This window comes from Mya arenaria, chromosome 2, assembly GCF_026914265.1.
Source record: "Mya arenaria isolate MELC-2E11 chromosome 2, ASM2691426v1".
NCBI lineage: Eukaryota > Metazoa > Mollusca > Bivalvia > Myida > Myidae > Mya > Mya arenaria.
Window position 1 is genome coordinate 45,460,663 of NC_069123.1, and position 142,707 is coordinate 45,603,369.

Below are 142,707 nucleotides of genomic sequence, written 5' to 3' on the forward strand. Positions count from 1 at the left end.
GCATGTCATCCGGGAATCACACAAAGACATAGTCATGTATAGAAAAGGTATACCAGTAAAACAATGGTACAAAGTTTCGTTGCAGCAGGTGCGCGTGACGTACTACAAACGTACGTCACGCGCACCTGCTGCAACGAGACTTGTTAAACGATATCGTGCTTCCAAAAATACATAAAAAATATCGTTTTTGTTGACTTTAACTAAAGAAATATAACTCCGTCCGCAGGGAACCTTATTTAAATACTTATTTCATGTTAAAGCTTATACGAAGAGTAACTTTCAGAAATTAACCATTACCGTGCATACAATGAATAAAGAGCTGTTCGTCGCGCTGCATCTTACTCCCAGGCTGCATGTATTGCTTTTAATTGAAATATGTCGCAAAATAATGTAAAAAATGTTAGATACCTGGTATGTTGGCATTTTCCTAGACCGCCGCGTGGAATCGTTTAAGCAGGTGCGCGTATCGTAATTGAGTTCCTACCATTATATAATTTAATATATACACATAAATACGATAATTCGCTGTTTTTCTAGGAAACTGACTATAGTAAACTTTTTCATTATTTGACTGAAATAATAATAATAATAATAATAATAATAATAATAATAATAATAATAATAATATTTCCAGGACAGGTAGGTGATTGGAAAAACTACTTCACCGTCAAGGAGAGCGAAATTTATGATGCCGTCATCGCTCGAGAACTTGAAAACACGGACATTCGCTTCCTGTACGAGTAAAGGACAGGCCCAATCGTTCTAGGCTTAGAAGTTTTTTTATATTGGACTGTTCATTAGAATTAAGTTGTGTTTCCTTTTTACAATGCTCATAAATACGATTGCCATGCAGATCTAGAGTGTAAGGTTAACCTAATAACACTTCTGAAGCTTGATGACGAAGGACAATGACGGACTAACAAATAGCCAACATACTCGAAACTTGTTGTTTTTTATTGAACGAACTCAGTGGTTATGCATAATTCAACGCAATTAACATAGTAGTGTCGCTACAATTAGTACCCTCACATAGAAGTGTCGTACCCTAACACAGTAGTGTCGCGGCGTTGTGTGCTACAACTAGTACCCTCACATAGAAGTGTCGTACCCTAACACAGTAGTGTCGCGGCGTTGTGTGCTACAATTAGTACCCTCACATAGAAGTGTCGAACCCTAACACAGTAGTGTCGCGGCGTTGTGTGCTACAACTAGTACCCTCACATAGAAGTGTCGTACCCTAACACAGTAGTGTCGCGGCGTTGTGTGCTACAACTAGTACCCTCACATAGAAGTGTCGTACCCTAACACAGTAGTGTCGCGGCGTTGTGTGCTACAACTAGTACCCTCACATAGAAGTGTCGAACCCTAACACAGTAGAGTCGCGGCGTTGTGTGCTACAGTTAGTACCCTCACATAGAAGTGTCGTACCCTAACACAGTAGTGTCGCGGCGTTGTGTGCTACAATTAGTACCCTCACATAGAAGTGTCGTACCCTAACACAGTAGTGTCGCGGCGTTGTGTGCTACAACTAGTACCCTCACAAAAAAGTGTCGTACCCTAACACAGTAGTGTCGCGGCGTTGTGTGCTACAACTAGTACCCTCACATAGAAGTGTCGTACCCTAACACAGTAGTGTCGCGGCGTTGTGTGCTACAATTAGTACCCTCACATAGAAGTGTCGAACCCTAACACAGTAGTGTCGCGGCGTTGTGTGCTACAACTAGTACCCTCACAAAGAAGTGTCGAACCCTAACACAGTAGTGTCGCGGCGTTGTGTGCTACAACTAGTACCCTCACATAGAAGTGTCGTACCCTTACACAGTAGTGTCGCGGCGTTGTGTGCTACAACTAGTACCCTCACATAGAAGTGTCGAACCCTAACACAGTAGTGTCGCGGCGTTGTGTGCTACAACTAGTACCCTCACATAGAAGTGTCGTACCCTAACACAGTAGTGTCGCGGCGTTGTGTGCTACAACTAGTACCCTCACATAGAAGTGTCGAACCCTAACACAGTAGAGTCGCGGCGTTGTGTGCTACAACTAGTACCCTCACATAGAAGTGTCGTACCCTAACACAGTAGTGTCGCGGCGTTGTGTGCTACAACTAGTACCCTCACAAAGAAGTGTCAAACCCTAACACAGTAGAGTCGCGGCGTTGTGTGCTACAATTAGTACCCTCACATAGAAGTGTCGAACCCTAACACAGTAGTGTCGCGGCGTTGTGTGCTACAATTAGTACCCTCACATAGAAGTGTCGTACCCTAACACAGTAGTGTCGCGGCGTTGTGTGCTACAATTAGTACCCTCACATAGAAGTGTCGAACCCTAACACAGTAGAGTCGCGGCGTTGTGTGCTACAACTAGTACCCTCACATAGAAGTGTCGAACCCTAACACAGTAGAGTCGCGGCGTTGTGTGCTACAACTAGTACCCTCACATAGAAGTGTCGTACCCTAACACAGTAGTGTCGCGGCGTTGTGTGCTACAATTAGTACCCTCACATAGAAGTGTCGAACCCTAACACAGTAGTGTCGCGGCGTTGTGTGCTACAATTAGTACCCTCACATAGAAGTGTCGAACCCTAACACAGTAGAGTCGCGGCGTTGTGTGCTACAACTAGTACCCTCACATAGAAGTGTCGTACCCTAACACAGTAGTGTCGCGGCGTTGTGTGCTACAACTAGTACCCTCACATAGAAGTGTCGAACCCTAACACAGTAGAGTCGCGGCGTTGTGTGCTACAACTAGTACCCTCACATAGAAGTGTCGAACCCTAACACAGTAGTGTCGCGGCGTTGTGTGCTACAATTAGTACCCTCACATAGAAGTGTCGAACCCTAACACAGTAGAGTCGCGGCGTTGTGTGCTACAACTAGTACCCTCACAAAGAAGTGTCGTACCCTAACACAGTAGTGTCGCGGCGTTGTGTGCTACAACTAGTACCCTCACATAGAAGTGTCGAACCCTAACACAGTAGAGTCGCGGCGTTGTGTGCTACAACTAGTACCCTCACATAGAAGTGTCGTACCCTAACACAGTAGTGTCGCGGCGTTGTGTGCTACAGTTAGTACCCTCACATAGAAGTGTCGTACCCTAACACAGTAGAGTCGCGGCGTTGTGTGCTACAATTAGTACCCTCACATAGAAGTGTCGAACCCTAACACAGTAGTGTCGCGGCGTTGTGTGCTACAACTAGTACCCTCACATAGAAGTGTCGTACCCTAACACAGTAGTGTCGCGGCGTTGTGTGCTACAACTAGTACCCTCACATAGAAGTGTCGAACCCTAACACAGTAGAGTCGCGGCGTTGTGTGCTACAATTAGTACCCTCACATAGAAGTGTCGTACCCTAACACAGTAGTGTCGCGGCGTTGTGTGCTACAATTAGTACCCTCACATAGAAGTGTCGAACCCTAACACAGTAGTGTCGCGGCGTTGTGTGCTACAACTAGTACCCTCACATAGAAGTGTCGTACCCTAACACAGTAGTGTCGCGGCGTTGTGTGCTACAGTTAGTACCCTCACATAGAAGTGTCGTACCCTAACACAGTAGAGTCGCGGCGTTGTGTGCTACAATTAGTACCCTCACATAGAAGTGTCGAACCCTAACACAGTAGTGTCGCGGCGTTGTGTGCTACAATTAGTACCCTCACATAGAAGTGTCAAACCCTAACACAGTAGAGTCGCGTATCATAACACAGTAGTGTGTCGTATCCTAACACAGTTGTCTCGTATCATAACACAGTAGTGTGTCGTATCCTAACACAGTAATGTCGTACCCTAACACAGTTGTCTCGTATCCTAACACAGTAATGTCGTACCCTAACACAGTTGTCTCGTATCATAACACAGTAGTGTGTCGTATCCTAACACAGTAATGTCGTACCCTAACACAGTTGTCTCGTATCATAACACAGTAGTGTGTCGTATCCTAACACAGTAATGTCGTACCCTAACACAGTAGTGTTATTTTAGATTAACACTTACATCCTTTGCAACATGTGTGGTGTAATGAGGTGTTGAGCAGATTTTGAGTTGTTTTGGGATTCTGTTTATTAAAAGTTTTTAGACAATATGTATATGTGTTTGTATCAAGATGTTCCAGATTCGCGATCCATTCAAGAATATGTTATGGTTTCTTGGTGATTTATGTTCAAGATAAGAAAATGGTTTTGCATACTTCAGAGGAAAATATTGCAAAATAATCATTTTCTGGTGGCAAAATTGTCTTTCTAAAGACAGAAGCAATTACCACAAAGCTACAACATACTGTTGATAAAGAAGTGTTAAGCATTTTGGCATATTAAACAATTCCTAATCTGGGAAATCATTTGAGAAAAAAATGCAAATGATTTTCGGACAAAATTTGATACATATTCTATCTTAAAATTCGCTAAACTCTCCAAACACCTGTATATGTGTGAACGGAGCCATGCAGTATGCCTGCTCTATATTAACCTCATCGTTTGAAGAGTGTGTGTTTTGATCCTTCAAACTCACTATTGCATTGTCGAAATTCGTTAAGAATGTCACTATATCAAAACGTTTCCCGACTCTTGGGACCATTATAATTATATAGTAATTACCTGATGATTCTCGCGTGGTATATAAGCAGATTTGAACCTGCTGACAATGATAACATATCAATAGTAAAAATGTTACCGTAAGGTTATTTTTTATCATTTTTTGTGGCACAATCTCTTTATTGAACCGGAAATGATGCGGTGACTGACTAATGGGGATGCCTTGTGGCCGAGAAGACTTGTGTTGAAGCAGAGTGCCTGCGGGCGGCAGCCTCCCTTGGGTGGAGCACGCGGGCCCGCAGCGCGCTGAATTTTACCTCGTCTACCAGTGGTCCGTTCAGCTTTATCACGTTGATAGTTTTGCATAATGTAATGGCGGTTTACATTTTCTTAGCGGTAACGACTAACACGAACTCTTCTTCAAGTGTTTGAATGGAGATAAAAACTGAACCGTACATGAGCGCATTTTTAACAAAGATGAATTCTCAGATATCGACTATTTGAATGGAAATACACTTTGACTTGCCAAACATGTATGTTTTGTATGGTTAAAAATACTGGATGAGTATAAAAAAGTGAAATCGACGTTGAAATGCTATCAAAACGTTTCGCAAAAACAGACGGGGACGGTCGGATGTATGCATATGATATGAAACGCGAGAAAATATTAAGCGTTATCTTCTGTAACATTTATTCCTACGTTACGGCTGTAATTCTATTGTAACCAAGTTAGCAAAACATACGAAACCCGACATTCGACATTCATTGCACATTCAAAAATGAGTGTAGTGCTGGCTTATATTGCTGTCCACATAGCAGACGACATGTTGTCAGTTGTATGTATTATCATAGTGCCAATCGTGAAAATATGCATCAACGACCGAACAAAATTAGAGCTTGGAATCCCGACGCCGATCCTGCCGGCCTTCAGTCCTAGGACAGCTACTCGTGTACTCGCTGCAGATCGCCCTCGTCACATTCTTCCTCAACATATCAGTTATAAAGATTATCGCCCGAAGGAATGGCTATGAGATAAATCAGAATAACAAATTCAACTCGTACGGCATGTCTATCATTTTACGAACAGCACAAGCCCGCAAAGCGTTCCCCACTTTCCAGTATGATAGCACAGACAACGTTTATGCCACGTTTACCTTTTCCATTATGTTGGTGCTCATCTTCTATTCGGCCAATTTTTCGTGTCGAGTCCGGAGGCGGTGCTGGCTTCCATGATCTTTGTCACCATGGAATATTTAGTTAAGCAGGGTACCATCCAGCTCAAACTTTAGAAAGTGAATAGATCGACTTTACGACCTGGCTAATCGCCACAATGGCAACTGTATTCATTGACAATAAATACGACCATGCGCTTGATCTGCTCGTGGCGCTCCTGTCTTTCATTAACCAGAACCAGCTTGCTCGTGGCGCTCCTGTCTGTCATTAACCAGAACCAGCTCGACTTGTTGGCAACCATCATCAAGTCAACTTTTTTTCCCAACAGAGCTAAGTTACAACACTAACACGTTTCAATCAAGTAATACGAAACTGGAATTTGTCAGAATGAAAATCAGGAATAACTATAAAACTATAACTAATAAAAATTGCAAATAAATATTTGTAAGACCACAACAATTTAAATGTCTAATTTAACGGGTTTCTTTCCGGAGATTAAATTTAAACATCATCAAATCTTCGAAATTATAACCCAGCTAACACAATAACGTTGTGACAACGTTGTATACAACGTTATAATGTATGGTTTTTTAAACGTTGTGACAACGTTATGACACAACATTCCCACAACGTTGTTACAACATTCCCACAACGTTGCGTACAACGTTAATATAACATTGCCACAACGTTGTGTACAACGTTAAAATGTATGTTTTTTCAACGTTGTGACAACGTTATGAGACAACATTAAATGAAAGGTTTGATTCCTGGCCTGGGTTTCTCCGGTTATCTTACAGTTTACACGCATTTTTAGTCAATTAATAACTAATGTACAATCGTTATAAAAGAAATAAAATAGAAATATATAAGTACACTTTTGTCTTTATTTATTTCCTGAGAATGAGAAAAATGACAAACAATATATGCGAACTAGAACCATCACAGAATGTAACATTATGGGACTAGAATGATAGCATATTTGAAAAGGGGGAGGCGCAGTGTGAAGGAATATTATCAAGTCTACTGGTATTCGGTCACCAGCAATCAAATTAACATTAAGATCTATGGAGAAAGCTAGCTCAATTGTGGGTCAGATACCTGAAATTCATTAACATAACATGTGGACAAACAAATAACAGAGTGATTACAATCCACATTGTTTTTACATGTCCCATCATATTATCATGAAAATACCCAACAGAAACTCCAAATTATTCTTCTAAATAATCAAGTTAAGTAAAATATTGATTATTATTCTTTTGGTATGTTAATTACAAGTTTCAAAAACATTTCTCACTTCAAATGTTCACATTTTAAAATATGTCAATAATATTTTGGAATTACAGCAATATTCCTTTTCAGTGTCAAAGCACAAAACTGAAATAAAATCTTTCAGCACTCTCATACACATCTGCAAATTTTCACTCTGGTACTGGATTCTCTTCCATAGCATCCATGTTGAGTTTCTGAAACATATAAATTAATCCCAAATGAAAAAATAAACAATTTTTAGCAATTAGTTTTGTTCAAAGGGATTCATGCATGTTCCAAATTGAGCAACATTAATATTGATTTAAACAAAGGAAAACCATCAAGAACGTTTTTTTACAGTTTAATTCCTGGATTTATATCAAGTAAGCATAAACAATTCAAACAAAAATGGTGCTAAACGATACTAACTAAATATAATTTTAACTTTTAATTCCTGGCATGAAATAATTATTTTCATCTAAGCCTTGGTCGTTTTGTTACTCAAACTGTCATTCATAGCAATGTTTAGTGATCATGCCATAATAATAGGAAAGAAATACAATAAACCCTGACTTACAAAGTTACATAAACCTGTTCAACATATTAAAGCTTGTTAAATGGGTGGGTGGGGAAATATCAACAACTCATTCAACTGTTACAAATTATTAAACAATCAAATATTCATTCACATTATTTATTTCTGAAAACATACCTGCGTGATGCTTGTCTGTGTGCTGTACTTGAATAATGATTAAGCCGATAAATGCAGCTTATGCTTTCTATTTTGCGAGTCTATTAAGTCTTCCTTTGTTTTCGCTTTCCGATTTAACGCGCACGCCAATAACAGATAGAGCTAGGTAGAGTATCAGATTCGAATTAATCAATATCGCATGTACTGCAACCAAATCACATTTTTAAGGGATTAATATGCATAAACAAAAATAAATGATTTTATTCAAGAGTAATTAATACATTATTTGAAAGTATCAAAACTCCAGATTCGAAACTATGTCTATATATAAACACAACGATCGTGCAACGTTGTCACAACGTTGTTAGGACTTGTAAAAAATGTTTTCTTTACAACGTTAATTCAACGTTGTAATAACGTTATTTTGTAACCAAACTTTGAAATTATTTTTTTTTAATTGCAAATCATTTCTTATGCTATCATTTACATTATATAAGCATTTTATGGACTATATGAACGAATTTAAACTATAAAAAATAATTGTAAAATCGTTTCTTAACGTTGTCCCAACGTTGCCACAACGTTGTACAACAACATAACATTTGTACAACATTGGCACAACGTTGTACTAACGTTATGTGTTAGCTGGGAAAAGCATAAAGAAACTATAGTTGACTATTTCACAAAAGGCTATAGACAGTATTATGTTTAACATCTGGAAGAAAATAGTAGAAAACGTTATTGTTCTTTATTTGTACCAGTTAGAATTTAAGACCAACAATTACTATTAAGGTCATTTAAAATTGGACAATCAAGGAGCTATGAAATGTTATTATGAAGGTTGTCTTCTACTCTCGACTTATCGTAGCCTTATTTTTTCCATAATATGCCTGTTTCTGTTCACAGTTCAAAACCTGGATGCACACTTACTTTCAGGACAAAGACACGGAGCAGTCATAGAATACCATTTCTGACAATTAAACACTTTATTAACATAAATCGTAACATGAAACGCTATGTACAAAGTGTGGTTGCAATACCGGCCGATCAATTTATTCGTGATAGAAACTTAAGTTACATTTTTGGAGGGAAATAAATGGTTTACAGGGAGGCTTGAAAAAGTAATAAACGTGACAGGTTATTGAAGGAGTTATATACTATAAAGCCACGCCCCATGCGATTGATCGTATTGCAACTGTATTCACCCGACAGATCTGAGTATTTATTTTAACAATTACACGTTTCAATCAAAGAACACGAAACTGGAATAAGTCAGAAAAGGAATAACAAATCAGGAAAAAACTTAAATATTGCAAAACACTCTTAATTAGATCACAATAAAAATACATGTCCAAGGCAACCCAGTTTCCTTCTGGAGAAAATACAGGAATGTCATCGTCAGTACATATGAGTAAGTCGCGAAATATAAGTCTGCCTTATCACTGACTTGAATATCAAAAATGCAATTGAAAAAGAGATAAGTTCTATCATATATTGCAACTATGTCGAAAGCTGAATGTACCTTTTGACTAATGGATGTTGCCAATGAAATCTTACTTTAACAGTATCATAGCTTGACTTCTCTGTTTTATTGAAACAAGGCAGACAACCGTTCCAATTTTTAAATATTTTCGTGCATTTTTCATTATGATCCTTACAAAACAACGCATTTGAGACAAAATGCCAGTAATAAAATCAAAATAACAAATTTCAGTTATTTTTTTCAGTCAGCAAAAGGCAAAACTTATAAACGCCTGGGTTATGGGCCTGGCTTTGCAAGTGTGCAATTTTTGTGATGTGACTTCTTTCTCCGATAATTTGACGAACTGATTGTTGATCAAAAATGTATCATTCATTTGTGTCACAACCTTCGAATGGCATCTTTTTACTAAAAAGTAAGTCATAAATATCTCTGTCCTTATAACAGTTTGTAAACAGTACTAAACACACCCATAACCTTGTATCACTAATCTGGGAAAACGAGCAGTTCCTTTCCAGAGATATGTATAAGCACAACCAAAAACGAAATTTACGAAAGAAAGGTTGTGACCATCTAAATTCAATATTTCATGATTTCTCCTTCATAAATTGATGATTTTAACTTCACAAGTTAATGATTTCAACTATACCAAAGATTTCTCGATTTTAACTTAACAATGTCACGTCTTCACAATTTCGTGAATTCTTAAATATGAGAAATCGTGAAAAAGTGAAGTTTAACTCGTGAAATCGTGAAGTTACAATCGTGAAATCATACATTCGTGATGTTGAAATCGTGAATTTGTGAAAATAAAATAATGAAATATTGAATTTGAAATGTCACCACCGGTATTTCGTAGAAGTTTGATTACAATTTCATTATAGCCGCATTCTTCCAGTTGTACCAACGGAGAGAAGAATAAACAACTAGCTTTAGAGTAAAATAACAGATGTGATATCATCAAGTGGAAGTATGGTGTCAGCAGGCAATGTGTCATCGTGTACTGTGACGACAGCAGGTGGTGGCTTTCTGGAGCACCGTAATGTCAGCACCCAGTTTAATTCTGGTAAACTGTCACGTCAGCAGATAGTGTTTCATCGTGCGCTTTGACGTCGGCAGGTGGTGGATTCCTTCTGAACTGCGACATCAGCAGGCAATGGATTCCGAGAGCACAGTGATGTCAGCAGGCAGTTATTTCAAGTGCACTGGACCGTCAACAGGTGATGAGTTCCTTATGCAATGTGACGTCAGCATGTGGTGGTTTCCTGCTGAAATGTGACATCGGGAAGGAGTGTCACACCTTCACATGGATACACTGTCTGTTTACTGCGGCTTGTTCTGCCTGGTAAAATACAGGAATCTGACTTCCGGCGGAAGCCTGTGTCAGCTTCCGGTTCGGGAACACTATAACTGTTTTGGCGAGTTTTTGTCCGGAAAGATTCGGGGCTGCCGGCGATGTCTAGCAGGGGCGTCATCTGGTTGGACGTTTCTCTGTCCCCGTCGCCCTTGTCCTCCCTCCGCCTCACGCGCCGCGACAACGGCAAAAGATATGCATCCGGCGAGTACAAGTCATTGCATACAGTCGGCGCGTGCTTATCTTCAATAATTCCTTTTTGACAAGCATCCGCCGCTCGGATTGCTCCTTTCTGAAGAGCGTGTTTAAAACTTGAATGCTGGTCTGCTTCTGAAAAAAAGAAATTGCAGAATAATGTAATCTTAGGAGTATAGTAACACAACTTTACATATAATATTCTAAAAGTACATAAATCATAAAATACATTGTCATAATAAATCTTATTCGACGTCTGCATGTTTACGTTGTACGGTCATGACGATTTACGTGCACACTTATTGCAACTTTTTTGTGTTTATGTCATATTATTAAATTCAGGCAAGTTAAGACAATATCGTCCACGAAAGTAAGCTGTGCAAGTGCTTGTTGTTGAAACAAAATTGCCATCTACGTTGTTAAAACTGCATTCCGTCCAATACTAAAAGATAATGGTATTGTCATAATATGATAGCGCAGTTCACTTATATTCGCCCAAATGGCGTGAACACGGCCATTAGCGTGGCTGCTGGGACGGGCGACCTGTGCCCCAGCTAACAGCCGGGACAATCAATTTCCGGGAACCGCGCCGCTCGACCCGCCATCGACCACAATGACTGTCTAACTAACCATATGTTGGACTCATGCAACATGACGTATTATGCGCCATTGTCATGAAATAAAGTAATTCGCAGGTTTTAAAACTTTTTCATAATATATTTTGTGAAATTACTTGTGCCTAGGCATAAAATACGCCAAAATACCTGCCCAAATATCTACAATTGAAGTGAATGAAAGAGGTTTATAACTAAAGCAAAAATATACCTTGCAGTTTCAATTTTGTAGATTTTGTTTGTAGACCAGGGGCGGCCGTCGCCATTTGAGACAAGTCGAGGTAACCCTGCAAATACACCATTCCACGTTTACATTCATGACTATGTCGGGGAATGGGCGTTCATCATCATTTATCATCATAAATAACAGTTGACATTTTGAATTAGATTATCGTGTTTTTATTCAGTCATTTTCAATTTATTGACATGTTTATGTATAATGTCTGTAATTATGATCGCCGGTCCTTTGAGCGGCAAAAGTGCATTTGTCACCACTCACGTTGTCAAAACGCAATTTTTTGGTCAAAGCAATGCTACAAAACACGGGTACTTGATAAGTATCCATTTAAGAGGTGTAAAAGGCAACGTAAAAATTCCAAAACTTCAACGTTTACAAATTGCGCGACAAGATATGTTACATGTGGCACATATATACAGCGAGTTACGTCCCTTGCAACACAGTAAAACCCACCGTCTGTTCCTGAAGAATGCGGTCGAAGATGATCGCGAGTGAGGCGAACGACGGACGATCGGTCGCGTCTATCTTCCAACATTTCTGCATCACAGCGTACCTGCCAAAAAACAAGCCAATAACCAGACAATCGAAACAGGTCGACGCAGTGACTGATGAAAACTTTGGGTCTTTAAAACACATGAACAGACTGCCTGACAGGTGGACGCAGTGACTAATGAAAACTTTGGGTCTTTAAAACACATGAACAGTCAGCCTGACAGGTGGCAGTGACTTATGTAAACTTTAAATCATTAAACACATTGACAATGTCATTAAGCTTATGAGCAGATTTTACTACGAAGTAGACAAATAAATATACGGGCAGAAAACACAGACGGACAGAGAATCTCAGTGACGACTATAACCTTCGACTCACGTGTATGGTTATTGCCAGTTCATACGATAGCAATATACGTCTCGTGGTATATATCATCATAAGTATTGTAATAAAGCATTGTTAACCTCAAGATATAATATCGTTAGTCTCGAGAACGTATATCATACGTGATATAGCATTGTAAGTATCGTGATATAGCATTGCAAATATCGTGATATAGCATTGTTAGTATCGTGATATAGAATTGCAAGTATCGTGATATAGCATTGCAAGTATCGTGATATAGCATTGTAAGTATCGTGATATAGAATTGCAAGTATCGTGATATAGCACTGCAAGTATCGTGATATAGCATTGTAAGTATCGTGATATAGCATTGTTAGTATCGTGATATAGAATTGTAAGTATCGTGATATAGCATTGTAATTATCGTGATATAGCATTGTAAGGTTCGTGATATATATTATTGTAAGTATTGTGATAAAGCACTGTAAGTATCGTGATATGGCATTGTAAGTATCGCGATATAACATTGTACGTATCGTGATGATATAGCATTGTCAGGTAAGTATCGTGATATGACATCGATATAGCGTCGCATTCTTCGTATTAACTCATTGTTAGTCTTGATATAGCTTCATCAGTGTCGAGATAAAGCGTCGAAAATATCTCGTGATATAGCCTCGTTCGTCCCGTGATGTAGCACCATAATACAGCATTGTAAGTCTAGAGATGTAGCGTCATAATACAGCATTTTAAGTCTAGAGATGTAGCGTCATAATACAGCATTTTAAGTCTAGAGATGTAGCGTCATAATACAGCATTTTAAGTCTAGAGATGTAGCGTCATAATACAGCATTGTAAGTCTAGAGATGTAGCACCATAATACAGCATTGTAAGTCTAGAGATGTAGCGTCATAATACAGCATTGTAAGTCTAGAGATGTAGCACCATAATACAGCATTGTAAGTCTAGAGATGTAGCGTCATAATACAGCATTTTAAGTCTAGAGATGTAGCGTCATAATACAGCATTTTAAGTCTAGAGATGTAGCGTCATAATACAGCATTGTAGCGTCATAATACAGCATTGTAAGTCTAGAGATGTAGCGTCATAATACAGCATTTTAAGTCTAGAGATGTAGCGTCATAATACAGCATTGTAAGTCTAGAGATGTAGCACCATAATACAACATTGTAAGTCTAGAGATGTAGCGTCATAATACAGCATTGTAAGTCTAGAGATGTAGCGTCATAAGGTTCTCGATATAGCAACGCTAATGTCGTTATAAAGTCTCGTAATATAGCATAGTTTAATATTCTCGTTATATTAGAATCTCACATTTCGTCTGCGCAGTTTTCCGGGCGGTCCATCCGGTAGCCGCCCATAAGGAGGTTGTAGAGTCGCTCCGGGGGGATGCCAGGATATGGAGGCGCACCTGAAACACGTTCAATGTACAAATCACTCGATATAAAAAAAATCCTTTACATTTTCGGATGGATCTACCGCTCTCATACTGATACATTAAAAAGACTTAAAACATATATCTTGTTATATAAAATATCATGGAATGTATGTAGCCTTTCCTATGATAAATGCAATAATTTAAACATTCTCCACGATTACAGTCTCTTAAAATATCATGACGTAAAGTGGGGGAAGTAATCATTATAAGCCGTGATGAAGTGTATAACTGGAAGAGTACAGATATGTTACCTAGCGTCACAATCTCCCATAGGACGATCCCATAGGACCAGCTGAAACACAGAACAGATTACTATACGAGAAGTCATCGTGAAATAGAGCGTTTGACATAAAACGTTACATCAACGTACGTACATATCACTCCCAGTCACCCTAGTTACATCAGTGTACGTACATATCACTCCCAGTCACCTTAGTTACATCAACGTACGTACATATCACTCCCAGTCATCCTAGTTACATCAGTGTACGTACATATCACTCCCAGTCACCCTAGTTACATCAACGTACGTACATATCACTCCGAGTCACCCAAGTTACATCAACGTACGTACATATCACTCCCAGTCACCCTAGTTACATCAACGTACGTACATATCACTCCCAGTCACCCTAGAGTTACATGAATGTAAGAACATATCACTCCGAGTCACCCAAGTTACATCAACGTAAGAACATATCACTCTGAGTCACCCAAGTTACATCAACGTAAGAACATATCACTCCGAGTCACCCAAGTTACATCAACGTAAGTACATATCACTCCGAGTCACCCAAGTTACATGAACGTAACAACATATCACTCCGAGTCACCCAAGTTACATCAACGTAAGTACATATCACTCCGAGTCACCCAAGTTACATGAACGTAAGAACATATCACTCCCAGTCACCCAAGTTACATCAGCGTACGTACATATCACTCCGAGTCACCCAAGTTACATGAACGTAAGAACATATCACTCCGAGTCACCCAAGTTACATCAGCGTACGTACATATCACTCCAAGTCACCCAAGTTACATCAACGTAAGTACATATCACTCCGAGTCACCCAAGTTACATGAACGTAAGAACATATCACTCCGAGTCACCCAAGTTACATCAGCGTACGTACATATCACTCCGAGTCACCCAAGTTACATGAACGTAAGAACATATCACTCCAAGGCTCCAAAATACATCAATGTACGTACATATCACTGCAAGTCACCTAAGTTACAACAACGTACTTCACCCAATTTACATGAATGTACGTACATATCACTCCGTGTCACCCAAGTTATATGAATGTACGTTCATATCACTCCGAGTCACCCAATTTACATAAATGTACGTACATATCACTCCGTGTCACCCAAGTTATATGAATGTACGTTCATATCACTCCGTGTCACCCAAGTTATACGAATGTACGTGCATATCACTCCGAGTCACTCAAGTTATATGAATGTACGTACATATCACTCCGTGTCACCCAAGTTATCAATGTACGTTCATATCACTCCGTGTCACCCAAGTTATACGAATGTACGTGCATATCACCCCGAGTCACCCAAGTTACATGAATGTACGTACATATCACTCGTGTCATTCAAGTTACATGAATGTACGTACATCGCACTCCGGGTCAACCAAGTTACATGAACGTACGCACATATCACTCCGTGTCACTCAAGTTACATGAATGTACGTGCATATCACTCCGTGTCACCCAAATTACAAGAATGTACGTACATATCACTCCCAGTCACCCAAGTTTGATTAATGTACGAACATGTCACCCGGGTCACCCCCAGTTACATCATGTACTAACATGTCATTCCCAGTCACCCAAGTTACATTAATGTTCGAACATGTCACCCGGGTCACCCCCAGTTACATCATGTACTAACATGTCATTCCCAGTCACCCAAGTTACATTAATGTTCGAACATGTCACCCGGGTCACCCCCAGTTACATCATGTACTAACATGTCACTCCCAGTCACCCAAGTTACATTAATGTTCGAACATGTCACCCGGGTCACCCCCAGTTACATCATGTACTAACATGTCACTCCCAGTCACCCAAGTTACATTAATGTTCGAACATGTCACCCGGGTCACCCCCAGTAACATCAGTGTACGTACATATCACTCCTAGTTGTGTAGATCTGGGCGTACAGGGACTCCGGAGCCAGCCACTTCACTGGGATACGACCCTACAACGAAACAACACAATAACTTAATTAGCTTAAGTCAAAAGGAATTTCGCGGACAAGTCTTGTATCCAAAAATAATATCCTGTCTAGAGCTGGTGCTATGGCTTGGAAATTTTGCATAAGTATGCACACAGGCTTTTATGCCATACACATGTCATCACTCATGTAGCGTTACACGCTTTTTTTTCGACATTAAAGCGTGTCGGTTTATGGTCACTATAAGTATAATCATATAACATATGAATTAACATAATAGTGTTAACAGTTTAATATAAACAAATACGTGTGGTTAACAAACAAATTATTTACAGACAAATTTTTATCATTATAAATTGTTTAACGTCCCTAAAAAACATGTGGTGTATTATTACTGTATGAACCTGAAACTGTCTGAAGTAATGGCGATGCAAAACAGCTACAACATATCGAGTGAACATTAACAAATCATTATAAGGCCATTACTTTAGGATGTCTAAGGTAATTCGAACTCATCCGGTATTTTTTTGATTCTTGTTTAATTTCGAGAAAGGACAGTGTTAATTTGATTAGCTTTTTACGACTTTAGGGCCAAGGCAAAATTGCAAGGGAGTAACTAAAGAGATTATTCAGGACTCGACTGAGAAAAATGCCAATCGAGCTGGCATTGCAGTTGCTTATATACAGAGAATTTATGACTCTTTGGTCGAAGTACCATCAGCGCTCGTCTAATATTGATATATTACTGTAGTGTTTTACGGCGTGTTTATTTCGTTACGGGTTTGGAACTTTTTGAAACCGGAATTGCGAGCGCGTACCTTGCTCTTCTTCATGTAGGTGTCCGCCTCATACACGTCTCGCGTGAGCCCGAAGTCCGAGATCTTGAGGTGGCGGTTGCCAGCCACCAGGATGTTCCGCGCCGCCAGGTCCCGGTGAACAAGCTGCGCAAACAGGAATGCAATATATTGTCTTTTTACAGCACCATCCATGCGCACGCTTCTCTGATTTATGAGCAAGTCAATCACCTTAATTACATACAACTTGTTACTAAGAAAAATGGTATGTAATATCATGCAATCGTATACTATGGCATGGACATTATTCTGTTGAGTTTCATTTAAACTGCAAAGATTATACTCAACTCACTGGCACCGGATCTTCAAACTAAATCATTTTTAAAAAAAATGATTGAGTTAGAAAATCCGGTGCCAGTGACTCAACTTTAATAACTTGGTGACGGCAACGACGGCCACAAAACAGGGCTTATGATGAGACAATAACGCTTCTCATGGAAAGCAGACAAGCTGGAATGCTGTTATTCGTTAAGTGTCCGCATATCATATGGTTAAGGACCACTGACTCGAGTTGTGTGGATTTTTTTCTATCTTTCAGTGATCATTTTTAAACAATGAAGACCAAAAACATATATGCGACGTGTTTCTGTTATGTATGCGTATGTTACGCATTTGTCTGCACTTTTTTATTTTCTACATCGTGAACAACCTTTACTTTCAATATATGTATACACACTGTTTCATATTACTTACCTCTGTCAAGGGAGACAGAAAAACCTTATTAATCATTAAACTTTTCATAACTGTACATTATGGATTAAAACACAAATCTACATTAATTGAAACGTTAAATTAATCATTTTTTTCAAATAGTAAGGAAATAAATTGCGATCAGAAAACATTAGTGTGTTCAAAGCATGTACCTACAAATGAGATTATTGCCGTTCATTTTCCATAATTATGGTAGTAAAAGTTATATAGTGTATTTAGGTAGAGACGCAATTTGGTAGTGACCAACAGCATAAATACCGAAAAAATAAAATATATAACACATCATCATCACCATCATCATCATCATCGCCGTAGTTCTTGTTGTCTGAATCATAATCATTTTAAAACAACACTATATACACACGTTATTATCGTGAGTAAAGCAATTATTCACTAAGCAAAATTATTTCAGACACCAGCATAAAATAACAAGACTACACTTGGAATAAGGCCAGACAACCTCGAATGAACAAGTGCACGAGAAACAATATTTCCACCAAAACCAAACCGATTCATTTAATATATAACAATTATAAAAAGAAACAATTTGGAAACCAAATTGATTGTATATATTGTTCTATATATCTAGCATCAGTAATTATGATAGTATACATTTATAGTTTAGGCTACTTGTGAACCTAATTAGCTACCGAAATACGGCGTAACATAACATATCCTCCTGCGTATATATATGGAAGCTACGACTATGTGCTACCTTGATTTCGCTGAGATAGGTCATGCCCTTCGCGATCTGCCACGCAAATGAGAGGAGGTCACGTGTAAACAGGAGATCGCCCGTCAACTGTGCGTCCGTCTGTTCGTGGCTCGCCGGAGACTTGAACCTATACACAGAGATACACAGCGATAAACAAGAATGACCGATAACTAGGAGATCACTTAAGGCTGGCATATAACTTCCAATTCGACCTTTAATAAAATTTGATTGAATTCATATTGTTAAAACGTCTGAGAGTGTCTGTTTTAAGTTCAACATTTTAATATGTACTCTTGAGCATTTTGGCGAAAGTACGAGTACGCATTTGTGTGACTCGTTTGTTACAAACTGTAATGCAAACTGTGTTTTCTGTTCATGAATATAGGGTATATAAACTGTAGCTTAAACGCGCGAATAATTACTTTTCTAAGTGTCATGTCAGACATGTAATAGCTAACATGAAGTAAAATATCAATGACTAAGAAAGGACGGGGTGCGCGTAGTGAACGGGCCGCCCTTTTTTACCATTCAGATTTTGATTCAGGTGGTTATTTAGCTGCATGACTTAGAATAAAACCTCATTGGCTGACGCATCGTCAACACAAAATCGGACGCAGGAAATGTGTATCCGATGAGTGGCAGTACGTTGACCTTTAAACACCCGCGAAATTTGAAAGTACTAAATTATTACCTTTCTGCATTTTCATTGGCTGAAAATGTATGTTGTGTTTTAATAAATGTTTAAATAATAAGCCATATTTTAGCCTATCGGACTTGAATCACAGGCGTCTGAATCATTATTTGTCTCTAAAATGTTGATTAAAATCATTTTGGGTACGTTTCTTTCTGATATAATAAAGGCACTAAATATCTTCAGATGTGTTGTCTATCCCATTTTATGTACCCAAATTGATTTTAATCAACATTTTAGTGACAAACAATAATTCAGACACCTGTGACTTGAATGAGCAATCGTAACAACTCGGCCATCTCCGGCAAGCTTCGAGATAGGCCATATCTTGATACTAGCCGAGGAGTTCCGATTGTTGAATGAGGACATATAGCACGCTTAACTGTTAAGAATTGAACAACTGCACAGACATGACGGCATAATTTGGTTCCCCGCCTGATAAAAATATGTTATTCACTAATTTAATAATAATATATCTAAGTCAGGGGGTACACGTAGAAGGGCTCGCTCGTTCTACCTTGATGCTATGAAATTTAAAGATTATTAATGTTATGTTATGTTATCATTTACGACATTGTTGTCATATAATTTGTTATTCAATGTGAGTTTGTTAATTAGGATTGTTATCAAAGTAAACCTGCATTCCCTGCGAATTTGGCATGGTACACTATATCCCATTTACCAATGTGAATTACAAACTCGTCAGATCGGGGTTTGTAAGCCCAACGTCAAGTGAATTTGGACAGTAACCACCCAAACAGCCTGGTTTATCCTTCGTCACTTATGACAATTACACAATCTTTAAGTAGTGGTGATGTCACGACGAAGTCAAGCCATAAAACAGTCAATGAGCGCGTGCAGACCTTCATAAATTCTAACAAACATCAAAACGTTATTTGGCAGTTGGTGAATGTCCGCCGTCGAAGGAACACTGGATATCATTTTGTAGAGGCTTACAATTAGATTATTGACCTTCTGGCTGCCATTTATTGGACACATCCTATTGCGATCGTTGGGATAGAAAAAAACACCGAAAACTAGACAACTTCAAGTTCTCTTATGTCCCAGTACAAATAACTTGCTACACAGGCAGGGCTATCTATAATTATTGACGGAGCTGGTGGCTATACGATATCCTGCATCTGTTGGCCTCAGAGCATTGCGATATGCGTGCGGACAAGGGTCCATGCAGGGTGTGTTTTTATACGACTGTCATCCTGCATCTGTTGGCCTCAGAGCATTGCGATATGCGTGCTGACAAGGATTCAGATGTTTTGTTACACGATTGGAAGCCAGCAGAAGTAACCTATGTGTACTGACTATAGTCCACGAGTGCGGCGCGTGATAGTTTCCCAGTGTCAGTTTAAGCATTTCATATAAGAAACATTACAACATTAAGCCTAATGACAATGGGGGTTTTCAATATTGAGACAAAATGGAACGTGTCACTGAGTGTGTATTTGTACGACTTTTCTTGAACATCTAACCATGGTTCCAGTCATAACGCAAGGGAGTAAGCATTAGGCTATGATTATGTATAACAGCGTTCCATAAAAGCTCCGCGACACAGATAAAATAGGGGGTGGGTACGTTATACTACAAAACGGGTATTCAAGTGTTAAACCCGAAGTAGGCGGTACGCACATGTGTTGTTGGTTGATGTAGCCATTCTCCTGGAGCCGGGATCGCCGGAGGTAGCTGAGAAGGCAGCCATGCTCACAAAACTCCACAACCAGGTAGAACGGACCTGCAAACAGGAATTATGAACTTTTGAGTAGTTGAGAAATAGACCGTGAATTCCATCAGCAGGTAGAACGGCCCTGCATAAAAATTAGCTTTAAGTAGATAAAGTGACAGACGTGTTCACATTACTCCATTGTCAAGTAGAACGTTCCTGCACTCAACAAAAATAACACAAAAGTAGCTAAGAAGGCAGTCGCGTTCACGTAACTCAATAACCTGGTAGAAATGCCCTGCACACGGACATTATGAGCAAGTAAGTAGCCTAGAAGGCAGTCGCGTTCATGTCACTCAATAACCAGGTAGAACGGCCCTGCACACGGACATTATGAGCATGTAAGTAGCCTAGAAGGCAGTCGCGTTCACGTAACTCAATAACCAGGTAGAACGGCCCTGCACACGGACATTATGAGCAAGTAAGTAGCCTAGAAGGAAGTCGCGTTCACGTAACTCAATAACCAGGTAGAACGGACCTGCACACGGACATTATGAGCAAGTAAGTAGCCTAGAAGGCAGTCGCGTTCATGTAACTCAATAACCAGGTAGAACGGACCTGCACACGGACATTATGAGCAAGTAAGTAGCCTAGAAGGCAGTCGCGTTCACGTAACTCAATAACCAGGTAGAACGGCCCTGCACACGGACATTATGAGCAAGTAAGTAGCCTAGAAGGAAGTCGCGTTCATGTAACTCAATAACCAGGTAGAACGGACCTGCACACGGACATTATGAGCATGTAAGTAGCCTAGAAGGAAGTCACGTTCACGCAACTCAATAACCAGGTAGAACGGACCTGCACACGGACATCATGAGCAAGTAAGTAGCCTAGAAGGAAGTCGCGTTCACGCAACTCAATAACCAGGTAGAACGGACCTGCACACGGACATCATGAGCAAGTAAACAGCCTAGAAGGCAGTCGCGTTCATGTAACTCAATAACCAGGTAGAACGGACCTGCACACGGACATCATGAGCAAGTAAGTAGCCTAGAAGGAAGTCGCGTTCACGCAACTCAATAACCAGGTAGAACGGCCCTGCACACGGACATTATGAGCATGTAAACAGCCTAGAAGGCAGTCGCGTTCATGTAACTCAATAACCAGGTAGAACGGCCCTGCACACGGACATTATGAGCATGTAAACAGCCTAGAAGGCAGTCGCGTTCACACAACTCAATAACCAGGTAGAACGACCCTGCACACGGACATTATGAGCATGTAAGTAGCCTAGAAGGAAGTCGCGTTCACGCAACTCAATAACCAGGTAGAACGACCCTGCACACGGACATTATGAGCATGTAAGTAGCCTAGAAGGAAGTCGCGTTCACGCAACTCAATAACCAGGTAGAACGGCCCTGCACACAGGATTTATGAGCATGTAAGTAGCCTAGAAGGCAGTCGCGTTCACGTAACTCAATAACCAGGTAGAACGGCCCTGCACACGGACATTATGAGCATGTAAGTAGCCTAGAAGGCAGTCGCGTTCATGTAGCTCATTAACCAGGTAGAAAGGATGTGCGTGAAGTTAGCACCGCAGCACCGCAACACCGCGGTGATATCACCGCAACCACGGTGCTAGCACCGAATTACCGGAATTGTACCAAAGCATATTGAGAAAGCGGGGCACTCTCACCTATACCACAGTGTGCCCTAGACCTAAACCTAGGTCATGGCATGTCACTGCTCTGCGATTTTAGGCAGGCTCTGAGTGTTTGATACGTATACGCTAACACCACTATCAGGTAGAAGAGGCCTGCAAACGGGCAAATCATATATGAAGAGTCAATATGGTAGTTTCCATGCATTTATACACCTTAATTGTGTGTGACTTGTGAACGGAGATATGTTGAAACATTGTACCTTAGCTGGTTGGCAAGTAAGATAGCTGCATACATTTCTAAAGTCCTGTGAGCCTGATGACGTTCGATTATCTGATTTCACTTGTATATAAGTAAATCTACCATGTCCTTTGGTTATGGATAAGAACACTTAATTTCATTCCTGGCATGGCTAGGCTTTGACGAGACACAATGTTTATGATTTGGATGAACTTTAATGAAAATTTGGCGTCATAAAAACATCGCATTGTTTTTTTATCAAGAAGTTAGGTGAAGCTAATATTTGATTTTTTTTTTACTTTCCTTCCAGTTAATATTAAAATAAATTGTAGGTGAAGTAAATATTGAGTAAAAGTTCGAAACAATATTTTGAATTTAAAGAAAACACTTTTAACACAAGAAGTATGGAAATGAACGAGAACAATGTCGACCTATGAATACTATTATGAAATATTAAAGGAATTAAAGAAATTCGTTGTTTAAGATTTTTTTCACGTAGTGGAAACTTTCACTATTTACTTATTGAATACGTACACACACAACACTAAACGTACCCGGGGACGTACAGGCTCCTATGAGCCTGATGACGTTTGGATGACTGACGTCTTTAAGAAGGTTGAACTCTGACCTCAGATCCGCCTCCTCCAGCTGGCTAGAGCAGTCTGGAAACAAAATATTAAACACTTCATTAAGTCTTAACAATTGTGTGCCTAAGCCAACGTCATTTCCCGTTTTTTAAGTATTTTATGGAATGATTTTCTAACATTAAAGGAACAAATCCTACCTTACCTTAACATGCACATCGCTCTGTGTATCTCGTTTTGATTTATTTTATTGTTACATGAACTGTTATGGTCTACTGCTTTCAAACAATGTAATGCAATACGTACGTTTCCGAACGTTACCTATTTTGATCGTACGACTGCAAAATTGTCTTTGATAGGGAAAAGATTGTCAGCAATAAGAAGCAAAATGGTCTACAGTTCTTTGGGAAAACAGAAGATATTAATCATTGAAAACCAACTAGTGCACCCTAGTGCAATGCATTTTGATCCAGACGCGTTTTTTTACGTTATTTTTATTGTTAATTCAATTATTCAGCCCAAGATGTCGTTACTAGTGACATGTTGTTTAAATTTATTTCAACAAAGAGATGTGCATTCACAGACTTGTTAATAAGAAAGGAATAGTTTATGGTGTAATAAGATTAAACCAATACCGCCGAATGCATTATTTAGAACGTATGGTTGCTGGCACGCATGTGCATAGTCCTTACTTTCCATACCAGTACACTTGCGGCTGAGTAGCTGGCCATTGCAATGTAATGGATGACGGTTGGAAGGTAGTTGGTAGTTGGAAGTTTGGGATTTCAATATTGAACTACCTACTACTTGCCAGTTGGAGATTCGAATATTCAATTACCTGCTAGTTGCCAGTTGGGGATTCGAAAAATCAGAGATAGATGTTGATGTTGATATTAAACTACTCGACTATTTCCAGACGGTTATTCGCGAATATCCAAATACCAACCAGTTGGTAGTTGATGATAGAGATTGTTTTCTTCTTTTTTTATAGTTAAAAGGTAAACATGTACAAAAAACAAGCCAAATGTATGTTTATGCATCTACATAGTCATATGTATCATCTTCACAAACACTGGCTTAATTCACAAACGTACGTTTCAGCATCTTAACTGCGACCTTGTCGCCGTTTTCGTCCCCTGAGTTAGGGTTCAGTGTTGCCATGACGACGAGGCCGAACTCTCCTTCCCCGAGGTTCCGTTCCAGGGTGAGGTTGTCACGTGATATCTCCCACCGCACGTCCTCGCTGAACTGCTGCTGGGCACCGAAAAAGAACAAAACAAAACACATTCACTTAAATACGCACAAATGTTATTTATATAGTTATCCGTATAAAAAATATGTAAGTATATAATCAAAAAGTCTCAATGGGCTATTGACAACATTTATATCACGTCTGAATAGCATGTGGATCTAAATGAATCCCAGGTCCGGGGAATAGCGGGGACTTTGACTTGCAGTTCAGCCAACCCCGGGTAAAATCCCCGCCCTGCGGCTACGAACTGATGGTAAAATCCCTGCCAAATGCCCCCGCTCCCCAGGGACCTTATGTAAAGCTATATTTTTCGCGAAGACAAAACCACCGCATTCACCCGGCACTGCGGGGCCACCTGGAAGGTAAAAAACACGGCCCATTTCCCCAGCTATGCCCGCTATAGCCCGAACCTGGGGGGTGGGGGGGGGCGTGGTTACAAGTGACTGGTGCTTTACGGAGCCTTATCAAACTCCGGTAATAAAATGAAGGCGGGGATCTTTATGCGACATATACAGTCCTTTGTTTCATTTAAAATGGTTTAGTATGAGAAAAGTTATTTTTTGTTTTTAGTCTTCATTTTAAGCAAAATGTCGCCTTCCGACGTAGCATATATATGACGTATTTAATAATATTTAATTTACTATTTATCACTTGGTATACCCACACTGTGTATGCATATGGACGTTTCTGGTGAAACAGATATCATTTCTTTCTTGTTTTATTTGAAAGCTTATCATTTACTTAGACTTTCCAGTACGGTTAAAATATATGTAGTTTCTTGACACAATAAATGAGTACAGTGAACAGTTAATTGGCGTTCTTCACTTGAACCACAGCGTTCAAGCCGTTCGTTCACTCAGCAATATGGCTCACTGCCGAATACACAGCGGTACCTGATACAGCCAATACAACCGATGACATTTCCAAATAGGAAATTTTCGTTTCAAGTGAAGAGAAATACGGCAAACAAAGCCAATTTTCAATTATACTGGTGTATAAGACCAATTTCAGTGTACTTCTACAGTAATTGGGGAGTTTGTGGAGAGAGGAATCGTTCTTCTGTATAATAACCTCTGAAGAGCTCGGCCTTCACTGTGATACGTCTCCCTGACAGACTTGGTCACCGACCTAGCTCCAGCCAACTCAATTGCAACATCGACAGTTTTATGGTGCATGTATGTGCCGAACATTTGCCCATTTTGGCAAATATACCCACGTTGGCAAATTTGCCCCATTTGGTATATTTGGACGCGTTTAGATGTCAATTGAGAAAAGTAATTAAATGCTCATAGTTTGTGTAGAAAAGTATACTATAAATACATGAAACAACTTTTATTACCAATGTATGGTTTCAATGTCTGTATTCAACAGTAATTTTAATAATATTTTTTTTTTCTTTCAGAATGAAAACAACAACAACAACAACAACATTATATCAGAAGCATTTGCATTGTTTGTACTCATGTTGGTTTCATTATTGATGAAAACAATACGAAATAGAAGCGAGAATGTATCTATGGTTGATTTCTTTCAAGGTAACAGCTGGAAAACGAGGATTGTATGCATTTGAAAGTTAAGCAATCCATTTTAATAGTATAATTTTTTTTATGAGTCTCAGAGAAAGACCATACAGCCAAACTTGAAAACAGAATAATTAAATCAGATATGAACATGGTATTTAAAACATGTTAGTCCATTGTAAAAGCAGTCGGCCGAAAAATCCAATAACAGATTGAAACCAAAGCTATCACTGTATGTGATTAATACCCATAAAGCATCATTTTCGTTTGATAGAAAAAATCACTCGACAAAAGATCAGTAAAAATACCAAAAGTCGAAAACTCCAAAAAAAATACAATACTTGATAATGTTTCATTTCAAGTGTGCTTCACTTCTCCTCAACACAATCTGATGCACACAATGCCGTTTGAGAACAAAATATAAATATGGGGTAATGGAGAAAAGTAATAAAAAATATCTCTATATATAACATATCAAAGGACAAATATTTCTATTCTTGAAATATAGCTTTTGGTGCTCACTGGATAAAATAGATTACGATCTTACATTGAAACAATGAAATATCCTCTGTGTATTTATATCAATATCCTTCCTTTATTGTTTCATTCGTCAATAAATTACTATAAACCCTGCAAAAATCGAAATTCCGCCGGAGCCAAATTGTTGCGATAATATGACATGGAAGTTAACCCCACCACCAGACTTAAGGCAAATTATCCCCCGACGGTAAATTTATTATTTTTTATGAATGAACGTTTATAGCATGTACGTGAAGTTAGCGGCCTAGCGGCCTAACGGCCTAGCGGCGTGAAGTTAGCGGCCTAGCGGCCTAGCGGCCTAGCGGCGTGAAGTTAGCGGCCTGGCGGCCTGGCGGCCTAGCGGCCTAGCGGCGTGAAGTTGGCGGCCTAGCGGCCTAGCGGCCTGGCGGCCTAATTATTTTTTCTATGTCCAAGCAATTGTTAATGCGTTTTTTTTTAAAACAATGATAAATCAAGGTTTTTTATTCATATAGTTACATAGCGGCCTTAAATTGTTATCTATTCAGAATATTTTTCTTTACCTTTTATTCTAAAACAATTTAAAATTAACTGTTTTATGCACAAATTATCACTCTGAAGCGTTTTTCAACTTTTTTTCAAAAAAGTCGATATAGCACTTCAGCGGCCTAGCGGCCTAGCGGCGTGAAGTTGGCGGCCTGGCGGCCAAGCGGCCTAGCGGCCTAAAATGGTATCCTATTTCAAACCATGTATACATGCATTTTCTTCTAAAACAATGACATATTAACTGTTTTATGCACAAATTAACACTTTGAAGCTATTAGCGATTATCAACAGTTTTTTTTCAAAAGTGTCGATTGAGCAGTCAGCTATTTCAAAGCATTAAACATGCCTGTTCTTCTAAAACAATGATATATTTACTGTTTTTATGCACAAATTATCACTCTGAAGCGTTTTTCAATTCTTTTCCAAAAAAGTCGATCGAGCAATTCAGCGGCCTAGCGGCCTAGCGGCCTAGCGGCGTGAAGTTAGCGGCCTGGCGGCCTAGCGGCCTAGCGGCCTAGCGGCCTAAAATGGTTTCCTATTTCAAACCATGTATACATGCATTTTCTTCTTAAACAATGACATATTAACTGTTTGGATGCACAAATTAACACTTTGAAGCTATTAGCGATAATCAACATATTTTTTTTTCAAAAAGTCGATTGAGCAGTCAGCTATTTCAAAGCATTAAACATGGCTGATCTTCTCAAACAATGATGTATTTGCTGTTTTTATGCACAAATTATCACTCTAAAGCGTTTTTTTTTTTTTCAAAAAAGTTGATCGAGCACTTCAGCGGCCTAGCGGCCTAGCGGCCTAGCGGCGTGAAGTTAGCGGCCTGGCGGCCTAGCGGCCTAGCGGCCTAGCGGCCTAAAATTGTTTCCTTTTTCAAACCATGTATACATGCATTTTCTTTTAAACAATGATATATTAACTGTTTTTATGCACAAATTAACACTTTGAAGCTATTAGCGATTATCAACAGTTTTTTTTTCAAAAGTGTCGATAAAGCAGTCAGGTATTTCAAAGCATTAAACATGCCTGTTCTTCTAAAACAATGATGTATTTACTGTTTTTATGCACATAATATCACTCTGAAGCGTTTTTCAACTTTTTTTCAAAAAAGTCGATCGAGCACTTCAGCGGCCTAGCGGCCTAGCGGCGTGAAGTTAGCGGCCTGGCGGCCTAGCGGCCTAGCGGCCTAAAATGGTATCCTATTTCAAAGCATGAATACATGCATTTTCTTCTAAAACAATGACATATTAACTGTTTGAATGCACAAATTAACACTTTGAAGCTATTAGCGATAATCAACATATTTTTTTTTTTCAAAAAGTCGATTGAGCAGTCAGCTATTTCAAAGCATTAAACATGGCTGATCTTCTAAAACAATAATGTATTTACTGTTTTTATGCACAAATTATCACTCTAAAGCGTTTTTTTATTTTTATTTTCAAAAAAGTTGATCGAGCACTTCAGCGGCCTAGCGGCCTAGCGGCGTGAAGTTAGCGGCCTGGCGGCCTAGCGGCCTAGCGGCCTAAAATTGTTTCCTATTTCAAACCATGTATACATGCATTTTCTTTTAAAACAATGATATATTAACTGTTTTTATGTACAAATTAACACTTTGAAGCTATTAGCAATTATCAACAGGTTTTTTTTCAAAAGTGTCGATAAAGCAGTCAGCTATTTCAAAGCATCAAACATGCCTGTTCTTCTAAAACAATGATGTATTTACTGTTTTTATGCACATAATATCACTCTGAAGCGTTTTTCAATTTTTTTTCAAAAAATCGATCGAGCACTTCAGCGGCCTAGCGGCCTAGCGGCGTGAAGTTAGCGGCCTAGCGGCCTAGCGGCCTAGCGGCCTAAAATGGTATCCTATTTCAAAGCATGTATACATGCATTGTTTTCTAAAACAATGATATATTATCTGTTTTAAGCAAACACTATCACTCTGAGGCGATTATCAACCTTTTTTTCAAAAAGTCGAACAAGCAGTCAGCTTTTCAAAGCATGTGAACATGCCTATCCTTTTCAAAAATATGTTGATAATCGCCTCAGAGTGATAGTCTGTGCATAAAAACAGTTAACATATCATTTGTTTAGAAGAAAATGCATGTATACATGCTTTGAAATAGGAGAGCATTTTAGGCCGCCAGGCCGCTAGGCCGCTAGGCCGCTAACTTCACGCCGCTAGGCCGCTAGGCCGCTAGGCCGCTGAAGTGCTCGATCAAATTTTTTTGAAAAAAAAACAAAACAAAAAACAAAACGCTTTAGAGTGATAATTTGTGCATAAAAACAGCAAATACATCATTGTTTTAGAAGATCAGCCATGTTTAATGCTTTGAAATAGATGACTGCTCAATCGACTTTTTTGAAAGAAAAAAAATATGTTGATTATCGCTAATAGCTTCAAAGTGTTAATTTGTGCATTCAAACAGTTAATATGTCATTGTTTAAGAAGAAAATGCATGTAAACATGCTTTGAAATAGGAAACCATTTTAGGCCGCTAGGCCGCTAGGCCGCCAGGCCGCTAACTTCACGCCGCTAGGCCGCTGAAGTGCTCGATCGACTTTTTTGGAAAAGAATTGAAAAACGCTTCAGAGTGATAATTTGTGCATAAAAACAGTAAATACATCATTGTTTTAGAAGAACAGGCATGTTTAATGCTTTGAAATAGCTGACTGCTTTATCGACACTTTTGAAAAAAAAAAACTGTTGATAATCGCTAATAGCTTCAAAGTGTTAATTTGTGCATAAAAACAGTTAATATGTCATTGTTTTAGAAGAAAATGCATGTATACATGGTTTGAAATAGGAAAAGTTTTTAGGCCGCTAGGCCGCTAGGCCGCCAGGCCGCCAGGCCGCTAACTTCACGCCACTAGGCCGCTAGGCCGCTGAAGTGCTCGATCAACTTTTAAAAAAATAAAATAAAAAACGCTTTAGAGTGATAATTTGTGCATAAAAACAGTAAATATATCATTGTTTTAGAAGATCAGGCATGTTTAATGATTTGAAATAGCTGACTGCTTAATTGACGCTTTTAAAAAAAAAATGTTGATAATCGCTAATAGCTTCAAAGTGTTAATTTGTGCATAAAAATAGCTAAGATGTCATTGTTTTAGAAGAAAATGCATGTATTCATGCTTTGAAATAGGATACCATTTTAGGCCGCTAGGCCGCTAGGCCGCCAGGCCGCTAACTTCACGCCGCTAGGCCGCTAGGCCGCTGAAGTGCTCGATCGACTTTTTTGAAAAAAAGTTGAAAAACGCTTCAGAGTGATATTATGTGCATAAAACAGTTAATTTAAAATTGTTTTAGAATAAAAGATAAAGAAAGATATTCTGAATAGATAACAATTTAAGGCCGCTATGTAACTATATGAATAAAAAACCTTGATTTATCATTGTTTTTTAAAAAAAAACGCATTAACAATTGCTTGGACATAGAAAAAATAATTAGGCCGCTAGGCCGCTAGGCCGCCAACTTCACGCCGCTAGGCCGCTAGGCCGCTAACTTCACGCCGCTAGGCCGCTAGGCCGCTAGGCCGCTGAAGTGCTCGATCAAATTTTTTTGAAAAAAAAACAAAACAAAAAACAAAACGCTTTAGAGTGATAATTTGTGCATAAAAACAGCAAATACATCATTGTTTTAGAAGATCAGCCATGTTTAATGCTTTGAAATAGATGACTGCTCAATCGACTTTTTTGAAAGAAAAAAAATATGTTGATTATCGCTAATAGCTTCAAAGTGTTAATTTGTGCATTCAAACAGTTAATATGTCATTGTTTAAGAAGAAAATGCATGTAAACATGCTTTGAAATAGGAAACCATTTTAGGCCGCTAGGCCGCTAGGCCGCCAGGCCGCCAGGCCGCTAACTTCACGCCACTAGGCCGCTAGGCCGCTGAAGTGCTCGATCAACTTTTAAAAAAATAAAATAAAAAACGCTTTAGAGTGATAATTTGTGCATAAAACAGTAAATATATCATTGTTTTAGAAGATCAGGCATGTTTAATGATTTGAAATAGCTGACTGCTTAATTGACGCTTTTAAAAAAAAAATGTTGATAATCGCTAATAGCTTCAAAGTGTTAATTTGTGCATAAAAATAGCTAAGATGTCATTGTTTTAGAAGAAAATGCATGTATTCATGCTTTGAAATAGGATACCATTTTAGGCCGCTAGGCCGCTAGGCCGCCAGGCCGCTAACTTCACGCCGCTAGGCCGCTAGGCCGCTGAAGTGCTCGATCGACTTTTTTGAAAAAAAGTTGAAAAACGCTTCAGGGTGATATTATGTGCATAAAACAGTTAATTTAAAATTGTTTTAGAATAAAAGATAAAGAAAGATATTCTGAATAGATAACAATTTAAGGCCGCTATGTAACTATATGAATAAAAAACCTTGATTTATCATTGTTTTTTAAAAAAAAACGCATTAACAATTGCTTGGACATAGAAAAAATAATTAGGCCGCTAGGCCGCTAGGCCGCTAGGCCGCCAACTTCACGCCGCTAGGCCGCTAGGCCGCCAGGCCGCTAACTTCACGCCGCTAGGCCGCTAGGCCGCTTGGCCGCTAACTTCACGCCGTTAGGCCGCTAGGCCGCTAGGCCGCTAACTTCACGTACATGTTTATAGCACACATTTTCCTCCGAGGTTAAATTTCGTCTTATAAACTCGGCATACGATTGTTTGGAACACTTTTAAGTGAATTATTCAAAAAAAAGAAAAGTTTCGAGAAAGACTCAAAGGGAGGACTAGAACATTCGCCCTTTATCAACTTTTCATAATTGTCAGCAAAAAACAACGTGTTAATCACACATTATATACATTACTTACCGATGGCGGGGATTGCGCCGTGTATATCTGGCGCTTGGGAGACCACTGCTCTACTGTGTACGTGATGACCCCTTCCTCTTCTGTGTACTCGGTGACCGGTGGTCCCGGAAGTGACGTCACGCTGCCCACGTGCTTCATGCTAGCCTGGCGCTTGTCGTTGAGGCGTTTGGTGAACCATATCATGAAAAGGGAGAATGAAATGAGAAGGAACGCGCCGGCGCCCAGTCCAATCCCGGTGGCACACACACCGCCACAGCCCACCGTCCCCTGCTGCGAGGCCTGCGCTGAATAGGCATGAAAAATATGTGTTGATGATTTGATACATAAATGTAAACCAAATTTCCGAAAACATCAAGTTCAATTTCTAAAGCTCTGGGCGTTTGTTTTAGGAACAATTAACGTAACACACTTTAATTGTTTTTTTTAAGCATTGCTTAGAATCGTACCAACGAAATAATCTGTTGAGCGGTTTGAAATCTGTGTGACGTCATGTAATTGTGTGACATCATCGACGTTTGTGGAATGATCAGCGGGTGGGGTGTCAACAGGGGATAGTGATGTCACAAATGGCTTCAACTGTGTAGAAAGAAAATTTATTCTCGGTATAATCAAAACAAAATCTCACGTTAAGGTCATGAAACTGTAATATTTTCATAAACGCAAATATAAGAGTTATGAAAACATTTAAAACTGATTGTTAGGCAAATATTGTTATACTACATGTATGTCGGAAAACAAGAACTATACATCTTTATATGTTAAAGAAAACTCACGCGAGGTAGACATGTGCATGTGGTGCTCGTGTCTATCTCTTCCCAATCACACCAGCACGTGCCCTTGGCCTTCACGATCCCGGGTTGTAAGGGCCGTAAGGGTAGATACTCCCCTAACACATAACCTGCAGCTAAACACCGCGGAAATACGACATTGTACAACGTATAAAAGTTATACATATAAACGTACCTTATAAGTCACTTACTGCAAGTTATAAAAATATCTGGCGACTCGATAAGTTAATGTGTTTTTTCTAGCCATTTCTGTTGCATTGTGAGGTTTTGGAGGCTTATATTTGTATTTTCAAGAAGTTGCCAACATTCAATCTCATGCTAGCATCACATGTATGGTTCAATGACACATTAAAAGGTCACTGTCTGTGTATTTTGACCATCTGAATCAAATCAGTGATTAAACACAAACAGAACCTGTAAGAGGAAACGTTGTCATGGCTTTACTGATTATGGACGAGGAACAGTAATCATTACTATTATGTGTACGTATGAATAATCGTAATCATGGCTATACTGTATACGTTTAAGGAGTCGTAATCATGGTTATACTGTATACGTATGAAGAATCGTAACCATGGCTATACTGTTTACGTTTAAGGAGTCGTAATCATGGTTATACTGTATACGTATGAAGAATCGTAACCATGGCTATACTGTTTACGTTTAAGGAGTCGTAATCATGGTTATACTGTATACGTATGAAGAATCGTAACCATGGCTATACTGTTTACGTTTAAGGAGTCGTAATCATGGTTATACTGTATACGTATGAAGAATCGTAACCATGGCTATACTGTATACGTTTGAGGGGTCGTAATCATGGCTATACTGTTTACGTTTGAGGAATCGTTATCATGGCTATACTGTATACGTATGATGAATCGTTATCATGACTATACTGTTTACGTTTGAGGAATCGTTATCATGGCTATACTGTATACGTTTGAGGAATCGCAATCATGGCTATACTATACTGTATACGTATGAGGAATCGTTATCATGGCTATACTGTATACGTTTGAGGAATCGTAATCATGGCTATACTGTTTATGGACGAGGAATCGTAATCATGGCCATACTGTATACGTATGAGGAATCGTTATCATGGCTATACTGTATTCGTTTGAGGAATCGTAATCATGGCTATACTGTATACGTATGAAAAATCGTAATCAAGACTATACTGTATACGTATGAGGAATCGTAATCAAGGCTATACTGTATACGTATAAGGAATTGTAGTCATGGCTGTACTGTTTATGGACGAGGAATCGTAATCATGGCTGTACTGCATACGTATGAGGAATTGTAATCATGGCTATACTGCATACGTTTGAGGAATCGTAATCATGGCTATACTGTATACGTATGAGGAATCGTAATCATGGCTATACTGTATACGTATGAGGAATCGTAATCATGGCTATACTGTATACGTATGAAGAATTGTAATCATAGCTATACTGTATACGTTTGAGGAATCGTTATCATGGCTATACTGTTTATGGACGAGGACTCGTAATCATGGCTATACTGTATAAGTTTGAGGTATCGTAATGATGACTATACTGTTTATGGACGAGGAATCGTAACCATGGCTGTACTGTATACGTATGAGGAATCATAAACATGGCTATACTGTATACGTATAAGGAATCGTAACCATGGCTATACTGTATACGTTTGAGGAGTCGTAATCATGGCTATACTGTATACGTATAAGTAAGCGTAACCATGGCTATACTGTATACGTTTGAGGAATCGCAATCATGGCTATACTGTTTACGTATAAGGAATCGTAATCATGGCTATACTGTATACGTTTGAGGAATCGTAATCATGGCTATACTGTATACGTTTGAGGAATCGTAATAATTGCTATACTGTATACGTTTGAGGAATCGTAATAATTGCTATACTGTATACGTTTGAGGAATCGTAATAATTGCTATACTGTATACGTTTGAGAAATCGTAATAATTGCTATACTGTATACGTCTGAGGAATCGTAATAATTGCTATACTGTATACGTATAAGGAATCGTAATCATGGCTATACTGTATACGTTTGAGGAATCGTAATCATGGCTGTACTGATTATGGACGTGGAATCCTAATCATGGCTATACTGTATACGTATGAGGAATCGTTATCATGGCTATACTGTATACGTATAAGGAATCGTAATCATGGCTATACTGTGTATGGACGAGGAATCGTAATCATGGCTATACTGTATACGTAAGAGGAATCGTAATCATGGCTATACTGTTTATGGACGAGGAATCGAAATCATGGCTATAATGTACACCAGGACGAGGAATCGAAATCATGGCTGTACTGTATAAGTACGAAGAATCGTAATCATGGCTATACTGTATACGTATGAAAAAATCGAAATCATGGCTATAATGTACATGGACGAGTGATCGTAATCATGGCTATACTGTATAAGTATGAAGAATCGTAACCATGGCTATACTGTATACGTATGAAAAAATCGAAATCATGGCTATACTGTATAAGTATGAGGAATCGTAATCATGGCTATACTGTATATGGACGAGGAATCGTAATCATGGCTATACTGTATACGTATGAGGAATCGTAATCATGGCTATACTGTTTATGGACGAGGAATCGAAATCATGGCTATATTGTACATGGACGAGGAATCGAAATCATGGCTATACATTACATGGACGAGGAATCGAAATCGTGGCTATAATGTACATGGACGAGTGATCGTAATCATGGCTATACTGTATATGGACGAGGAATCGTAATCATGGCTATATTGTACATGGACGAGTGATCGTAATCATGGCTATATTGTACATGGACGAGGAATCGTAAGTGTATGTCCCTTACATATGAAGCGTATTTAGCATATTGTCATCACATTAGCATCTTTGGCAAAATGGGCCAATCGTTGTAAAAACAAGACAAACGAGCTTTATACACAACAGAGTTGTAGGCAAACACATTTTTTATTCTATTAAATAATATCCCTTGTGGGGATCGCCCCAACAACCTCTTGGGTTAGAGACGGACAATTTAACCACTGGACTAGCCCCTGGTTGGTGTCAAACCAACAGCATATTTGATGTTAGGCGGACTCCTTTACCACTAGACCACTCTCAACCTGGTTTGGGTCGAACACAAAACGACTTGGATCACTGGCTGACACCTATGCTACAAGACGACTATCACCCTAGTGGGGATCGAACTCAATCCCTCTTAGATGAGAGGCGGATACCTATAACAGTGTACCACCCTAATCTTGGTGGGGATCGAACACACAACCTTATGGATGAGAGGCGGACACCTATACCACAAGAGCTCTTTCACCCTGGTGGGGATCGAACACACAACCACTTGGGCGGAAGGCGGACACCTGTACCACAAGAACTCTCTCACCCTGGTGGGGATCGAACAAAAAACCTTGGATGAAAGACGAACACCTATACTACAAGTGCTCTCTCTACCTGGTGGGTCAGAACAAACATTCCATCGGATGAGAGGCGGACACCTATGCAACAATAGTTCTCTCACCCTGGTAGGGATCAAACACACAACCCCTTGGATGGAAGGCGGACACCTACATCACAAGAGCTCTCTCATCCTGGCGGGGATCAAACGCACAAACCCTTAAATGAGAGGCGGGCACCTTTACAACAATATATCTCTCTACCTGGTGTGATCGAACACACAACCCCTTTGATGATACCGACACCGATATCTTTTTTATAAAGTAAATAACCCTTTGATAAAATATATGTACATTTAATTATGAAGTCACACTATGCTCGTGCTAATTAACAGTGTTCCTCAAACTTTGTCTAAGGAACAGAATACATGGAACATAAATTAATCAACTACGAAACATGGAAATTAAACAAATTAACTACAAAAGCAAAGTACCGTTATTTTAAATTCTGGAGACGATGTGGCAAACAATTTTATACTAATTTTAGTTACTGCAAAATATGACTTCAAAATGCTTGTTTGACGTTTGACGAGAAAACTAATTGAGTATCATTCTAGAAACATCCTAGTGACGCCTTGGGGAGAAGCGAGGGACTTAATTTTGTGTTATGCGGTAACAAAGACCGCGGTTCTGGTACACGTATACTACACAGTATAGCTTTTTACACATGTATATCCAACTGTATTCCTTATTCTAAGGGGAAATTAATTTGGCCGTAGACAAAACGAGTAACAACACTTATTTTCATTCATTTAAAAGATAAACTACCCATGACATTGGCTCTGATATACAAAACAAAAACGCTCACCTATACAGTCCTGTGGACACAGAGCCGGAAACATCTCCTCCAGCTCGTCACACTTCCGGTCTGGGCACGTACTTGAATTGTAGGTACACGTGCCGTACTTCTCCGTCATGACATTACTGTCGGCACCGCGCATCTCACACGTTCCGCCGCGCAGCCCGACCCCACAGCCGAGCGCACAGGAAGAAGCGTCCTTGTGGAATGAGCATCCATCCTCTGAAGCACGAATATTTCATGTACAGTACATAGAGAAAATAGGATGCACGTATGTCATATATTTATATAATTAAACGGTCAAGTCAAAACTATACATCACTTTCGTAGCTCACATGAGAGCAGTTAACAAAAACATGAAGCTAAACAATACAAGCAATTTTAATAAAGGATATCTAATTAATGAAAACTATGACGAACATCAACGTTTAAACTGTAAATAACGACCGCTAGTCCGGTGTACATGTCTGCAAATTTTCACTCACCACAGTGATTGTCTGTACGGGCCTTTCCCACTAGGTGGATGGCAAGTGTCAATTCCTCACCGGAAGTTCGCGTCAACTGCAATCTGACCATTTCGTCTGAAGTAGCCAGAACGGAAGAGTCTCTAACGTAGACGATCCCATACTTGGGCGTCACACGGAACACGTCGTGCTGGAGACGCCATGTGGCGCTACCGCCACTTACGTCCGCCCCAACCTCAAGTACCTAAAAGAAACACGAACAAATAGGATAAAGATGTAAATGTTATTTTAAACAAAAGCAAATTTAGTGTTATGTGGAAACCGCGGCACGGTCTTTACAAAAAACTTGAGTTGTACGAAAACCACTTACATGTACATTGTAGTATTAAATATTCTAGTTAAACAAAGGTTATCAGGGCAGCTGCCAATGAAAACGGCAATGACTCGTTATTGCTTTTACTTTTATCGTGATGGACTTTGTGGTATATACTCACCCTGGCCAGCCTGGTTGAGTTCCGGGGGAACTGCAGCATGACCGCGCTCCTAAGCTGCATCACTTTTGGGCGGGCGGACCCCTGGTGGATGTTAATGAACATGACTGCCTGCAATGGACGCCATGTGTCGATTTGTCAACAATTAAAATTGAAAGCGTCTGTGTTCTAAAGGACTGGTTTAGTATTGCACGACTGTACACTTTATAGACTCAGTAAGCTAACCCTATCAAAAGTGTCAAAGACAGTGAATTTAAGAATTAAACAAAAACAAAAAGGGATTTCTTAAGCAAAATAGGAAAAAACATTTATTGTGACACATGAGCCGCAATAAAATTTCTGTTTATAAAATATATATAAATTTGATCTGATACAACGTGAATGCAGTTTCCCTTTAACATGCGGAAGGCATGACATACAGTAACTGTCTTTGACATGCACGTTTTGGTGTTTACGTATGTTGCTTGGATGTAATCCCACCGTGTCATTGAAGGGAAATCCTGTCAGCGGCCTGAATCCCGGGTCCTCCACCCCCACCACACACTGGTACTGGCTCTCCCCGGCCGAGATAGCGCCACTCACGTTTACCCCTGAAACAATCGTTCACAATATTGAGACTGCGACTAAGAAATCGCTGCACTTCCTACACGTAAAGTACAGTAAATGCATTATCTATGGAAACGTATAGCGTATATTGCTATGGAAGCGTACAACGTTTAATGTTATAGAAGCTTATATGATATTCAAGCCAGCCTGGGCACGTGCTTGAACTATAGATGCATAAGCAGCCTTTGGAACAGATAGTGAACCCCCTACCCAATGAGGAATTTTTCTACACCTTTACTTCTTCTCGTTTTGCCATTTTCTGTCACTAAAACATCTGTTTGATGAAATAGACCATACCTTAAAATTTTGAGCAAGACAGGAGAGCAAAGCTTGCCTTAACTGAGACTGTGTACGGGCCTGTACTGTACGCCACTGTACGTTACCTTTAAATTAAATGCCATAACATTAAAGGTAGAACTTGTGTTTTAAAAGTTTTACTTTCATCGTTATTTGTGAGACCCTTAACACTGGAGAGTGACGATATAGGATGAACCTTGTGTTCAATCTTGACTGCATGTGCTTACATTTGTTTCAATGTTAAATTATGTAATGTACAATACCTCCATATTTCAATATTATTGGTATTTGTGAATTGCAATGCTTAAGCACGTTCTATCTTTAATATAAATGATAACATCATGAACATGGTGGTTAATTTTGATACAACAGTTTTCGATTGCAGGAAATATATTTTAAGGACGCTGTTTACGTAGCTTTAAGTTGTCGAAACCCAAATAATACAAGAAATTAAAACAGTAAGCCATCATTAGTGCACACATTTTGAAATATATGAATAATAATTTATAAAAATAATATACCAAACATTATACTTGATTACCAGAGTAGCACATACATTTCCTTCTGAAAACACATATATTTCATCCTTTGTATATAGCAGATTAACACATACATGTCCTCATTGGGTATACTAGCAGATTAACACATACTTTATCTCCTAGTGAATATAAGCATTTTAGCACATACATTTCATTCTGGGTATAACACCTACATTTCCTCCTGGGGTATATTAGCAGATTAACACATACATTTTGTCCTGGGGTATATCAACAGAATAACTCCTACATTTCCTTCAGGGGTTTACCTACTTTTCATCTTGGGGTATAACAGCAGATTAACACCTACATTTCCTTCCGATTAACACATACCATTCCTCCTTGGTTATATTCGCATATTAACTACTTCTTTTTTCTGATTAACACATACAGGTCCTCCGTAAGGTATATTAGCAATAAGCACATACATTTCCTATTGGGGTAAATCAACAGATTAACGCATACAAATTCCCCCCGACTATCACATGCATTTTCTCCTGGGGTTTATCAGCAGAATAGTCCCTATATTTTCTTCAGGGGTATACCCTAATTTTATCCTTTGGTAAATCATCAGATTAACATATACATTTCCTTCTGATAACACATACCATTCCACCTAGGATATATTCGCATTTCAATACCATCTTTTCTTTCTGGTTAACACATAAATCTTTGGGTATATTAGCGAGTAAGCACGTACATTTCATCTACGGGTATATTAGCTGATTTACATATACATTTCCCCTTGGTGCATATGAGCAGGTCAACACTTACATTTCCTCCTATTTTGTAGTAGTAGATTAACACATAAATCTCCTCCTGATTAATCCATACATTTCCTACTGATTCACTCATACATTTTCCGGGGATTTTTAGCACATTAACACATACATTTTTTCCTGGGGTATATCAGCAGATTAACACATACACTTCCTACTGATTAGCCCATACATTTATTCCCGATTAAAACATACATTTTCTCCTTGAATATAGCAGCAGATGAACACATACATTTTCTCATGGGATATATCGGCAGATGAACACATACATTTTCTCATGGGATATATTAGAAGATGAACACATACATTTTCTCATGGGGTATATTAGAAGATGAACACATACATTTTCTCATGGGGTATATTAGATGATGAACACATACATTTTCTCATGGGATATATTAGAAGATGAACACATACATTTTCTCATGGGGTATATTAGAAGATGAACACATACATTTTCTCATGGGGTATATTAGAAGATGAACACATACATTTTCTCATGGGGTATATTAGAAGACGAACACATACATTTTCTCATGGGGTATATTAGATGATGAACACATACATTTTCTCATGGGGTATATTAGAAGATGAACACATACATTTTCTCCTGGGGTATATCAGCAGATGAACACATACATTTTCTCCTGGGGTATATCAGCACATGAACACATACATTTTCTCATGGGGTATATTAGAAGATGATCACATACATTTTCTCCTGGGGTATATTAGAAGATTAACCCAGACATGTTGTGCCCTAAAACTTTAACCTAAGTTCCTCACTCAATCCGGGGCCAAAATTTGTATTTAGGATAATATGGAGTTATGTAACCTCAGTGTGTGATGGTCCCGAACAATTGTGTGAAGTATTAAGTGAATTAAATGAAAGGTATTGAAGTTATAAGTGAAAAATTTCAACCTGCCCTAAAGCCTTAACTGGACGCTGACGCTGGGTCGAGTAGCCCACACCCACTCTTATCCAACCAATTGACATTTACTATTTCATCGCTTCATTCCTCGTTTACACGTCTATTATCATCATGAGTATCTCAAACACGATCTTGAAATTGTGGAGTATTTTATGAAGCTTCTCAGACAAATCTTTAAAAAATGGAGAGGGAATTACCTTATTTATTTCAAGATCTTGTAATGACATTTTAAGCGAGTTTTGGATGAACCATCTGTATAAAAACTGTAAATACGATTAAACATTGCAACAAAATCTGAAATTGGATGTGTAACGTCTGATTCAGCAGCGACTGAATAAAGAAACATCTTTCTTAAATGATGCATGCAATTCTTTGAAATAGGAAACAATCTTAGGCCGCTAGGCCGCTTGTCCGGCAGACCGCTAACTTCACGCCGTTAGGCCGCTCGGCCGCTGGACTGCTTGATCGACTTTTACGAGGGAAAATGTTGATAAACGCTTCAGAGTGATAATTTTTGCATAAAACAATTAATTGATCATTGTTTTAGAAAAACAATTTAAGGCTGCTATGTTAATTAATGTATGAATAAAAATCATTGATTCATCATTGATTTCCAAGAAAACGCATGAACAATCGCTTTGAAATAAAGAACACATTTAGGCCGCCAACTTCACGCCGAAAAATTAATCGAGAAAACTATCAAGTTCAATGTTTTGACCGTTCAGCATTTGTAGTGATCGTTTTTGTCTAAACTAAACCATGTTTTCATGAGTCAAAAAACCTATGAACAAACAAACGTTTTTTCATGCTTTTCGATGAAATATGGAGTTTTAACAGTGAAATAACAACAGTGAACATATTAATTTGATATTTCCACTGCAAACCAAGGAGAGAAAATATCAACTTAAAGACCTACTTTTAAAATCCATTGTAGTTACTACACCTTGATCATAACTTAACACGGCACTTATGATCATGTTGCCAAAAATTTGAAATTTAAAAAAGGTTGTGCACGTAAGTTTAAATAAAGATATATTTAGGAAATAAACAACTTAACGTTTATTAGAAAAAAATTGTAATCCCGTTTTTCAAAAGCTTTCTTGAACTTTGAAGCTGAATGTTCGAACTTTTGCTTTCATACAAAACAAATGAAAGACTAAAACAACATATCGAACATAAAAACGATGTAGTATCATCGTTCAAATATCTTTTTAAACTGTTTGTCGTTGGTATTCGTGATACGAACTTCCCGGAAAATACACAAAACAATTCACAGATTAACTGATTTTTCCCCACCACCCACGCCTCAAAATGTGTCAACAACCTTGCGTGATCTTCGCTATTTACCTGGAAAATGTCCTGTTTTCAAATTAATCAGTCTGGTGTTTGACAGGAAAGGATGAAAACAAACTCTAAAACTAAAAATAAACGTGTGTTTTTTCGAATGATTATCCGCAATTGTGTTGCTAACAAGTTCGACATTTCTGATTTGCATTCAATAAATTGCTGTGTGGCAATTTGTTCATGCATTCAAGCCCTGTCTAATTTAAAAGTGCTTATAATAATAATAATAATAATAATAATAATAATAATAATAATAATAATAATAATAATAATAATGATAATAATGATAATAATAATAATAATAATAATAATAATGATAATAATAATAATAATAATAATAATAATAATAATAATAATGATAATAATAATAATAATAATAATAATAATGATAATAATAATAATAATAATAATAATAATAATAATAATAATAATAATAATAATGATAATAATAATAATAATAATGATAATAATAATAATAATAATAATAATAATAATAATAATAATGATAATAATAATAATAATAATAATAATAATAATAATAATAATGATAATAATAATAATAATAATAATAATAATAATAATAATAATAATAATATTTTCTCCACGAATCGAAAATAGAAAATTGATAGCAACGTCATCAGCTATAATTTTGCGTGAGGGATGTCCAACGGCAACGGACAGCGTAAAAACACTTCTTTCATAAATGGGGTATTTAGATGTACGTGAAGTTCGCAGCCTAGCGGCCTAGCGGCGTGAAGTTAGCGGCCTGGCGGCCTAGCGGCCTCGCGGCTTATTTTTTTCTCTATTTCTAAGTAATTGTTAATGAGTTTTTTTTAAACAATGATAAATCAAAGTTTTTTATTCATCCAGTTACATAGCGGCCTTAAATTGTTTACTATTCAGAACATTTTTCTAATGTACGTGAAGTTAGCGGCCTAGCGGCCTAGCGGCGTGAAGTTAGCGGCCTAGCGGCCTAGCGGCGTGAAGTTAGCGGCCTAGCATGTTTGCATGCTTTGAAATAGATAAATGTTTGATCGACTTTTAAAAAAAATAATGTTGAAAATCGCTTCGAATTGATATTTTGTGCATAAAAACAGTTAATATATCATTGTTTAAGAAGAAAATTCATGTATCCATACTTTAAAATAAGATACCACATTAGGCCGCTAGGCCGCTAGGTCGCTAACTTTAGGCCGCTAGGTCGCTGAATCGCTTAATCGACTTTTTTGAAAATGTTGAAAATCGCCTCAAAATGATATTTTGTGCATAAAAACAGCAAATATATCATTGTTTTAGAAGAGCAAGTATGTTTGCATGCTTAAATATAGATAAATGTTCGATCAGAGAGTAATCACATACATTTATAATCTTGTCAATAAATGACAAAAATAAAATGTTTCATATTTTCTTTTCTTTTTAGTTTTGTGACACAATATTTCGAAAGATCAACACATACATACTTTGCCGCAAGCAGTTTAGCAAATGTATCGAAGGAATATTTCAAATCTAAATTGTGTTGGAATTCCGTTTACATTATTTTCGGAAAATTATTTCGACAATATGTAAGGCCTAGAAAAAAATATGTCCGTTTCGAGTAACCCGACCCTACCTATAAAAATGCGCCGACCCTAACTATTTTTTCCGTTTCTGAGCAAAAAAAATATTCGTTAGCGAATAGACAGTTACAAGGGCGGATAAATGCAGATTTTAATCAGAATAATTGTTTATATGATAAAACAACGTCAGGCAATGACAGTAATGTAGGAAAGACTGCCATGTGCAAGAAAACACTCTGAACTTACGACAGAAAAAAAAACCCCTATCTACCATACCTAGAAATTTTTGCAAGGTTACCCTACACAAACAATTTTTTTTTGGCCTAATTAAAAAAAAATGTCATATCAAGGTTTGGGGGGCACAATCTCATTAGTGCATGAGAGCGCAATGGAGCCGGCAAAATGTACAGTTACATACCCAGGAGGCAGGCTGTGTGGCCGAGATGGCTCGTGTTGTAGCAGAGTGCCTTCGGGCGACAGCGTCCCTGGGGATCGTGGAGCACGCGTGCCCGCAGCGCGCGAAATGTGTCCTCGTCTACTATTGTGCCGTTCACCAGCACCGCCCCCGCCGTCTGCCACCACCGGAAAAGTTAAAAGCTTTATACCATCAAAGACATTGTAATTCTAGGAAAGAATATTAATCTTTTCAGATAGGGATGCGAAAAAGAATTCTTATCTCGCAATTTATTCGTAGACTGCTATTCTATTAAACGTTAGGGCGAAGAAGTCAAGAAGAAGAATAAAACTGACTCGTTACCATTGAAACGTGCAATGAAAAAAAGCAACCCAAAACGCTTATACTCCTCTTACAAGCCGCATTTCCGGACTGACCTCGATGTTGACGGTGCGCGTCTGAGAGCCGTCCTGGTAGGTGGGTGGGTTGTCATTCACGTCCAGCACCGATACCCGCAGCCGTCGTGTCACCTGAAGTGAGGTGTTGCCCATGGTGACTGTACACATGATCTGGAGCGGCTGTTGACCCGTGATGTTGCCCGGGGCTCCGGCCGTGATTCGCACTCGCAGAGATTCGCGGTCGAGTGCACGGAGGACGCGAAGTTCCGTGGTCACCGGGTCTATGGTGAACCGCTTTTTGGCTGAAATGTAAGATTAACTATAAAAAACTCGTAAATTCATATTGCCTCAATCATGGACATGATATGATATTTTGTTATATATACAATATAATCATTTAGGTTTATATATTATAGTGTGAGTAAACGAATTACAATTACCGGCAAACCCTTATCTGTACATACGGCAGTTACAGAAATGTCTGTACGGCGTATTCGTGCTAATCAATAAGTGTACTTATATTTATAAATGCACACAACAGTATCTTCACTAAACCCGGCAGAAAGTATGGCGACATGTATATAACTAAATGTAGATTCACAAGTCCGATTTGATCTTGTTCTATATCACATGAAAGCGTATTCTCTGTCAGTCACTCTGCTACCAAATTCAAAATGATTTTTGTTTTGGAAATATTAGGGGTAAGACGTGTGAAGTCGTAAGGTACAAATTAATTGAATGAATGCTACGACTAAGGACAGTATAAACACACATGTCTTTTGGTAAATAGCCATGTTCATACAAAACGCGTGCACATAAAAATAGCTCGACGAAACATCTCGTCTGACTATGGTTGATATAATTTATATTTAGTGCTGGATTGCATGTTCTTAGCGGCACTGACTAACATGAAGATGTCTGATACTGAGCCATACATTAGCCCTGGCTTTCTGCGCATGCCCACAGGTAGCCTTAAGGCCGCAAACTCCGAAGAACTGCTTCTTTTCATGTCCATTTTAACCCATGTTTGTCTCATTATGCTCTATGTTTTGTAGAATGACGTCAAACTTTATGTGAAAATCTACAGAAACAAGCTCAGAAGCCAAACGTTTAAACATAAACCCCGCTTAATGGCACTGGGTAAACGCAAAGACATAGAACCCAAAAACAAAACAAAAAACACAAACAAGAAACATGGAACAACAGCACAAAATCCCTCAGACAACACAGTGCATATATACTATATAAAAACGACTAGGTATGTTTATCAAGGATTATTAGGTAACCGCCTTTGGACGGTCAGTAAAATGTACCATACAATAGATTTGTTGATTGATTATGGGTTTATACTCAGGCTATTTTGACGCTTTATTTTTGTATCCTGGTCCAAAATCGATATCGCTATTTATATAATGTAACTTCCGGTAATTTCGCATTTTTGTCATACGTTTACCCACTTGTTCTTGATGCAGTATGCATCAGTTTGCAACTGACCAGCGATTATATTTTTTGCGTTTCGTTGCTACGTTCTTCGTTAATTAATGACAGTGAAGGTTTATGGAAATGTTTTAACTGTTTTCAAAGCGCACGACTATAGGATCCCAAGTACTGATTCCAATTTGAACCGTTTATATGACCACGATGATACTATTATGAAGACTTAGTAATATGAATGTATTCCCAAAGAATGTTTTGAACTTTCGAGTCTTGTCCGATAGTTGACCGTAATGCTTCGTCCAATTCGAATCGATTATCGATAGCAAATGGGGTCCACTTTTCAAACTCAATTCACTGGATATCATGATCACAGTATTCATTATACTTTTAAAAGAAATGAAACGGCGGTCGGCTCATCAATAGCGGCGGTCGTTTTCGTTATTTGTGTCCTCAAAAAGCAAGTGATAAAAAGAATCGGACACCCATCTTCATATTATACACTTTTGTATTCATGTCGTTTAGGAAATAGGTTAGTTAGCTCGCCAAAGACTCGCTCATGAACATATTTCCTGAACTTGAATGAAATTGAGCATAATATGACAAACCGTGACAGATCAAATAAGTAAGTAAGTATTTAAGTAAGTAAGTAAGTTGTTTATTATAGTGACAGGTGCATCACACAAATGATATATTCGCAATACATATGTAAATGATGATAACACCCGGCCCATCGGGCCTATATGTCACCTTAATGTTAACATTTCTCAAGCAATGGTATATATATTAACACATGCAAATGTGTAAGTCGACGTGCTGTTTCTCTTTAGCAAGGGGCTCTTAGTTCAGGTTGTTTTACCACGTGTGTAATATGAATAATAAAAGTTATCATAATAATTTCCAGAATACCGAACACTTAACGAGTTTATCTAACTTCCTTCATTTAAATGAGGATACTTGGTCGTATATACAGTAAGTGTGTGATTATTTCATCATAATGGATAAGGCGCGAACTATCTTAAAAGTTAAAACATTTAATAGAATGTTATGACATAGCTTTGCCGCATCTTAATGTACTTCGCGGTATAAATGTGAACACTCTTTAGTGAACATTGACGTCTTTACTCAGAACCTAACCAGATGAGATCATGACAAGACTGTATTGAGTCTGGCAGGGGGTCCATAATTTTATGGAAAAAAAGCTCTTAGCCTTTTGGAACGTGTGTCTAATGGAAAAAATAGCCAATAGTTGAAACTAAGGAAAGGCTATTAGTGCCCTGCATTTCCTTCCTTCCTGGTGAATCTTTGAAACCTTAAAATACTGAATGTTCTTAAGTACATTCCTAAGCTTCGTTTGTAGTCAGACCGACTTAGCTTTATACATGCATATTCTGGTTAAAGGCAATTGATATCAGAAAATATTTTCGTTTTCAAAACAACACAGCTAGCATATTTGACACTGTTAGTATTTTTTTCGATTTCAAAAATTGTAGGCATAGCCTTTGCTGACGGCTGTCAATTTTCAGGGTGTGTGAACTTTCTTGATCTATGACAGTCGTACGTTGCAGGATATTGGGAAATATCTTGTCCTTATGACGAACTTTTTATACATTGGAAAGGAAACACTGGGCTAGTCATTCAAGCACTGTCGATTTTCTTATTTTGCGATGCTGAATGACACGAGAACCAACCCGCCCTGCAATACCCACGTACTGTCTCTCGGATCCCGCATCCCACGACTGCCTTTCCCGACTAAGTGTTTTCCAATTTCCTTTGATTCCAGATTCCCGTCTGAGAAACATTTCAGGAAGAAAAGACGCTTTTGTGGTGGAACATTACGGTCACGGAAATAGCACCGCTTATCACAAAGAAAACATAGCTCTCCGATAGCGCAACACGGCAATAATGATGAAGAATAATCTTTAAATCGAACCTATTGAAATCACAAAGGCTATTTAACTGACGTTTGCTGAAAAGATATCGAACCGTTTATTCCAGAGGACCAATAAAGCCATCTTAAGACATTTGCAGATTTGCAAAAATCTATAACACTTCATTCTGAAAAGACGCGTCAACAACAAAATAATAATCACAGATACCGTCCACTGATATGCGACATATCTTTGGTATACTCTGTTACACTTTAATGAAAGTGACTTTAATTAGGGGTTTTTAAGGTGATCACAGAGTGTGTTTGATCGTTAATATTTAACTAGTGTCTCATTATTTCCTGCGGCTCTATTTCATGTTTGAATGTGCTCATAATGCCTGCTATAACTCTACCGAGGGTGACTTAGCATAAACCACCATATGGCGCTGTTGACACAAGCCAAGTTGGAATCTTAAATATATCAATTGACCGTACTGTTATTAGTGCTATTGAATTGTTTTATTATGGCACCTATTTTCGAAAGTATTTCCACAAGTTAAAACAAAGGACGGTACGACGAATGTGCTTTGAGTCTTGTGTGGCCATTGGCTATCAATTGTTTTCACTCGGAAACGGTCGGTTATGGCCGACCGGCTTGACCTCAATTAAGACTAATCACGTTTGATGTCGGCGAAGCACAAAGCAAACAACCATTATAACTAGCAGTGTTCATTCTATACATATACATTTCTTACATAATTAGGTTGGCCATCACGGTGTTCTAATTAAAATTACTGTTATGAAAAGACAGCAGGCCGATAGTTCAGAAAGTCGCTAAATACTTAACGATGAAAATCGTTGTTATATTTAGCGATTTACTTATAGCGATCGTTAACATATTCGCAATATTTTTTTTTGTTTAGAAGTTTTTTCAGCATTTTCGTAAAACTAACGATAAATAAAGATCACCTCTTGCACCAATATCAAAATTAGCGACGATTAACAACGACAAACAAAATGCTCGCAATTATTTGTGCTTTGAACATAAACATCGGAAAAAAGAATTTCGCAAATAAAACCCTCACAGACAAAGAACATTAATTAGATTACAGCGCGAAAGGAAGCCAAACAAAAACGAACATCGGATATCAGAAAACTTAGTCGCATATGTGAAAGGCGGCACTCACGTGAGTCGATCTCGTACACGCGGGCGATGTGCGGGTCCTGCCAACAGGGACTGAGGCGGCCTAGTGCCACATCTTCTACGTTCTCCTCCACCCTGAACGTGCCGTCGTTCACGTGTGAAAAGCAAACGTCCTCTGCCCACTGCTTCCCGCGAACTTCCGGTGGTGACGTCAGGAGGCGCATCACAGTCAGTGTGTCGATTGCGGCCCGGACCTCTCCCGAGGCTGACGAGCATTTAGCCCGAAACTCAAGTTTACCTGAATGAGATAACGATAAAATGGTCATATCGATAGAACTCACAGATATTTCGAAAGGATACGTATTCACTTCAAGGTGCTCACCATTTCTCGACTCCGCGGAGCTGTCTTTGACGAATAGCAAGCCGGAAGTGGTGTTAATATCGATATTCTGGTCGTCCCCCAGCAGCTCGTACCTGATGGAGTCCAGCAGGCAGTCGTCGTCGGCATGAGGGTAGGCGTACAGGCGGCCCAAAGTTGTCCCAGGTGTGGCGCTTGCAGGCACACACAGCTCGCCCCCGTGCTGCGCCACGTAAACGCTCCCTGCGCCTGTAAATAGCAAGACAAACATCAGCATCCCATATAGAACTGTTGTTACATGGGTCAATTGCCATGTAAACAATCGACCGCTATATGGACGGTAGTAAATTGACGAATATACAATGATTTGCTTGCATCAGCGATGTACTGAAAATATTCTACCAAATGCATGTGTTTGTTCCTGCAACATCCAAATGTCGCGGGTACTACATTTACGATTGAAAACATTTTCATCGACTGATGAATAATAACAATAATACTATAGTACAGAGTGTATAACATAGTATACTGTAATATTGTGATGATATTCACATTGCTGCAACTGTTATATCCCTTTTCAGAAACTGTGGTCTTGAACTTAAACTATGGACCAGAAAATTGAACAACCATCCAAGGTGCTATAGATCAGAACACATGCCCCTGGCAAAGAGACGGAACAATGGAAACAAACATGTACTTCAACATCTACTAGAACATTGTTTAAAAAACATAGATAGTTTTAAATTACTCCCTTATTTAATTTCATGTAATATAAACAAGTATCGTTTTAGTTTATTTAGGGTACGTGTATATCCACAGAATCTTTAACGTATGCCAAGTCTTAGAAGACGAATACCATCTAGTTTTCGATGTAATATGAATTCTGATTACGAGGTTAATATATTCCATTATATTTTAGAAGGAGACCAAACATTCATACAAAATATAAAATGAGTTACTTAGGCATCTTTATAAAGAAAACTTATCATCTTTGTATATAATGCCATTTTAATGAGAATACTTAAAATGAATGCTGCTTAAAGCTGCAATCTCACAGATTGAACGTTTTGACAACTTTTTTTATTTTTTGTCTTGGAACGAGCATATTTTTGCGTAAATATCTGCAAACCAGTGATAAAAGACTGCTGACATAATATCAGATTGGAGCTTTTCATATTTCCGTCCCGAAATTGATGTTTTATGCTTTTTTCTTAAACCGTTAGTAACGCCATAAAACATTAAATTTGGAATGGCAATATGAAATTCTGCGATCAGATCTTTTATCAGCAGTCTTTCATCACTGGTTAACATATATTTACGCAAACAATTGCTAATTCCAAGACAAAAAAATAAAAAAAGTTGGAAAAACGGTCAATCTGTTAGAGTGCAGCTTTAATATGATCTTGTATGTAGAGCCAACTATTTTTATGAGTAAGGTTTGCAGCGAATGTTAAGTTAGTTATATGACATGTGTGTTATAATATCAATAATACAATTTATTCCATTTTTTTTAGAAAACTCAATCATTAATACTAGTTCTTTTAGGCAACGGCCACTTAACGCAAGCTCTAACACTTAACGGTGGTGCAAATAAAATGAGCTGTCGACACCTCCGTGGTGCAGCTGTGCCTTGTGATAAAATTATCACATTCAATATAAATCATACTCAAGTGTGTAGAAGTAAACTTTGCACTTCCGATAGGTAGTTGCTGGCGTTAGGTAGCCGTGAAGGCTCTCTATAATTTCGTTTTCGTAGGGATTAATCGATATTTGTAACCTATGTACCATAAATGAATCTATTAAACGATAATTTTAAAAATTACAACTTTTTACCAGGTAATAAGATGGTTACTTTAATTAGTTTATAACTTAAAGTATTTTGCTGTATTGCTTGATGTCTTTGCTATTTAAGTGCTGACATTTAAAATTGGTTACATATATTTTTTAATATACGTTCACCTATAAATACTGAGTATAATATCTGTTCATATCGGTCATGGCCTTCTGGATGTTAGCAAAGAAAACCTTGAAACTTCAACTAAGCAGACGAAATAATGTTCTTGAAATCAAAAGAGACGGAATTCTGAGAGTTAAAAAAATATTGTTATTCAAATAAAGATACGCATTTTTTAAAGTTCGATAACATGTTATTTCGCTAAAGAGTCGCAATGCTGAGAGTTTTAAACATGTTCGTTAAGTAAAGAGGCGCAATACTGAGGGTTTAAAACGTGTTCGCTAAATGAAGAGGCCTAATACTGAGAGTTTAAAACATGTTCGTTAAGCATAGAAGCGCAATACTTCAAAGTGTTTAAAACAGGTTCGTTAAGTAAAGAGGTGCAACACTAAGAGTTTAAAACATGTTCATTAAATGAAGAGGCGCAACACCCAGAGTTTAAAAAATGTTAATTAAATAAAGAGGGGCATTATTCAGAGTGTAATGTTCGTTCAGTTAAAAAGCGCAATACTGAGGGTTTAAAACGTGTTCGTTAAGCATAGAGGCGTAATACTGAGATTTTAAAACAGTTTCATTAAAGAAAGAGGCGCAATACGGAGAGTTTAAAACTTGTTCGTTGAAGCTTCACTCTCACAGATATACCATCTTTACAACTTTTTTTATTTTTTGTCTTGGAAAGTGCAATTTTTGCGTAAATATTTGAAAACCAATGATCTATTATTGCTGACAAAAATTCACATCGTAGACTTTGATATTTCCATTCGAAAATTAATGTTTTATGGCTTAAACCGTTACTTACGGTTTAAGAAAAATGAATAAATTTTTTTGAACTTGAATATAAAAATCTGCGATCTAATTCTTTGTCAGCAGTCTTATATAACTGCTTTCCTTGGATTTCGCAAAAATTGGCTCGTTCCAAGAATATTTTTTTTTTAAAAGTTGCCAAAACGTTCAATCTGTGAGAGTGCAGCTTTAAGTTTAGAGGCGAAATACTGAGGGTTTAAATCATGTTCATTATATAAAGAGGCGCAATACGGAGAGAATAATGTTCGTTAAGTAAAGAGGCGCATTACCGAGAGTTTAAAACATGTTCATTAAAAAGAGGCGCAAAACGGAGTATTGACAGTTCGTTAAGCAAAGAAGAGCTATACTGAGAATTTAAAACATGTGCATTAAATTAAGACGTACAATACGGAAATTTTAATGTTCGTTATGTAAACAGGCGCAATACGGAAAGTTTAATGTTCGTTATGTAAAGAAGGGCAATACGGAGAGTTAAATGTTCGTTATGTAAAGAGGGGCAATACGGAGAATGAAATGTTCGTTATGTAAAGAGGGGCAATACGGTGAGTTTAATGTTCGTTATGTAAAGAGGTGCAATACGGAGAGTTTAAAACATGTTCGTTATGTAAAGAAGGGCAATACAGAGAGTTTAAAACATGTTCATTAAATAAAGAGGGGCAATACGGAGAGTTTAAAACATCTTCATTAAATAAAGAGGGGCAATACTGAGAGTTTAAAGCATGTTTGTTAAGTAAAGGGGCGCAATACTAAGGGTTTAAAGCATGTTCATTAAGTCAAGAGGCGCAATACTGTAAGTTTAAAACATGTTCGTTTAGTCAAGAGACGCAATACTGAGAGTTTAAAACATGTTTGTTAAGTAAAGAGGCGCAATACTGAGGGTTTAAAGCATGTTGATTAAATAAAGAGGGGCAATACGGAGAGTTTAATGTTCGTTATGTAAAGAGGGGCAATACGCAGAGTTTAATGTTCGTTATGTAAAGAGGGGCAATACGCAGAGTTTAATGTTCGTTATGCAAACAGAGGCAATACGGAGAATTAAATGTTCGTTATGTAAAGAGGGGCAATACGGAGAGTTTAATGTTCGTTATGTAAAGAGGGGCAATACGATGAGTTTAATATTCGTTAGGTTAAGAGGCGCATTCGGAGAGTTTAAAACATGTTCATTAAATAAAGAGGCGCAATACTGAGAGTTTAATGTTCGTTTTGTAAAGAGGGGCAATACGGAGAGTTTAATGTTCGTTATGTAAAGAGGGGCAATACGTTGAGTTTAATGTTCGTTAGGTTAAGAGGCGCATTCGGAGAGTTTAAAACATGTTCATTAAATAAAGAGGCGCAATACTGAGAGTTTAATGTTCGTTTTGTAAAGAGGGGCAATACGGAGAGTTTAATGTTCGTTATGTAAAGAGGTGCAATACTTAGAGTTTAAGACATGTTCATTAAATAAACAGGCGCAATGCGGGGAGTTTACTGTTTGTTATGTAAAGAGGGGCAATACGGAGAGTTTACTGTTTGTTATGTAAAGAGGGACAATACGGAGAGTTTAATGTCCGTTATGTAAAGAGGGGAAATACGGAGAGTCTAAAACATGTTCATCAAATAAAGAGGCGCAATACGGTGAGTTAGATGTTCGTTATGTAAACAGGGTAAATACGGAGAATTAAATGTTGGTTATGTAAAGAGGGAAAATACGGAGAGTTTAATGTTCGTTATGTAAAGAGGGGCAATACGTTGAGTTTAATGTTCGTTATGTAAAGAGGGGCAATACTGAGAGTTTAATGTTCGTTATGTAATGAGGGGCAATACGGTGAGTTTTATGTTCGTTATGTTAAGAGGGGCAATACGGAGAGTTTAATGTTCGTTATATGTAAAGAGGGGCAATACTGGAGTTAAATGTTCGTTATGTAAAGAGGGAAAATACGGAGAGTTAAATGTTCATTATGTAAAAAGGGGCAATACGTTGAGTTTAATGTTCATTATGTAAAGAGTGGCAATACGGAGAGTTTAATGTTCGTTATGTAAAGAGGGGCAATACGGGGAGTTTAATGTTCGTTTAGTCAAGAGGTGAAATACTGAGAGTTTAAAACATGTTCATTAAATAAAGAGGCGCAATACGGAGTGTTTAATGTTCGTTATGTAAAGAGGGGCAATACGGAGAGTTTAATATTCGTTATGTAAAGAAGCGCAATACTGAGAGTTTAAAACATGTTCGTTACGTAAAGCGGCGCAATACTGAGAGCTCAAGACATGTTCGTTAAGTAAAGAGGTGCAATACTCAGAGTTTGTGAAGTGTTCGTTAAGTAAAGTGGCGCAGTACTCGGAGTTCATGACATGTTCGTTAAGTAAAGAGGCGCAATACTGAGAGCTCAAGACGTGTTCGTTAAGTAAAGAGGCGCAATACTCAGAGTTCATGACGTGTTCGTTAAGTAAAGAGGCGCAATACTCAGAGTTCATGACGTGTTCGTTAAGTAAAGAGGTGCAATATTCAGAGTTCATGACGTGTCGTTAAGTAAAGAGGCGCAATACTCAGAGTTCATGACATGTTCGTTAAGTAAAGAGGCGCAATACTCAGAGTTCATGACATGTTCGTTAAGAAAAGGGGCGCAATCCTGAAAGTTCATGACATGTTCGTGAAGTAAAGATGCGCAATACTCTGAGTTCATGACGTGTTCGTTAAGAAAAAAGGCGCAATCCTGAAAGTTTAAAACATATTCGTTAAGTAAAGAGGCACAATAATGAGAGTTTAAAAACGTGTTCGTTAAGGAAACAGCTTAGGAAACAATACTTCTATAAAATATCGAGTTCCTTTCGTTTGGACACTATGTCTATGGTCTGCTAAGTCAGAGTTCAACATTGAAACAATTCTGTACACAGACACTAAGTTTTGTGTAGTTGATTTTGATCGGGAAGTGGTTTTGAAGATTGAATATAATGCTGAAGGATATCACGCATCTGCATTGATTACGTCAATAAAGCAGTAAGGATAACGTGCCGTAGCTAACCAGACAAGCATCAGATGAGCCTCAGGTATTTGCGCACAACCGTTGAAAAATTACAGGATGTTGAACTAGTCCCATCTTTTAATTGAGATCGATCTTGAATACCAACTAGCTGCTCTGGCATTTTGATTGCGAAATATATGCACATGGCGTTCACATTATATTGTTGTAGTTAAATACTTAATTAACCTATTCCGGATATTGACTTAGTTACCACCGCTGGCCATTTACTGATGAAAAATGTAGAACTCTTCCCAATTATGGTCTGAAATGTTATTGTCGGAATACATTTTAAGTATTGAATTTGTCATTGATAAGACAGAAATCAATCAAGCTTGAACAACTAATGATTGATAACTATCTTGATTGGCCGGCTTGGCAATATGTAACGTCATAAACAATAGCAGAATGGCTGGGCCGGTCCTTGAATTGATCGGTAATGGCCCGCCACGTGCCTCTCGCTTCAACCACTTAATAAGGCCTAAAGCAGTAGTCAACGACCCAACCCTTCATATATCCACAAGTGTTCAATAACAACAGGGCAATTGTACCAGAACACCATCACGTAGTTCCTATCATAAATAATTTAAGTGCACTTTCTAAGTGAAATGATAATACGTACTTAAATAATTAATTAATTCATTTGCGTGATAACATATTTCCCAAGTCAAACAACAGAACTGTTTTGAGCACTGTGTATTAAAGATAAAAATGATGCCAACATCAATTCACATAACACGTGACTAAATTCACTGCGAAGGACTTCATTTTATACTTGATGTCTTCATCGTTGCGATGTTGATATTATCGTATACTGAAATCATTTTGTTTAACTCTACTTGGTCTTCGATATTACCTTCAGTTTTATGCTGGTGAAAGTTATGTAGATGATTTCAGTTCCAATGAATGTTAGGACAATGTTGAGGTCGAGTTCAACCATTCTGTATGTTGGGACAATGTTAAGATTCGGTACAACTTTTTCAATTGGATGTTGAGACAAAAGAAAGGTTCAGTGCCCTTTATCCAATAAATGTTTGGACAATAGTGAGGTTCAGTACCCTTTATCCAATAGATGTTTGGACAAAAGTGAGGTTCAGTGCCCTTTATCCAATAGATGTTTGGACAATAGTGAGGTTCAGTACCCTTTATCCAATAGATGTTTGGACAAAAGTGAGGTTCAGTGCCCTTTATCCAATAGATGTTTGGACAAAAGTGAGGTTCAGTACCCTTTATCCAATAGATGTTTGGACAAAAGTGAGGTTCAGTGCCCTTTATCCAATAGATGTTTGGACAAAAGTGAGGTTCAGTGCCCTTTATCCAATAGATGTTTGGACAAAAGTGAGGTTCAGTACCCTTTATCCAATAGATGTTTGGACAATAGTGAGGTTCAGTACCCTTTATCCAATAGATGTTTGGACAATAGTGAGGTTCAGTGCAACCTCCTCAAATGGATATTGGGACAATGTTAAGGTTGAGTACGCCCTCCTCAAATAGATGTTTGGACAATAGTGAGGTTCAGTACCCTTTATCCAATAGATGTTTGGACAATAGTGAGGTTCAGTGCAACCTCCTCAAATGGATATTGGGACAATGTTAAGGTTGAGTACGCCCTCCTCAAATAGATGTTTGGACAAAAGTGAGGTTCAGTGCCCTTTATCCAATAGATGTTTGGACAAAAGTGAGGTTCAGTGCAACCTCCTCAAATGGATATTGGGACAATGTTAAGGTTGAGTACGCCCTCCTCAAATGGATGTTTGGACAAAAGTGAGGTTCAGTGCCCTTTATCCAATAGATGTTTGGACAAAAGTGAGGTTCAGTGCAACCTCCTCAAATGGATATTGGGACAATGTTAAGGTTGAGTACGCCCTCCTCAAATGGATGTTTGGACAATAGTGAGGTTCAGTACCCTTTATCCAATAGATGTTTGGACAAAAGTGAGGTTCAGTGCAACCTCCTCAAATGGATATTGGGACAATGTTAAGGTTGAGTACGCCCTCCTCAAATGGATGTTGGGACAATGTTAAGGTTGAGTACGCTCTCCTCTAATGGATGCTGGTGCAATGTTAGGCTTGAGTACGCCCTCCTCTAATGGATGCTGGGACAATGTTAAGGTTGAGTACGCCCTCCTCTAATGGATGTTGGGACAATGTTACGGTTGAGTACGCCCTCCTCTAATGGATGTTGGTGCAATGTTAAGGTTAAGTACGCCCTCCTCTAATGGATGTTGGTGCAATGTAAAGGTTAAGTACGCCCTCCTCTAATGGATGTTGGTGCTGGGACAATGTTAAGGTTGAGTACGCCCTCCTCTTATGGATGTTGAGACAATGTTAAGGTTGAGTACGCCCTCCTCTAATGGATGTTGGTGCTATGTAAAGGTTAAGTACGCCCTCCTCTAATGGATGTTGGTGCTGGGACAATGTTAAGGTTGAGTACGCCCTCCTCTAATGGATGTTGGTGCAATGTAAAGGTTAAGTACGCCCTCCTCTAATGGATGTTGGTGCTGGTACAATGTTAAGGTTGAGTACGTCCTCCTCTAACGGATGTTGGGACAATGTTAAGGTTGAGTACGCCCTCCTCTAATGGATGTTGGGACAATGTTAAGGTTGAGTACACCCTCCTCTAATGGATGTTGGTGCAATGTTAAGGTTAAGTACGCCCTCCTCTAATGGATGTTGGTGCAATGTTAAGGTTAAGTACGCCCTCCTCTAATGAATGTTGGTGCAATGTTAAGGTTAAGTACGCCCTCCTCTAATGGATGTTGGTGCAATGTTAAGGTTAAGTACGCCCTCCTCTAATGAATGTTGGTGCAATGTTAAGGTTAAGTACGCCCTCCTCTAATGGAGGTTGGGACAATGTTAAGGTTGAGAACGCCCTCCTCTAATGGAGGTTGGTGCTGGGACAATGTTAAGGTTGAGTACGCCCTCCTCTATTGGATGTTGGTGCAATGTTAAGGTTGAGTACGCCCTCCTCTAATGGATGTTGGTGCAATGTTAAGGTTGAGTACGCCCTCCTCTAATGGATGTTGGTGCAATGTTAAGGTTGAGTACGCCCTCCTCTAATGGATGTTGGGACAATCTTAAGATTGAGTACGCCCTCCTCTAATGTATGTAGGGACAATGTTACGGTTGAGTACGCCCTCCTCTTATGGATGTTGGGACAATGTTAGGATTGAGTACGCCCTTCTCTAATGGATATTGGAACAATGTTTAGACTAAGAACTCCTCTAGTGGATGTTGGGGGCAATGTTAAGATTGAGTACGCCCTCCTCCAATGGATGTTTTGATAACGTTAAGGATAAGCTGGCCCTTCTGTAGTAGATACTGAGACTTGTTAGGATTGAATACACCCTCCACAAAACAGCATGTTGGAATAATGTAGAGTTTAAGAAAGCCCTCCTCTTATGTATGTTGAGACATTGTTTAAATTGCGTACATACTCCTCTGATGTATGTTGAGACGTTGTTTAAGTTGCGTACATACTCCTCTGATGTATGTTGAGACATTGTTTAAGTTGCGTACATACTCCTCTGATGGATGTTGAGACATTATTAAAGTTGCGTACATACTCCTCTGATGGATGTTGAGACATGGTTAGAGTTGCGTACATACTCCTCTGATGTATGTTGAGACATGGTTAGAGTTGCGTACATACTCCTCTGATGGATGTTGAGACATGGTTAGAGTTGCGTACATACTCCTCTGATGTATGTTGAGACATGGTTAGAGTTGCGTACATACTCCTCTGATGGATGTTGAGACATGGTTAGAGTTGCGTACATACTCCTCTGATGGATGTTGAGACATGGTTAGAGTTGCGTACATACTCCTCTGATGGATGTTGGGAAAATGGCCATGTTTAGATCACCTCTTCAAATCGATCCCGGTACATAGTTAAGGTTGAGAACGCCCTCCTCAAATGTATGTTTGACAATGTCAAGATAAAGTACGCCATAAAATGGCAAGACTTATGTACGAGGTTAACCGCAAAATGAACTCTTCCTTTGAACTTTTTTGGTTTGTACGTGAAATAATAACTGTGAAATTTCATTTTGATGTTTTCACTCCTAACTATAGTGAAAGGAAATATCAATTTTAAGAACTTCTTTTAAAACCAATTTAAGTTAATTCTTATGATTAAAACGGAGGACCGCTTTTTTGAGCCAGTAAATTATGTCAACAATATAGTTAATTGATATTAAGAAATTATAAATAACTTTACCAACACAAATTCAGTTAAGCATATATTCTGCGAAATGAAAAAGTGCATTGTAGCTTGTTAAAGATTTTTTTTTTCAAAACTCGACCAGAGGTGTGCGGGCACTATGTTACATTATTTTACTCTATATAAGAAAGGAGTGCGAAATCGATCATTTCAAATTTGCAAAAGAACCAACGATTGATTCTAAATTGTAGTTAAAAGAACTTCAAACATATCTAACATACATTATTAATCAATTGTACTATATCATTCAGAAGATCATGCCACTGTGAACGATGTTAAGTATCTTCCATGGCCGAGAGTGTAAGATAGGTTCATTCCGACCCGAGCGTAGGGTGTTTTGCGGAAACGAAAACACCCTGCGCGAGAGTCGGGATGAACCTATCTTACACGAGTGGCTATGGTAGATGCTTTTTCTCCCACCCGAGTTAAACAAAATTAAGTGAACATGTATTTTTTGCTGGAACTCTTTTGTGCTTAGTGAAAATAATTGCGCATGGATATGCGATGATTCGTGATTGTCATGGATATGCGCGCAGTGATTCAGATTGTGTTAATAGTCAAATCGGTCTTGAAATAGTTCTAAGGAGAGTGAAGCATTATTTCTTGAAAGGTGCGTGAAAACTGTTTTATAGTGACATTTGAAGCGAGAAGTACTTAATTAGCGTTCTAAATATTGCCACAAGACAAGCTTTCCATGACGCTACAGATGGCAATAGTTTTCAACTAGGGTGGTAACTACAATGCTGTGACCATTAAAAAGGAGTTCCATACGGGCATTTTATCTTCGCCCGTGGGGAAGATAAGAATTTCTAGCATGGTTAAATTATTGGATCTACTTATCTGAGGTGGGAAAAATTATATTCCACCGTTAACTGAGAAAAACAAGAGCACTCCAGCTATATGTTCCATAAGGATGCTTATGACCGTTGTCTACACCCTTAAAAGTGTCATCACTACACCCACAAGACATCAGGTCAACGTAAACATGCCGTAAATTATTTCCTTAAGATGGCTTAGGACATTAACTCAAATTAGTTAGCCGTCCTAAGGCCTTTTCAAGAAGCGGTATATTGAATCAGACATGATGAAAATTACCCCTGTGTGTACTGATCGGTATAGTTTTTCTGCGTACAATCTTGTTCGGAAAGTACAAGTTCAGAAATTAAAAAAAATTAATATCGGGTGAGATAAGGTATACTAGAAATTGAATATCGGGTGAGATAAGGTATACTAGAAATTGAATATCGGGTGAGATAAGGTATTCTAGAAATTGAATATCGGGTGAGATAAGGTATACTAGAAAATTAATATCGGGTGAGATGAGGTATACTAGAAATTGAATACCGGTTGAGATGAGGTATACTAGAAATAGAATACCAGTTGAAATAAGGTATACTAGAAATTAAATACCGGTTATGGTAAGGTATACTATTAATGTTTCGCAAATAACCAGGTTTAAGTCAAAGGTGCTTGGAATGGTGTCCTGAACTCCTAAAAGTATGCAGTGCACGGGTGTCAAGTATGCAGTGCACGGGTGTCAGACGCTTTTCTGTAAAGAACCTTGCACGAACAATAGCAAAAATATCTAACCGATTTGATTTCGGATTTTACACAAATCTTGGTTGTTTATTATTACCATATAGACAGATGAGGTATTAACCGCCTTTTTCTTTCCTCTCAATTTTGTAGTTCAATAAAACAGCATTTTTAGTACAAACATACCGGCTCTGAATTCCAATGAGCGGACAATCTCATGAATAAGTATAGGACTGTGCAACAAAGACATAATAAAGAATATATTCTACTGAGAAAACTGGAGGCAAAAATATTTTAAACTTGTTTACGCGGTTGTTCTACACCTTCTATTGATATAATTTGATGAAAAACAATAATCAGTTCTACTGTCTGCCACCTATAAAAACAGGCAGAGTAGTCAAACACACGAAACAAATTATCCAAAAATCAAACAAGACAACATAGTCTCATTCAGCACAAGTGTAATCATACTTGAATGACATATGTATCATGTCATGTTTTCATAGAGCCAGAAATGCGTATCAGATACAAGAATTTGGATGTGTCTCATCAAGATAATCATTTTTCTAAGACAATCCGGCTTGTTCTTTTCTCGTTAGATATGTCGCACAAAATGATTTCCCATAGGACTTGTTTTGATGAAATCAGATGTTTAGAACGGTGTAAAACATCACTTATTAAGCGAATGTACTAACGATATAACAGCTGTCGTATCAAAGTGTAAACTAAGCTATTTTATCAAACGAAGGTCTCAATTCGTTCAGACAAAAACGAAAATACCAAATTTGTGTGCATCATTTATGATTGCTATTAATGACAAATTTATGTGCATCATTTATAATTGCTATTAATGACAAATTTGTGTGCATCATTTATAATTGCTATTAATGACAAATTTGTGTGCATTGTTTTTAATGGCTATGCATCGCATTGTTTAAACAAGATAATCCTAAATTGGCTCATAAATATTATGACTAAAAACGTGTTTGCACAACAAATAAATCAATTTGAAACAGATAAAAGATCAAATTCAAAATAAATCCACAAGGAGAAAGATATGGCTGGAAGAGGTATGTGGATTCTAGTAGTTATTCCGGGTTTTGAGAAATTATGGGAAGTTTCTGCAGTTAATGGTTATAGAGAAGTTCTTGCTGACAAATTGAGATGAATAACTGTCGAAGAACGCGTCTAGTTAGCTTGTTAAAAATCCAGGAAATGCTTTTCAAATTAATATCTAAATAATATTGTGTTTCCAGATTTTGCTGATTACATTTTGTTGGATATTTTCTGAAGTTAACGCGTGACTCTTGTCGGTTTAGTTTTGCTGAAAATAATGGTATGCTGTGCACAGCCCTGGTAACACAATATGACATCGTCAGCGAAAATGAGTCTTGTGAAGGTAACAGTTACATTAACCAGACATGTTCCCAAATGATCCCTTATTCACAGGTCTTCACAAATGTGATCATTTTTCTTTTAATCTAATAAGATGGATACATCCCTTTTCCATCTCAATAATCGCCCTAACAGGCCTTAGGTAATCGTGTCATACGTTGCATTCAGGAAGTATATCACGTCTTATTTCGCGTTAATATTATGATATTTACCCAAGGGGGCAAATTGCCCCATAAAACGGGCATGTTTACCCAAAGGGCAAATATGAACATGTCAACGAAAATGACCACGTGGGTCTATTTGCCTCCACTTCTGGAGGTTTGGTAGTTTGTCCTTCTCCCTCAGGTATTTTATTTCATCTTAACGAAAATGTGATTTTCCCGGGGAAGGAGGTACAGAAGATATTAGACAAATAAAGAAAACAAATATCGAGCATTTGTGACAAATACAAACCTATTTATTCTATCAAAGTTTATATTAAAAAAATCTCGGCAAAGTGTTTATAAAAAATAGACTCATACTTTTCCAAAACGCATTTAGTTGAAATAAATAAACTTTAAAGTCTATATTTAAAACAGTTAAACAAACACGAAAATGTGCAGTTTAATACGCTACCATTGAAGTGACAATTGGATTTTGTTTATCTTATGGGCACGACTCATTATGTCTTGGCCACGAGGTAAGTCATGATCACGCCGGGGAAGTACGTACTGGCCACAAGGTCCTAAATCAAGGGAACGAGTTAGTAAGTACTTGACACTAGATAAGATGTTTTATACTAGACTGAGCATATCAACATGTTTAACTAATATTCGTAAGCCGCACGCGCGCTACTGCCGGGGATATCAAGGAGTTTATCTAGCAGGCCTTTTGTTAAATTCTCCGAAGGGGTGACAGCAGGACTTCATTCGTTTAGCCTTACATGACCGGTACCATTACGGATATAACTACGCCCAAATTTATAAAATTTCGTCTTTTTGCAAATTTTAAATCATCTGCTGGCAATTTAACGTACCTCTAGTTTCCAGGAAATTAATTCCGATAACAATCAAAGCCAACTGAGTAATTTGCAGAAGTTTGCATTCTAACTGTAAAGGATAAATCTGTTTAGATATAACCATGTTGCAACGACGACTGGTGGGCAATTGATAGTTACGGTCAAGCGGGCTTCTCTCACTGATAAAATGGAAGAATGAAAATTTCTGTGATCATGACCTTGCATATTCTGTGGTCATGACCTTGTTGGCGCCGCTCTGAAGAGCGCGCCTATTATGGAATGGGAATTTATTTTAGTTAGTGGTAGGAGCGGTTTTTAAGTTGATTGACAATTGGGTTTTACTGTTATTTTATTATGATTAAAAAATGCAAATGGATGGCGATTGCATGGGTGTTAAAAATGCTATTTGTGGTTGAATAGATCTTCAAAACATTATATTTGAAGAACGACAAATAAGTTTAATAACTGTTCCCGTTTCGTTTACGTTTTCCAATTGGTTAACTGTAATATCATGTGCCGGAAATGTAAATATTCGGAGGAGTTCCGAATGAAATGTAAAATGTGTGGACCGGTAATTATGTGAATGGGAATAATTATTTTTATGTTGTTTTGTTATGTTTACTGCATTAATAAACAATGAGTTAAGCTGTTTTCTTTAATTTAATCGATATTGGATTAAATCATCACCTAACTTTATTTTTTAATGTGTTGAAGGTGACATTAGTAAAATTGTATTACGATTGCCCCCGAGTTGTTTTATTTTTAGAACACTACACATATCCGGATGTTGCTATTTTTAGAACCAGAAGGTATTTCCCCGCTATTCATAGGTCAATAATGGAATTTCTACATCGTCGATTAATAGTTGGAAACTCGGTTTTGTCATGAATATACGTTTAAAATAAATAAACACTAAAGTGCACACTGACAGTTGATTACGATACATCTAACAATTTGAGTCATTATAGTAAAACATGGATTATAAGTGAATTATACGCGTAAGGGAAGATTTTCTGTCGAAAAAACTAATGTCAACAATCAGCATGGAATTGGGATATTCGTATCAAAGGGCTATTCATGTAAGTATCCTTGAGTAGTTGTGTAAGTTTATGTGTTCAAAAATGTTTGTTTTTTAATTTCTTTGGAATTCTTAAATCATTTTTATTTGCTAAACGTTAAGACAGCGTTTTAATATTTCTACATGAACTATAAATATACATGTTACATACTTTACATCTACTTATAATGCACCAGTCAATTGTAACCAAAGCCCCACCAGGTCCGAGGAATAGCTGGGACTTTGACTTTCTGTCCAGCCAACCCCGGGTAAAATCCTCGTCCTGCGGGGACGAACTGATGGTCAAATCCTCGCCATATGCCCCGTACCCCAGGGAGCCTAGGTAAGGCATATTCCCGTAATATCTGGCTCAAAGACAAAACCACCGTATTCACCCGGCACTGCGAGGCCACCTGAAAGTTAAAAACACAGCCCATTTCCCCGGCATATCCCCAGACCTGGAGGGCCGTGGTTACAATTGACTGGTGCATTATGTACATGTTACATATTTTTAAATGTACTTATGCACATCATTTATGTATATGATATGAGTATGTAATCTTCTATTTGATTGTTTTATCTTAGAAAAATATTAGACTTAAAAATACCCATTATTTGCTTACAAAGAAAAATATTAGACTTAAAAATACCCATTATTTGTTTACAAACTGCATATTTTCAAAATAAACCTGTATTAAAAGATGTACATGGTTTCGGGCTGGAAGCCACAACAGCTTGGACACAAGCGACATTCATTTGCTTGGTGTAGGTCTCGTTGAACGCCATACTGTTGTGAATCATTATCAACCATATGCACAACATCTACACATTTGTGCCTACCAACCCTTACTCTTGGCTAAAACGGATATTAGTGCAGAATGTATAATTAATACATGTGCATTTGTATTTTACGGTTGTAGTTTCTGTTGGTTGATAATCAGAAGTCTAATTTCTTTCAGGCAGGAAAGGGACTGAATATTACTATTATATGAAGAATTCCAGCCTGCATTAAATACTTTGTTGGATCATTGAGACAGATTTGACATCCATGTCTATCCACATCTGATAGAGATGATGTGAGTTTTTCATATAAAACATATTTGAGTTGGTGTTTGTTGTTTTATAAACTCACTGTTTTCAATAATCCAGTGGTTGTGGTGGTGGTGATGGTGGTGGTGATGATGAATTTTATTGATAAATTTAGTAATTTTCTTTATATTATATACATGTATGTATCAGCTTATTGTTGTTGTTTTTAAATAATGTTGAGAAATATTAAACTGTTTATAATTTTTTTTGTATATGTATGGCAGTATTATTATCTATACAAATTAGTTAGAAAGTACTTTTTTTTCTTTTACAGCACTAAACATTCTAGATGGGTAAAGGCCTGTTAAATCAGCATTGACTCAGCATTGAGTAATTTTCATCTGTGCAGACACTACAAACGCATGGGAACAAACCAAACTTCAAATGTTGAAGAGTGAAGAATTATTGTGAAAAGTTCTAAATGTTAGAATACCATTGACTAAATAAAACAAATAGACATCGATTACCAACAGAGACTGTTTACATGTTATAATATTCAAAAGACATTAGTTGAGAACTTTCACTCTGACATTTTTGGAGGGGCATAAATACCGCCTACTTAGTGTTCTTGTTTCTTTACATATTTTAATATAAAAGTACATTCATTGTTTTTAAATCTGAATTCTGAGTTAGTATCATAAGTAAAATTCGTTTATTTGAATGATTACATTTTATAAATAAGTCCAATTGAGCTTTTTACAAGAAAAAGGTTGATTTTTAAGCATTTTATTAGTTATAAAAATGTATAGTTAAATGACATTATGTATATTTTCTTCAAAACTGAACGGTAAACTATCATAAATTGTCTTTTGAATTGTTCATTAGACATCATAGAAAATATTTAAATGATTTCAGCAGGTTGTCTTATTATTAACTATTTTTTATGAATTTATAAAACTGCTATATATTTTCAAACATCGAAATACTGCTCTGTTCCAAAGACTCACAAGATCAATCAAAATGATTTTTTCCATGTGTATCAATAATATGTTCGGTTGAACGTAATTTTTCTGTTAACTGAAGATTATTTTACCAGAAACTGTTGTGTTTATTTCATAATCTCTGATAATGTGAAAAAAAAAATCAAATAAAGACAAAATATTTTTAATTAACAGTAAAAATTCTTCAAAATTTGGATAAAAGTCCCATAACGTACCATGATAATAACTATGTTGTCCGTAAAAGCTTTATAAAAGTGGGTATTACTTATACCTTAATTCAGTTCAAATAATTATGGCCTTTAAGGATTTGTGTTTTCATAATATAGATTTACTGTTATATTGAGCTTTGTCAATTTGTGTTGATGTTTTGTTTTATGTACAATTACTACTTCTATTTCCTAACTTTTGTCTCATTTGTCAAATTGAATTGTTACATATTTTAGTGAAAAAACACACACACTATTTTTAAAGATGCACTCTTACTCCCAAATAAGACTTATGATAATTAATATTATTGTTTTCATTTTTCAAAATGGGTTGATAGATGTCAACAACAATGTTTCTAATGAAGGATCTTGAGTTCAATTTGCTAATAAGAATGAACTTAAAACATGGTATTTCTGCCTTGTGATACTATAGTAGACCACAGTAAATCTTTTAGCAATCACCAATTGATCATTTAATATTTGTCATGCATTCTGCTATTATAAACAGGGTGACAAGCTTGTTATCAGTAAACGATATTTCAGTAAATGCATTATTTAGTAAGTAGTTATTGTTTTTTCATTCAATTTGATGTGTGTTATATATACAATTTTATGTATTGATTTCAAATAAGAGTTTCACTTTAAAGATGCTCATTTAAAGATAATGAACAGACACACAAAAACTAGACACATTTGATACTAATTATACGAATGATTATTGTTTTATATATAGGTGACCTCTGATTTGTTTTGGAGATATTCATAAATGGGTGTTATTCTTTATTGTCTTCAGTTTCTTATACATTTAAGGATTTTTATAATTGCTTTTCTGGTATATATTACAATGTAATTTAATGCAAATGAAAACACACTTTAAACTGGACACATTTGATACTAATGATATAAATGATTATTGTTTACATGTACTCTGATTTGTTATGAAGATATTCATAAAGGGGTGTTCTTCATGTTATTATACATTTTGGACTTGATTTAGTATTGCTTTTCTGGTATATATTCATTTAATGCACAGAGAAATTATTTTAAGTGTTCAGTATCACTTTCACACATTGTTTACTTTTTTTGTGCATATTTGGCCTATTTATGCTTATATGTGCATTGTTGTATTTCAAAACCTTTGTGAAAAATAGAAACAGTATTATTTCCTTCATACATAGTCTGATACATATTCAGTTTGAATGCGTTATTTTTATCATATTTGAAAAAAATGCCATTGTCCAATAAGACACATGCTGTTTTTGTGTTAATATCAACTAAAACATCCATTTTCTACTCTTCTTTACTATGTAAATGAAGAAGTTAACATTAGTATTATTAAACAGCTAAAAACAAGGCATGTTATGTTATAAATGCATTTCATCTAGTAAACAATGTTCACTTTTTATATAACAGTTCAATAATTATGTTCTATTTATGTTTGCAACTTTACAGTTCAATAATTATGTTCTATTTATGTTTGCAACTTTCGGACGAAATGATAATATTTATTAAAGTACTACACAAATTGTTAAATTGTTATTTCATATCACTTCTTCATGATGAATGAGGTAACTTATTCTTCCCTACAAGTTGTCATTGCAGCATGGTGACGTTGCCCCTCCCCCTATATGATTAGAACTGCAGTGTACATGAACAATAACTCTATTTCAGCGTATTGCAAGAGTTATTCCCTTTGTATCTTTTCCTGTCCGGAGCATAACTAGTAAACTACTTTTTTGGAATTTCATTAAACATCATTCAATAGTATTTAGCACAACGAGAGGAAGTGCAGTGCACAATGACTATAGCTGTTTTTAAGCTAATTACATAATTATTGCCCTTTGCCGCTTTTTCTTGACCAGAGCATTACTTTAAAACTACTTATGGTATTGAAATAAAACTTGGTATATGGGTATGTGGCAATGACAAAAAGTACAGTGCACAAGCACCCTAATTCTGTCTTGTTCATTAATGTACCCCACCCCTAATGAAATGTTCAACTTGAAAATCTTCAATTTCAATGCTTTTGCCTATGTTGTCATGCAGAAAACTACAAACATTTTGAGAATTTCATAGATGCAGTTCAATGCACCATAATATGCTTGTTGGCCTTGATATTCCTTATTTTTAAACATATAACAAGTGCATAAACTATTAAACGGCGCCCTTTGATGCTTTGCATCAATGGTCTTTCTTGTATATTCTGTGATCATGACCATGCATTTTCTGTGGTCATTACCTTCCATTTTTTGTGGTCATGACCTTGCAATTTCTGTGATCATGACCTTGCATGTTCTGTGTTCATGACATCGCATGTTCTGTGGTCATGACCTTGCATTTTCTGTGATCATGACCTTGCATGTTCTGTGGTCATGACCTTGCATTTTCTGTGGTCATGACCTTGCATTTTCTGTGGTCATTACCTTGCATTTTCTGTGGTCATTACCTTGCATTTTCTGTGATATTGACCTTGCATTTTTTGTGGTCACGATCTTGCATTTTCTGTGGTCATGACCTTGCATTTTCTGTGGTAACGACCTTGCATTTTCTGTGGTAATGACCTTGTATTTTCTGTGGTCACGACCTTGCATTTTCTGTAAAGAAGTTTCTCAACAATAAATGACTCGTCACAAATCAGCTACTTATAGTCTAAGGATAACTTAAAGGTCAATCAAGTTAAAATATGGTGGAAAGCGAATAGTTTGTTAAATGGGCATTAAAGTTGTTCATTTGACAAAAAGCTCAATTTCTTGGAAGTGACAAATCAGTTTTTGAGAAGATTCAGAGCCATTCAATTAATTCATTTATGTACCAAATTCAATCAAATTTGACATGGAAGCTTGAATATCTGTTTTTCAAAACTGTATCTTATTTATCTTGTCAAATCTTTGTTATGGTCGAAACAATATGTTTGTATGACCAGAATAGTGAACAATATGGGGAAAATTGAATAACTTTCCTCCTCCAGGGTGTTGTAAAAACATCTGAGGTATGGTCGATTGCAAGTCGTCCCTTCTGCAAAATTTGGATAAAATGTAATCACACAAAAACAAAGTTTAATGCAGTTAACTTATACTACTGTCATTTTGTACATTTCAATTAATATCCTTTTTCTGTATTGTTGAACACAAAAAAAAATAATAATGTGATGCAAAAGAACTCTTTGTCCCTTTTTATATGATACAAAACTTAATATGTAAATTCTTAAGAAATATGTATAATGGCCTGTCAAAGAGGGTTATCCTGCACAGGGGTGGGTATGCCCTTAACATGAGTATAACAATGGCAGTAAGGCGGCACATGCCATTTGAGTTCATATTCAAATAGAGTTTTCATCGGTTAGATAAGAAGGAAAGCTAGTTTGTAATTTGATAAAAAAATGTAGCTAGACTTTAGCATTGTGGGTGGATATAGAAAATAGAATTATCACCTCGTGGGTGGAATATGGAAGATAAGCAAATGCAACATAATACCCCAAGAGTGAATAACATTAAAACAAGTAACAGGGTCCTTTATAGTATACATGTACACTTATAAAGAACATCACATACATTTGCTCAAATGTTTTTGTACTGTTCAAAAATGACACATGTTTGGTGTGAAAGGGAACATTATATACTTTGCGGAATCAATTAAATGTGCAGATAAAACAAACTGTGTCTTATATTGGTATAATATGATATAAGGACATGCTCCTTTGTATTGTTTGTCCATATGTAAACTAATGTGCATTTCAATATCGTATATATGTTGACCTGCTTTAGCCAGAATTGTTTTATGCAGTTATTTTTTGGGGCAAGTATATGCCATATCTGTATGAAATTTTAATTGTTTAATAAGTATTTCTCGGTGGGTTTCACTTTCACAATCTAACTTTCAAATGATTTCTTCCTAATGTTCACTCTTTGGAATGTAAATTCATATTACCATTCCCGTGTTTTCATAATTTTAAGAGCACCAGTACTGTAGCAGATTTTAATTGTCACCATGGTGAAGTTGAAATAAAGTCACTGATTGTAATTAAAATACCATTGAAAAGTAAATTATATGTAATTAATTCTGTTTTTCTTTTTTAATTTAAACTAGAGTCGAACGTACTGTCCTTGTTGAATAGTGTTTGTTTGATCGAATAACATTCGTGCACGAACGTATATAAATCCATGAAATAAAGACATTCGAGTACGTGTATAAGTCCATGAAATAAAGACATTTTAGTACGTGATTCACCTTATGTATGTTCGATCTTATACATCGCCTGCGACTATAATACATGAAACCGTGTTTTAATACCTTCAAAAATGCTCGTAAATGTTTGTATATGCTCGTATATGCTCGTAAATACTCGTATATGTTCGTAAATGCTTGTATAATTTTATGCTCGTTAATTGGCAAAACATGCAATTGCGAAAGATGTTCTATTAACTTTTGTCCAAACACGTGTTGGTTTCCATAAACTCGACCGAATATAATTTCTGTTTCTTTCCGTAACATTACTGACATTACAGTGGGATTTGGGACTGCACATGGTATTCAATGGTTGTCTTTATGGACTTTAAAGGAGTTCCGACACCACGTGCCGACTATTTACCGCGCATCTACAACTGAACGGAAATATGAGGAACTTGTGGCCTATTACTATTATTATAAGAAATTCATGTAATTTTAACGCCGTCCCCAGCTCATATATGCTGCTCTTTTGCTGGAATGTCATTCCCTTTGGCTACAAGGAGAACATGGCAACAATGGTAGGTGTGTACGTATGTGCTGTTATATGTTCTCATGCCTCGTCTGTGCTTGTGCTCGATGAAGGTATAGTTTTAAATCCGTTGATGTGATGAAAAGTGGCAGATAACTGTCAGGAAATTATGCCATCGTGCCGTGGAGGATTCAGCTTTGCTTAAATTAAGCTTGAACTTACCAGTCACAAGAATGTATTAAGGTTCTTCAATGTACACACAATCATTGGATTGCTGTTATTGTTGTTGTTGTTAGTGTTGTTGTTGTTGTTGTTGTTGGTGGTGGTGTGTTCACTAAATATTCAACGCCCAGATACAGATATAACATGTTGTTCATCGAGCCGTAACAATAGTTCTAACTTCTCCAAGGCAATATTCAGTCATCCCAAGACATGACATTATCTGATAAATCTCGCCTAAGTAAACATTGAGTTTAACACTTTTTTTCTTTTGTAAAGTCTAATTATTAATGTATGTTACACCTTGTATGTAAAAGCATAATATCAATTAGAACAAATGTAAATAAACTACATCCAACATTTTTTTGTTCTGTAATCAGCAAGGTTTTGAAATCACAAACCCCATGATTATCTTCAAATACATATGGAAAGTAGCTTAAGGTCTAAATTGGTCTAAACATGTTTTGCTTTATACTCATGTGCTGAAAAAGGGCAACACATAACATGCAACACTGACTAGTCACTTCCGAATTGGTGTTATTTGCTTTATAGACGTATGCGGCTACCATTTGCGGTTCGGTTCCCTACTTGCAGTGGATGCGCTGAAATGCAACAGGGGCCAACAACAATACAGTTAGTTAACATGGGCGACCGTTAGCGCTGACATAACTGATAATGGTTTCAAATCCGATGTTACAATTACGTGCAGACATTGTGGGACGTTTCCGCATTCGGACAATGACATATGTTCGATGACATATAAAGATAAATACTTGTCAAAGAACGTTCCAGACTGGCTCGTTAAAATACCAAGAGCATCAGATCTACATGCATGCAATATCATGTTCCGAAATGGTGTTTTTCGAATTCTCCAAAGTTCACCCCTAACTGTTGACAGTCTTTCATACAATGGTGTCATCAGCTAATTGTTTGTAGACTGCTTTTATACTGAGCTAACTGCCCCAAACTAATCACATTGCTTTGAAAAGTATCGTATATTTTTGTCTCAGCTCGCCATACTGGATAGCATTGTATGTTTCATTCAGAAAGTAGCATATACATATATAAAAGTATATATAAAAAGTATATGGCCAACAGTTCTAAAGCAAACTAGCTACATACCAACGTCCTTCAGGTTCAATACGTCTAGCATATAAACATATTTTTCTTTAGAAGGGAATCAGATACAGAATTATGCGACATATGGATGCATGTTGACTCAGTGTTTTTTTGGTATCACGTGACAATGGTTTTATATGTAAGAAAGATAATCATGATCTAAAAGAAATCCACAATCGATATTAAAATACGTTTTTATGGTTTTGAAGGATTGCAAAATATACCATTTGACGTTCGATTTCAATTAAACAAAAACACAACTACTTACTGCACTAACTTAATGCACCAGTCAATTGTAACCACGGCCTCCCCAGGTCCGGGGAATAGCGGGGACTTTGACTTTTGGCACAGGCAAGCCCGGGTAAAATCCCTGCCCTGCGAAAAACGAACTGATGGTAAAATCCCCGCCAAATGCCCCGCACCCAGGAGACCCTAGGTTAAGCCCATTCCCCGCTATATTTGGCGCGAAGACAAAACCACCGCATTCACCCGGCACTGCGGGGCCACCTGGAAGGTTTAACCACGGCCCATTTCCCCGGCTATCCCCAGTATATCCCCGGACCTGGGGGAGCCGTGGTTACAATTGACTGGTGCATAATCGTACAAAATTTGTCATGCTGTTGTGAATTGTTAACAACGGTAAAAGTTCACCATCCAAAGCATAACTACATTGGCCATTGGGCATGCGGATGAATGTAATAGAACGTCACTACTTCCTAAAGAAAAATATAAAGCAATGCCAATATTTATTGTTGATCTTTCTCACAGATTGACCGTTTTGACAACGTTTTATTTTCTTGTCTGGGAAAAAGCCAAATTTTGCTTAAATGTCTGAGAACCGGTGATATAAGACTGCTGATAAAAGATCAGATCGCAGTTTTTAATATTTACACTCGAAATTTGATGTTAATGGCTAAAAGCGTTGTTAATGCTTTAAGAAAAATGATCATTTCGGCACGTTTCCAAACAATTGAGATCTGTTAAACTGTGATTTATCTTATATGACTAAATTGAAAGAATTGATGCCAAAATTAGCTGATTCTGGGACAAAACTTGAAAAAAATGGTCAAATAGGTCAATCTCTGCAGCTTTAAGTTTATGTTCGTTCCTTACATGCTTACGTATCATATACATGTAGTTCCTACTTGACAATATGATGAGGTTGCAATGTCAGAGTTCTACTTTTATAATTTAGTAAACGACGATATAAAGTCAAAACCATTTGCTGTGCACGACAACTCTCGCACTGCATTTTACTAAGTTTTCTTTGCTTCACGAATGTACTTAAACACGATACTAACAAAGAAAAACGTATTGAAATAGTGGTTTTTGTGAATTAATTGAAGTTAATAACCTTGTAGAAATATAAGATTCCAATCTAATGGTGAACCTTGTACAACTAACATAAATTCTGGAACAATTTTGCCTAATCATTCCGACCCCGCCGGCAAAGAAGTGGACACAAAAACGACTTTTCTTCTTCTTTTTAAAGAAAAAAACACACAGACAATTAAAATACGCTACACAATTTGGTTCGTTATCAAATAACGAAGAAGGAATAATGTGTTTATGTTAACTTCTTCGTCTAAAGTAAACATTCATTTCAGTAAAAAAGTGGAACTACAATGCAGCATGAAGGCATGTGTCCGCCGCATACTGTTCGCATGAAATATATGCGGCACATGTAACCGCAAAAAGGCCACCGGTTCGTCGATGGCCGGTGTGCGGAGACGAACTGTATGCGGTACTGAATACCAGTCCGCAGATTGGGGACAAGCAAAAAACTTATATAGATCTATAACACTATAATATCTTGTGCACATTACCCTTGAACTGGAAAATATGCACATGATCAATACAAATAAGTTAAATGTAGTTTTGCAATAATCATAAAATAGTTTGTCATAAACTTATCAAATTTTTCAGACCAAAGTCATAATTTTTCAGAGCCTGCATTGCATATGCAATGCTCGCCGAGCTTTTCATGAAGACAATGACAACCATTCGCATGATAAAACAACATTTGCCATCCCAATATAGACCGAGACAGATAATGATTATATCTAGCTATTAAAACTCTAACGATATTATATTTCCAATATGGTCTGGTAATAGATAAAATAGAGGAGCGTAGTTAGTTGCATTATAATTATGAAACGTGAGAGTCATATATCACTTTCAAATGACGAGATTTACCCTCGGGAGTCTGGTGGTGGGGTAAAGTGCCCCTCGTGGGTATTTCTTGTCATATAAATGCAAAATCTGATTTTTCCCCGTGGAAATTTGGATTTTGGCAGTGTTTCACAGAAAAATGTTTGACAAATAAAACAAAAACAAAAACAGAGGAAGGAAATTGTTAAATTCTATCAGACTGTGTTTGAATAACTCTGCAAATTGTTTTCCATAAGGACTGGGCTGTTCAACACCACGTTTATGTCTGACTTATCTATTTTGTTTTCAAGTTTGACTATTCGGTCTTTGTTTAAGACCCATATGCGTATCAAACTGGAGTGCTAAATTTTCAAACTACATTTATTTTGAATACACGCTCTGAAATCTTTGTCCCGGGGGTTACTTGATTAATAGACTTTCAGTTTAAATGTTTTCTGGCGGTCTTACAACAATTGTTAGAGGACAATTCTTATATTAGTTTTACTATTACATTGAATTACATAGCGAATACTGGTGGTATTGAAGATACGATAGTGACAAAAACTATACAAGTATCAAAATGGAGTGTTCACCCTTCGATATGCAAAACGTTAAAAGCCACCGCAGTCTATTCGGTATATACTAAGTTCAGTCATTGATATAAATTATTTAAACATACTAAATTCTTTTATTTTTTAACTAAACAGTTAAACACATATAACGATCTTAAGTAAACATTTTTCTAACATTCTCTTAATTTTTCTACTGGAAGGTGTTATTCAAGAGAATAAATAAACTTATAAAATGTAAATGATTCTGTCGCATGCCACTTATAATAGCTTTATCAAAATTAGTTTACCAAGTTTCATGTTAATATTCATTTTTTAAATAGTCGTTTAAACAATGTCAAAATTGTCACCGCAGGGTAACTTGCCATCATACATGTAAGCAAGTTTAACACATGGTATGTTGGTCATATTGAAAACGAGGTATGATATAAGTTAAATATACTTTTCAAGACAAATGATAGGATTTCTATCTTTAAAAAATGCCATTTTCTCAATTGTCGGTTTACCCCATGGGATATTGTTGGTCACATAAACGGGGTAATAGAATGACTATAGAGCAAACCAAGCTACAGAATATCTAAGTGAAACAAAAGTCATCTCAGAACAATTCAACACATGTAATTCAAACGACGTTTAACCATTTAGAATGCTTACCATGATAGAATTTTGAAAGGTCAAGACAATTTGAAATTGAAATGATCTCAGACTTATACATGTACTTACGAAAAATAAAATACGACTGTATATGGACAGAAACGGCGCTAGAAATGTAGTCAACGTAACGAGTACTGGCTGTACAAATTGACATTTGGACACATTTGAGTACTAGTATATTGATTTCAAATGGAGACATTTCCGCAGAACCTGTGAGTCACCAGCCCTTCATTCAATACTTCTGTGATGTTTGCTCGTTTAATTCCTTGATGGCATTTGATTACTATCAGAAATGAACACTACTGTTACCCTTCTATTCAAACATTGACTTATTTGTGATGTATGTCACTCTGCAGTTATGAGTAGTGAACGATTCAAGAACAATTGCGTATAAGCTGCGTGACGTTGGCGGCCTAGATATTTTGCGACCTAGCGGCGTGAAATTGGCGGCCTGTGGCGTAGCGACCTAGCGGTGCAAAGAAAAGCGGCCTGGTGATCTAAAAACACCCAACCCGGAACTTCGGGCTCAATCCCAGTCCCAGCGGCCGACACGACTGCTGGTTCAGCAGCACGCTAATAGGACGATGGGTGCCAAGAAAACCCCCCGGTTCGAGCCCCGGCCGCCATGTAGAATTGTCCGGGTGGCTCCAGATATACGGCAGCTCAGCTATTCCATGCTTTCCTCAGAACCGGCGGATCCTGTATTAGCTATAGTATTCAATTCGATGTAAATGCTGTTCCGCAGTATTAAAAATCAAATTAGTAGTAAACAACAGTATATAAAACAAAACAGGCCTCAAGGCTGATAACTTTACGCCGCCAGCGCGCTAGGCCGCTTGACCGATATTTTTAAAACAAATAGTATGCGAATAAATAATAGCATATAATGGACTGTGCTCCTTGATTACATGTTTACCTCCGTTTTCAATGATCACGCAAATGTAGCTTGAAATAGTCAAAGTAGGAGAAGGAGATGATATATGTACATTGTGAAAATATAACAACGGTTTATAACTCTGTGAAAGATATTCGGAGAGAACCCTGCAGACAGCAATGTACACTTTTGCTTGATACAAAACATTCCTTTGAAAATCACCCAAATCTAGACATGACGCATGCATAAGTTTATATCTACAGACACACGGGAAAACGAGCGGACAAGCTGAATCGAGGAATTTTTCCTTGTCAATATTGCCATAGTGTTTTATTTTTAAAAGATCACATAAAGTGATGCAGCATTTTTTACATGATTATGGTTCATGGTACACAACGGTGCAAAATTACGTATGATTTAAGTCCTCGTTTAATAATTCACATATGGTGCGGTTTTTTAATTGACCATGTTGCAGCATTTTACATACGTCGTCGTCATTGCATAGTTGAAGCCCTTAATTAAAGTGTCAATAAGAGTTGTAGTTTTTTGTCCAGATCATGACATAAGGTTTCAGATCGTTCGTGTTTGATTTCTTGCAATGGATTTCCGCGTTTATTTTGGACTATAAAGGCATTATCTCTAACTGCTTCTTTGAAAAGTTACATAAATAAAATGTGACAGATTCAACGTCTGGCTGAAATATAATCGCTCCTTAATGTTTTCTGTACCTATTACCCTAACAAGAAACGTGTTTGTTTGTTGAATTACATCAAGCGTTGCATGCATCATTCCTGTCAGTGAACAATTTCAATCAAACCGGTCTGCAATGCTGTGTTAAACTTTGTTTACGTTTCAGATGTACTGTTGTTTTATTGATCACAAAAAAGCTTCCGATTGCATTGATAAATTTATAAAGCTGGGAATCGATGGAAAGGTGTGTCCTCAATCAGATCTATGTATCATTAGGTGACACTTTGTGTAAAACACTTGGGGACATTGTCGGATCTTTAATAGTAGCGATAGACTGTTTTAAGGGGAGATAACCTCGCCGATAGTTTTCTCTTTTCCTTGATGAAACTGAAATGCATTTACAAGAAAACCTGGACGTCCGTATTAACATTAACCATGTTTCAATTTATGTGTTGCTTTTTGCCGACGTTGCGGTATTTGTATCAGAAAGGGTGGAAGATTAATGGTATATGGTTTTATAATGAGTTTCAAAGTTTTATTTGCATATCATCCAGAAGGCCATGACCCATGTGGACAAATATTATATTCAGTATTTACAGGTGACCGTATATACAAAACTAGTATAACCAATATCAACTGTCAGTACATCAATAGCAGAAACATCAAGCAATTAAGCAACTGAGTAAGTTTTTACTTTCTATACCCAAACAGTCAATTATCAACTAATTTGTTAATTTGCATGAGGAAAATCGCCGATTTTCTTGTCAACTGTGAGCTCCTTAAATTAGGCCTTCAAGTGGAGGTAGGTTAAAAATAGAACAAGTAAACGCGGATATGGATTTATTTTACTTATCCTATTTTCGTACAATCAAAGTTTCATTCATATTTATAGTGAATTCAAACATTTCGGTCATTGTTATAAGATTCCCAGACGACGATTATTGATTATTATTTTTTCGATCGTATGGTATTTTCTTACCAGCCTAGGCGAAATCTTGGCAATCAAATGGGATCGTACGTTATCCGACTGACCGAATTAAATACAAACCATAGCCACGCGTCTTTGATATTATCACCGCTCGTGCACTGACGTCACAAATAGTACCGTTTGATCTGCAGCCGACACATTCCAACAAACGTGTCGTTAACTTTCGAAGGTTTTTAATTGGATTTCAGTTGATGGGACTTATTTTTAATACGGCGAAATAAATAACCATTGATAATTGCGGATAAATTAATGTAAAGATTAGTGAAATGTGTATTGGAACCTGGCAAGTAGCCTGCATTAGATAGAGCAAAGCTTAATCGTAAGCAGCCTGCATGATATACGCAATGCCTAATCGTAAAAAGGAAGTTTTATTTTGGACATGAATAAATAACACCGCGAGCTATAATCCTAAATATTTTCATTTTAAAGCCTGCAAAATATGTCTCTTGTGATTAACCACGTGTTTGGACCGTAAACATGCGTTTGCCAATTTGAAGATATCGGACAGGGTTCGCCTCCCTCCGCCATTTTGTATTCCTGTTGACATAGCGTCTCGGTAATACATAATAAGGAATGAAAGTTTATTCTCCGGGTACATAGAAAGACAAAGAACGAAAATAATGACGATATATTAAAAAAAAAATAAAAAAAAATTACGATATATTTTTTTTTTACTTTTATGTCTAAAAAAAAGATTAGGGTCGGCGAGGAAAAAATAGGGTCGGTCGGGTCACCGGAAACACAGGTATTTCTTTTGGCCTAAGAACAATTGTTTTCGACATGTATTGATCATTTTCATATATCGAAACAATTATTTTGTTGTTATTAATAATGGTAAATCTTATTTGGGAGTAAGAGTTCATCTTTAACCGAAAACATGAATAATCATTGTATATTACATGGTATGCTGTATCAATGACATTACACTATGAAAAGTTCTGCAAAGTTTTATTGCAACACAGTTTGTGGATTTGAAGGACTGATACTATTGTCTGCATATAACACTTTTGGTGAATGTTCGGACCGCCTGACAGTCAAACATTTGAATCAGAACGAAGACGCTTCTATCAGAAAATATAATATTTTAGACAGTCTCGTCATGTCCTTTTTCTCATTATGCCGCACAAAGTAATTTCCCTCAGGAACTTGTTTGAATGTAACCTCATATTTGAGAGGTTACAATATGTCAACGAATGAATCCTAGCACTAGTGATGAAACGATTATCGAATACAATCGATAAATCGTCGCTGACAATGCTATGTCGGCGACAATCGATAGTGGTTGTCCAAAATCGATGTCGCTAATGTTACATCCGGTAACTAGGTATTTTTTTGTTTTGTGGTAAAAGTCGAGTAAATGTAAATTTTTCTTTCAGGTAAATTCTCGTTGAGTTCATTTAAACAAGAGATGTCACTTTCTTACACAAATGCGGTGAATGTAAACACATTTGCTTAAAAACTTACAACCTCTCCCAAAATTACAAATTAATCTTAATTAGAATTAATCTTAATTGTTTATATATTTCATAAAACATTCTTCAATAACCTGTCTCTATGATGTAGTGGGTCCGGTCTTTCCTGTAAATACCGGGGATCCCGGCTCGATGCATTCTGTTTTTGAAACCGTTTTTGGTTTGGTTGTAATTAACTAAATTACTTTTTTTTGAAAGTTTTATGAAATTAAGATGTTCTAATGAAATGTTAAATATAAGAGGTTCACAAAAATTTAATATGCATTAACATGGATAAAATATTAAGATAACTTAAATGTTCCAGTGTGCATCATTTTACAGAATAATGTGCAATTATCAAGTATGTGTTGTGTTGTAATGTGTTTTTTTCGTTTAGTTGTTTAAAGACAGAAAGGGGTTATGGAAATTTACTATATGTTGCAAAAAGCATGTCTATAGCATCACACGTACTGAATCCAGGTTTAACCATTGAAATGCTCGTGATACTATGTATAAATAATGTATTCCTTACTGATATTATGAACTTTCGACTATTGTCCGATAGTAAATCGAGCGAAGCCTGAGATGCTTTCATCTTAATTTGTCAGCAAGGTTTCTCAATTAATCCACGATATCAGACGCGGAAACGTCCCGCAATTACTCGACTCCGGATGTGAAACCTTTTACAATGTGTATACCTATCCCCCATGCATAAATGTACATTTAAGTACACTGCAAACTAGAGGCACGCACCCTGCAGTTAAAATACAATTTCATCCCCGGCATTATATGGGGGTTAAATAGGAGTTGCGTCACGTCGCGTCTCAATTATTCGCATATACCAATTGTACAAAAATGACCAGTGGGAACTTCTACAGCATGTCATAGCTCTACAACAATGACCAGTGGAAACTTCTATAGCATGTCATAGATCTACAACAATGACCAGTGAAAACCTCTACAGCATGTCATAGCTCTACAGCAATGGCCGGTGGGAACTTCTACAGCATGTCATAGACCTACAACAATGGCCAGTGAAAACTTTTACAGCATGTCATAGATCTACAACAATGGCCAGTGAAAACTTCTACAGCATGTCATAGATCTACAACAATAGCCGGTGAAAACTTCTACAGCATGTCATAGATCTACGACAATGACCAGTGGAAACTTCTACAGCATGTCATAGATCTACAACAATGACCGGTGAAAACTTCTACAGCATGTCATAGATCTACAACAATGACCAGTGGAAACTTCTACAGCATGTCATAGATCTACAAAAATGACCAGTGGGAACTTTTACAGCATGTCATAGATCTACAACAATGACCAGTGGGAACTTTTACAGCATGTCATAGATCTGCAACAATGACCGATTGGAACTAAAATGAACGGTGGGAACTTCTACAGCATGCCATAGATCTACAATAATAACCAGTGGAAACTTCTACAGCATGTCATAGATCTACGACAATGACCAGTGAAAACTTCTACAGCATGTCATAGATCTACAACAATGACCAGTGGGAACTTCTACAGCATGCCATAGATCTACAACAATGACCAGTGAAAACTTCTACAGCATGTCATAGATCTACAACAATGACCAGTGGGAACTTCTACAGCATGTGATAGGTTTTTTTATAGAACAGAACAGAACAGAACATAACAGAAGTTTATTTCAAATCAAAGACGGGACATAAACTCAATGAATTAGTTCAAATGACCCATGATTATTAAAGACATATTAAGAGAGAGTAAAATGCATGGCGATTGTCTGATATTTTTTTACACAGGAATAAATGTATTATTAAGGTATATGAGTTTTGGTATGTTTGATTTTTAAGTACGCTTAACAGTAACTTAGTTTATAGACATATATCAGTCAGCATATATTGTAGAATTAACATATCTATGAACTACAAAGGATGCCGCTTTCCAATATCATAAGCTCTATATATACACAACATACACAGTAAGTTTTCCAATAATGACCACATTCTTTGACCTACAAAAAATTAATTGATTTAAACATCCTTGGATGTCGGTAATACTATTAAGGAATGTATCTTTGTCTTAATGCTGAATACGTGTTGCATTTAAAAGGAAAGTGGAATTCATCTCCCAAGAGGAACAGGTCCTATTATCAATTTCAGTCATACTTCATCTACCAGTTTGGATACCAAAACTATGAGATAATATCCTTAATTAGCTGAGATCGATTATGTATTTTTCAATGTGGACGCATTTAAATATTACTGAAATTCGAATTGGAAATAATTTAAATTCAAATTTTGTAAATCAAAGCCGTTGGAGATTCGTTGATTTAAAACAACATAAACATATAATTCGTGACAAAAATACCTCTAGATTGCTTATCCCAATGACCTTAACTGTAATAATTTATCTAATATGGTTAAAATTTCCACATCATTATACAAATGTTCTCTTCCCTACCTTTCGTTTATACATAATCATTCGTTTGTAACAGCGATACACACGTTTATATAACTTTTCGTTACCAGGTCTTCACTGTTCAAATGTGCAAATCTCAAGTTGCACTAAGTTGCATAATCGCTGCTATAATCGTCCTATTTATTGTCAATCAAACACTCTTCCCTGCAGTCTGTGTGTTGATGGATTGACTCTTCGCGGGCTTCTGCAGCGCGTGTGCACTAAAAAAGCAAGACTTCTTCTGGTTTGCTTAAGATTTTGTCCCGGAAGTCGATCTTCCCAGTGACGACATATAACAATGACAGGTGGAAACTTCTACAGCATGCCATAGATGTACAACAATGACCAGTGGAAACTTCTACAGCATGCCATAGATGTACAACAATGGCCAGTGGGAACTTCTACAGCATGCCATAGATGTACAACAATGACCAGTGGAAACTTCTACAGCATGCCATAGATGTACAACAATGACCAGTGGGAACTTCTACAGCATGCCATAGATGTACAACAATGACCAGTGGAAACTTCTACAGCATGCCATAGATGTACAACAATGACCAGTGGAAACTTCTACAGCATGCCATAGATGTACAACAATGACCAGTGGGAACTTCTACAGCATGCCATAGATGTACAACAATGACCAGTTGGAACTTCTACAGCATGTCATAGATCTACAACAATGACCAGTGGAAACATCTACAGCATGTCATAAATGTACAACAATGACAGGTGGAAACTTCTACAGCATGTCATAGCTCTACAACAATGACCAGTGGAAACATCTACAGCATGTCATAGATCTACAACAATGACCAGTGGGAACTTTTACAGCATGTCATAGCTCTTCAACAATGACCAGTGGAAACTTTTATAGCATGTCATAGATCCACAACAATGACCAGTGGAAACTTCTACAGCATGTCATAGATCTACAACAATGACCGATGAGAACTAAAATGAACGGTGGGAACTTCTACAGCATGTCATAGGGTTTTTTATAGAACAGAACATAACAGAAGTTTATTTCAAATCAAAGACGGGACATAAACTCAATGAATTAGGTCAAATGACCCATGATTATTAAAGACATATTAAGAGAGAGTAAAATGCATGGCGATTGTCTGATATTTTTTACACAGGAATAAATGTATTATTAAGGTATATGAGTTTTGGTATGTTTGATTTTTTTAAGTACGCTTAACAGTAACTTAGTTTATAGACAGATATCAGTCAGCATATATTGTAGAATTAACATATCTATGAACTACAAAGGATGCCGCTTTCTAATATCAAAAGCTCTATATATACACAACATACACAGTAAGTTTTCCAATAATGACCACATTCTTTAACCTACACAAAATTAATTGATTTAAACATACTTGGATGTCGGTAATACTATTAAGGAATGTATCTTTGTCTTAATGCTGAATACGTGTTACATTTAAAAGGAAAGTGGAATTCATCTCCCAAGAGGAACAGGTCCTATTATCAATTTCAGTCATACTTCATCTACCAGTTTGGATACCAAAACTATGAGATAATATCCTTAATTAGCTGAGATCGATTATGTATTTTTCAATGTGGACGCATTTAAATATTACTGAAATTCGAATTGGAAATAATTTAAATTCAAATTTTGTAAATCAAAGCCGTTGGAGATTCGTTGAGTTAAAATAACATAAACATATATTTCGTGACAAAAATACCTCTAGATTGCTTATCCCAATGACCTTAACTGTAATAATTTATCTAATATGGTTAAAATGTCCACCTCATTATACAAATGTTCTCTTCCCTGCCTTTCGTTTATACATAATCATTCGTTTGTAACAGCGATACACACGTTTATATAACTTTTCGTTACCAGGTCTTCACTGTTCAAATGTGCAAATCTCAAGTTGCACTAAGTTGCATAATCGCTGCTATAATCGTCCTATTTTTTGTCAATCAAACACTCTTCCCTGCAGTCTGGGTGTTAATGGATTGACTCTTCGCGGGCTTCTGCAGCGCGTGTGCACTAAAAGAGCAAGACTTCTTCTGGTTTGCTTAAGATTTTGTCCCAGAAGTCGATTTTCCCAGTGACAACATATAACAATGACAGGTGGGAACTTCTACAGCATGCCATAGATGTACAACAATGACCAGTGGAAACTTCTACAGCATGTAATAGATGTACAACAATGACCAGTGGAAACTTCTACAGCATGCCATAGATGTACAACAATGACCAGTGGAAACTTCTACAGCATGCCATAGATGTACAACAATGACCAGTGGAAACTTCTACAGCATGTAATAGATCTACAACAATGGCCGGTGAAAACTTCTACAGCATGTAATAGATCTACAACAATGACCAGTGAAAACTTCTACAGCATGTAATAGATCTACAACAATGACCAGTGGAAACATCTACAGCATGTAATAGATCTACAACAATTACCAGTGAAAACTTCTAGAGCATGTAATAGATCTACAACAATGACCAGTGAAAACTTCTACAGCATGTAATAGATCTACAACAATGACCAGTGGATACATCTACAGCATGTAATAGATCTACAACAATGACCAGTGGGAACTTCTACAGCATGTAATAGATCTACAACAATGACCAGTGGAAACTTCTACAGCATGTAATAGATCTACAACAATGGCCGGTGAAGACTTCTGCAGCATATAATAGATCTACAACAATGACCAGTGAAAACTTCTACAGCATGTAATAGATCTACAACAATGACCAGTGGAAACATCTACAGCATGTAATAGATCTACAACAATGGCCGGTGAAAACTTCTACAGCATGTAATAGATCTACAACAATGACCAGTGAAAACTTCTACAGCATGTAACAGATCCACAACAATGACCAGTGGAAACTTCTACAGCATGTAATAGATCTACAACAGTGACCAGTGGGAACTTCTACAGCATGTCATAGCTCTACAACAATGACCAGTGGAAACTTCTACAGCATGCCATAGATCTACAACAATGGCCGGTGAAAACTTCTACAGCATGTAATAGATCTACAACAATGGCCGGTGAAAACTCCTACAGCATGTCATAGCTCTACAACAATGACCAGTGGAAACATCTACAGCATGCCATAGCTCTACAACAATGACCAGTGGAAACTTCTACAGCATGTCATAGCTCTACAACAATGACCAGTGGGAACTTCTACAGCAATTAATAGATGTACAACAATGACCAGTGGAAACTTCTACAGCATGCCATAGATCTACAACAATGACCAGTAAAAACTTCTAAAGCATGTCATAGATGTACAACAATGACCAGTGGAAACTTCTACAGCATGTTATAGATGTACAACAATGACCAGTGGAAATTTCTACAGCATGTCATAGCTCTACAACAATGACCAGTGGGAACTTCTACAGCATGCCATAGATGTACAACAATGACCAGTGGGAACTTCTACAGCATGTCATAGATGTACAACAATGACCAGTGGAAACTTCTACAGCATGTAATAGATGTACAACAATGACCAGTGGGAACTTCTACAGCATGTCATAGCTCTACAACAATGACCAGTGGGAACTTCTACAGCATGTAATAGATCTACAACAATGGCCGGTGAAAACTCCTACAGCATGTCATAGCTCTACAACAATGACCAGTGGAAACATCTACAGCATGCCATAGATCTACAACAATGACCAGTGGAAACATCTACAGCATGTAATAGATGTACAACAATGACCAGAGGAAACTTCTACAGCATGCCATAGATCTACAACAATGACCAATGGAAACATCTACAGCATGCCATAGATCTACAACAATGACCAGTGGAAACATCTACAGCATGTAATAGATGTACAACAATGACCAGTGGAAACTTCTACCGCATGTCATAGCTCTACAACAATGACCAATGGAAACTTCTACAGCATGTAATAGATGTACAACAATGACCAGTGGAAACTTCTACAGCATGTAATAGAGTACAACAATGACCAGTGGGAACTTCTACAGCATGCCATAGATGTACAACAATGATCAGTGGAAACATCTACAGCATGCCATAGATGTACATCAATGACCAGTGGAAACTTCTACAGCATGCCATAGCTGTACAACAATGACCAGTGGAAACATCTACAGCATGCCATAGATCTATAACAATGACCAGTGGAAACTCCTACAGCATGTCATAGCTCTACAACAATGACCAGTGAAAATTTCTACAGCATGTCATAGCTCTACAACAATGACCAGTGGAAACTTCTACAGCATGCCATAGATGTACAACAATGACCAGTGGAAACTCCTACAGCATGCCATAGATGTACAACAATGGCCAGTGGAAACTTCTACAGCATGTCATAGATGTACAACAATGACCAGTGGAAACTTCTACAGCATGTCATAGATGTACAACAATGACCAGTGGAAACATCTACAGCATGTCATAGATGTACAACAATGGCCAGTGGAAACTTCTACAGCATGTCATAGATGTACAAAAATGACCAGTGGAAACTTCTACAGCATGTCATAGATCTACAACAATGGCCAGTGGAAACTTCTACAGCATGTCATAGATGTATAACAATGGCCAGTGGAAACTTCTACAGCATGTCAAAGATGTACAACAATGACCAGTGGAAACTTCTACAGCATGTCATAGATCTACAACAATGACCATTGGAAACTTCTACAGCATGTCATAGATCTACAACAATGACCAGTGGGAACATCTACAGCATGTCATAGATGTACAACAATTACCAGTCGAAACTTCTAGAGCATGCCATAGATGTACAACAATGACCAGTGGAAAATTCTACAGCATGTCATAGCTCTACAACAATGACCAGTGGAAACATCTACAGCATGTCATAGCTCTACAACAATGACCAGTGGAAACTTCTACAGCATGTCATAGATGTACAACAATGACCAGTGGAAACTTCTACAGCATGTCATAGCTCTACAACAATGACCAGTGAAAACTTCTACAGCATGCCATAGATGTACAACAATGACCAGTGGAAACTTCTACAGCATGTAATAGATCTACAACAATGACCAGTGGAAACTTCTACAGCATGTCATAGCTCTACAACAATGACCAGTGGAAACATCTACAGCATGTAATAGATCTACAACAGTTACCAGTGGGAACTTCTAAAGCATGTAATAGATCTACCAGAGGAGACTTCTACAGCATATCATAGCTCTACAACAATGGCCAGTGGAAACTTCTACTGCATGTCATAGCTCTACAACAATGGCCAGTGGGAACTTTTGCAGCATGTCATAGCTCTACAACAATGGCCAGTGGAAACTTCTACTGCATGTCATAGCTCTACATCAATGGCCAGTGGGAACTATTACAACATGCATAGCTCTACAACAATGACCAGTGAAAACTTCTACAGCATGTCATAGATCTACAAAAATGGATGGTGGGAACTTCTACAGCATGTGATAGATCTACAACAATGGCCGGTGAAAACCTCTACAGCATGTCATAGCTCTACAACAATGGCCAGTGAAAACTTCTACAGCATGTCATAGATCTACAACAATGGCCAGTGGGAACTCCTACAGCATGTCATAGCTCTACAACAATGGCCGGTGAAAACTTCTACAGCATATAATAGATCTACCAGTGAAAATTTCTACAGCATTTCATAGATCTACAACAATGACCAGTGGAAACTTCTACAGCATGTCATAGATATACAACAATGACCAGTGGGAACTTCTACTGCATGTCATAGCTCTACAACAATGGCCGGTGAAAACTTCTACAGCATGTAATAGATCTACCAGTGAAAACTTCTACAGCATGTCATAGATCTACAACAATGACCAGTGAAAACTTCTACAGCATGTCATAGATCTACAACAATGGCCGGTGGGAACTTTTACAGCATGTCATAGATCTACAACAATGACCAGTGGGAACTTCTACAGCATGTCATAGATCTACAATGGCCGGTGAAAACTTCTACAGCATGTCATAGATCTACAACAATGACCAGTGGAAACTTCTTCATCATGCCATATATGTATCACAATCACCGGTTGGAACTTCTACAGCATGCCATAGATGTACAATAATGGCCAGTGGGAACTTCTACAGCATGTCATAGATCTACAACAATGACCAGTGAGAACTTCTGCATCATGTCATAGTTTTACAACAATGACCAGTGGAAACTTTTTTCATCATGCCATAGATGTACAACAATGACCAGTGGAAACTTCTTCATCATACCATAGATGTGTCACAATTACTGGTGGAAGATTCTATAGCATGCCATAGATCTGCAACAATGACCAGTGGGAACTTCTACAGCATGTCATAGATCTACAACAATGACCAGTGGGAACTTCTACAGCATGTCATAGATCTACAACAATGACCAGTGGAAACATGTACAGCATGTCATAGATCTACAACAATGACCAGTGGAAACTTCTACAGCATGTCATAGATCTACGCAATTACATAAGAAACTTCTACAGCATGTCATAGATGTACAACAATGACCAGTGGGAACTTCTACAGCATGTCATAGATCCACAACAGTGACCAGTGGAAACTTCTACAGCATGTCATAGATCTGCAACAATCACCAGTGGAAACTTCTACAGCATGTCATAGATCTGCAACAATCACCAGTGGAAACTTCTACAGCATGTCATAGATCCACAACAATGACCAGTGGAAACGTCTACTGCAAATCATAGCTCTACAACAATGACCAGTGGGAACTTCTACTGCATGTAATAGATCTGCAACAATCACCAGTGGAAACTTCTACTGCATGTCATAGATCCACAACAATGACCAGTGGAAACTTCTACTGCATGTCATAGATCTGCAACAATCACCAGTGGAAACTTCTACAGCATGTCATAGATCTACAACAATGACCAGTGGAAACGTCTACTGCATGTCATAGATCAACAACAATGACCAGTGAAAACTTCTACTGCATGTCATAGATCTGCAACAATCACCAGTGGAAACTTCTACAGCATGTCATAGATCCACAACGATGACCAGTGGAAACGTCTACTGCAAATCATAGCTCTACAACAATGACAAGTGGGAACTTCTACAGCATGCCATAGATCTACAACAATGACCAGTGAAAACTTCTACAGCATTTCATAGATCCACAACAATGACCAGTGTAAACTTCTACTGCATGTCATAGATCCACAACAATCACCAGTGGAAACTTCTACTGCATGTCATAGATCTACAATAATGACCAGTGGAAACTTCTACAGCATGTCATAGATCTACAACAATCACCAGTGAAAACTTCTACAGCATGTCATAGATCCACAACAATGACCAGTGAAAACTTCTACAGCATGTCATAGATCCACAACAATGACCAGTGGAAACTTCTCCTGCATGTCATAGATCCACAACAGTCACCAGTGAAAACTTCTACTGCATGTCATAGATCTACAATAATGACCAGTGGAAACTTCTACAGCATGCCATAGATGTACAACAATGACCAGTGAAAACTTCTACAACATGTCATAGATCCACAACAATGACCAGTGGAAACTTCTACTGCATGTCATAGATCTACAATAATGACCAGTGGAAACTTCTACAGCATGCCATAGATCTACAACAATGACCAGTGAAAACTTCTACAGCATGTCATAGATCCACAACAATGACCAGTGAAAACTTCTACAGCATGTCATAGATCCACAATAATGACCAGTGGAAACTTCTACAGCATGCCATAGATCTACAACAATGACCAGTGAAAACTTCTACAGCATGTCATAGATCTACAACACTGACTAGTGGAAACATCTACAGCATGTCATAGATCCACAATAATGACCAGTGGAAACTTCTACTGCATTTCATAGATCTACAACAATCGCCAGTGAGAACTTCTACAGCATGTCATAGATCTACAACAATGACCAGTGGAAACTTCTACTGCATGTCATAGATCCACAACAATGACCAGTGGAAACTTCTACTGCATGTCATAGATCCACAACAATCACCAGTGGAAACTTCTACTGCATGTCATAGATCCACAACAATGACCAGTGGAAACTTCTACAGTATGCCATAGATCTACAACAATGACCAGTGAAAACTTCTACTGCATGTCATAGATCCATAACAATGACCAGTGGAAACTTCTACTGCATGTCATAGATCCACAACAATGACCAGTGAAAACTTCTACTGCATGTCATAGATCCACAACAATGACCAGTGGAAACTTCTACAGCATGTCATAGATCCACAACAATGACCAGTGGTAACTTCTACTGCATGTCATAGATCCACAACAATGACCAGTGGAAACTTCTACTGCATGTCATAGATCCACAACAATGACCAGTGGAAACTTCTACAGCATGTCATAGATCTGCAACAATCACCAGTGAGAACTTCTACAGCATGTCATAGATCTACAACAATGACCAGTGGAAACATGTACAGCATGTCATAGATCTACAACAATGACCAGTGAAAACTTCTACAGCATGCCATAGATCTACAACAATGACCAGTGGAAACTTCTACTGCATTTCATAGCTCTAAAAACATGACCGTCGGAAACTTCTACAGCATGTCACTGATCTACAACAATGACCAGTGGAAACTTCTTCATCATGCCATAGATGTATCACAATCATCGGTGGGAACTTCTACAACATGTCATAGATGTACAACAATGACATAGTGGGAACTTCTACAGCATGCCATAGATGTACAATAATGACCAGTGGAAACTTCTACAGCATGTCATAGATCTACAACAATGACCAGTGGAAATTTCTACAGCATGTCATAGATCTACAACAATGACCAGTGGAAACTTCTACAACATGTCATAGATCTACAACAATGACCAGTGGAAACTCCTACAGCATGTCATAGATCCACAACAATGACCAGTGAAAACTTCTACAGCATGTCATAGCTCTACAACAATGACCATTGGAAATTTCTACAGCATGTCATAGATCTACAACAATGACCAGTGGAAATTTCTACAGCATGTCAGAGATCTACAACAATGACCAGTGGAAATTTCTACAGCATGTCATAGATCTACAACAATGGCCGGTGGAAATTTCTACAGCATGTCATAGATCTACAACAATGACCAGTGGAAATTTCTACAGCATGTCATAGATCTACAACAATGACCAGTGGAAATTTCTACAGCATGTCATAGATCTACAACAATGACCAGTGGAAACTCCTACATCATGTCATAGATCTTCAACAATGACCAGTGGAAACTCCTACAGCATGTCATAGATCTACAACAATGACCAGTGGAAATTTCTACAGCATGCCATAGATCTACAAAAATGAACGTCGGAAACTGCTACAGCATGTCATATATCTACAACAATGACCAGTGGGAACTTCTGCATCATGCCATAGATCTACAACAATGACCAGTGGAAACCTCTTCATCATGCCATAGATCTACATCAATGACCAGTGGAAACTTCTGCATCATGCCATAGATCTACAACAATGACCAATGGGAACTTCTACAGAATGTCATAGATCTACAACAATGACCAGTGGAAACTTCTTCATCATGCCATAGATCTACAACAATGACCAGTGGAAACTTTTACTGCATGTCATAGATGTAACACAATCACCGGTGGGAACTTTTACAGCATGCCATAGATGTACAACAATGACCAGTGGGAACTTCTACAGCATGTCATAGATCTACAACAATGACCAGTGGAAACTTCTACAACATGTCATAGATCTGCAACAATGACCAGTGGGAACTTCTACAGCATGTCAGAGATCTACAACAATGACCAGTGAAAACGTCTACAGCATGTCATAGATCTACGATTATGGCCAGTGGGAACTTTTACAGCATGTCATTGATTTACAACAATGACCAGTGGGAACCTTTACAGCATGTCATAGATCTACAACAATGACCAGTGGATACTTCTTCATCATGCAATAGATGTATCACAATCACCGGTGGGAACTTCTACAGCATGTCATAGATCTACAACAATGACCAGTGGGAACTTCTACAGCATGTCATAGATCTACAACAATGACCAGTGGAAACATGTACAGCATGTCATAGATCTACAACAATGACCAGTGTAAACTTCTACAGCATGTCATAGATCTACGCAATTACATAAGAAACTTCTACAGCATGTCATAGATGTACAACAATGACCAGTGGGAACTTCTACAGCATGTCATAGATCCACAACAGTGACCAGTGGTAACTTCTACAGCATGTCATTGATCTACAATAATGACCAGTGGAAACTTCTACAGCATGTCATAGATCTTCAACAATGACCAGTTGAAACTACTACAGCATTTCATAGATCTACGCAATTACATAAGAAACTTCTACAGAAAGTCATAGATGTACAATAATGACCGGTGGAAACTTCTACAGCATGTCATTGATGTACAACAATGACCAGTGGGAACTCCTACAGCATGTTATAGATTTACAGCAATTACATTAGAAACTTCTTCAGGAAGTCATAGATGTACAACAATGACGTGTGGGAACTTCTTAACTGCTTAAAATAAAATCATTAAGGTCATCAAATAAATTCTACGATTTTCCTTCTGCATAACATTTAATGTCTTAATGGATTTCACCTTAAAGGTAAACTTATTAATTGCGTCATGCGTGCTTTAAATACCGTACACATTGAGAGAATTACGTAGAAGGCGTGTACGCTAACAATACAAATTTAGTGGCATGAAAATGCATCGTTTGCTTTCCATATATAGTTCGATATATCATGCTGATTTTGTTGATACACATTATGATAGATTAAGCTATATAAAGTTCAAAGATTTTTTCTTGACACATGACTTATTAATGAGCCTTAAAACAGAGTCCCCAGAATAGAATATTATTTAAGGAATATTTTTTTTTTTTCGATTTCACAATGCACGTCAGTCAGAGCTGATTTGGACGTCACAGTGCACGTCAGGCAATCATGGTTGGGACGTCACAGTGCACGTCAGGCAGTCATGGTTGTGACGTCACAGTTCACGTCAGGAAGTCAAAATGGGACGTTACAGTGCACGTCAGGCAGTCATGGTTGTGACTTCACAGTGCACGTCAGGCAGTCATGGTCGGGACGTCACAGTGGACGTCAGGCAGTCATGGTTGGGACGTCAAAGTGCACGTCAGGCAGTCATGATTGGGACGTCACAATTCACGTCAGGCAGTCATAGATGGGACGTTTCAATGCACGTCAGACAGTCATGATTGGGACGTCACAGTTAACGTCAGACAGTCATACATGGTTGGGATGTTACAGTGCACGTCAGGCAGTCATGGTTAGGACGTCACAGTGCACGTCAGGCAGTCACGGTTGGGACGTCAGAGTGCACGTCAGACATCCCTAGTTGGAACGTCACAGTACACGTTAGGCAGCCCTAGTTGGGACATAACAGTGCAGGTCAGACAGTCATGATTGGGACGTCACAGTGCACGTCATACAGTCATGATTGGGACGTCACAGTGCACGTCAGACAGTCATGATTGGAACGTCACAATGCATGTCAGGCAGTTATGGCTGGGACGTCAGAGTGCACGTTAGACAGTCACGGTTGGGACGTCAGAGTGCACGTCAGGAAGCCCTAGTTTGGACGTCACAGTACACGTCAGGCAGCCCTATTTGGGACGTCACAGTGCGCGTCAGACAGTCATGATTTGGACGTCACAGTGCACGTCAGACAGTCATGGTTTGGACGTTACAGTGCATGTCAGGCAGTCATGGTTGTGACGTCACAGTGCACGTCAGGCAGTCAGGGTTGTGACGTCACAGTACACGTCAGGCATTCAGGGTTGTGAAGGCACAGAGCACGTCAGGCAGTCATGGTTGGGACGTCAGACTGCACGTCAGGCAGCCCTAGTTGGGACGTCACAGTTCACGTCAGGCAGCCCAAGTTGGGACGTCAAAGTGCACGTCAGACAGTCATGATTGGGACGTCACAGTTCACGTCAGACATTCATGGTTGGGACGTCACAGTGCATGTCAGGCAGTTATTGGTGGGACGTCACAGTGCTCGTCAGACTGTCATGGTTGGGACGTCACAGTGCATGTCAGGCAGTTATGGCTAGGACGTCACATTGCACGTCAGACAGTCATGGTTGGGTCGTCAGAGTGCACGTCAGGCAGCCCTAGTTGGGACGTCACAGTACACGTCAGGCAGCCCTAGTTGGGACGTCAAACTGCACGTCAGACAGTCATGATTGGGACGTCACACTGCACGTCAGGCAGTCATGGTTGTGACGTCACAGTGCACGTCAGGAAGTCAGGGTTGTGACGTCACAGTGCACGTCAGGCAGTCATGGTTGTTACGTCACAGTGCTCGTCAGGCAGTCATGGTTAGGATTTTACAGTGCAAGTCAGGCAGTCATAGCTGGGACGTAGGCAAGCATTACTCGCATTTTATTACTTAGTGAACTCCCCTGTCGCTTAACTCGGTGCTATCAATTAAAAATACCCCTGATGCACTGCTTCTTCGATGAACTTCCAAGTGACATTTTAATCACTTGAATGCAACATCTTTTATAAATGCCATACAAAAATGTCCGCAATACGACATAGAAAGAAAACATTGAACCAATATCTCATCCTCTCAAATTTCACTTTTAAGTTGAAATAAGTGTAAACATCATGTCTGTGTCCTTATCTAATCTCACGAAGGATGCCGACAAAGGGTGTATGGGCACGGAGAGGCAATCAATCCTACTATTAGGTATAATTAACAAGTCAAGTAAACACGTTAACTATCTCAAATGTAAAATATTTTACAACATGAAGAAATATTAAGGTACATAAAAAGACGATGGAATGTAGAGGCTCGAATGAATTATAGAAAATATAAGATGTTAACACCATTTGAAATACAGAATAAATATTACACATATATACTATGTAAGTGTGATTATTATGTTAATTATGATAAACCGAAATAATAGTCATGTCAGTGATGTCACTTCCGTTTAATTCCTTTTATTTTTATTTGTAGATAGAGAGAGAGAGAGAGAGAGAGAGAGAGAGAGAGAGAGAGAGAGAGAGAGAGAGATGTATACACCTCCTAATCAGTGTTTTATCGTGGAAGAGAAAGTACAAAAAAGATGGTTATTTATTTCCGTTTCGGAGTGTAATCATCTAACGTTATGCAGAAAGGTGTCCCCATAGTTCCATCATTGGAATATTTATGTTGACGCGATGTCATTCAGTATCAACAAATCAAAATCTCCGGATGCAAATGCACAGTTAAATCTCTATCCAGAACAATAACGTTTGTATGACGTTACAACGTTTCCATGGTGAATTGAAATATTTCAGACAAGTTATTTAAATGGATTTACCTTAAGGACGCTCATCAAGACAAAATGGGTGGGTTGGTTAATCCAACATTTTGATCTTCAAAAATTTTGGTTTAGTTTTTGTTGAACGCTTTTTCGTATGAGGGGAAACATGTATTAATTTTGTGTGTTGTAGGAGTTGAGTTGCGCTGTGTCTTCTTTATAGGCTGTATTATCAAAATAATTAAACAGCTCTGTTACGATTAAAATAAGATATTGGAACAATAGAAAACTGAATATACCTTTCTTAAAATAAAAGCAATCATCAGTCCGGCAGCTTATAACGTTCTCGGTATTCTAATTTTGCTTTAACCTGCATACTCTTTTGAGCCAAATTCGGATAAAATTTTGTTAAAGGGTTTCATAGTTTATATCAGTCTCGTCAGTACATACATAAAACATTTCCAATCTTAAATGTTGAAGACATAAGATTGTCAAATTTATTATGATTTGGCCACGAGTTGTAATAAGATTTGAGGTATTGCTGTCGGAGGTTTTTGTATTTAGGACATACTAGAAGCGATATTCACTTTCTATGACATTCATGTAAGAGGGTAAGCATTTACGTTCCGGTCTTAATATGTTCATATACCTTCTAGTTTCTATGGCTAGGTCGTGTAAACATGACACTGAAACAACACATATTCCTCTGTTTCAACAGAAATACCACAGATGGGCATATTCAGAATTGTTTATTAGCAGAACAGAACATACTTTTTTTTAATTCAAGCGTTTAAAGCTCATCGTCATACAAACAAATATACAAACAAATATACAAACAAATATACAAACATATATACAAACAAATATACAAACAAATATACAAACAAATATACAAACATGTATACAAACAAAAAGCATGACATGGGACATAAGAAAAGAAAATGGTGATGCATTGTATTTCTTTCAACACATAAGATAGGCGCGCATGTACGAAAGAACACATGTTTTAACTTAACTTTCTGAAGATTTTTGTTTTGTTCATGCACAATCTCAAGTCTTCTTAAGTCTCAATCTAGAACAATACCAGTATACATTTTAATATAATAAAAGTGTATAAGAGAAAATCGCTGACGTAATTTAATATCACCGGCAAAAATTAGATAAGATCTACTTTAAACGTTGCATACCTCATTTACAAACTTAAATGCAGATATATATACGTGCGAATGTGCTCGTACATCGGTTAACATAAAGTTGTGTAAATGCAGTATGCACATTTTCAATTAACAAACATAGGCACACTAATAATTAACAAAGGCACTAACAATTTACGAAGATGTGAGCACTCAGAATTTACAAAGATGTGAGCACTCAGAATTTACGAAGATGTGAGCACTAACAATTTACGAAGATGTGAGCATAAACAATTTACGAAGATCGATGAGAGCACTAACAATTTACGAAGATGTGAGCATTAACAATTTACGAAGATCGATGATAGCACTAACAATTTACGAAGATCGATGAGAGCACTAACAATTTACGAAGATCGATGAGAGCACTAACAATTTACGAAGATGTGAGCACTAACAATTTACGAAGATCGATGAGAGCACTAACAATTTACGAAGATGTGAGCACTAACAATTTACGAAGATCGATGAGAGCACTAACAATTTACGAAGATCGATGAGAGCACTAACAATTTACGAAGATGTGAGCACTAACAATTTACGAAGATCGATGATAGCACTAACAATTTACGAAGATCGATGAGAGCACTAACAATTTACGAAGATCGATGAGAGCACAAACAATTTACGAAGATCGATGAAAGCACTAACAATTTACGAAGATGATAGCACTAACAATTTACGAAGATGAGAGCACTAACAATTCACGAAGATGTGAGCATTAACAATTTACGAAGATGTGAGCATTAACAATTTACGAAGATGATAGCACTAACAATTTACGAAGATGAGAGCACTAACAATTTACGAAGATGAGGGCACTAACAATTTACGAAGATGATAGCACTAACAATTTACGAAGATGATAGCACGCACAATTTACAAAGATGTGAGCACGTACAATTTACGAAGAAGAGAGCACTAACAATTTACGAAAATGATAGCACTAACAATTTACGAAGATGATAGCACGTACAATTTACGAAGATGATAGCACTAACAATTTACGAAGATATGAGCACTAGAGGCTCTAAAGTTATAAAATTACTTTGTCAAATATTCAATATAGCGTGCTCCATCGCTGAAGTTCTTATTATGCTACAACACGCTATTATGTGTGTGTGCACGTATTGTTTGCGCAACAACTTCTTTTGAAAACCATGAAGACATGAAACTGCTATTGTGACACAATGTAAACGATAAATGTCAGAAAAAAAATCCAAAGTTTCTAATGCTCTATTCTCAAACCAGAACTGTTCAGTGTAGGTTCTTATTTTGTCTGCATATAGTGCGTATGTCGAGTGCTTGAATATCAAGCGTATGCTATTATATTTCTATTATCGGTTTTAGCGGTTTGCTTTTATGTTTGAAAATGCTTCCAAGGTTGCTTTAGTAAGGATTTCCTCGGCGGTACCCTGACATTTGAAGTTAACGATATCTAAATCTAAATAAATGTAATCTGCTTTTTCGGTGCCTCTTGTTGCGTTTCTCAAAACAACGTCATAGTTAATTATTTGCCATACCAACACTGCTCCTGCCATGTGACCTCTTCAATAATGATTTAATCTGCGACAGACTGGCGACCGCTGAGACCGGTGCAACCACTTGTGTCCGTATTTGGAATTAGGATATGATCGCTAATCATTCAGCGATAGGTTTTTCTAGTTGTCGGTGATTGATATTCAACTTATCGGCCGCAGAGACGGCGATTTGCTTAGAACATATCGATCACCGTTCTAAACATAGTCACGGTATATCAAAATGTGTTTTAGAATCAAATCATGTTGTTGTTTTTTCTTTTGTCAAGATGTTAGAAGCAGAACAGTAGCATTTACTCTGCGTGCAGAGATAATAAATCCAAGGCCCGTATTTGGAATATGATCGCCGATTATTCAGCGATAGTTAACTGCAGAACACGCAGTTGTAATTATTACATGAGCAATGAATAAATGAAAATACTGCAGTTTAAGTCATAAATACATACAAGACACATTGTGAAATGAAAACTGAGTGGGTGACATATTGTAAACTCAACGATAAATGATCCGCGCACAACAGGAAACCACTTTACAATCTAGATACAAGTCTCCGATGAAGCGACGGTCGGTCACTCCCACATCAATGATCAATCACAGATAGGTCTGTTCAAGGTTGCAAAAGTGTCAACATTCCACACAGTGGAGACCAATCTGATATAAGAAAACCCCACAGAAGCTAGGCATAGTCAGAAGCGCAGTACAGTAAATTCTTTGATTATGCTTAAACTTATCGTATCTTTAAAACAAATTAATGAAATAAGTATTGTTTGAACCATACCATTTTAGAAATCTCTTGGAGACCGATGGAACCTCTGAGCAAGCAAATCGGTTGCAGCTAGTCTTTTTTGTATGCTCGAAAAACTGATTGTGACCGATTGCGTTTCGTGATCTCTCAGAGACGTTGTACCGACCTTTGCGAAACCATTTAAAGACCTGCGAAATCTCTTTATGAGTGTCAATTTGTTTCGTGACGGTAAGGGGGCTTGAAACACGCAATACAGTCGCGGTTTTAATTTGGTGATGTAGTTGCTGCCATGATGTTTTGCATGCTTTCCCCCTCTTACTTGCTTCTGTGCACTATATAGATGAGTGCAAACCTAACTGCATTTACAGTCAGACCTCCCGCCCTGAAACCCTGTAGCGATCTTGCGATTGTCAACCATTTATCCATTTATAGTGAAGTCGCCTTCTGGGGTGACTGGGGCTTTACTGTGCTTGTGTAGATTCCTGAGTACTGTTCATTTCAGCTCAAAGGGGTTTGGATCAATACATATTTGGAAAAGGGCGAAGGTGGTCGTCTTTAAGCTTCTTAAATATGCATGTGCTTTTAACTGCTGCTCAAATGTGGCATTTACCGCGATACGAGAGAGCAGCTGAGGCCGACTCTTACAGCCTCATATTTTATAACATATGCTTGAAATAGCTTGCTTCATAATCATTTCATAGAATTACATACACAATAATAAGTATATCGAGAGAAAACAAAGAACCAAACCGGACAAAAAACTTTTAATTTATTAATATAACGACACTATATTTACGTTAGGATTATGATAAAAGCCCAGTGAATATGATAAATAGTTTGATTCGTCGATGGAGGTATTGACCAAGACTGTCTATAAACAGGTCATATTACAGTTTTGGATATGATTCATCTTTACTGAGAAGAAAATGATTTATGAAAAGAGATGACTTGGAATTGACGTTTAAAATATCATTATTATAACGGAACATGTATTTGTCTCTTGTACTAACTAACTAACCAAAATTAGATGTTATTCGAAAGTATTGATTTCACATGGGCATAATAAGTGGAAGTTACATTTTAGTAAAAAATGAATTGTGAATTGAAATCCGGCCACCTGATTAGGAAATAATATGGAGGAACCACATCACCTCGTGTTCCTGTAGTTGGTCGTCCAAAAATAGGTTTCAACCATGAGTGGTCATCCGAAATTAGGTTTCAATTATGAATGGTCGTTCGAAAATCAATTTAAACGATGAATAACAGGTCTTATACATGAATAGTAACCCGAAAACTGACTTAAGCCATAATTTGTCGTTCGAAAACTGGACACAATAATGTCTAAATGTTAACTATAAATGCGTCTTCCAAAAAAAAACACCTTTGATGTTTGTTTTTTTGTTTTTGTTTTTTTCTTTTTGTGTGCAAATAAGATCAAGGTTCTTACATATTTTGATCTGCAGTCTTTCCATCCTCCCACAAACATACACAACATAACATACTGAAACGTATATATGTCTTAAAGACAGTGCTTCTGATACATAATTCTCAATCACATTTAAAATGAGTTTTTAATAAATTGTGTTTGCGTGTATACGGCTTACCCGCAGCTAGCAGTAGACAACAGAAGATCAGTGGTGGAGAACTCATTTTGACACTCGGAGCAGCAGCAGCATAATGGGTCTGGAACAGAAAACAGTCTTGGTATCGTGCGTAACATACACGCAGCCTCGGTATAGCGGGGCATATACATACAACCTCGATATAGTGCGGAAAAAACAAACAGGGTCGTTAAAGTGCGGAACATACATACAGCCTAGGTATCGTGCTTACCATACATACAACTGCGGTGTCAAACGGAACATACAAACAGTCTCGGTATGGTGGGGAAGATTCATACAGCCTTGGTATCGTGCGGAACATTCAAACAGTCTCGGTATCGTGCGGAACATTCAAACAGTCTCGGTATCGTGCGGAGCATTCAAACAGCCTCGGTATCGTGCGGAGCATTCTTACAACCTCGGTATCGTGCTAAACATTCATACAGTCTCGGTATCGTGCGGAGCATTCAAACAGCCTCGGTATCGTGCGGAGCATTCATACAGCCTTGGTATCGTGCGGAACATTCAAACAGTCTCGGTATCGTGCGAAACATTCAAACAGTCTCGGTATCGTGCGGAACATTCATACAGTCTCGGTATAGTGCGGACCATTCAAATAGTCTCGGTATCGTGCGGAACATTCTTACAACCTCGGTATCGTGCTAAACATTCATACAGTCTCGGTATAGTGTGGAACATTCATACAGTCTCGGTATAGTGCGGAACATTGATACAGTCTCGGTATATTGCGGAAATTTCATCGAGTATCGGTATCGTGCGGAACATTCGTACAGTCTCGGTACCGTGTGGAAAATTCATAAGTCTCGGTATAGTGCGGAACATTCAAACAGTCTCGGTATCGTGCCTAAAATATATACAGGGTCGTTAGAGTGCGGAACATACAAATAGGCACAGTGTCGTGCGGAAAATACATACAGCTACGATGTCATGCGGAACATTCATACACCGACGGTGTCATGCGGAACATATATACAACTACAGTGTCATGCGGAACATATATACAACTACGGTGTCATGCGGAACATACATACACCGACGGTGTCATGCGTAACATATATACAACTACGGTGTCATGAGGAACATACACACAACCCCGGTATGATGCGGAACATACATTCAGCCCCGGTATGGTGTGAAACATTCATACAGCCTTGGTATCCAGTGGAACAAACATACAGCCTCGGTATCGTGTATGTGTTCTGCTCTGTTCTGCATACAGCCTCGGTATCGCTAGGAACATACGTTCAGCTCCGGTATCGTGTGGAACTCAATATAGCCTCGGTATCGTTCAAAACATACATTAAGCCCCGGTATCGTGCAAAACATAAATTCAGCCTCGGTATCGTGCAAAACATACATTCAGCCCCGGTATCGTGCAAAACATAAATTCAGCCTCGGTATCGTGCAAAACATATATTCAGCGTCGGTATCGTGTGGAACTCAATGTACCCTCGGTATCGTGCAAAACATACATTCAGCCTCGGTATCGTGCAAAACATAAATTCAGCCTCGGTATCGTGCAAAACATATTCAGCATCGGTATCGTGTGGAACTCAATGTCGCTTCGGTATCGTGCAAAACATACATTCAGCCTCGGTATCGTGTAAAACATATATTCAGCATCGGTATCGTGCAAAACATACATTCAGCCTCGGTATCGTGTAAAACATACATTCAGCCTCGGTATCGTGCAAAACGTATGTTCAGCATCGGTATCGTGTGGAACTCAATGTAGCCTCGGTATCGTGCAAAACATATGTTCAGCCTCGGTATCATGCAAAACATACATTCAGCCTCGGTATCGTGCAAAACATATGTTCAGCCTCGGTATCGTGCAAAACATACATTCAGCATCGGTATCGTGCCGAACACACATACACTATCGGTATCGTGTGTTTGCACAACGCAGTTACTTTAATTCCCGCTAGTAGTTTATTGCGGACTTGCACGGTCTTGCGCTAATCCCTTGATATATTCAACTAGTCACAAGGGAGATAGCACGTGCTTTAGTTGGTCTGTCCTCAGCCTAGCGTGCTATAGTATAGCTGGAGGACTGATTAGCATTGAAACATTGGAAAGCATGTATTCTCGTCATGAAATATTCGCTAATCAAGCTAATTAGATCTGGGCACTTTTCAGGTTTACAAATAAGGCAGGACTCTGACGTTGACTTAAAAAACGAACTGCTTTAATCATAGCATCAGGCCACAAAAGTAATGAATTTGAGAGACTCTAGTATCATTCTTCTGTAAAAGTATGTTTTTTGTACAATGAAATATATAGTAATCAATATATTAAAAAGCGTATTATTTTCATCACTTTCATTCAAAGCTAAAGTGTTTATGTGTAACATATTTTTTAATGATATTTATATCGTACAAAATATCACCATCTGAAGTGCGAATGTTGTTTCTACATGGTCCCAAAAGTTGGTCGACTTAAAATTAGAGAAAAAGGTATATCAATTGTAATGTCCCTGACAACATTTTACAATGTTAAATTTAATGTGTTGAATTGGCCTTAAACAAATTACTCAAAATGGAAACATGAACTCATCGTGGCTTAAATGTTTTCTCCACGGAAATTGATTTTGAGTGTAATCAAGAGATGGCATCTATTATTCTGTAAACTATTTCTATGTTATTAACGACATACTTCCTTGTTCGATTTGCGTATAAAATTAACGACCGTGAAAAGGATTGGTAGAGTAACAACCGCGGTAAGGTTTGGTACAGAAGGTGCATGCCATGAAGTTTAATATCATACAACTTCGTTTAATATATAAATCTACGGCATATTAATATTATATATAGACCGTGGTTTTCAATTATATTCTTGTCATTTGGAAATGATCGGAATCAATGAATATTTGTTTATGATTTTTGACGGAGAATTATGATACACAGGTGATTCACGTCTACCACGCTCCAATATCACAATTACGCTTAAGTCAAACTTCAATCGTAACATGAAAAGTGATTCAAAATTATGTCTTGTTTTAGCCCTTTTAAAACCGTATTCTCTCAATGCATATGTTGATTAAAACCTTTGGTAAAAACGTGCTACGTCGGATACATTGCTTTTGAACACATACTAAAGTGCATGATCTACCCTAGAATTATTCTTATTTGGAATACAGGTAAACGATTACATTCACATTCTATGAGAAAATGCGCTATTAAAATGTAATCACACTGTACTTTTATGTGGTAAAATGAGTTTAGATTGAGATTGGTATTTGACTTAAGTACTGTTGTTATATTGGGGCCAGGTGCCAATTATCAGTTTAAAAGCATGACAACTATTTTCATAGTTTAGAATACAACTTCCATTCACGGCCAATGAAATTGCAAATGTTAAAGCAATCATTAATTATTCGGCTTACTCATTAAGAATTTCATCTTTCGCGGGTGTTTAAAGGTCCGCCCACTGCCACTCATCAGATACACAATCCCTGCGCCAGATGTTTTGCCTTGACAATGCGTCAGGCAATAATGTTGTATTCTAAATCAGTTAGATGATCTGAGTTAAAGTCTTAATGATAAAAATGGCTCGCTCGCTTCATTCATTCAGCCATTTCTAAAACATTCATATTTTTATTCATGTCATCTAACGACTACTCGGTTATGTTCTGTGCTTCGCTATGGTTTCTCTATCACTAAGGACGTATTGATATTACCCTACGCCTTCCGTAAAAATGATACGAATATCAAGAGAATACAACATGCTTACCTAGTTATGACACGGTTGAATACATCGCTCATCCACTATATTGTATGTTTATTAAAGAATGATAGCATATACGAATTAATCCGTTAGAAAAAAATCCTCATCCACTTTAGTATTTAAATATGTGTCCGAATCGCACAAAACAAATGTTGCTCTTCCAGTAGAATATTAAAGCAATAATTGTCTTAACTGACCACGGTGTATGGAATATGGAATGACATTGGAAACAATTAACTTAGAAAGTCCATTTGCGAGCTAATGTTGCTCCCGATAGGTTTCCAATAAGCCCGTACAGCGGGGATATTGTCCGAGAGAGGTAGCAGTGTCGCAACAAGTGGGATGTCAACTATGAAGGGAATCATACTCCTGCAGTTTATTCCGAGAAAGATACTAGTATGTTTTCCAATAACTATATAAAGAGCCTTAAGTAATATTTTCTCGTGAATGCATTAGCTCACATTTCTTTAACCACCTTTCTAACATTGAAGGTGAAGCTGATGTTAATTGATTTGACTGTCCCAATGTAGAATGACCTGGTAATCTTACACCGCCTTCAATTAAGGCTACATTTGTTACTTTCCTCCAGCCGTTTGCTAAATGTAGTATTTTTCTACCGGTGATACATAACAATGTATCAAATTTCCGAAAAGCCACCCAAAGTAGAAATCATTAGGATCAGTTATTAAATTATTTGGGTTTGCACAAGTAAACTAATATGGGCTTCATCGCTTTGATTGTTATCTTAACCACACTCAAGCTTTGTTTGGACGGATTTTTTTACCCGTCGATATAAAGTCGATGATCGATTCTGACGTTTTCCTGATTAAGCATGCATTTCACTTTCAGGCATGTTTACAGAACAAAGAATCATTATGTGATAACAAACTTCTCAATTCGATCATTGTTCGAAAGTGGGTCACTATTGTTTATAAAGAATTTTCAAAATTTGTTTAAGTGAAGTAATGTTGGAAGTACAAATAAATACGCATATTAAAAGGCCGTTAAATTTGGAGTGACATTTGCTGCAACTACAAAAGATATACGAGAAACATATGTTCAATACGAAAGATAAAAAATAATACTCAATAACCAAAAGGAATATATAGACAGTATGTAAACACACGGGTCGTCAATTTTGAAATTAACAAATAGTTTAGCGTTTAAACAATGGCGAGACACAGAATTAAAATAAGAAAAAGTTTACCTGACTAGAAAATCTGTAATGCTCGTTCATGTATAATTGGAAAATAGGAATCGCATTCAGTTCAATCCTATAAAACACCCACTTGTTACAAAACAATCTTCAATTATACGGAAATCAATGTGAAAGTCCCTCTTCCCCATCTATCAAATTCTACGCCGCAGCGGCAGAACTCACCAGACTGGCATTCCTGTCAACTGTTGACAGCACACGACATTTTAACAAGGCATTTGCTTTCCATATTAATTCAATTATCAATAAAACTAACGGTTATTAGGCTTCGTAGACAGAGTGGAAATGTACTTTTTCAGAATGCACGAAGCACTGGAATCAGTATGTTCAAGTGCACAATGATCTAGGAGAGGACCTAATTTACCAGACCAGCACATTCCTGTTTGATGCTAATTAATTTCAGAGGGATAGTTGATAGAAGTGTTCTATGTTATTCCCGTAAGGCGACCATTTGGGACTGCATTTTATTATAATCCAGATACTTTATTCGCCTCTTTCGGCAAAACTGAAAGGTGGAACAGCCATATAGGGATTTTAACAGATTACGATTTCTGTCACCATGAGCATAAGCCTTTGATCGCCATTTCCGGAAAGCACTAGAACCACGCAGGCTTCTGGTAATTCACTCCCACTTTGACGAAACAACTCTATGGGTTTTTTCAATAGCAGCTAGTTCAACTGTTATCAACGACCCATTCAGGGCAATACCAAGAAACTAAAATAATAATTTCGATTTCCCTTAATGGGAAATACGTGCAATAAGCAAGCGATCTTGCAAGCGATTTGATTCCAGTTTCCCTTTCAGAGACCAATAAATACTGTTGAGGCAGCGAGCGTTCCCCGGACGTGGGTAATAATTACCCGGGCGATGTTTTTCCTGCTCACCTATCGACTGGCCTATCCATCACGCTGCCTTTCCAGGGGGTGACGTGAACACATGGATCGCTAGCCGGCTCCCAGGCTACCGCCACATTCGTATCACGTCCTACATGTTCCCAGTGGAACCCATGTGACTTCCGTTGAATTTAATTTTGTAAACAAGTAAATGCTCCCATTTACAGCAATGTCAAACAAAATCGATCAAAAGTTATTATCAGTTTATTACATGTTTAAAAAGTCATTTATCAATTAACAGCGTACAACGCATTTGCAGACAGTTTTGAAGAAATAAAAGCGATGCATGAGAAACAAAGGTTGGTTCCCTGAAAAACCTTCCGTGCGATTACTGCATTAAGAACGCATGTTGATGGAGACGCAATGACATTTTCATTACATTTCGCCTCGTGTAAAATTGATGGTGAATGATAAATAATTCGAAGAGCATCCGTCTCTGACGGCTTTAAAGAGTAATTGGATTGTGTGTTGTAAATCATTTATGCAGGTATCAGTTCGCACGCGTACTTCAGGATGGTTTAATTAACCATATAAAAGGCTTAACATTGACTTATTTATGTATGTGTATGTATATTGTGACGTCCAAGCAGACGCAGTTGGGTACAAAGGAAATGTTTACTATTTGGTTTAACCCTTCGCTTCCGAGTCCAGAAGCTGATTTGAACGACAACAAGCAGAAACGGGGTCTGATTTTTGAATTTCAAAATGGGTATTTTTTTTGGCATCTTATCTAAAAATGTTTAACAGAATAAGAAACTTTATATTGAAGTCACCCATGACCTTTCAAACATGTCAGGCCAGCATTTAGTTACAGGCAACTACACAAAGGTTTCCTGAAAGTTATTGTTAAACCTTGTTTATTATGATCTACGATCACCGAGCGTATAAACCTTTCTTGTTTTAGGTTATATACATCTTATTTTATGATATATGATCATATAGGTTATATACCATTTTCTTCAAATGATACAGGTCATTTAGAATTCATAAACAATCCTATTATTACTAGGGTTTATTATGATCTAGGGTCATCTAGGACATACACCTTGTTTATTATTATCTCGGGTCATCTAGGATGAACGCCTTGTTTATTATGATCTAGGGTCATCTAGGACATACACCTTGTTTATTATGATCTAGGGTCATCTAGGATGAACACATTATTTATTTAGGGTCATCTAGGACATACACCTTGTTTATTATGATCTAGGGTCATCTAGGATGTACACATTATTTATTTAGGGTCATCTAGGACATACACTTTGTTTATTATTAGTATCTAGGGTCATCTAGGACATACACCTTGTTTATTATGATCTAGGATCATCTAGGATGTACACCTTGTTTATTATGATCTAGGGTCATCTAAGATGAACATCTTTTTGATTATGATCTAGGGTCATCTAGGATGTATACCTTGATTATTATGATCTAGGGTCATCTAGGATGAACACCTTGTTTATTATGACCTAGGGTCATCTAGGATGTACACCTTGTTTATTATTATCTAGGGTCATCTAGGATGAACACCTTGTTTATTATGATCTACGGTCATCCAGGATGAACGCCTTGTTTATTATGATCTAGGGTCATCTAGAATGAACACCTTGTTTATTATGATCTAGGGTCATCTAGGATGTACACCTTGTTTATTATTATCTCGGGTCATCTAGGATGAACGCCTTGTTTATTATGATCTAGGGTCATCTAGGATGAACACCTTGTTTATTATGATCTAGGGTCATCTAGGATGTACACCTTGTTTATTATGATCTAGGGTCATCTAGGATGAACGCCTTGTTTATTTAGGGTCATCTAGAATGAACACCTTGTTTATTATGATCTAGGGTCATCTAGGATGTACACCTTGTTTATTATTATCTCGGGTCATCTAGGATGAACGCCTTGTTTATTATGATCTAGGGTCATCTAGGATGAACACCTTGTTTATTATGATCTAGGGTCATCTAGGATGTACACCTTGTTTATTATGATCTAGGGTCATCTAGGATGAACACATTATTTATTTAGGGTCATCTAGGACATACACCTTGTTTATTAGGATCTAGGGTCATTTAGGATGTACACATTATTTATTTAGGGTCATCTAGGACATACACCTTATTTATTATGATCTAGGGTCATCTAGGATGTACACCTTGTTTATTATGATCTAGGGTCATCTAGGATGAACACCTTGTTTATTATGATCTAGGGTCATCTAGGATGAACACCTTGTTTATTATGATCTAGGGTCATCTAGGATGTACACCTTGTTTATTATGATCTAGGGTCATCTAGGATGAACACCTTGTTTATTATGATCTAGGGTCATCTAGGATGAACACCTTGTTTATTATGATCTAGGGTCATCTAGAACATACACCTTGTTTATTATGATCTAGGGTCATCTAGGATGAACACCTTGTTTATTATGATCTAGGGTCATCTAGAATGTACACCTTGTTTATTATGATATAGGGTCATCTAGGATGAACACCTTGTTTATTATGATCTAGGGTCATCTAGGATGAACACCTTGTTTATTATGATCTAGGGTCATCTAGGACATACACCTTGTTTATTATGATCTAGGGTCATCTAGGACATACACCTTGTTTATTATGATCTAGGGTCATCTAGGATGAACACCTTGTTTATTATGATCTAGGGTCATCTAGGATGAACACCTTGTTTATTATGATCTAGGGTCATCTAGGATGTACACCTTGTTTATTATTATCTAGGGTAATCTAGGATGTACACCTTGTTTATTATTATCTAGGGTCATCTAGGATGTACACCTTGTTTATTATGATCTAGGGTCATCTAGGACGTACACCTTGTTTATTATGATCTAGGGTCATCTAGAACGTACATCTTGTTTATTATGATCTAGGGTCATCTAGGATGAACACCTTGTTTATTATGATCTAGGGTCATCTAGGATGAACACTTTGTTTATTATGATCTAGGGTCATCTAGGATGAACACCTTGTTTGTTATGATCTAGGGCCATCGGGAGTATAAGCCTTACTTATTATGGTATATGGTAATCTAGGGTATAAACCTTGTTTATAATAAATTAGAATAACCTAAGGGACGAATTAGGTATAACCCATGCCTTGACTGATCTAGGGTCATCAAGGGTATACATGTTTCCTTTAGGATCTATTGTCATCAAGGGTATGAACCTTGCTTTAAATGAACAAGGGTAATCTGGAGTATATACCTTTCCTTTCATGGTCAAGGGTCGCCAAGGGTAATAAATCTTGCTTTTAATGATCTAGTGTCATCAAGGGTACATGTATTAACCTTGATTATTATGATCTGGGGTCAAGGGTATACACCGTGCTTATAATGATATAATGGTTTAAGCCGTGTTTAAAAACCTTATTTTATATGATCTTGGACCACAGAGGGTATATAACTTGCTTTTAATGATCTTGGGTCATCTGGTGTATAAACCTTGCTATAATAATTTAGGGTCATCTGGGGTTAAGAACTTACTTTGTATCATATATGCTCATCTAGGGTAAACACTCCAATTATTAGGATTTCGGATAACCTACGATACAAATATCACCCTTGGGAATAACTTATGCCTTGAGTGAGCTATGGTCATCAAATGGTTTACATCTTTCCTTTAGAATCTAATGTCATTTAGAATATAAACCTAACTGTTCATGAACAAGGGTAATCTAGAGTTTATAACTTTCCTTGTCTGTAACAAGAAAGTCATCTACAGTGTCAATCGTTAAAAGTTTCGAGATAGACCTCGTATTTGGTAGTAAGGATATACGAAAGTGCGATTAGGCCGCCGGCGATTAACACCATTTTCAATTCACTTTAAGAATGCCCATTGTGTTGAAATAAACAACCAGAGAATGGATTGTGTTGATACGTAATATGTGCTTGTTTAAGAGAAGTTATCCATAGTAACATAAAAGTATGTTTACATTTAAGTATTTAGATGTTGTTGTTTTTTTATAGCTGAAGCACACTGTTTCAACTAGAAAAATCTTGAGCACACAGAAAATGTACTTGACAGTAATCGAAATGAACATAGTTCATGGCATGCATGATTTAATACAGCTGATTAAATGCATGTGTGGGCTAAATGTCAGCATTTTCTCAATCAGCGTAGGATTACCCTTTGAAATGTGAGTTCTAGGTAATAGTTTGCTTATTTTTTCAGTTTTCCTTGCCATTAAAACAACATTACTATTCGATTTGTAAAAAACACTGATTGTATTGTGCATATCTTTGTGGGTTGTTGTGATGGGGTGGGAATGAGCAAGGTGCCCAGTTACTTTTATCAGTTGATTTCCATGCATGCCTTTGCTTCAGCATTATTGAGTTCGGGATGCAAACTGAACAATTTTTTTGTGACCAGTCCTGTGGGGTTGGGTGTGGTGTGGACTAGCCACCTTGTAAGTTCAACGGGTAATGCACCATACAAAGTGCGTGGGAGTGCGGCAAAAACGTCGAGTTAGTTAAGTTGGCAGAACTTGACTTGTATTCAAATAGTATTTGATGACGGCAGATCATGTTCCACGTAGAGCTCACTTTTCCTCATAGGCTGTGAATAAATCCACTCATTAAAACTTTCCATACACATTATATATGTCTTAATCAATTACTCTTCATATCTTTGAGTAAAACGCATTTTTACGTTTTTATTTAAACAAACACAAGAGAGTAACTGATAGATACACAATTGAACATTTTATTATAAAAGCCTTAAACAAAATATTTAGTCAGGTTACTAAGCTTTTCAGCAATCTATACTTTGAATTGCCAATACAAAATTAAATCACCATTAAGAAAATACTAAATGCCCAAGTCTTACATGTAAATTCACAATAAGAGAACTAAAGCATAACTATTAGACAGAGTAATATATATATATATATATATATATATATGCACTTTTTTGTCTAAATATATAAGATATAATTATAGATAACATATAATTGTATTTTTATTGTGAAACTAAAAAAAAATAGAGGCTCGCTTATTAACTAGCTTAAACACCTAGTGATAAGTAAGGCAAACCATTCCAAAACGGTTACCCCAGCACTAAATATTAAGGCTATTTTTGCTAAAAGTCTATGTTGTTTTAGGTTTTTAGTCTCTATATCTCTTTGGTTACTTGGCTTGACCTTATGGTTTTTAAAACATTGTTTGAATTTTTAGTTTTCATACAACAATAATGATGATGACACTTATGCCATGCCAAAACCTCAACACGTTTTCTTCAAACACAAACAAGGAAATTCAGAATAGCTTTTATTACATCATTTAAGGAAATAAACCCATGATCAATAAAATAAAAAGGTATCTGTAAATTTACATGTCATGCTACATATATATGGGGCTTGAACCCACAATCTTGGATTTGAGGCAGACACCTAAGCTTATCCTAGACCACTTTTACATTTTCACATTTTAAAGAGCCCTGTTCACAATATGGCATTTCCAAGGATGTGCCCTATTAAAGGACTTTCTGAAGTCTTTAAAATTGAACTGAACACATGTATTTCTTCTTTATTCGGCCTGCCAATGCTATTTTGCACTTATTTTCCCTTACAGGTTTGGCATTTCACTTGTTTTACATGTATTCCATGTATTGCAGGTTAATCCTCAGTAGCATTGCATTTTTTATTTCCTGCCAGTGTCTGAAATAGAAATCATGAAATACAACAGAAATAATAGGAATACGAATTCACATTAATTATTTCGAAAGCCTGTACAATAACATTGAAAAGTAATCGCAACATTTTTAGTGCCACACCAATTAAAAGCTGCATCCTCACAAATCGACTGTTTTGATACCTTTTTATGTTTGTCTTTTAATGAGGATATCATTGTGCAAATGACTGTAAACCAGTGATGTTAGACTGTTGACAAAAGATCAGCATTCATATTCAAGTTCGAAAATCGGTGATTTATGGCTTAAAGCTATACTAACGTTTAAGAGAACAATTGATTTAGTGTCAGTCACTCTCAAATCGGCAGTTTTGACAGTTTTTAAAAGTTATATCTCAGAATCGGCTATTTTTGGTATAAATTGCTTCAATTTGGTCATATAGGGTAACGCATAATATAATAGATCTCAATTATTTGAAAAACTGCCAAACAATCACTATCGCTTTAAGCCATTTATTTTTGTAGATTTTATTTTAAGAGTCACCTCCCTTACTGCTTTGATATCAATTGAAAGGCTTCTGAGAAATGACCGAGAAGAAATGTCAATCTGTAAGGAAGCAGCTTTAATGCTTTGTTTTAATATTTTGAATGACATTTAATTTTCACACCGAAAGTAAGAATTGATTAAAAATCAAACACGCAGGTATATTCCGGCTAAAACCAGTACTTGATTGCTGCAATATTGTGCTTATAAAGAAAATAGCACAACTATTACCTCATCTGCCATTTGTCATTAGACCAAGCCAGGAGTTCAGAGCCAGCCGCACCATTGGTACCATACTGCCCTCTGAATAAAACAATCAGATAAAAAATTAAATGTCTGCCATTCATGGGCACAGCAAAAAAGTAAGCATTTTTTATGTTACTGCACCACCACCATCACCAGTTGATATTATAGAATTTAACCTTGAAAGAAATGTGTCTTTGTTTACGTGTTCAAACCCATTTCGATAGACCACTATCATGATGATCTATTAGTTGCAGAGCTATATAAGTAAACTGGCATCAAATTGTGCCTACATTGAGCTGATGGTAACCATTACTCCCACTACAATATTGATGAATTAATATATTTGACTATGTCACTGACAATCAAAGATTATATTTGAAGAAGAGGTATGTTTTAGCACGGGCATATAAACCATATGTCAATGGTTAAAGACATCTAATGATAAATAGTGAAGTTTAAAAATATACTGAGTTTAGAAAGTCTAACATATTATCAATCTTAGTACAGTCAGCTTCATAATTATTTGTAGTTCAAAGAAAGCAAATACAGTATTTGTGTTCATAATATTTGCCACTGAACACTGAAGCTCCAAAATTATTTTTCACTATATCAGCAGATGTCAAATGGAAGCAGACCTACCCCGTCCACTTAAACTAAATGACATTTCCATTTAGTTCCTTATTTGATCCATTTTCTCACCATTTTAATTTTTTTATATCTAAATTTAAAAAAAAAATCAAGTAAAAAAATAACACTAACACTAAAAGGTGGTAATAGTTCACCCCTCATTTTGTCTTTGATCTAACATATCGCTTGGTTGTTACATCTCCTTGGTCGGCCATGATGGACTATTTCCGTGGTCAATCCTTTAGGATACAGTCCGAGGTGTTTCAATTTCTACAGTGTCTGAAGTAAGTATGTCAACTACAATGTAAGTATGTCAACTACAGTGTCTGTAATAAGTATGTCAACTACAGTGTCTGATGTAAGTATGTCAACTACAGTGTCAGATGTAAGTATGTCAACTACATTGTCTGATGTAAGTATGTCAAACACAGTGTCTTTAGTAAGTATATCAACTACAGTGTCTGTAGTAAGTATGTCAACTACAGTGCCTGTAGTAAGTATGTCAACTACAGTGTCTGTAGTAAGTATGTCAACTACAGTGTCTGATGTAAGTATGTCAACTACAGTGTCTGATGTAAGTATGTCAACTACAGTGTCTGATGTAAGTATGTCAACTACAGTGTCTGATGTAAGTATGTCAAACACAGTGTCTTTAGTAAGTATGTCAACTACAGTGTCTGTAGAAAGTATGTCAACAACAGTGTCTGATGTAAGTATGTCAACTACAGTGTCTGATGTAAGTATGTCAACTACAGTGTCTGATGTAAGTATGTCAACTACAGTGTCTGTAGTAAGTATGTCAACTACAGTGTCTGATGTAAGTATGTCAACTACAGTGTCTGTAGTAAGTATGTCAACTTCAGTGCCTGTAGTAAGTATGTCAACTACAGTGTCTGTAGTAAGTATGTCAACTACAGTGTCTGTAGTAAGTATGTCAACTACAGTGTCTGATGTAAGTATGTCAACTACAGTGTCTGTAGTAAGTATGTCAACTTCAGTGCCTGTAGTAAGTATGTCAACTACAGTGTCTGTAGTAAGTATGTCAACTACAGTGTCTGTAGTAAGTATGTCAACTACAGTGCCTGTAGTAAGTATGTCAATTATAGTGTCTGATGTAAGTATGTCAACTACAGTGCCTGTATTAAGTATGTCAACTACAGTGCCTGTAGTAAGTATGTCAACTACAGTGCTTGATTTAAGTATGTCGACTACAGTGTCTGATGTAAGTATGTCCACTACAGTGTCTGTAGTAAGTATGTCAACTACAGTGTCTGATGTAAGTATGTCAACTACAGTGTCTGTAGTAAGTATGTCAACTACAGTGTCTGATGTAAGTATGTCAGCTAAAGTGTCTGATGTAAGTATGTCAACTACAGTGTCTGAAGTAAGTATATCAACTAAAGTGTCTGAAGTAAGTATGTCAACTACAGTGTCTGTAGTAAGTATGTCAACTACAGTGTCTGATGTAAGTATGTCAACTACAGTGTCTGTAGAAAGTTTGTCAACTACAGTGTCTGATGTAAGTATGTCAACTACAGTGTATTTAGTAAGTATGTCAACTACAGTGTCTGTAGTAAGTATGTCAACTACAGTGTCTGATGTAAGTATGTCAACTACAGTGTCTGTAGTAAGTATGTCAACTACAGTGTCTGATGTAAGTATGTCAACTACAGTGTCTGTAGTAAGTATGTCAACTACAGTGTCTGTAGTAAGTATGACAACTACAGTGTCTGTAGTAAGTATGTCAACTATAGTGTCTGATGTAAGTATGTCAACTACAGTGTCTGTAGTAAGTATGACAACTACAGTGTCTGTAGTAAGTATGTCAACTACAGTGTCTGATGTAAGTATGTCAACTACAGTGTATGTAGTAAGTATGTCAACTACAGTGTCTGTAGTAAGTATGTCAACTACAGTGTCTGTAGTAAGTATGTCAACTACAGTGCCTGTAGTAAGTATGTCAACTACAGTGCCTGTAGTAAGTATGTCAACTAGAGTGTCTGTAGTAAGTATGCCAACTACAGTGTCTGATGTAAGTATGTCAACTACAGTGTCTGATGTAAGTATGTCAACTACAGTGTCTTTAGTAAGTATGTCAACTACAGTGTATTTAGTAAGTATGTCAACTACAGTGTCTGTAGTAATTATGTCAACTACAGTGTCTGTAATAAGTATGTCAACAACAGTGTTTGCAGTAAGTATGTCAACTACAGTGTATGTAGAAAGTATGTCAACAACAGTGTCTGATGTAAGTATGTCAATGTAGTAAGTATGTCAACTACAGTGTTTGTAGTAAGAATGTCAACTGCAGTGTCTGTAGTAAGTATGTCGACTACAGTGTTTGTAGTAAGAATGCCAACTACTGTGTCTGTAGTAAGTATGTCAACTACAGTGTCTGTAGTAAGTATGTCAACTACAGTGTATGTAGTAAGTATGTCAACTACAGTGTCTGTAGTAAGTATGTCAACTACAGTGTCTGTAGTAAGTATGCCAACTACAGTGTCTGTATTAAGCATGTCAACTACAATGATTCATTCGTTTGAATATGATGTTTGTTTGCAGTCGTAGAGTACTTGAAGTTGATGCAGGCTCCGGTGACGCTTATCTTTTAAATTCTGTAATTATTGATAAATGTGAGTTTATTGCTTTAGCCTCCAGTAGTCTCGTGTTCCATTTTATCGGTAAAGCTAGTTTAATGAGTGTGTTTGTGCTGTTTGTATATGTGTATGTGATGTTTATACTTTTGTATTTCTAGTTCATTAGCGTTTTTACAGGGTTTATAATTTTACATCTCTTCAAACATTTCAAGTTCTTGCAGTCAAATATTATATCAAATTTGGACATTTTGCGTACTCGTGGCAACGCAGACGACTCAATTAAACAAATGACGAAAACGGTGAAAACCAGGAAATGTCATGTTTTGATGAACCGGACAAAATAAATGTATATAATAGTGATTATTTGCCAGAAATAGCGGAATTTAATACATTTCTTGACAATAATGACATAATTTAAATAAAGCAAATTGGTCCATTTAAGTTATGCACTTCTAATTCATTACCCTATACATTTCAATGTAAACTGTCAACATTTCATACTGGAAAAAAGTGCCATTTCTAGCGTTTCACGTATTTGACATAGGGAATATTTGTTTATTTCAGTGAAAGATCGTATTTTATTTTACGATTGTCACAGCTAAACCACTCGTGAAAAGAAGTTTTTCTATGACCACGCGTGAAATTTGATAGTTATTACGATCTTACACTGAATTAAACAAATGTTCTGTTTCTTTTATGCTTATATTCCGAGTTTTATAGAATTTCAACTTATTTTCTTAATTACCCCCTTTTTGAAAAGGCTGTTATTTACGCCGCTACCCGCTTCCGGGAAGTTCGTATTACGTATAACAACGCTAAACAGTTCAAAATACATCTTAACGATGGTATAACATTGTATTTTAGTTCGAAAAGTTGTTTTTGTCTGTAATTTGTTTGTCGTGAAAACAAATGTTCAGACATTCAGCTTCAAGATCAAGGAAACGTTTGAAAAACGGGATAAACATTTTTCTAATAAACGGTTCGTTGTTAATTTCCAAATGTATCCTTATTTTTACTTATGTTATTCGACTTAAAAAAACTTTAAAAAACACGTTAAAGCAACAGCATTCAAAATGAACATGTAAGAACGTGTAAGAATATATGAAAAGAAAAAGTGCATATGTTAGATTCCTATAAATTATTGTATAAAAGGGAAGTAAATCGTGTATGCTCTATTTAGCTAATGATTCTCTAGTTTGAGGCTAGTTTCTGTTGTGTAGCATTTGTTGTAAATAAACAATAAAAGTGTATCTGAGTTAACATATGGTAGCAGATCGTAAAACAGATTAAGCAAAAAGTGTAAAAAGACAGCGTGAAAGATGTAAAGGGATTTAAAGTGTAAAAGGAAAGAAATGCCAACAAAAATTCCACCGAGCCTGAAACAAGTGAAAACCTTGAACTCTGCAAACAAGAGTTGCTGGCTTGAAGGGAAGTGACAGAATTGGCAAAAGCCAAGTAAGGGGTAGTCATTGAATTAACATTGCCGGAAGATGATGTATCAAATATTCGAGAAAATGTATTCGACCAAAATCCATAAAACTTCATCAAGAAAAACATCAGTCAGCCTATCGTAAATTCCATTCGACAGAAACTGCACTTATCAAAGTCAAAAACGATGTTCTCAAATCCCTTGACCATGGCAATGCAACCAACTTAGTAATGCTAGATCTATCAGCAGCTTTTGACACAATCTATCACAAAACTTTGTTACAAAGACTTGAAAATGTGTTCGAAATCGCTGAAAAACCACTGGAATGGATAACATCATATCTTCAAGATAGAAAACAGACAGTTTACATTGATGGTGTGCTGTCAAACCCGGACACATTGAATTTTAGTGTTCCACAGGGGTTCCACAGGGGTCCGTATTAGGGCCTAAATTTGTACAATGTATACTAAACCTCTTGGTGCCATTTGCCAAGTGCATGGGCTGCAATACCATCTCTACACCGATGACTCACAGCTTTATCTATCTGTCAAACCATTAGATGACATTTCTAAGAAAGAAACATTACAACTCATTCAAACGTGCCTTCGAGACATAATAGCATGGATGAATTTAAACATGCTCAAACTTAACACTGATAAAACAGAAGTCATTATGTTCTCATCTCCTCATAACTATAAATGCATTGAAGATCTATCGGTAACCGTCGTTGACTCGAAAATTAAACAGTCTGTTAATGTAAGAAATTTAGGTGCCATCTTTGATTCAAACATGGAAGATCACGTTAATTCGGTATGCAGATCATGTTATTTACATCTTAGACAAATAGGCAGAATTCAGAAATATCTGACAATGGATGCATTTAAACAACTTGTGACTTCATTGGTTATCTCGCGCCTAGATTACTGCAATGCACTACTGTATGGAGTACCTCAAACATTAATCAACAAACTGCAGATCGTTCAAAATACAGCTGCCCGCATCCTCACCAGAACCTTGCGATATGATCATATCAAACATGTACTCAAAGAACTACATTGGCTTCCAGTGCAATACAAAATTCAGTTTAAAATTTTAACGCATACCTACAAATCTTTAAACGGAAAATCACCAGAATATTTGGAAGAGATGTTATGTGTTTACAAACCACGAAGGAATCTGCGATCTCAAAACAAAGCACTTACTTTAGTGATACCAAAAAGTAAAACTGTAACCTACGGCGACCGACGAGTTGAATATGCAGCTCCGAGACTGTGGAACGACCTACCATCCGGTGTGAGAGACTCAAGTTCATTGTGTTCTTTCAAACGTGCACTTAAAACACACTATTTCAAACAAGCGTATGAATAGCATTTTTACCAGGAATAATCTGTGACAGTGATTCACGAAGACTGTGTGACCATTACGTGATTTTAAACATAATTTTACAACCTGTTTTAATTCTACCATGATCTTTTAGTACAGTTACATATTCTGTGTAGACTGTTTTAGACAATAATAACAATAAAATGAAATGTGATAGATTCGATACTCTTATTGGTTTTCTGGATAAGCATCTAGCTACGACAATCTAAGCGCCAGTTAAGATAAATAATTGATGAGTTAGAGGCCTTCAAAAGAAATGAAGGACATTTGCTGTAGCTGATTATATATATTTCGCATTTTGAAGGTATCTAAAAATTGGGAAAAAAGAAAATGACCCTGTCACCAGAAATTCTACCTTTCGAGCTTTATCAAATAAGAGAAAACATTGGTTTTAACTGATATAATGAAGCAAAGAAGTCATTAAGAAAATCCAAAGGTGAGGTCATTGAAGCTGGATCAACACCTGCCATCAAAGTTGAATCAGCATTCGTGAAAGAGTTTTATGGAAGTAGAAGAGGTGGCCGGCTTGGGCAAACAAGATACAAATACACAATCACGTCCTGTTATGGCCATGTCATGGCCAAAGAGTTCAACGAGAAAGATGCAATGGATCTGAAACAATTGAAGGGCCGATAAATACTTACCATCGTAGATATGTTGTCCAAGTACACAGTTTCTATGTTCATCAACCGCAAGAAACCATGCATAGGATGTCATTGATGGTCTGATGCAGCATGTATGGGATACTGGGCTCAATTTGGACGGATACTGACAGCGAATTCATCTCTGATGAAATGCGTGAGATAGCCTATATCCTATATATAAAGGTGTACACAACAGAAGGAGAAAGTCCTTTTTAAAACACCTCTGTGAAAGAAACCATGCTGTTACCGACTTCATGCTGAGAATCCAAACATAGAAAGCCAGACTTTACTGTGTTTAGCAAACATGGCAAAGAACTCACTTCAAGTGTGGAATAGATGTAGCAGTCACCAGCTTGTCTTCGGTTCGAATCCTATTCTACCAGTTATCTTCAATGACAGCCTTGGAAGTCGTTGGAACAATTTAAAGTAAAAGTTTTGCGAGGCAAGTTTTTCACATAAGTATCTTAATGCCTTACCCGAATCAAGGAATGTTTTCATTGAAACTGAGGCAAGTGAGCGCATTAGGCATACATAAAAACAAAATAAGGGCATCTGAACAGATTGAAGCATAGAGAGGAGATGTTCTATAAACGTGAAGGGGAAGAACTAGAGCTTTGGTATGGTTTACTCTCATTACTAGACTAAATGAAGTCATAATTTTAAACCTTGTTAAAGGGACCTATGTCTTTAACTGACTTTATCGTACCTCTTAAGAGCTAGCACTATTCTTCCGGCTTGATTCCTTCGTTTACATGTGATGTTGGTGTCCGGTTATTGCACATGTCACAATAATAAACAACTAACTGATTTACTTAATTTAGTATAGTATATAGTCTCGTACAGTTCATTCTTTTAAATAAACAAAACACAATACAAATAATAAGTGAACATTTGTATTAATGATATAAAAGGTAATATCAAAACGTTTAAGAGTACTTATCATTGTTAAATTCGAATACACTCAAAAGATTGGTCATTTGTACATTATTTTTAACGCAAGATTTCAAATCCTTAATGTTTTCTCAATAACTATATTAAGAATGATGAAACGGACTTACCAGCTATTAACATTTGCGTATTTACCAAGTTATCTTGGAATAGCTAAAAAAAAACTCATTAATTTGCGCTGTTTATGCTCGTCCGAAATGTAAGACACTATCTACAGGCTTCCTTGAGACAACCCGTTAATCAACTCTTTGTCTTCTTAAGGAGTTGGAACATCGTGAAATTGCAAACTTAGAAATATTCTCCCCAGAAACCATTGGCACATTCGGAATACGTATATTCCGTCGTTGTTTTTTTCGTAATTATCAAAAATATTTCACGCGCGCCATCTGAAGCGATCTTCTTACCTTAGCTATTTCAGTAAAGGCAAACAAATAGAGAATTGTTGTTTGTTTCGGTAGAAGATAGCACGCACCGATCTCACCTTTTCAGCGCCAAAAGCTGTTTTTCATGGATGGCTTTGCCAGGAGTGAAATATAATACTTTTGGTGTTGCTTTCTTAAACTTGAACAAATTTTCATATTTATCATTGTATTCTTTAAATTTGTGAAACATAACATATAGTGGAAATTTAAGTAGCACAAACGTTAAACATAATGACGTTATACCGAAAATGATGTCATTCTTCTTAGCACTGTGTGCGTTTACCTTTGTTTTTATACAGGAACGGGCTAAAATTAGAAAACAGTGGAAATATGTTTGATAAATTCACTGTTTGAAACGGTTAAATTCATCGCCGGTTTTAATAAAACAACAAAAAGCATGAGCTTAAATTTAAACTAAAGAGAACATAACTTTTTTTAGCAGTTGCTTGGATATAATTTTGTTCGTGGTAAACATTTGAGTTCAGAACATGTTAACATATATTATTGTTGAAAAATGCTGAGTTCTTGTAGAAACGTGCCGACATTCGACAACAATGACGAACATCGCAATGAGTTCAATCATAGTTAAATGCTCTTTGTAATGCATCAGGACAAACAAAAATACACATACATTTTTTACACAAATGGGTTTTAGTACAAATTATAGCAACATTAGTTTTACCCTTCACATGCGTCATTTAACGGAAATTTGCATGTGTTTAGAAATAAAATTCAAACGAGAAAGTATTATGGTTTTGAAATACACATCTTTCTTTGTTGAGAATGGAAAAAAACGAGATTGGTTGCCATCAACCATGCATTACTTAGGTTGAACTAAGGCCAAATAAACACATGACCACTGTACTCGTTTTCAACATTTTCAATTTCCTGACACGATTTTTAAAATATGACACTCGTATTTAAAATCAATACATACACATGTATAACGAAGATAAATTTTAGTGATAAAACTTTAACTTCTTAATTAATAACGCATTAATGGAAAATATCAATAACTGATAACAAGATCGTAACCGTGTATGTAGTAGCTGAAAACGCAAAAAAAATATTAAATGACTGGTGAGTCCTAAAAGATCAACTGTGATCAGGTAGAAATACCGTGTTTCTTAAACTTTCTTTCAAATTATAAACGGTATCCTTCATGAAAACCATTGTTTTCGATATAGATTCATCCGTTTTGATATGTTTAAACACATTTCTCTAAAGATTCATTTTTACTCACAAATACAATATACCACCATTAATACCCAAGGGGTGAAAAATAAATCTTCCCTCCAGATAGGCGTAATGGTCTCTAACTTTTTTAATGATTTGTTTCCTGTGAACATTCTGGTGCATAATTTAATTGAATATTTGGGAGAAAATGAATAAAATAAAATGTTTCTGAGAAAAATTGCTGCATTTTATTTTGCAATATCACCAATGAGACGCACATGAGTAGAGCCGAGAGAAAGATTGGAAGGAGAGCGGGACAGATGATGAGAGTGGATAGATAGGGAAAAAAGCGGAAAAAGAGAGGAGAGAAATTCAGAGAGAGTTATTAAGTGAGAGGGAGAGAGACAAATGAAGACATAGAAGAGAAAATTAAAGAGGATGAGAGAAAGTGTAAAGAAATTGCCAAATGTTTGGGCATTGTTGAAACTGGCTGTTTAGCAGAACTTGCATATTCTCAGGGCTCATATAGGTTTGGACCCTTGTGAGCAATTGAAAGGAAAAGTAAACGCTGAGGGACAAGAGCTTTGTCCAGTCCGGACACATGTCCGGATTATGGTCAGTATGGCAGGCGCGGTGCCCCGTACATATTCTCGGAGTCGCACCCCACCCCGTAGGGAATTCACCAGAATGTCGGTGGACGATAAGCTGGATTGCTTGTTCGACATAATAACATTCACGAGCCCAATACAAGCTTGATAACATTGAACAGGGCTTCTTCCATATCGAGGCGACAAACGACGTGATGGAGAACCGCCTTTGCCTTCTAGAGCATAAAAGTATTGGACAATCAGGTTAGGTTCTTGAGAGGCAATCTGAGCCCAACTGTTCGGACATTATCATAAAGTTCCTTTTTGAACGCCTTCTAGTGAACAAATCGGACTCATTCACGCTACCAAAATCGGTCGCCGACGAGGAGGCCCTGGCTCTCGCCAGCGAGGTATTCAAGGTAATTTCTCGATTCTCTGCGATGTGAATGACATTACGAACATTGTTTCAATTATTACGGTATTGGTTTTGGCGTCATGCCGTACTATTCAATGGAAATCCGTACCGCCAGACAGCAGCTCTTGGTTGACTTCGGTGTGGTGCTGTTAAAGTCAAATTGTGTTTTCCCCCGCCCTTAAGGTAAACGGTAACATTGTTTGTGGTTTATTTTTCCCGGTGGAGCCTACCACCCCAGGTGCCACTCAACAAACACAGCTCTTTCGGTGACTACTCGGAGCGCGGTATGGACATCCCCGCCGGACGCACGGCTGGGGATGTAATTGATCGTAGTCTGACAGCCCACGGATATCTACTTTACGTGAATCCTGCAATGAACACGTCCGATGTCAAGGGCAAGATGCCGCGCCCGTCCGTCCCCAAGGTGGCCGGGCAACATACTGTAAGGTTAGCTCTGCTTTGCCCACCGCCAGCCATAAAGGCCCCGCTTAGGAACCGCCAAACAGGTCCCCATAGTCGGAGTCTTCCAAAATCTAGGGCCTCAAGGGTAGTGTGACGTTTGTGTTACACGGCAGTGCACATTTTATGAACACCATTGTGACCATTTTTCTCTTGCACCATTCAAAACAATGATTACTTCCAAAAGTTACGTGTTAACTTCTGATTCTGTTAGGATACAGCACACTGAAAATATAATTTTGTCGGATGATATCTCTTCACTTCAGATTTAAATATTTGTTCATTAAATGGGTGTGGCTTAAAGTCAATGTCAAATTACTAAGAATTTATTTAGGTCATTAAGTAACATCATATATTATGTGTCCAAGAAACTAAGATCGACAATAATCATACCATACCCTATTATGATTGTTTTTCTTGAAACCCCGACCAGAAAAGTATCTCCCAAAATCCGGGGCCTCGGGTTCTTTGTCCATAATAGCTTACATGACAAAGCAGACATTCTACAATTAAATAATGAATATGTTCATTTGTTATAGATATGCCATCAAACACCGATTGTATTGTAATAAGCAATTTATATGTTCCACCTACTCATTTTAGATTTTTAACGAGGAAGAATTGTTCGAGCTCAAAAACAATATCGCTGATAAAGTCTGACATGTAATAAACATCTTCTAGTGGGAGGATGTTATGCTTACACGTCCAACTTGCCTGATTTAGACGATTTCTTTACAAAGTATTATGGTCTGGATGTTCTCTCAATAAATCGAGTGTTTAAACTGACCTGAATTTGTCCCTGTCATGTAAATCAATATCCCCAAAGAATAACAACCATGGTTATAAATTTGCTAAATATATGTTATGCAAATAATATAATTAGTATAAATGCTCGTCTTGGTAATGACTTTACCTTTGGAAGTTCATATGTTATCGATTATTGTATTGCATCCTCAAATTCTTTTCATGTAAATGGCTTCGAGATTACTGAGCCTGACCCACTCTTTTCGGACGGTCGCAGCTCACTTTCAACGTCTATCAATATAGAATATACCAAAACACAAACACAAACGTGTGAACAATATCGGTAGCTAAACAATTTAACTGGTCTTCCGAAATTGCGTACGACGTACGCACGTTTCTTAATACTGTGAATTTCCAAAAATATTGCAAAATAAGTGAATCGACTTTTAAAACTGTCCGTTTAAATCAAATATCCATTCCCCAATTATAAAACAATCAGCAAGACTAGGCAATGGTTTGGTTTGCAGAGCAAAATGGCGCATCAGTTGTACATTTATAGCATATAAGGCGTATAGTATCAATAAATCGCGTGCAAACAAAGAGATGTTACACAATGCAAGTAAACATTATAAAGTTGCTATGAATACTTATATTGCAAATCACAGGCATTATGTGGAATGCAAACTATGGGCACTTACATAATTGTAGTCGGACATACCATTATTACTCTCTAGATCAGCAATGAAAACTGCAGGGGTAAAACTTGAAAATAATACTGCAACGATAAAATTCAAGTACAATGGGTGTGTGCAGTTGTACGTGAAAATAGTAAGAAACAATTACTGTAGTTACATCGACAATTTGCACACCCACCTGCAAAAGGATGGAAAGCCTTGCTTTGCGATGCTGGTTCATGGAGAGAAGAATATGGAAGTCAATTGATTGACATTGAGAGCCAATCAGAGATTCGTAAGGCGTATACAAATATCTACACAGTCACGTCCTGTAATGGCCATGTCATGGCGAAAGAGTTCAACGAGAAAGATGCAATAGATCTGAAACAATGGAAGGGACGACAAATACTTCATATCGTAGATATTTGGTCAAAGTACACGATTTCTATGTTCATCAACCGTAAGAAACCATCTGATGTCATTAATGGTATGATGCAGCATTGGGTAGGCATGTATGGGCTAATGGGCTCAATTTTGACGGGAAATGGCAGCGAATTATTCTCTGATGAAATGCAAGAGATAGCCTATATCCTATAAGGTTGTGCACAACAGAAGGAGAAAATTCATTTTAAAATACCTCTGTGAAAGGAACCATGCTTTCTGTTACCGACTTCGTGCTGAGAATCCAGACATAGAAAGCCAGACTCATTTGGTAAACATGGCAAAGACTCCCTTCAAATGTGGAATGGATGTAGCAGTCACCAGCTTGTATTCGGTCGGAATCCTAACCTACCAGTTATCTTCAATGACAGCCTGGGAAGTCATTGGAACAATTTAATGTTTCGAGGGGCATGTTAATGCCTTAAACAAATCAAGGAATGTTTTCATTGAAACTGATGTAAGTGAGCGCATTATGCAAAGTAAGGGCATCTGAAGCACAGAGAGGAAATGTTCTATAAACATGAAGGAAAAGAAGGACAACTTTGGTATGCTTTACTTTCGTTACTAGACTAAACAAAGACATAATTTTAATCCTTCTTTAAGGGACCTATGTCTTTGAATGACTTTATCATACCTCTTAAGAGCTAGCACTCTTCTTCCGGCTTGATTCATTCGTTTACGTGTGATGTTAGTATCCGGTAATTGCAAATTTCACAATAATAAACAACTAACTTATTTACTTAATGCGCATGTTATTCAAAGACCAAATATGGTCAAATTTATTGAACTTGTTGTATGCAAGAACTCTGATGTATTATATAAAATGATTACTTATATACGTTGTGCTATTAAAATTAGAGATAATGTATTACAAGGTTAAGATTTTCATTGTTTTAACATTCTATGTATTTTAAGTGTTTCCTTATCGAAGTCATATTTATTTAAATGCTCTCACCTCGTTATTTTTAGCTCTCCTCGAAATACATGCCTTCTTTCGGTCTAAATATAAATATACATACTTGTGTAAGGAATCTTTTTAGTAAATATAATATTTGTTTTGAAAGTTATTAATTTACCCTCCAGCAAAGTCTTATTAATTAAATTTTTGGTTTTAACGGATTATGATGAGTTACTTCATTAATATCTTCATTCTTGCGATTATTATTATTATTATTATTATTATTATTATTATTATTATTATTATTATTAAATTTGCTCATTGAGTTTGAAGTGAATAACAATACTTAAAAGTAACTTTATGCAGTATACTGCTGTATATATTACACCATTATAGGTTAACATAACACGTTTGTTGTATTGTGTTTGTATTTATTTACTATTGACTTGTACATATTATTGTTACATGTTTATGGATGATAAACTAACTGTTTAAATCCAAATCAAATACATTCTGATTCTGATTCTTAATACAAATAGAATATAGTCTCGTACAGTTAATTCTTTTTAGATAAACAATGCAAATGATAAGTGAACAAAACTATTTCTGATATGAAAGGTAATATCAAACAGTTTTTGAGAAATATTTCATTGTTTTATTCGAACAAGCTCAAAAGATCATTTGTACATTATTTTGAACGCAACAGTTCAAATCATTAATGTTTTCTCAATAACTTTATTAACAATGATAAAACAGACTTACCAGTTATTAACATTGGCCTATTTTCCAAATTTCTTTGGAATAACTAAAAATACTCATTAATTTGCGCTGTTTATCCTCGTCCGAAATGTAAGACAATTTTTACAGGTTTCCTTGAGACAATCCATCAATCAACCCGTTGTCTTCTTATGGAGTTGAAACATCGTGACATTGCAAACTTAGAAATATTCTCATCAGAAACCATTGGCACATATGACATTATTCGGAATACGTATATTCCGTCGTTGTTTTTTTCCGTATAAAAATAATTTCGCGCGCGCTATCTGAAGCGATCTTCTTACCTTAGCTATTTCAGTAAAGGCTAACAAATAGAGAATTGTTGATTGTTTCGGTAGGAGATAGCACGCACCGATCTCACCTTTTCAGCGCCAAAAGCTATTTTTACGGATGGTTTTGCCAGGAGTGAAATATATACTTTTGGTGTTGCATTCTTAAACTTGAACAATTGCAATTTTTTATTATTGTATTCTTTTAATTTGTGAAACATAACAAATAGTGGAAATTTAAGTAGCACAAACGTTAAGCATAATGACGTTATACCTGAATGATGTCATTCTTCTCAACACTGTGTGCGTTTACCTTTGTTTTTATACAGGAACGGGCTAAAATTAGAAAAAAACAGTGGAAATATATATATAAATTCACTGTTTGAAACGGTTAAATTCATCGTCAGTTTTCAATAAACCACCAAAAAGCATGAACTAATATTTAAAATTCCTCTTAAACTAAAGAGAACATTTTTTTTTTACAAGTAAGCGGTTGCTTGGATATAATTTTGTTCGTGGTTAACATTTGAGTTCAGAACATGTTAACATGTATTATTGTTGAAAAATGCTTAGTTCTTTTAGAAACGTGCCGGCATTCGACAACAATGACATAACGAACATCGCAATGATTTCAATCATAGTTAAATGCTCTTTGTAATGCATCAGGACAAACAAAAATACACATACATTTTCTTTACACAAATGGGTTTTAGTACAAATTATAGCAACATTAGTTTTGCCCTTCACATGCTTCATTTAACGGAAATTTGCATTTATTTAATATTAAATAACATTCAAACGAAAAAGTATTATGGTTTTGAAATACACATCCTTCTTTGTTGAATATGGAAAAAACAGGATTTGTTGCCATCAACAATGCATTAGGTTGAACTAAGGCCAAATAAAAACATGACCACAGTACTCGTTTTCAACATTTTCAATTTCCTGCCACGATGTTAAAAAGTGCACTCGTATTTTAAATTAATACATACACATGTACAACAAAGATACAATTTAGTGATAAAACTTTAACTACTTACTTTATAATGCATTAATGAAAAAATATCAATTACTGATAACAAGATTGTAACCGTGTGTTTAATTGATGAAAACGCGAAAAATATTAAATGGCTGGTGAGTCCTAAAAGATTAACTATGAACCATTGTTTTCGATATAGATTCATCCGTTTTGGTAGGTTTAAACACATTTCTCTAAAGATTCATTTTTACTCCCAAATACAATATACCACCATTAATACCCAAGGGGTGAAAAATAAATCTACCCTCTAGATAGGCGTTATGGTCTCTCACTTTTTAATGATTTGTTTCCTGTGAACATTCTTGTGCATAATATGATTGAATATTTGGGAGAGAAATGAATACAATAAAATGAGAAATTGCTGCATTTTGTTTTTCAATATCATCAATGAGACGCAATGGGTTAAGTAAAAGAGCCGAGAGAGATACAAGCCTGATAACATTGGACAGGGCTTCTTCCATATTGAGGCGACCAACGACGTGATGGAGAATCGCCTTTGCTTTCTAACGAGTATACAAGTATGGGACAATCAGGTTAGGCTCTTGAGAGGCAATCTGAGCCCAACTGTTCGGACATTATCATCAAGTTATTTTTGAACGCCTTCTAGTGGACAGACCTAACAGCGATCGGAATCGTTCACGCTACCAAAATCGGTCGCCGACGAGGAGGCCCTGGCTACAGCCTGCGAGGTATTCTAGGTACTTTCTCGTTTCTCTGCGATGTGAATGACAAAACTAACATTGTTATATTAAATATTACGGAACTGGTTTTGGTGTCATGCCGTACAATTCAGTTGAAATCCGTACCGCCAGACAGCAGCTCTTGCCGGACTTTAAAGATGCTCGGAATCGGTGTTGTGCTGTAAAAGTCAAATTGTGTTTTCCTCTCGCCCTTAAGGTAAACGGTGACATTGTTTGTGATTTTTCCCGGTTGGTATGACGTACGTCGAGAATCGATGAACATTTACAGTATTAATGAACGTGTGTCGGTCCTAAAGAGAGAGTCCGCTCACCGCCAGGCCCCGTCTTTGCCCCAGCACCCGCTCTCACCACCGTTGGAGCCTACCAACCCAGGTGCCACTCAACGAATACAGCTCTTTTGGTGACGAGTCGAAACGCGGTATGGACATCCCCACCGAACGCACGGTGATTGTAGTCTGACAGCCCTCCCCCGGTTATCTACTTTACGTACATTGCAATGAGCACGTCCGAAGGCAAGGGCAAGACGCCATGCCCGTCCGTCCCTAAGGTGGTCCGACAGCATACTGAAACGGTTAGCGCTGGTTTTTGCCCCCCGGCAGTCAGGTCCCGCTTAGTAACCGCCAAACAGGTCCCCATAGTCGGAGTCTTCCAAAATCTAGGGCCTCAAGGGTAGTGTGAGTTGTGTTACACTGCACTGCTCATCTTATGAACACCATTGTGGCCACATTTCTCTTGCACCATTCAAAACAATGATCACTTCCAAAAGTTACTTGTTTAGTTCTGATTCTGTAAGGATACAGCACACTGAAATATAATTTTGTCGGATGATATCTCTTCACTTCAGATTTAAATATTTGTTTATTGAATGTATGTGGCTTAAAGACGATGTCAAACTACCAATAATGTGTTTAGGTCATTACGTCATATTATATATTATGTGTCAAAGAAACTAAGATAGACAATAATGATACCGTATGCACTGTGATGATTATGATTGTTTTCCTTGAAACCCCGACCTAGCATCTTCGGAAATCCGGGGCCTCGGATTCTTCTTCAATAATAGCTTATATGACAAAACAGAGATTCTACAATCTAATAATGATTATGTTCATTTGTTATATATATGCGACCAAACAGCGATTGTATTGTAATAAGCAATGTATATGTTCCACCTACTCAATCTAGATTTTTAACGAGGAAGAATTGTTTCAGCTGAAAAACAATATTGCTGATAAAGTCTGATATTTTTGTAGTGGGAGACTGTTATCCATACACGTCCATCTTGCCCGTTATAGACGATTTTGTTCAAGCAAGATGTCCCTCAATCAATCGAGTGTTATAATAAACTGGCCTGAATCTGTCCCTTACACGTAACACTATGCCGAAAGAATAACAGCCATGGTTATAAATTGTTAAATATATGTCAGGCAAATAAAATAATTAGTATAAATGGACATCTTGGTAAGAACAATACCTTTCGAAGTTCATATCTTATCGATTATTGTATTGCATCCTCAAATTTTCTTTATCATATAAATGGCTTCGAGATTACTGAGCTTAACCACTCTTTCGGACGGTCGCAGCTTACTTTCAACGTCTATCAATATATAATTTATCGATACACAAACACACACGTGTGAACAATATCGGTAGCTAAAAAATTTGACTGTGCTTCCAAAATTGCGGACGACGTACGAACGTTTTTTTAATACATTTACCAACAGCAACAACAACAACAACAACAAAACAACAACATCAAATTTCTTTATTACACTCAGGTCATACATACATGACAACATGAGGACAAGTAAGATTAGTTAGCAGTGTCAAAAGTGCTTAAAAATACTTATACGAAGAAGGATGACTTTCTCCCGAGTGGCGGAAATAAAGTGGTTGTGTTTTTGTTTTTTTTTATGGTAAAAAACAACAACAAAAATATTGCAAATTTGTTAAGAGAATCGGCTTTTAAAACTTTCCGTTTAAATCAAATATCCTTTGCCCAGTTATAAAACAATCAGCAAGACTAGGCCATGGTTTGGTTTGCAGAGCAAAAAGGCGCAGCAGTTGTACAATTATCGCACGTAAGGCGTATAGTATCAATAACTCGCGTGCAAAAAAAAAGAAAAGTTACACATTGCAAGTAAACATTGTAAAGTTGCTATGAATACTTATATTGCAAATCAACGGCAATATGTGAAATACTAATTACGAGCACTAACATAATTGGAATCAGTTAAATAAGGCTAATATCGTATCCAAAAATAGATCACATTCGATCAACGAATAATATCGCCACTTTTACATTATCAAAATATGGTTTCAACGCGAATGCTTCCGTGACGACTAATAATCATGTCTCTAGCTTTAAGGCCGCGGATACAAATGTGTTGAATAGGCCCATTAAACGAGACGAAGTAAATAAAATGATACTTTAATGTAAGAATAATAAGACATCATCAATTTTTTTGCTTAACAAATTATTTCTGGATCCAGTTCAAATTTATAATATTCAAATAGCTGAAATGCCTACAATGCAGCACAGTCAGTCAATGCAAAGATAACTAGTAGTAGGCGACTTTTGATGGGCTTGTCATGTTTCCATTGTATGGCTTGATGTCCTTATTCTGATTTGGGAGAAGCAATTAAAAAAATACATGTTCTCACCTGGCCCGAAGTGTCTACGTCGCCTTAACGTAAAACTTATATTTACCGTAAGTTTTCAAAAAACAACAACATCTGTGTCGGACGCGAGCGAAGAGAGTTGCATTTCTGATTTGTCATTTGTGATTCAAGTCTCCAAACGATGTTTGTTCTGAAGGCAACAAAATGCGATACTATCGTTCGAAGAGATTTTCCAATTCAGGACAAGGTCAATTTGCTATGTAAAGATAATGGCAGTGGGTGCATTGTTGCGCTTTCCCAAACGGCGTGCCACAACCATGCTGGGGTACACAGACGGGAAAATGGTAGGCGAGTTACCAGAGGGATGAAAATATAAACACCGCATACAGCATGGCGTATGCCAGTGGATCGATGTATCTTACATGTACTGCCGAAAACCGGGTACTATGCTTCAGCATGAACGGCTCCTTAAGGTACTCATACACACACCCGAATTTACATCATCCTGGAACTGCCGTGATTGGGCTCTTCAATACATTGTTTGTTGCCAACGGGGGTGGAAACTGGAAACTTTAGTGATGTCATTGTTCATTTGTTGCAAGCGGAATCAAGTTCTCCTGCAGGGACAAATAGAGGCACAGTATTCCACTTGACAATACGTTAGAACACATGGCTGATTGATTTTTTTAAGTAACTCTGAAAGTGACCTTTTCCACAATTCCGTTTTTAGCCATCCTGAGCACAAAGTCCGACGTCCATCCGTTCGTCCGTCCATCCGTTTCTAGTTCTAGTGTAAACTCGTGTTTATACAAACAATACGACCTTAATTTCCGAGAGAATTGGTGATATCTGAGTATCGATGTCGGTAAAAGAAGTGTAATATTTTTTTTATTTATAACAAGAAATGGAATACTATTATCAAATCTGCTTATCCATGTATATTCTATTCCATGATCTTGTAACGTTGTCCTAATTTAATAAGCCGAGTTTGTGCCATTGTATGTACTATTTTGACTTGCACCATTTTCAAGCATCTTATAAACCTTTGTCAAAATGCTTTTTTCGCAACAATTCAAGATCTTAAATCAATATTGAATCATTTTCATAAACAGTCAGTGGTAATCTTCTCAATTCTCCATACAGTGTGGAAAGATTAGTCAACTTTTAACACAAATAATTCGTCTTGAGAATTTAGTATGTATAGGTTCAAGATACTTCCACTTATATGTTCCGAGTATTTCATTACCAAAACGTGGGATATATGATATGATACAAGTGTATCAAACGGGCAATTCCATTCTTGTTAAAAATTGAAAACAATTTGCTTCAATTAAACTCAGTGGAGGAAATTGAGTCATTTTTGGAATAATTGTCTATTTCAAGTAACAAGGGAATATATTATTGCACATTTTATTTTCATTAATTCTAATAAGTTAGTCACATTTAAGGTAGTTATTATTCTTTTTATAGACTTAAAGGTTAAAGAAATTATCTAAATTTTTAAAAAATCGTAGAATGTCATTGTTTTATCTAAAATGGAATTTAATAATCAGACAATGTCTTACTTTTAAGCCACTGTCAATCTTTTATATACTGATGCGTGGCAAGTATTGTGTTCACTATTTAGATTGATGGAAGAAAGAGACAGGCTTTAATGTATAGTTTTTGTGTACTTAAATGATAGATTATCCATACATGAGTAACACATATGTCTCTCTCTAATTTCTGTTAAGATGTTGTATAATCGACCGATGTGAACAAGGTCATTCATTTTCCGATAACGTCCAATTCAATGTATAGCTTCATTTTTTAAATATATATACATATACATCGACGAACAGTATGAACCCCTAGCGGCACAACGCGCAGTGTCTCTTTTTAGCAAAACAATTAGTATTATGTCTGCGTATTAATAACCAGCTGTGGAACGCGCGGATGTTACAAAATAGTTCGACAACATATCAGTTCCGACTAGTGAATGATGTAATGCATCCGTTGAATAAAGATTTGCTATTAACAAATGACGTTGTAAGACAGTTTAAAATTGCATTAAAAGTTGTAAATAACATTCATGTTCTGAAAATGAAACGATTTATCATGACGCACTTACAAGTTCCCAAATAACAAAATGGCGGACATGACAGTTCCTTGAAAACTCCTTAAATCGGTAAATATTTCTTACGTTACTTCAGAAGATAGACTATAAATGATTACTTATATACACTAGCGTTGTATTAGATTATTTTATTTTTTTATTAACTTTTATATATATTATTACATCAGTAAATATTATACACATAATTCTGTTGAACAAGTTACATGTTATTAATATCCATGTATATATATATTACAAAAAAACATTTGTTATGTTAACAATATTTACTGCTGTTGAGGAGAGCGTTAGAGAGAGATTAAAGGTAGGTTAATTATAGAAAGAAGGGAGAAGAAGAGAAAGATAGTTTGGATCCGGGTGAAAACTGAACAAAAATTATCTCAGTCTGCTTTGTACGTAGAACTGTACATACATGTATATACTTTTTTTTAATAAAAGTAAGAGGCAGGGGGTATGTTTTGCAAAGAAAAATTTAGTTTTAAGTGGTTATTCCAAGACCAGTCGATTCCATTTTCTATTATGTCTGTTCATTTTATTTTTAGTTAAGGCTATATGTGCTTCCATTTCTTTTCTTTCTTTAACGAATTTAATAAAATATTCGTATTTAAGTTGAGATTGGTTCACCTTACACTTGTATATATAGTATTTTGCTGCTAATATAATGAAGTTAGTTATTACGGAATAATCTGTTTTGGACTGTACACCAAATGATATTGTTTTATAATCAATTAGTTCTGGGATATTATTTTTACTGATTAGTTTTTTATATTTGACCAAAAAACTTGACTATGATGGCACTCCCAGAACAAGTGCTTTATTTTTTCGATATTCATGTTACACATATCACAAAGGGTAGATTGGACTATCCTACTATTGAAAAGATATGTGTTCGTTGGCACTAATCTATTGATATACTTATATTGAAACGCGCAAAGTTTTGTGTCTATAGTACATTTAATGGGATTTAAATATATCGATTTCCAGTCGAGGTCTTCAAATATATTATTCCTTTTTTTTAGGTTTATTTATCAATCCTTTAATGGTTTGTTTCATATAATGTTCAAATACATATTTGTTTGGATTTTTCATTCCTAGTATTTTGTCAATCAATTTGACTTTTGGACTCATGTTTGTACAGTTGCTTTTTAACGTACGTTTTCATTTATCTGGTATGCTTGAAATAAGTGAATGATATTTTAGAAAATCTGTGTTTGGTAAATTATACTTTATTCTAAGTTCTTCAAATGTATAAAATTGTTTTTAAATTAAATAAGTGGTGTATGTATATGACGCCATGTATATACCATTCTTTATAAAAGAATAGGCGTTTACATGTGTTGATATATTCATTATACCAAATTATTTGCGTTGGAATATGTTCTATTTCCTTAGTAAAATTTAATCTTGTCCAACTTGTAAGTATATCTTTTAGAAATTTATTCTGTATATCAGGTAGGATATATTTCGGTGAAAAATTTCCCTCAAGTAAAATTTTACCACCAAGTTTATTTATTTCCTTTAGATACGGTACTTTCCAACTACCATTGTTGGAATCGTCAAGTATTCTTTTAATCCAGCTTGTTTTTATTGTTGATATGGACATATTAAAATCGATCATTTTTAACCCACCATTTTTATAATCCTGTGTTATAATGTTTCTTGCTATCTTTTCTGGCTTTCCATCCCATAAAAAACTGTAAAGGTGTTTTACAATGTCTTTTTTTTTGTCATTTGTTCTGGTGGGTTTTCAAGAACCGTTAATGGAAACACAATTTTTGGAACTGCAAAAGTTTTAATAACCGTTATTTTACCAATCAATGTTAAACCATGTTTTTTCCATCTATTCAATGTTGAATAAAGTTTTTCAATTTTACATTTGTAGTTTAATTCTATGCGTTTGTTTCTATCATTTGTAAATACAATGCCTAACGTTGTCGCTTGATCCGATGTCCACTTAAATTGCTTCATTTTGCAAAAAATCATATCAGTGAAGCGTAGTGAACCAGCCCTTAATACTATAGACTTATTCATATTCATTTTTAAACCTGAACTATTGCTAAAATCGTTAATTGTGTTAAGAAGGGCGTAAATAGAAGCTTCAGTACCATTAACCAAAAAAAGTTGCATCATCCGCGAATAAAGTGTTTTTGAATTATTCGTTATCTTTGATTATTCCCTTTATATTAGAATTGTTTCTTATTGCTATGGAAAGCATTTCTATACATATTATAAATAGATAAGGGGATAGGGGACAACCTTGTCTTACACCGCGTTCTATCGTAAAGAAATCTGATAAATGGCCGTTGTTAGTTAAACAAGCCTGCATATCGTAATAAAATAATTCTATCCATTTATTGAAAGAGTTACCAAAATTAAAATATTCTAGAGTTTTAAATATGAATTCATGGTCAATACTATCAAAGGCTTTTTCAAAGTCTGCAAACAATAGAAGGCCCGGGTTATTAGTATTATCTAAATGATCTAAATTATCATATATTAGTCGGATATTTTCCCCAATATATCTGCCTTTCATGAAATCTGTTTGAGAGTTATGAATTACACTTTGAATAACCAGTTTCATTCTATTGGCAATAGATTTTGTGGCAATTTTATAATCTATATTTAATAAGGATATAGGACGCCAATTATTTAATGAGGAGGAGTCTTTATCTTTTTTTGGTATTAAATTTATTATTCCTTGCTTTTGTAATTGTGTAAGACTCCCATTTGTATATGAGTAATTTAAGGAATTTGAAAGAAACAACTTAATATCTATCCAAAATAGTTCATAGAACTCTGTCGTTAAACCGTCAGAACCCGGGCTTTTGTTATTATTCATTGCTAATAAAGCTTCAGCACATTCCTTTTCTGTTAGCTTTCCTTCACATGATTTTTTTTGTACATTATTTAGTGTATTGGTATTGTGCTTAAAGAATTCGTCTTTAGATTCGTCTAGTTGTTGTTTTTTATAAAGGTTATTATAGAACAGTTTAGTTTCGTTGAGTATATTGTTGGGTTCAGTTATTTCGACGTTGTTGACAGTTTATCTAGTTATGTTTTTTTTGCTCTTTTTTCTTTTTCTCAAGATTAGCGAAATATTTTGAGTTTTTTTCCATGCCTTCTTTAAATTCTGATTTAGATCTAAGAAGATAGCCTTGAGCTTGCTGTTTTGCTATGTCTTCTAGTGATTGTTTTTTGTCCCTTAATAGATTCTCTAAATTATTGCTAGGATTATTGGCGAATTGTATTTCTATATTGTTAATTTCTTCTGTTAGTTTTTGTTCTGTCTTGATTCTATCTTTCTTTTTACATGTGCAATATTGAAAGGTAACATTTCTAATGGCACCTTTAATAATTTCCCACAAAGTGTTTGGATTTGCATAATTATTAATTTCAGCTGTATCTTTAATGGCCTTTTTTAATTTTTGCTTGGTATTCAGCCTCTAATAAAACAGAATTGTTAAGTTTGAAATATCAAGGACCTCGTTGATGTTTAGACAGATCTATCTTTATAGTTACGATTGTATGATCCGATCTTATGCTAGTGGATATTTTACACTCCGATATACTATTCGATACATTGGTCGAAACCAGAAAGTAATCAAGTCTGCAAAAAATTGGGGGTATATCATTTGAGTGCCACGTAAATTTTTTTTATTTGGATGTTAAATCCTCCATATATCTACTAAATTATAGTTTTGAATACAACTATTTATTTTGTCCCTTCCTTCCTTTTCCTCTGTGTGTTTTTCTGTCCGTTTCGCTTATCATTTAGTACTATATTAAAATCATCACCCACAATTATTGTTTTTTCATCATTTTCCGCGATAAATTGTTCTAAAATATTAAAAAAACTCCCCATCATCTGTATTTGGGCCATATATATTTATTAGCATAATATTTCTTTCTTCTATTTCAATATTTAAACATTGTAGTCGACCCGTTATGATCTCTTTATGTTCTATAATTTTAAAGTTGTTATTCTTTTTTAACAATATACATGTACCTGTACTATTTGAGCTGTTACCATTAAAATATGCATCAGATCCCCATTCGAGTTTCCATTTCTTATATTCCGACGTTTAACAGTGTACTTCTTGAAGAAAGAATATATCATGGTTATTGTTTCGCAGCCAGTTAAATATGTGATTACGTTTTTTGGTTTCCCCTAACCCCTTTACATAAAAAGTACAAATTGATATGGGTATTTATAGTGCAATTTTTATAAAAAGCACTTAGACTATGAAATCGACTGATCTGGTCATCAACCTTGATATAATAATGAGATACACTTTGCAACTCTTCTACTAGAACACATGTACACAATAAATTCATATGTAACAAAGCTGGTGCCATATTCGACTGTAATAAGAAAATAGACTTATTAAGAAAACAAGAAAACAAACGCTTTTTTTGAGCGAAACCTATAAATTGGATTTGTGGTTGCATTACGCATGTTTCCACGCTTCAGTTTCCCAAATCAAGCAGTGTTAAATACTATAATGATACTATACACAGAAAATATGCCAACAGATTCACATAATTTCATAACGATTTCTAGTATTATTCCTGTCTTCATCAAAAAATACAGTTGTATTTTTTAACATTTTGATTCAAGTCTTTAGTCATCCTATCAAGTGGGTAAAATCTGGTGATTATATTTTGACATACAGTTATAAATGGATAAAGTATACATGGTGCAAGGAATAATAGTAACATCAAATCGTCATGCATTGGTTTTAAGGTAGTGTCAACATTATGCAAAAATATCACCTATTAATACATTAAAAGAAGTGAAAAAACAACAACAACATAGTCTAAACATTTTAAATTTGTCAACATTTTGCATCTTGACTCAAAGTAAATTTTCTATTGTTTCTATAGTAACTTATCTAGATATAATAATCCATCTAATACATTTTATACTCTTGCAATTAATAAGTTTTCACATGGGTGAGTTATAATTCTGTGTGGTTATTGTATGCTTTTAACTTTTAAAGAATCCTTTTTTATACTTGGATCTAGATCGAAAACGAAACATGTAGAACCATAGTATATAATGTTAACAATATAGTGACACAATATACAAACAGCAGCATTTGCAGGCATTAAGCAATTAGAGTACATCTAAACACAAAGAAAGCGAAACAGGTTTAGATGTTCTATCGTTTAAATATACCATTTCAATAAAGTCACATATGTGACCACAATGTTATGATATATGATTGTTTAAGAATATTTTTACAGTGACAGTGTGCTATAGTGTTACAAATCTAAAAGTGGGGTTATACACAAAGTTTGTACAATATAGTAAATTATATACATTATATTCGTAAGTCTTGACTATATGTTGACAAAATGGTTATCGTAAGTTAACAAACAACATGTATAGCATTATCTTCTAACATATGTTTATTTAACTACAAAAGCGGTCTTACAAATATCGTTTAAAACGTATGTAGTACTATACGTCAATCATACTACTATATGTTTTGTAATAAATCAGCAATTTGATCATTTTTTATATAATCTTAGCAAAATGAAACAAAAAATATATATATTATTTTTATATTTTTAGTAGTACACAGTAAGTAGTTCTATTTTTATTAAAAAAAATGTTCTAAGTCAGTATTTAGAAGTTTGCTGTTAAGTGGTATTGATTAAAAAATTAAATGACAAACTTTTTTTGTATTTATTAATACTTTTTACAAAAGTGAGTAATCAAATAAACAGACCAAGGACATGAATAAGTGTGCAAAAGTGCTTCACTATGGGAATCCTTTATAAGATTCATAGTATGTTGTTTTCAGTACATATATCCCAATTGAGTTTTAAGCGTGTATGGGAACATTATTTTATAAAGCAACATATGGTAGTAATAGAACAAGTAAATGCATGTATATACAGTTAGGCTTAATTCAGTTCTATAAAATAGTACGTGTACAAAAATATACATGTAAACAAGTTTATCCGTCTGTTTATTCTTAGTCTATAATGAAAGTTTGTCGCCTATTCTGCCAGCCACGTCTCCTACAACTGCTTCTTTTGGATTTGGCCATGCAAGGTTTAACCATGTCTGGAAATCAGTATTTTTAATTGTATGGCTCGTTCTTTATCACAGAATTTTGCAAAAATGCGGCCATCGAACGACCAGCATTTTTCAACTTTACTCTTGTCTTTGATGCGCAAGGAAGACAGTACACGATTGTTCAATTTGGTCAAATCTTCGTTTATAAATACATGCTTGCGCGAGTTTTTAAGTAGTTTTGCCCTCCTCATTACCAGATTTTTAACCTCTCTGCACACGAATTTGACAATTATGGGGCGGTTTTTCTTCTCATCGTATTTTACTAGTCGATGCGCCACATCTATTTCGCCCATTGCAATGTCTATGCCCATGCTTGTTCTAAATAATTATAGAACTTGCTGTGCTGTTTCATGTGAGGTCTGGCCGCTGGAGTCCTTGATATCGCCCGTTATGCGTATATTATTCCGTCGGCTGTATTGTTCAAGGTCATTGACCTCCTCAATTAACTTTTCGTTTTGTTTATGAAGTTCTGTTTTAATAATTTCTGATTGCTTTTTAATTTCATCATTTTCCTTTTTTTGTTTGTCAAGCTCCTTCGTTAGGCTATTGTTTTTGGCTATTTGTATTAGATTATTTGTGTTTATGGGAATGAAACCTGAAATAAGGATTTACGTTTTCAGAGTCAAAATGTCAATAAAGCCATGAATTACACATGTATTCGAAAGACATTATTGCTGAAAAAAAAACTAGGTGGACGAGGTAGAATTTATCAGCAAGTTAACAATGATGCCCTCCCTGCTCTAAAGCTTAATTGGATATTCGACTGAATATATGTGTATAAAATACACTAAATAAATCACCAAGGCACACGTTTTGATAGAAACTGACGGAAATTGCGTAACAACTGTCAAGTCATTCGGATAACCTCTGCCATTTTTATCGAAAACAATCTCTGATGTATGCTGTTCATGAGTAGAAGAAGTTCGTAAATTTTTAAATCAAATTATTGATTGAGTGTAGTGTTTTGCCTGTACTTCTAGATATAAGTTTAAATTGATTGCCAGTGAAGTGTACTATTCCAAACATAAGTAAGGATCCGAAAGTTATGTCATCAAGTTTAACTGCAAATTGAAATTACTACGCGATCTACTTGCAGCGTAGTTAAAGTGTACCGATTTCTGACATTTTAAACCGTCCATATATATCCGAGATAGTTTTCGATTAAAATGGCCGAGGAGTTTCGAATGCTGTCATGTATACCGAATAGTAAGATGAAACAGTACTGTATCATATTTTTGACAACTGAAACATGCATTATTATAAACTTAAGACACTGTACGTTATTTTGATATTAAAATAAATACTTCTTACCGAAAAAGAACGGTAAGGGGAAGAAATACGTCAGATATTCGTATTCATTTGCAGCACTCCTATTGCTGACTTGTTCCAACTTCCAAGGCGGTAACCCTTACATGTATATTGAAATGGTTACTATATTTAACTGTATGTATTTTGCCGTTCACTTGTATACATTCCAATGGACTATAGATACTATATACTATCCAATAAATGATGTTATCGTCAATAGAAAATATGTAAAATCTCAAGTATTTCTTTGGCTGTAAATGTAGGTTATAATCTTATTATGATTAAATAGTAACAGTATCTTTCAGTGAACATTTAAACACAATATCTACAGAAAGAAATATCAAGGGCACTTTTATAAGTCTTACCAAAAAGCATCTCAAAGTTAGTCTGACAAAGTAGACTGACCTTTATTTGATTATGTTAAGCATTCTATTACATTCTTTACAATCATTTCATACGTGTTGTTCTTTCATATTTTAATTGTTTAAGGGAGACAATTATTGCAGGCCTATCTTGGATTGATTTTACTTGTGGACTGTATCTTTGAAATAACTTCCTTTACACGTTGGTCAGGTAACTTGTGTGCAAAAGATCTTCCTCCGTGGTTAATGATTCAGACTTTAAGGGGAAGCTTTTGATTAAATATTGTCAAATATACAAAGCTAGTATGGTCAATAGTGTTTGCATTTTTTGTTTTAACTTTTATATCTGTGTCCTTGTGTTTGAAATGTAAACTAACGTCCTGATGTTTTGTGTTTTGGACGGTATAAGTTCAGTTGCCAGCAATAAATTTTAATTGAGGAAAAGAAAATGAAAAAAACAAACTTAACTTGTTTTATTAATAATGTTCTACACAAAAACAACTGCAGATACCTTTTACAAAAAAAACTCAACATAGCCTGTTTCAATTTATAACAATTTCGTGTGTAAGATGTCACCTGTTTTCGATGATCACATAGTAGGTAAAACTATTGCTTAAAATAATTATGTAACACAGTATAGCTTTATTTGGAGTTATATGCTAAATACTTCACAACATACAAACATTAATAAGGAATAA

General features: G+C 36.8%; 2 protein-coding genes and 1 long non-coding RNA gene across 3 annotated transcripts in view; 1 reads left to right on the forward strand and 2 right to left on the reverse strand.

Moving 5' to 3' along the window:
• The window catches only part of LOC128202720 (sulfotransferase 1B1-like), a 10,723-nt gene extending 9,788 nt beyond the window's left edge, over window positions 1–935 (forward strand). Inside the window, exons 4-5 of the mRNA XM_052903804.1 lie at window positions 1–47; window positions 635–935. The exon at window positions 1–47 is cut by the window's left edge and continues 217 nt beyond it. Coding sequence (XP_052759764.1) covers window positions 1–47; window positions 635–744 — 157 coding nt within the window. The 3' untranslated portion in view covers window positions 745–935. The remainder of the gene's footprint in view (window positions 48–634) is intronic.
• Window positions 936–6,568: 5,633 nt separating this feature from the next.
• On the reverse strand, window positions 6,569–7,783 carry LOC128243171 (uncharacterized). Its single transcript, XR_008262784.1, has 2 exons — window positions 7,660–7,783; window positions 6,569–7,162 (listed from the first exon to the last, which is right to left on the reverse strand). It is a non-coding gene; the product is annotated as an uncharacterized LOC128243171 (long non-coding RNA).
• Window positions 7,784–8,673: 890 nt separating this feature from the next.
• LOC128243079 (proto-oncogene tyrosine-protein kinase receptor Ret-like) lies at window positions 8,674–104,984 on the reverse strand. The gene is made up of 24 exons (XM_052960594.1): window positions 104,741–104,984; window positions 100,991–101,069; window positions 49,504–49,728; window positions 49,165–49,419; window positions 44,713–44,975; window positions 44,300–44,453; window positions 38,312–38,421; window positions 37,835–37,942; window positions 37,362–37,584; window positions 36,886–37,098; window positions 32,573–32,703; window positions 32,246–32,375; window positions 31,800–32,083; window positions 24,241–24,400; window positions 23,117–23,224; window positions 20,631–20,733; window positions 18,296–18,422; window positions 16,834–16,956; window positions 15,969–16,039; window positions 14,068–14,108; window positions 13,693–13,789; window positions 11,973–12,072; window positions 11,493–11,568; window positions 8,674–10,802 (listed from the first exon to the last, which is right to left on the reverse strand). The coding sequence occupies exons 2-24, from the start codon at window positions 101,034–101,036 to the stop codon at window positions 10,366–10,368; spliced, it is 3,585 nt and encodes a 1,194-aa protein (XP_052816554.1). The 5' UTR covers window positions 101,037–101,069; window positions 104,741–104,984; the 3' UTR covers window positions 8,674–10,365.
• Between the last annotated feature and the right edge of the window lie 37,723 nt (window positions 104,985–142,707).

What these genes read in the sequence shown, in the direction of transcription:
- LOC128243079 (XM_052960594.1), bottom strand. Translation starts at nt 101,036, where the DNA reads ATGAGTTCTCCACCACTGATCTTCTGTTGTCTACTGCTAGCTGCGG. An exon ending in CTCCGCGGAGTCGAGAAATG is followed by an intron (nt 49,420 to 49,503) that starts GTGAGCACCTTG and finishes TATCTCATTCAG; the next exon opens with GTAAACTTGAGTTTCGGGCT. An exon ending in GATTTCCCTTCAATGACACG is followed by an intron (nt 37,943 to 38,311) that starts GTGGGATTACAT and finishes CGTCCATTGCAG; the next exon opens with GCAGTCATGTTCATTAACAT.